The 144179-nt window shown below is 41.4% G+C and overlaps 1 protein-coding gene across 1 annotated transcript; it reads left to right on the top strand.

Annotated features, from left to right (window-relative positions):
* The first annotated feature begins 29968 nt into the window (after window positions 1-29968).
* LOC128850250 (homer protein homolog 1-like) lies at window positions 29969-123988 on the top strand. Its single transcript, XM_054053247.1, has 8 exons — window positions 29969-30130; window positions 52871-53002; window positions 67608-67700; window positions 73200-73342; window positions 102550-102706; window positions 115896-116006; window positions 117664-117744; window positions 123800-123988. The coding sequence occupies exons 1-8, from the start codon at window positions 30053-30055 to the stop codon at window positions 123986-123988; spliced, it is 984 nt and encodes a 327-aa protein (XP_053909222.1). The 5' UTR covers window positions 29969-30052.
* The last annotated feature ends 20191 nt before the right edge of the window (window positions 123989-144179 follow it).

The following is a 144179-nucleotide window of genomic DNA, read 5'->3' as shown; positions in this document are numbered from 1 at the left end:
GGTCCTTGTCAGTCTTCCTTCACATGAGCCACTATTCCTGTTTAGACTGGTCCAAAACAAAAACCTAGTTGTTGTATTCCTACCCTCGACCCAGGATCCAGCAGTGTTGCAGCACATTGTATCCCTCAGTTGATTTAGGAATTCAGATGGTGATTTAGAGGGACCTTGTTTACTTGTTTGGCAATGGCCCTTTTCATTCCCTTCGAGATTCACTTGTGATATACCTGTAATTTTTCTACATGATTAGATCTGTCTGGATCCCACATTGGGTCTTGGATGGGAAATATTCTTTCCAAATCCTATACAGTATTACAATCAGTTTTGTTTTTTCTTGTTGGCTTTTTTTTCTTGGTTTTTTTTTTGTTTGTTTTCTTTTTTTTTTTTCATTGTGATCTAAGCCCATATCCCATTCTTTTGATCTAGGGGAAGGCTTAAGCAAATCAGGTAAATCCTGTTCTGGTGTCTGGTGAATTTTATTTATTCTAGTGCACCCTTGCTCAATACTGCATGTCACATAACACCGCCTCAGTTTACCTTTAAATTCTTATTTTCCTGCTCAAGGGCTAGTACCATAGGGTCCTGCAGTGGGAAAATCCCTCTGTCCCTTTGCCACTCCAGATGGTTTCGGAGGGTGAAAAACACTTCTTTCCACTTTCCCCCTCTTTAAAAACAACATTAGTTGCAAAATGGTACTGCAATCCTCTTCTTACTCATGGAGCCTCCAGCTCCCCTTGACAATTCCTTATAGTGCTGTAATATGCATCCTAACAGGCTTGCTAAAGGAAATTCTTACTCAGTTTTACCCCCATTATACTACCTTCCGACTCTACCTTTCTCCAACTTCCACAAACCATTTAAACACTTACAAATGTCCTGTGTCTAAGTTCTCAGGGTCTTCCCACAAGACTAGTAACAACAACAATTGCCATCTACAGATTACAGACACTCAGGACAATAGAGTGAGCCCAACCTAGCTGAACAGCACAATAAAACTTTATAGTAGTCCGAACACGAAATCTGATCCATTCCTGCAGCCTGCAGAATTCTGGCCCTCCTGTCTACGCAAACCTTTTGCTTTTACACTTGCAAATTATTCTTTTCTGTTACACAGAACGCTTAACTCACGTTCTGGGAGGGGAAGGGTTAACTCACACACACAGCACCTAACTCCCATAACTTGCATACCAGGAAGGGGGAGAAAGGGAGGGGCACTCTCAACCTGCTTCTCCTGTTTTTAATCTTTTTTTTTTTCTTTTCTTCTTCTATGCTAGGTATTTTAAAATTTCATCCTTTGCAGCCTTCCATTCCAAAGGTCCAAGGTAAATATACCCATTTGCCAGCTCAATGGATGTTTGGAATTAAAAGGCTTTGTAGGTGCATTCCTAGGATCAAGACAAACAGGGCTTCTAAACAATTTGCGGGTCTTTCAACATTTTGAGCTCAGTCCACCTCTGGCTCCTGTCTATGGAGGAAGAACTGCCCTAGCTAAGCTATCCCTCTCAGTTCCGCTGGTACTCTGTTATACGTCAAACAATTCACAGAGTATACTTATGACATAAAACACACAAGGTATAGCAGTGATCACTCGCTTCATTCGTCTTCGGCTGCTTCCTTCGCAGGAGAGCAGAACTGCTGATCGGATCTCCGCACTCGCTTCGCGCTCAATTGCGTGTCTCACGCTACCACGCACTCACATACAAACACTCCACAACATATGAGATTTTTAAAATGAGCTCTTAACGATGTTAAAATATACACGGTACCGATACTGAAGATTTGCAACAGGTGTAGAAGTTGATAGCTATCTCATATGCAACACTCCAGCTTCCTTAGCAGAGTACCCAATTAATAATAGTATTATATACTATAATATTATCTATCTATAATACCATAATCTCTCACTCTGTATTCACCACCTTACGAGAATCTTGGGATTATATTTTACCTGGTGCTTTGCTATCACAGCAGGGAGCACCGATACCATGCCACAGCAGTGAATTCGCTATTTTACCTGGGTCGAGCAGTGCCACCTCCTCACCCGGCACAAGTAGGGGATTCATATCCCCCCTCGCGGCCTTATGGGGTCTCAGAAAAGTGACCCTAACCTTTCGTCATCACATGAGGCATCCCATCCATGATTTACAGACTTGTCCCCTATTACCCTGCAGTTAAAACCAAATTATCATACCATATCATACATAAATCACATACCTGATTCGCCCGCTGATGGGCCGCCTCATCCCCCACAGCAATTGGGTAGAGATGGGAGATTCTCTGAAGAAATAGCTTACTGGGGTGCGCCTTAGAATGTCCCACTCCCCACCGATCCTGCAGCTGGGCAGAGAGGGTGTCCTATCTGGGGTGCCAAATTGTTTTGCGGAATCAAGCCCTATAACTCAAAATGAGTTATAAAGCAGGTATGTTTATTTCCAGCGCTGGGGTGCAAGGGGGTTCTCCTCCTAGCTTAAACACCGCACACCTTAACAAGCAGCTACTTCTAGTGTAAAGACATGCAACGGTATGTTATAAATAATCAATCGTAATTTCTGCAAAAGATTGCTTTATTATATTTATATGGGAAAGCATTAGAAGCAACAGCACTGGGTGCACTGGGGAGTCTCCGCTCCACCAACAACGCACACTTAAGTCCGAGTTCTCAGTTCCTTTTATATTATTCTGCAGGTCGATAATGTCCATGTGGCGATCTCCTTTTCATTTTCCTTATCTTCACTTCTGTACTTTGAACTCGGTTTCTTGCACTAGGTATCTTTCAGGTCGTTATCAAGTTAATCCGCAGTCTCCTGCTATTGTTCCATGCCTCCCTAGGGGGTCCTTACTCAGGCTCCGAATCATTCCAGCAGGCCTTTTTCCCTATCGTCTGTAATGCTAATTTGCAGGTCGTGCACCAACAGGCATTACATTGTGTTTTCTGTCACGAATTACATCTATATTCTTCACAGGTATAAGCGCCTACTACATATTCATAACCTTTCCCCTCTTCGTATCATAATTAATTCTGGAAAGTTCGCTCCAGTCTTGCATCTGTGTCGTGCCTCCTGGTGGTTGTGGGCCGAGGTCTTAGGGATGAAGTAAGAAGTCTTCCTCAGGATGAAAAAAAGGTTTTTCCTTGAACTGTGTACAAGCACAGTCTCTTCTGGTTGTTTTCCAGCTTTCTGCATTCCAATGCCCACTTATCAGTAAACTTCTGCTAGCTGGCTCCTTTGTTATCAACTTCCAAGGTCTTCAAGGCGAACAACGCCAAGCTTTAACAAACACTCACAGCCCTCCTTGTCTGCTTTTGCTCATCAGCATGAGAAATCTAAAACAGCTATTCTGGCGTGGCAATGCATAAATGGGTGTCCTGAACGCCATGGGGGATTATTTCCATGCTGAATCAGTGAAGGTATTCATAATACCTTAAGGCTGCGACTAATCTTTTTCAGTATTTCCATGTTTTATAAAGACTGTATAGGCAAACTCTCTAGGTAAAATCCTAGTTCTGCTGAAAACCTTTCAGTTCTTCACATTCACCGTGTTGAGATTATTTTTATTCTCAGTGTCTCAAAGCAAACATCAGATGACTATTTTGTGTGTGTGCTTGTGATTTCTCCCTCCCAAACAATGCTTACACTACCACAATCCCCATTATCTTTGCAGATGTTAAGCCAGTACATGAGGAAGTATGCATTCTCAAAACTATGGAGATTGCAATAGCTTGGAATACTGTAACAGGACATCATTTCTAATTGGTGGAGGCAATGACACCTAACTGGCTTTAGAGCCTTTCTGCTTGCTGATTAGTAAAAGTAATAAGTAGAATACACATATCAATTTTATGGAAATTTTGTTGCAAAACATTTATTCTTTATGATATTGTTTCTTAAGACTTTAATTTGATTTAAAGATCTTTAAATCATAGCTTTCCTAATTTATGTCTATGTGTTAGTGTACTACAAAGAGAAGAGCATTATCTCATGATATAGTACTAATTTGCTAGTAGTTTTTCATTATTATGGGCGCCTTGGACATGATTTTAGCTGAGCCTATGGTTTTCCAGTTTATTCTACATCTGTGACCATCTAAACAATGCAAACATTTCATACAGATTAGAAACTTAGCTTTTCCAGTCTTTTAGATAACTTCAGTTCTGAAGCTATTTATGCCTAAAGCAATTTCAAAGAAATTATGGCCTTCTAGTCCAGTAGTTGCACATGTGGTGTTGGGATCTGTTGCATCTACACAGAGTCATGGTGATGTGTGGAAAGAACTCTACAACTCATGATGAGTTATAAAGTAGGTATGTTTTAATAAGACACGTTGGGTGCAGGGGAGTTAGCTTCACCTAGCTTGCACACCGAGAAACAAAATGGCCCCCTATTTATTACACTAGAGCATGCGTATTCATTCCAGTTTCCTGGAACAGATGTGTCTATTATAGTCGATTCCTGGAATTTAGTTACATAAGTTCCCTCCCTTTGGCGCATGTACCCTGCCCTCTGGTGGTCTTGAGCTGGGGGCTTCTGGAGGAAGGCTCGCAGTCTTCTTCACGGTGAACTTCTCAACTCTCCTTCTTGCACATGCTCTTAGACAGCTTGGGCACCTCTTCAAGGTTGCATCTGGTCCTTGCTGATTCTTCTTCCACTTATCATGGTCCTAACTAATTCTTCTTTCTCTTATTGTATTAGTCCTTATTATCTGGCTTAATTGGCCAGGCACAGGCAACAGATGTTCGTTATCAAAAAAACCCATGCTTATGTAAGCGAAATAGCTACCTTAAAACTTAAACAAACAAAGCATAGCTAAACATATTATAATGTCCTTCTTCAATAGTAGTAGTATTAACGTAGTCTACTCCATTTTACAAAGTAGTGTAATTGTGTTCGAATACTGTATTGATTTTCTGGAACTGCATCACAAATATGCTTCTGGCAACACACTGCATTCTGACACATTTTTCTGGTGGGAAGTAGTGGTGAATGCCAGTCATTAAAAAAATTAGTCTAAGGAGACACTGTTAAAACATGTAATAGATCATGTTGGATTGCCAGGTACAAGCATATATTGACATTTCCAGTATCTTGTCATGATTTTTTTTTTTGTCCCCCAGCTACAGATTTCAAATTAGCTAACATAAGCAGTCAGTAGAAGTATCACTGGTTTTGACTAATAGCTTTTACCTGAATAAAGAGGGAAGAACTTGAAATACATAATTCCTCTCAGGTTTTTCTTCCTCCCTATACTTGCAAATTATTTACAAGCACTGTTTTGTCCATCTTTGTGGTTGCATTCTTTCTCAACATCTTGATCGTTAAGTTTTCACTGAGCTTGCTACCAAAAAGCGGGGACAACAGAAGACTGGGCTGCTTTTTTCTATTGTCTGTATTGCAGCACAAACATTTTCCTTAAACAAAAGAAAATAATCTGCTACTTCCCCAACTGCTCTTACAAAGTGTAAGGGTCGGTCAAAGAATCGATTTCTGTCTCAACATTTCCCATCAGGGGCTAAACCACAGGTGCAGGCCTTGCAGTAATGGCCAGAGCTGGTATGCCTTGTACCTATCAAGACTGGTACAGGACGAATGCTTTGTACCTGTCTCTAAGCCCCTACTATTGTGAAAGATCTGTGAAGCAAGACTGCTATTGTGAAGCGAGACAGGAAAATTAACGATGGGACTTACAACAGACCCATACCCCAACAGAGCATGCGCAAGACAAGTCATCCAAAGTTCAAGGTGAGGATGACTACTAGCCTTCATTGGGGACCCCAAGTTGACCACTGCTGCCAGGAGGAGTGCATGCGCAAGGGGGACAAAACCTGCCTCCAAAGCCGACCACGTCTCAGGCACTCCTCTCTTGGCATGTGTGGTCTGCCAGGTGGAGATTGGCATATCTCCACAGGACTGAGGTGGGACAAAGGCGGATCGCAAGGAGGAACCAGGTGCATGGACTAGCATAAAAGACAGCTCTGGAGCAGCTGAATTTCGAAGATCTTCCCCACCGTGAGATCACATCAATCGAAGACAGAAGCAGAGGAACGCCTTCCGGACCGGGACTCCAGAGATGTCTGTGGACCCGTGGTGGTAGCTATAACCCCCCTTTTCTCCTCATCCTTTTCCTTACTCTCTCTCTCTTTCTTTCTATTGCAAGCCACTTTACGGGCACGATTAATAAAGTTCCGAAAGTTACTGTGGTTTAACTCCCTTGACTCGTTGAATTATTGCTTTGCTTTCTTTTTGCACTCCGAGATTGTAGCTGAAAAGAACCATCACACGTCCGCTTATGAGTGGACCGTGACACAAAGTACTGCCTTTACTAGCATGAAAATATCAGTAACATCCTTAAAGCCTATATTTAAAGAATACTGTTGCTCCTGAGTGCTCATGGTAATCCTCAAATCGCTTGCACTAATTCAACCATTACAGGATAGGACCCAAGTTTAGATCCTGTAGCAATTACCTTCTGTTTCACCTTCTTGCTCATCATGTTATTCCTGCCACTGGCTATTGTTTTTGTAAAACTCAGGACCTTCCTGATTCAGAGGACTTTGCTGTCACTTAGAGCAACGGGTAGGATGTTGCATATGTATCTGGAGTAATTTGGAAAAGAATAGTTGAACACCCTGGCGGGAGGATTCTCTCAAGGAAGAATATTAAGTGTCAACACCATATTTAAGTTCAAAGTGGTTTAACAAAATCCAAACATTTCTGCAACCTTGGAAAAATGCTACTTATGTAGTAGTGATGTGCGAAAGCAGACAAGGGGGGTTGTGAGCATTCGTTAGAGCTTGGCGTTGTTCACCTTGAAGACCTTGGAAGCTGATAATGAAGGAGCCAGCTAGCAGCAGTTTACTGATAAGTAGGCATTGGAACGTAGAAAGCTGGCTGCATTTGGTTCAGGAGTTTGAAAACAGCCAGAGGAGACTGAGTCTCCGCAAAGTTCAAAAAGAAATATATTCATCCTGAGGAAGACTTCCTACTTCATCCCTAAGACCCCGGCCCACAACCATCAGGAGGCACTACGCAGGTGCAAGACTGGAGTGAACTTTCCAGATCTAATTATAATATGAAGTGGGGATAGGGTATGAATATGTAGTAGGTGCTTATACCTATGCATGTCTTTACACTATAAGTAGCTGCTTGTTAAGCTATACGGTGTGCAAGCTAGGAGGAGAACCCCGTTGCACCCCAGCACTGGAAATAAACATACCTGTTTTATAACTCATTTTGGGTTATAGGGTTTGATTCCGCAAAACAGTAGGAACCTGGAACAGAGGTTCAATTTGATGTCCTATATAGCTCTGGACAAATCCTTATGAGTCCAAATAGACCCTAAAAATAGCTGGCATGATGATCCTGTGACTTGCATATGGAACTACTTTTCTGAATTTGGGTGGCATTTACCCATTTATTAAAAATACACTTTTGTCTTCACCCTGTACAAGTCCTGCTAGCTTCCTCATTGTAGAGGAGAAATATTGGGAGGGATAGAATGATGATTTCAGACAGTAGGTAAGTTAACTGATTTTTTTGAAAACCAGGTAATTGAGTGCGACCTCATATGAGTACAAGTTTTGCAGCAAAATGGATGACTGTGTGCTGTTATTAAGAACTTAATTATAACACAAAGTTTGATTAGCATTGCTGGTTATTATCACTAAGTGCAATTTTGTCTTTCATATTTGAAAAATGTAGCTAGTATTCTTCTAGGAGAGGCTTGTACTGAACAAGAAATATCCCTAACCAGAGTGGCACAATAGGGATCGACCTTCTTAACTGAAACTTGACAGTCATGGTGACTCACTTGTCACCTGACACCTTAATGAAGGCAATTAACAACAACAACAACAGAAAGACAAGACTTCTCCTTTCAGACAGCATTGAAGTTATAAACAAATGTGCTTGTATGCCAGAGGTTTGGGAAATTAGTACTCATGATCAAATGTCACACAGAGCAGACTAATGATTAAAATGGATACTTTAACTGGAAAAACCAAATTTTTGTTCTAAATCATCTTATCTTGTCCGTATCTTATCTGTATCTTATCTGTATGTTATCTTCCTAAAGAACCATTCATCTTCATTTGCTTGTAAACACTGAGGGTATTTTTTGCTTTGTGTGTTTGGTTTATTTGTTTATTTTTTTTAATTAAGTATGGTTTTAGTACTTCTTATTCATGGAAGTTTTTCTACTCAGACCTTTATTTGATGCTTCAGTTAAATCCCTTTTGGACATAAACATGTGAGCATCTAAGTGCTCCAGTTATGCAAAACATATTATAGTTTTCCCTAAGTAAAATGTTTTTAAATACAGCTTTCTTTACAACTGACTTTGCAATGGCAAGCATTCTGTAAGGAAACCTGCTTGTTTCTGGCCACTTTATTTCAAGAATATAGAAGCACATGGACTTGGCTTTTTGTTTAATACATATTTTTACATTTATGCAAAGAAGTGAGAGAGGGAGGCTTTTCTAGTTCTTGGTTCGTACATAGGTTTTGAATGCATTGAACTGCATCAGTTCATTCAGGTATCGTGTAAGGAAAATAGTTCCTATTCATAAAAAGAGGCCATACTGAAATAACTACCTCTTAAAAAGCACTGTTTCGTGGTCTTTGATTAGATGCTTCCTAACTATAGTAGCACATATTTATTGCTAGAATATTTTTATTGAACTATTAGGTATAAGTCTTTAATATAGGCAACTCTAATTCTGTGTGAAATAAATAAGAAAATTCCAGTTTTATCTGTCACACAGGCACTTCAGCCAACACTTAGGCACAAACTGTATGGCGTTCATTTTGTTTCTTAGTTTGTCAAAATGCTGTGCAGTTTCCTGAGATCTGATAATGTCCTGTAATTATGCTTCCAACAAGTAAACTAACTTCCATCTGGATAAAGCCCTGATACCTATCTGCTATCTTGGAATTAGAACTACAGTAACTGTGGGTGCCTTTCTGGAGTATAAAATTTATTTTAAAGTATGTTTTGCAAACTAGTTGATAATCTAGTTCCAATACAACTAACACATGATGCTTTGTCTTTATCATCCTCTACCAGCACAATCAAAACAAGGGCATGAGCTGTCAGGGAAGAAATGCTTGTTATTTGGATAGCAATACCCAAGGGTAGTACTGATGCAGCCTTTCTGCTTCCAGCACAGTCATTTCCCCTATGAGCTGCTCATCAGTGAGGCAGCCTAGTCCAGGTATGGCTGTTCATCTCAAGCAGTTGGGGCCTGTACCCATGGCGCACAGTACTTGGCACAATTCCTTGGCTAACTTTCAATGTACTTTTTCCCATGTCAGCCCCTGTAGCAGGCTGTTCATCAGGGCACCATTTGCTCCAGGCACAGTGTATAGTCATACTAGTATTATTTAAAAACAGATTGTGCCCTGTATGCTTGATGTGAATCTTGCCATTATGGTGGGAAGCGGACTGATAGTGGAAGGCAGGTTGTTGGGGGAAATGGCATTTGGAGCTATCCTAGGAATGCCTTGAGTGATCTGATGAGCAAACTGCTCTGGAGGCCCATCAGGAACGGGATTTGGGTGTCCAGCCTTAGGAAGAGTCTCAGAACCTGTTTGGCATATGAGTGGTGTGAACAATCAAGGAAAGGGCGATCTGTCACTTCCAGTTATAGCTCAATATAGATGCAACCACTGCTTTTGAAATTCAATAGTGTCTATTAGGCTGTAAGTTATCATAGAATCATAGAATGGTTTGGGTTCGAAGGGACCTTAAAGCTCATCCAGTTCCAACCCCCCTGCCATGGGCAGGGACATCTTCCACTAGACTAGGCTGCTCAAGGCCCCATCCAACCTGGCCTTGAACAGGGAGGGGTTCCCTTGCAGAATAAATACCAAGCACTGCAATCCCTGCAGACAAAGAGGATGGCTTCCACAGCCTAGAAACATTCCCTAGACTGCACCATCCTCAAAAGAACATCAAAACAACCTCTGAGAAAAAGAAGAGAAGAGTGATTGTCTTGGGGGATTCCCTTCTGAAGGGAACAGAGGGCCCTATCTGCAGACCAGATGCACTGCACAAGAAGGTCTGCTGCCTGCCTGGGGCCTCAGAGAAAGACATTACTAGAAAACTTCCTTCCCTGGTGAAACCCACAGATTATTACCCTCTGCTAGTGTTCCAAATAGGCAACAATGACATACAGAGGAGGAAGCTGAGGGCAATTAAGAGAGACTTCAGGGCTTTGGGGAAAATGGTGAAGGACTCTGGGGCACAAATAGTGTTTACCTCCTTTCCAACAATAAGGAACTAAGAGGGAGAGATCAAGAAGAATCAGTCAATTAATACCTGGCTCCAAACCTGGTGTGAAGAGCAAAACTTTGGGTTTTTTGATCATGGACTGGCCCATGCACCTCCAGGCTTCCTTACCACGGATGGGGCATGCTTGTCTCCTAGGGTTACAAAAATCCTCACCAAAAATCTAGCAGGGCTCATAAATAGAGCTTTAAACTAGATGTGAAGGAGGAGGGGGATGAAACCAGACTAGTCAGGAGTGAGCCTGGAAGCGGAACTCCAGTGCCTGAGAGATGGTGTATTGACGAGGACCTCCAGTATATCAATACAGAGCGAATGGGGGCAAGTACATCTGGTGAAGGAAAGGATGTAATTGGCACTGATGGATTAGATAATCCAAGGACCAGTCATTTGAGAATGAACACTGTTCCCTTTATGAGAGCAGAGGGATTATCAGCCCAGCTGAAGTGCATTTACACCAATGCACGCAGCATGGGCAATAAGCAGGAGGAGTTGGAAACTATTGTAGGGCAAGGAGACTATGATGTAGTTGCCATCATGGAAACGTGGTAGGATGACTCATATAACTGGAATGCTGCTATGATGGGATATAAACTCTTCGGGGGAACAGGAAAGATAGGCGAGGTGGTGGGGTAGCCCTCTATGTTAGAGAGTGCTTTGATACCCTTGAGCTTGATTATGGTGATGACAGGATTGAGTGCCTGTGGGTGAAAATCAGAGGAGCTCACAAGAAGGCAGATATTGCGATGGGAGTCTGTTATAGACCACCCAGCCAAGAAGAAGAAGCTGATGAGCTCTTCTATAAACAACTGGGAGAAGTCTCAAGTTTGCTAGTTCTTGTCCTTGTGGGAGACTTTAATCTTCCGGATGTCTGCTGGAAGTACAATACAGCAGAGAGGAAGCAGTCTAGGAGGTTCCCAGAGTGTGTGGATGACAACTTCCTCACACAACTGGTGAGTGAGGTGACAAGGGAAGGCGCCCTCCTGGACCTGCTGTTTGTGAACAGAGAAGGCCTTGTCGGGGATGTGATAGTTGGAGGACGCCTGGGGCAAAGCGATCATGAGATGGTAGAATTCTCAGTTCTAGGTGAGGTGAGCAGGGGGGTTAGCAGAACAGCCACATTAAACTTCCAGAGGGCAGAATTTGGACTGTTCAGAAGGCTGGTTGATAAAGTCCCATGGGAGACAGTCCTTAAGGGCAACGGAGCCCACGAGGGCTGGGTACTCTTCAAGAAGGAAATCCTAGCAGTTCTGGAGCAAGCTGTCCCCATGTTCCGGAAAATGAGCCATTGGGGAAAAAACCAGCTTGGTTGAGCATGGAGATATGGATGGACATAAAAAATAGAGGAATGTCTATGAACTTTGGAAGAAGGGACAGGTGTCTTGGGTGGACTACAGGGAGGAAGTGAGATTGTGCAGAGGAAAAATCAGGAGGGCTAAAGCCCAACTAGAGCTCAGATTGGCCAAGTCAGTGAAAGATAACAAAAAATCTTTCTATAAATACATTAACAGTAAAAGGAGGACCAGGGAGAATATTCAGTCCTTATCAGATGCAAAGGGAACAACTGTGACAAAGAACAACTTTGGTGATGTGGAAGCAAGTTTCTTTATTGATGTTACATGGCTTCTTGATGTTACATATCTGGCCAGCTTCTTTATTGATCTTACACGCACCTCTTATACCCTTTGTCTACACACGTGTCACTGCATGATTGGATTAGCTTATATATAAACAGTCTGTGACTGGATGGTACTTCTTTCTCATGTGGTCCTGTATCGTCTGCACACTTCCTGTCCCATGATCTCCAAGTTCTACAGGTGTTGCCTCCTTGTTTACATCTTGGCCTTCTGGGTACGATCAGCAGGGGTCCTCAGTCCGCTGTGGACCCTCCCAATTCCCCCTTTTTGTATTTGTGCTAAAGAAAATGGCCTGTGTCGTCCACTGCAGGGCCCTTCGCAGTAGAGACACAGTGCAGGGCAACATCAATAGCTCAACTACAATAACATACCCACTCTTAAAACAGGTAAGCAAAGGAGCACTAACATTTGACCACGCTGAGTAATACCGTAGGAACAGCTGAAAAGTACAAAAGCATTGAATTATATTCCATTTTAACTGATCTTAACAGCATAGATTGCATTCCAGTTATTATTACAGTTCTTTAGCTGTAGAGGATAAGACCAATTATCCACAGGAAATGGTGTTCTTTTTAGTGAAGTTAGCAAGGGTTATCCATACACTCGTCTCTGGCTGTTTGATTTTCCACATGTGGCCTCCGTGGCTTATCCACAACAGGGCAAACACAATGAGCAGGGTACCACCAAGGTCCTTCATCTGTGGAAACACAAGCATACCCTCTACCCCAAGTTAATAGCTTGCACAGGCCTGACCATTGACCACTTTGAAGGTCCTTCACTTGAACCTTCACTCCATTAGAGATATCTGTGGTAGACTTCAAGGATTCAAAGTGTTAAATCATTGGGGGATTCTGATGTTCCTCATTGATGGCTTGCTCTACTAGTTCCAGAACATTTCTGGCTTCCTTATTTAAGACTCTGAGTGCTGCAATATCTGTGTCCCCTTTTAACAGATCAACTAGGGGTTGTATTTGTGATGACGTAAGGCCCAAATAGGGTCTCAGCCAATATATAATTCCAGCTATTTTCTGAACATCATTTAAAGTCCTGATTTCAGTTACTATTTTAATTGCTTGAGGTTGGACTGTTTTGGCCAGTACTTTCATGCCCAAGTACAACCACGGTTGAACACGTTGTACCTTTTCAGGGGCAATGACCAGGCCATAACATTCCAGTGTTTGTCTAGTGTCCCTTTCCAATTCTCCTAATTGTTCTGACATTGCAGCACCCAATAAGATATCATCCATATAATGATAGCAATAGCATTCAGGATATTTCTGCCACACAACACTCAGTGCCTGGGCTACAAACCATTGACAGATGGTAGGTGAGTCTTTCATCCTTTGGGGTAAAACATTCCAATGATATCTTTTTGTAGGTTCTGCATGATTAGTCGAAGGAACTGTAAAAGCAAATTTTTCAACATCTTTTACATCTAAAGGAATTGTAAAGAAACAATCTTTTAAGTCCATCACCAATATGTCCCATTGCATTGGAGTCATTGTTGGGGAAGGTAGTTCTGTTTGTAATGCCCCCATGGTTGCAAGCACTTCATTGATTTTTCGCAGGTCATGTAATAATCGCCATTTTCCTGATTTATTTTTGATCACAAAAAACGGTGTGTTCCAAGGACTGTGTGACTCTTCAGTATGGCCTTCAGCTAACTGTTCTACCACTAATGTGTGCAGGGCTGTGAGCTTCTCTTTGTTGAGGGGCCACTGATCCACCCACGCTGACTTGTCTGTGAGCCATCACAACTTTAAAGTGGTTTTTTTAGTGCCCTGCAGGATAGTGACCCCTATGGAAAATCTCTTGTGATACGGACTCCCCATTGTCCCAAACAGTCTCGTCCCCATAGGTTTAAGGGGGCTGGAGTAATATAAGGTCGTACAGTGGCATTTTGCCCTTCGGGATTCGTGATAATTACAGGTTTTGCTGCAATGAGACTAGTGGCCATACCTCCTAGTCCCACTACTCCTGAAGTTGCAGGTATCACAGGCCAGGAATCAGGCCAATCCCTCCGAGCGATGATATTAACATCAGCCCCTGTGTCAAGCAGTCCAGATATTCGAATGTAATGTGAAAAAGCGGTGTTCATAGCAAGAATACATTTCATTTGTGGCCTTGTGTCTGAGAGAGATTGTGACCAATAAATTTGAGGCGGTCTGATGGATCCAAATCCCCCATGATGACTTGCTCTGTTTTAGGAACACTGCTTTTAAAAGGCACCAATTGTGCAATGCGAGTTCCCTCTTGTATTGTAATGGGGGGGGGGTGTGATAGTAGAAACCATCGCACAAATTTGTCCTGTAAAATCCTCATCAGTTACCCCCACATGAACTAGAATGTTTTGTAAGATAGCACTGGAATGTCTGATAAGTAAGGCACTGAGTCCATGACCGATGGGCCCCCAGGCTTTCAGAGGGACCTTGTGTCCTCCCTGTGTATTAATAGTTACTGTGCGGGCGGTGGATACATCCACCCCTGCTGCTCTGCTGATTTTTCCTGATAGGAGGTCACAAAGGCCTGGGGCCGTATTGCAGGAGACAGAATGTTCTCCACAGGAATGGGTATTTGTGTCTGGGCACATCACCCCCGCGCTCTGTCTCCAGTTTCCCGGCTGTAGCAACTCTCCACTTATATGTGTCCACTTATATGATATTTGGACTGGCATTGTTTAGCAAAGTGTCCAGCTTTCCCACACCTGAAACATTTGCTAACAGCTGGTATAATTGCTGATTTAGCAGTGCCACTATTAATTTTTTGTCTATTTGAACAGGCAGGTTTTAGATGCCCAGTCCGGTTATGCTTACAGCATACTGTGTTGGGTGTATTCATGGCTGCCATAGCAGCAGCAAGAGCAGCCATTTTATGGTCTACCGACCTCACCTTGGCACAAGCCATGATCATAGTTTCAAGAGTCGATTCACCTGGCAAGGCATCTATTATTTTTTTACAATCTGCATTAGCATTATCTCACACCAGCTGTGTGATCAATATTGTTTTTACATAGCCATCAAAAATTTGGCATTCTACAGCAGCCCGTAGCTTCTCTACAAATTGTAAAAATGGCTCTCGAACTCCCTGTTTAATTGTTGTATATTTAGCCCTCGATTCAGCCATCTCGGCTGTTCTCATCAGTGCTTCAAGCCCTATTGCTTTTACCTGTTCAAGCACTAAAGAGTGCCACTGAGCTTGATGCTGCGGATTATTAAACTGCCCAGTTCCTGTTAAAACATCTGTGCCGTTCCCATGTCGAGGATCTGACAGGGGGAGCTGCAGATTCCGTATTGCCTGTGCTTCTGCCTTTTGGGTCCAAATATTTCGAAAACTGTGCACTGAAGAGGCTGAAATATAATTTGTGCAATTTGGGAAAAGTCATATGGTGTCATTTCTTCCATAGTTAGTTACCGAATTAATTGCATCGTTGCAGGGGAGTTGGGACCATACTGTGTAACAGTTTTTTGAAGTTCCTCTATTACTTTCCAGGTGTATGGCCTGTGCTTATCCATGATTCCCTGCCCTGGGTCCCCCGGGACCACCGAGAATGCCATAGCTGTTGCAGGACCCTGGTCACGTTTCTCTCCAGTTCAAAACATTAAATGATGTTATTGTGTCAGGACTATATCCCTGTTTCTTGATCCATAAAAGCATCTTTTATAACATTAATTCTTCCAGCTTTACCCCCCTCTTTTTTAGTATTTGCTTCCACGTGCTTATTATCATTTCTTCCTCTTTTGTTAATGAGGCTCCCATCTTTTTCCCCAGCAGCTCACCTGCACTCAGTGTCTCCTCAAAGGTCCTGGATCCAGAATAAGGCAGTTATTCCCGCCGCTCCTGCTTTGTTGGGGCTCTTGGCCATGCTCTTCAGAAGTCTCTTGGCTGTGCTCATGGAAACTCTTTTAGCAGCTATGCTCGCCACTTCTCTTGGCTGTACTCACCGAAACTCTCTCAGTGGCTGTGCCACCTCGGGGAACTCCCAAAACTAAAACTCTTTCAGTGGCTGTGCCACCTCTGGGAACCCCCAAAACTCTATCTTGTCGGAAAACTCCTAGCTTCATCACATCAGGTGTCACCAGATGTCGCTGTTGAGACACAACACAGTGATGTGGAAGCAAGTTTCTTTATTGATGTTACATAGCTAGCTGGCTTCCTTATTGATCTTACACGCACCTCTTATACCCTTTGTCTACACATGCATCTCCGCATGATTGGATTAGCTTACATATAAACAGTCTATGACTGCATGGTATTTCTTTCTCACGCGGTCCTGTATCATCTGCTCACTTCCTGTCCCATGATCTCCAAGTTCTGCAGGTGTTGCCTCCTTGTTTACATCTCAGCCTTCCGGGTACGATCAGCAGGGGTCCTCAGCCAGCTGTGGATCCCAGCAGATGAGGACAAGACTGAGGTACTTAATGCCTTCTTTGCCTCTGTCTTTAGTAATAAGGGAAGTTGTTCCCTGTGTATACATACCTAGGAGTTAGAGGAGCAGAACAAAGCTCCCATGTTCCAAGAGGAGGTGGTTAGAGAGTTACTCGCCCAATTAGACACTCACAAGTCTATGGGGCCAGATGAGATCCATCCAAGAGTATTGAGGGAGATGGCGGATGTGCTTGCCAAACCTCTTTCTATCATCTTCCGGCAGTCCTGGCTGACTGGGGAAGTTCCACTTGACTGGAGGCTGGCTGATGTTATATCCATTTACAAGAAGGGTTGGAGAGAGGACCCAGGAAACTACAGGCCTGTCAGTCTGACCTCAGTGCCAGGGAAGGTCATGGAACAGGTGATCTTGAGTGCTATCATACAGCACATGAAAGATAACTGGGTGATCAGGCCTAATCAACATGGATTCATGAAAGGCAAGTCTTGCCAAACTAACCTGATCGCCTTCTATGACAAAGTGACCCACCTACTGTATGAGGGAAAGGCTGTGGAAGTAGTCTTCTTGGACTTCAGTAAAGCCTTTGACACAGTTTGTCACAACATTCTGCTTACGAAACTGTGTGCCTCTGGCCTGGACAGGTGCACACTCTCCTGGGTAGAAAACTGGTTGGATGGCCGGGCCCAGAGAGTGGTGGTAAATGGAGTTAACTTCAGCTGGAGGCTGGTCACAAGTAGTGTCCCCAAGGGCTCAGTGCTGGGTCCAGCCCTGTTCAATGTCTTTATTAATGACTTGAATGAGGGGATCGAATGCTCCCTAAGTAAGTTTGCGGATGACACTAAGCTGGGTGGAAGTGTCTATCTGCTTGATGATAGGGAGGCTCTGCAAAGGGATCTTAACAGGCTGGACTGCTAGGCTGAGACCAATGGCATGAGGTTTAACAAGGCCAAATGCCGGGTCCTGCACTCGGGGCACAAGAACACTATGCAGTGCTACAGACTGGGGGAAGAGTGGCTAGAAAGCTGCACGGAGGAGAAGGACCTGGGGGTGTTGGTTGACACACGACTGAACATGAGGCAGCAATGTGCCCAGGTGGCCAAGAAGGCTAATGGCATCTTGGCTTGTATCAGAAACGGTGTGACCAGCAGGAGGTTATTCTCCCTCTGTACTCGGCACTGGTGAGACCGCACCTTGAATACTGTGTTCTCTTCTGGGCCCCTCACCACAAGAAAGATGTTGAGGCTCTGGAGCGTGTCCAGAGAAGAGCAAAGAAGCTGGTGAAGGGGCTGGAGAACAAGTCTTACGAGGAGTGGCTGAGAGATCTGGAGTTGTTTAGCCTTGAGAAGAGGAGGCTGAGGGGAGACCTTATTGCTGTCTACAACTACCTGAAAGGAGATTGTAGAGAGGAGGGAGCTGGCCTCTTCTTTCAATTTTCAGGGGACAAGACAAGGGGGAATGACCTCAAGCTCCGCCAGCGGAGGTTCAGGCTGGACATCAGAAAAAAATTTTTCACAGAAAAGGGCTTTGGGCACTGGAATAGGCTGCCCAGGGAGGTGGTTGAGTCATCTTCCCTGGAGGTATTTAAAAGACAGTGGATGAGATGCTCAGGGGCATGGTTTAGTGGTTGATAGGAATGGTTGAACTGGATGATCCTGGAGGTCTTTTCCAACCTAGTGATTCTGTGATTCTGTGTTCTTAGTTTTCTTTTGTGAACAAGTTGCTGTCTTTTTTTGTGAACAAATTCTAGTCTTTAGAATAGCAAAATTATGACTAGTATTAATTGAGTGTTTTCTTTCAAAGCCAAAGATTATCTGAAAAACTTCAGTTAAACTTTATCTAAAAATACTAATTTTAAGATACTATCAATGTTTACCATGTAATTGCTGATTTATCTCAGTAATAACACTTGATGAATTGATTCTATGATTTTGTCTTCTACTCCTTTTTAGGTTCCAAAATCCTCATCTGTGTCTATTATCAAATGCCTCAGTATTGTCTTTGTTGCAATATACCTGTGAAATACAGCATTAGTCCTAGTGCCAACCCTTTCTTCTTGGTTCCTTCTTGCTGTGCAGTGACACTTGTCAATGCTTCTGAAGGATCTCATTACAGCAACTAAATCTAACCAAACTTGAGAACAGAGATGTTGATTTTCAGACAGTCTCACACTTTCACATCAGTACAAAGCAGGTGGTATGGTTTCAGTCTGTCAATTGTTTGAATGTGCTACTGTGGGTAGTACTTCTACCACTGTTGTCTTATGACTCTTATGTCTCACTAAACAGCCTGATTAACATCAGAGTCTTCATGTGTTTGCAGGGTGCTGTTTCTCCCTATCCAATTGAAGGAAGAAATGATTTGTTATAAGTTGCTAACCTGTTATATATTTGAAAATTATGTATAGATTTTGTGATTTTAGAACTAAAATGTAGGATTAGCTTGAATAATAACTTTTAGCTCATCTGTGCCTGGATACTTATGCTTAACTAAGGACTTTTAACAAGGCTGCAGTTAGAAAGAATGGGAAAGAATATGACTGTATCTAATTAAGCCAGATAACAAGGACTAGCGCAATGATAAGTGAAAGAAGAACCAGCTAGGACCAGATGCAACCTTGAAGAAGTGCCCAAGGAGTCTAAGAGCACGCGTGAGAAGGAGAGTTGAAAAGTTCAACTGTGAGGAAGATCTATGGCCTTCATCCTGAGACCCCCAAAGGAGACTCCAGAGGGCAGAGCGCATGCGCCAAAGGGAGGAAACTTACGTAAATAAATTCTGGGAACTGATTATAATAGACAAAGCTGTTCCAGGAAAGGTGATAAATATGTATGCTTTGACTGTATACAGCCTTTAAACTGTACTGGACGTGGCATGCGCATTAGGTGGAGCTATCCCCTGCATGCCCCTCGTCACATTAAAGAATACCTTACTTAATAATTAAATTGGCATTGATTATTGAGTTTGGCTTTTCACGGCATCACGTGCCTCAGCAACAGCACCTAAGTAGCCCCATCCAATTTGGCTTAATTCCCACCTTGTTCAGTCAGCATCAATTGGTCTAATTAGTTGTTTGCAAGCAGCAGTAACAATTCTTCTCACAGACTGAAAATTGTTTTGTAAAGGAAACTACCGAACTTTAGATCTCAAAGTGTCCATGAACAAATTCCAGGGTGTCTGCGAAACATGACAAGGAAAACATGCTGAATGGGAGTATGCTTGTATTTTGGAGATTGCAGTAGATTGAAAATCATGTTCTGTTGGAGCCTTCCTCCTCATCCTTCTCTCCTGGGCCCCTGGAAAGGAGAGAGTTGTTGGGCCTACTTGTAAGGCAGATTATGGAGTTGTGGCTCATCAGCAGTGTCTCTGGATCCCAAAGCAACTTTGTGTTCTCACCTCGTCTGCTTCTATGTCTGGAGAGCTGTGCTTGTTCTGCTGTTGTAGGACCTCACCCCTCTCCTACAACTATAAGAGGTACATATGCAGATCTGGATTTGTTTCTCTTTTTCTGGGTTTTGAAGATCATCAACTTAATTGCTGAAACTCAAGTTACTCAAGGGGAGGAAAATATCTATTTAAACTCAAGAAAACTGGTGGTGTGCAGGGTGGGAAAATAACTCATTGTATTGCTGTGTGTTAAAGTGCTGTGCTAAGTAATGGTAGAAATTCAAGCTGAACAGTTAAGCTGCTTTAAGTTCTTCCTTGAAATATTTGCATGAGTTTTGCAAGAGTAATCTAGCTGACACACAACTTGATTGCATGGGAGATTTTAGATGTAAATTGCAAAGGAAAGATTGCCTCAATATGGAGATTATCAAGGAACTCGAAGAATTAAAAAGAAAACCTGGTTATCAGTTGCTTTTGGACCTTTCTAAACTTTTTTTCCTAACAAGTATCAGTGGCATTATTTCTTCCCCTGCTCTATGTTATGCTGTTTAGGCTTCATTTCTCTCACTTGTTTGTGTTGCTAGTGCGGCAAAATTGCTTTTCCATGCTGTAGAACAGAGGGAAATGGGTATTTTTAGACCATTGCCTACCTGTTTGATATTCCAGATGCAGTCTAACTTAATTTACTGTAAGGACAGGAATGTTAACATCTAGACTACTTTCAGAAATGTCTCGTTAGCCTGTTGTTCCAGGGTTCTTTGTTCATAGATGATCATTAGATCATTTTTCTGTTTGCTTCTGCTTTTAGCAACTAGATGTGAAAAATCACAATACATCTTAAACTTGGTTTTCTAGTCATAGAATCAGAATCATAGAATCACTAGGTTGGAAAGGACCCACTGGATCATTGAGTCCAACCATTCCTAACAAACCCTAAACCATGCCCCTCAGCACCTCATCCACTAGTCATAAACATAGAGGAACTCCTCTCTACTTCCTTGGCAAGAATTGTTGAACAGAGCAAAATCCAGGAATTAAATACAACTTTGGATCAATCTTTGCCATCGTGATTACTTAGTCTTTTCACTATACGTAAATATCTATCCTAATATTCAACCTAATGTAATTTAACTACTCTTTAAGTCTTAAAACCTGATGACTAATTCTCTCCAATCTTGTAATTTAAAAATAAATTTAAGGTAAAAGTTAATTCAGAGACACCTTTTTCCATTTACTTGCATGATTTAAAGGAACAATCACTTAGGTACCTAGAAAAAATCTGAACATGTACATATCCCTGGAATAAATTAAATGAAAGGACTGAAAATAAAGCTAAGTACTTGTCCTTGGTAATATGTTTCATGTTATCTTGTCTGACTCCCAAAGTTTTTGCTTGATTCATGGTATGAAAATGAGCTTTTAAAGGTTGAGCAGAAGGGTAAAAAAGGAAAACTTTATAGATATGGACCTTCATGCAGCCATTAGGTGAAATTTCATAGTTGGTGATAAATTCTTGGTGTGGATTTTTCCTGTAATCCTCTGGCTCATTTGCCTACCCACAGAACTTGAGCAGCATGTGATAACTGGGGGCATTGGAGAAGAGGCATTTCTTCCAATTTGAACCTTTTAAAGTACCAGGATTAAAGCAGTTAAAGCAAGTCCCATGTTTATCTAAATTTCTTCCTTTTAAAAATCAAGTTAACAGTACACTCCCAGGTACCTGGTTTTGCTCTTTGGTGCAAGCAGCTCCACACTCACTGATGTTATACCAAAATTCTAAGGTAATTGCTTTAGAATATAAACCTTGATTTTATGTGCCATCTATTTTATTCATAATATAGAAGTTTGCATTTTAACTGGCAAATGTAATTCACCATGTTCTGTTTTGATCAGGACTTTGAAGGCATGTTGGCTCTGCTTGTTAGAGCTCAGCAGGAGTGCCTTTACCACTTGGGAGCCCCTGAAAACAGCAGTGCTAAACTACAAGCTGTTTTGTGCAGTCGGGAGACAGACTTCTAGCTGAGGTTCAGTGTGGTGAAGGCAAGCAACTGTTGAGATACTACCTAGATGGCAGGATGAAATGCCTGAGCTACAAGTGTCATGACTCGCATCTGTAAGATGAATTTTATTGTAGAATCCTGCGTACTCTGTCATGTCCTTTCTCTGCAGAATGTGGATATGTTTTTATGTTTCAGTTTTTGTTTTCTTTGATTTGTGAGAAAGCAAAACATGAAGCTTATGAGTGCTTTTGCATCTTCTGTGCCTGGTGATGTGATGAGGGCCAAGGAGGGCTGTGAGGGTGCTGTTATTAATGTAAGATATTGAGGGCATAATATGTTTGCTTGGTGTGCTCAAAGTATGCTAACTGAATTAGTGACCAACTTCGTTTTGAATTTTATGTCCTTTTTGCTTTTTGAAGGAATCTGAAATAATAGATCAGTCTTGTTTGTGTAGCATGCTTAATACTTCACATGTAATATCTTTGAGGTGTATATATGTAAAAGCACTGATCAGAGCATGTAAAAACGAATGGGACCTTAAGGCCATGAAGGCAAGCAGGACAAAGAGTATCAGACAAATATTTAGGGGACAGCTGCTTAAGGGACCCTTGTTACTTCTGGTTTGTAGGGTTTCAGTCAGCGAGATGCCTGAACAGAAAGGCTGGTGAAATAGATTGGAAAGGTGTATTTTCCAAGAGGTAGGGTGCCAAGGAAGAATTGGTCAAGTCAAATGAATGACTTGCACTGAAGCAAAATGGTAGGCCCGAGAGAAGGATCAAAGCAAGATCACTTGGGTCTCAGTCTAAGACAATGGAGGGCAACGGAGCTGGTGAGGTGTCTGGAGCATAAATCTTATGAGGAGCATCTGAGGGAACTGGGGTTGTTTAGCCTGGAGAAAAGGAAGCTGAGGCCTTATCACTGTCTAAAACTGCCTGAAAGGAGGTTGTAGTGAGGTGGGTGTTGCCCTTCTCTGGACATGCTCCAGCATTTCAATGTCTTTCTTGTAGCGAGGGGCCCAAAACTGAACACAGGATTCAAGGAGTGGCTTCACCAGTGGCAAGTACAAAGCAATGATCACTTCCCTGCTCCTGCTAGCCACACCATTTCTGATACAAGCCAGGATGCTGTTGGCCTTCTTGGCCCTCTGGGCACACTGCTGCCTCATGTTCAACCAGCTGTCGACCAGCACTCCCAGGCCCTTTACTGCTGAGTAGCTTTCCAGCCACTCTTCCCCAAGCCTGTAGTGTTACTAGGGATTGTTGTGACCCAAATGCAGGACCTGACACTTGGCTTTGTTAAATTTCATACACTTGGCCTTGGCCCAGCCAGCCAGCCTGTCCAGTTCCCTCTGCAAAGCCTTCTTGCCCTGAAGCAGATCAACACTCCCACTCAATTTAGTGTTGTCTGCAAAGTTACTGAGAGAGTGCTCAATACCCTCATCAAGATGATTGATAACAATATTAAACAGACCTGGCCTCAACACTGAGCCCTGGGGACATCACTTATGACTGGCTGCCAACTGGATTTAGCTCTGTTCACCACAACTCTCTGGGCTTGGCTGTCCAGCCAGTTTTTTACCCAGTGAAGAGTACACCTGTCTAAGCCGTGAACCACCGGCTTCTCTGGGAGAATGCTGTGGGAGACATTATCAAAGACTTTACTGAAGTCCTGGTAGATAACATCCACAGGCTTCCCCTCATCCACTAGGCAGGTCACCTTGTCATAAAAGGAGATCAGGTTGGTTGAGCAGGACCTGCCCTTCATGAACCTGTGCTGTCTGGGCCTGATCCCTTGGTTATCCTGCACTTGCCTGGTGAGCGCACTCAAGATGAACTGCTCCATAATCTTCCTGGTAGCAAGGTCAGACTGACGGGCCTGTAGTTCCCTGGATCCTCCTTCTGGCCCTTCTTATAGATGGGTATCACATTGGCAAGCCTCCAGTCATCTGGGTCCTCCCCTGTTAGCCAGGACTGCTGATTAATGGAGAGTGGTTTGGCAAGCTGCTCTGCCAGCTCCCTCAGTACTCTCGGGTGGATCTCATCCTGCCCATAGACTTGTGAGTGTCCAGGTGATGTAGCAGGTCGTTGACTATTACCTTCTGGATTATGGGGGGTTTATCCTGCTCTCCATCCCTGTCAACCAACTCAGGGGGCTGAATGGCCTGGGAATAACTGGTCTGACTATTAAAGACCGAGGCAAAGAAGGCGTTAAGCACCTCAGCCTTTTCCTAATCCTCAGTGGCAATGTTTCCATTAAAATCCAGTAAAGGATGGAGATTATCCTTGGCTCTCTTTCTGTTGTTGATGTATTTGTAAAAACATTGTTATCTCTTACAACAGTGGCCAGATTGAGTTCTTCTTAATCTCAGATTAAGGCTTTGGCACTTTTAATTTTCTCTTTCCATAACTTCACGACATCCCTGTAGTCCTCCTGAGTCATTTGCCCCTTTTTCCAAAGGTCATAAACTCCTTTTTTTCCTGAGTCACGGCCAAAGCTCTCTGTTCAGCCAGGTCGGTCGTCTTCCCCTATGGTTCATCTTGCAGCATAAGGGAACATCCTGCTCCTGTGCCTTTAAGACTTCCTCCTTGAAGAATGTCCAGCCTTCCTGGACCCCTTTGCCCTTCAGGGCTGTCTCCCAGGAGACTCTCAACCAGTGACCTGAACAGGCTAAAGTCTGCCCTCTGGAAGCCCATGACAGTGGTTTTGCTGACCCCTCTCCTTACTTCACCAAGAATCGGGAACTCTATCATTTCATGGTCACTAAGCCTCCAACCACCACATCTCCCACCAGTTCTTCTCTGTTTGTAAACAGCAGGTCAAGTGAGGTACCTCCACAGCTGGGTCAGGCAGTTATCTCCCACACGCTCCAGGAACCTCCTGGACTGTTTCCTCTCTGCTGTGTTGGATTTCCAGCATATGTCAGGTACATTGAAGTCCTCCACAAGAACAAGGGGTAGCAGTTGTGAGACTTTTGCCAGCCGCTTACAGAATGCTTTGTCAACCTCCTCATCCTGGTTGGGTGGTTTATAATGGACTTCCAGCAGGACATCTCTCTTGTTGGCCTTCCCCTCATCCTTACCCATAAGGACTTGACCTTATCATCACGATCACTAACTTCCATACAATCCAAACACCCCCTACATACAGAGCCACCCCACCGCCTCTCCTTCCCTGCCTGTCCCTTCCAAAGAACTTACAGCCTTCCATTGCAGCACTCCAGTCATGAGAGTTATCCCATCATGTTTCTGTGATGGCGACTAAGTCATAGCCATCCTGCTGCACAATGGCTTCCAGCTCCTCCTGTTTGTTGCCCATGCTGTGTGCGTTGGTGTAGAGGCACTTGAGCTGGGCTATTGATTTCACCACCATCATTCGCACAGCACCTCTAGGCCCATCTCTAGTGACTCTGGTTATACCCCCTTCCCCCTTCAAACCTAGTTTAAAGCCCTCTCGGCAAGCCCTGCCAACTCACTAGTGAGAATCCTTTTCCCTCTTTGAGACAGCTGAACTTCATCTATCACCAGCAGGCCTAGTGCCATGTAAATCTGCCCATGATCAAAACCCCCGAAATTCCACCAGCCTCTGAGCCACGTGTTAATCATGTGATTTTTCCTGTTTCTTTCAGTGTTCTTCCCTGGTACTGATGGGATTGAGGAAAACGCTACCTGGGCTCACAATCCTTCAACCAATCGCCCCAGTGCCCTGAAGTCCCTTTTGATGGCTTTTAGCCTCTCTGCAATCTCATCACTGCCAACCTGTATAACCAATAATGGATGATAATCAGAGGGCTGTACCGGACCAGAGAGTTTCCTAGTAACGTCTCTAACCTGGGCCCCAGGGAAGCAGCAGACTTCCCTGTGGGAAGGGTCTGGTCGGCATGTTGTGCCCCCTGTTCACCTCAGAAGGGAATTGCCTACAAAAGTTGCCCTTCTTTTTTCCTTAACAGAGGCATGGGGCTGACTGACTCGTCCTAGGCAACCCCCTGAATGGACCTTCCCCTACATCCTCATTTTCCTGGCCCTTAAATTCCAGAGGCCCGTATCTGTTGTGTAAGGGCAACTGGGAAGGTGAGGGAGGCTGAGAGGGGATTCATCTGCCACTCCGAGCAGGGACCTGTTTCCATTCTCCTCCGTCTCTTAGGTCCCCTCTTTCCGCTCAGTGGCAGGAGGGTAGGGGATCCTCTGCTTCTTGTGGAGCCTCCATCTGATGCCCTCAGGGATGGAAGGGTGTGGCTCTGCTAGTCTATCTCCCTCTCACACTCCCTGATACTCCTTAACCTTTCTATTTCCTCCTTCAGCTCTGCTACCAGGCAGAGGAGATCACACTGAAAACAGCCGTTGTCTTTGCTGCCCTCTGGTATGAGTGGTGGGCTCAGGCACCCCCTGCAGCCAGAGATCTGGACAGCTGCATGTTTGCATGGGAGCTCTGTCTGGGTCGCCACATTCCATCTGGTGATGGCTTTCGGGCAAGTGGAAACCATAGCTAGGCCCTCTTCTGGGAAGGTGATGACCACAAGCTGAGTTACCCTCTAGAGCCAGGAGGGGGCTGTGCCCTGCCCGCACACCCTGCCTGTGCGAACTGCCATGCAAATATCTGTGCCACACCCTTCTGCTGCACCACACCCTGTTTGCCTGTCCTGTTTGCTGTGCTCCTGGTCACTCACGTTCCCTGGGGCTGCTCTTGTATGTGAGGGGGATTGGCCACTGTCACTCTTGTCCCTGCCCTGTGCTGAGTCAGAGCTGGCACTCCTCAGAGCTCTCTCCTTCCCACTGTGAGCAAGGGATGGCTGTGGTACCTTCCCTCTCTTTGTGCTTTTCCCTTCATGATTTTGCCATAGTTTGCTCTTTCAGCAAGGGTCCCCTGGCACTCTCCTCCTCCAGAGCCCTTTGCCTTAGTGACTTTGCTGAAATGTTCATCATCAAGTGTCAAAATATATTCTAGTTGGTTTAATTCTAGAAGCATATTAAGTTTAGCATCATTATCAGAAAAAAGCTCCTAATTACCCCAGTAATTTGCAAAATCATGATTTCTTCAACTAGTTTAATGAAGGGGCCGCAGAGTGTTGACAACTTGTTATTCAGCAAAGCTGTAGCTTCAGTTAAAATATGGAAAGAAAAGATTGTAACTAGTTTATCAGAAGTGATAAATAAAGTGCAGGTAAGTTTTATTAATGCTGTTCTGTACCTATCTGTAATGTCTATGCCAGACACACATATGTGCCCTGCAAAATGCGCTGGTTTGTCTTTGTGAAACACTACTGAGCAATCATCAGGAATATGCAGATGTCTCATCAAACAAATTGGGGCTGTTTAACTGGGAATTATAGAAGAATGTTGTGCTGACAGTGCAGGAGAGCAGCAACTCAAGGCTGAACAATCAGACTTTTAGTGATGTTCCCACTTGCTTTAGTCGTATATTTTTCACCTGCCTTTTACATATGAAAATCATAGAATCATAGAATAGTTAGGGTAGGAAGGGACCTTAAAGATCATCTAGTTCCAACCCTCCTGCCATGGGCAGGGACATCCCACTAGATCAGGCTGCCCAAGGGCCCATTCAACCTGGTCTTGAACACCTCCAGGGATGGGGCACCCACAACTTCCCTTGGCAACCTGTTCCGGTGTCTCACCACTCTCATGGGGAAGAAATTCTTCCTAATGTCCAGTCTAAATCTGCCCCTCTCCAGTTTATACCCGTTCCCCTTTGGGAATCATAACCTGTGATATGTTGAAAGCCTCGGTTGTGTGATATACTGTACTGTGACAGAACTGAATAGCATTTCTGGTCAAATGTATATTCATTAACCACACATCTATGATCTGGATTCAGTTCTTCTTTTGTCTTTTAAATTAATGTGGTTAGAGCCTTTATTTTGTCCTTCCAAAGTCAGTCTTCATTCAAATAATTGTCAGGCTTCCAAGACTTTTGTTTTGATGGGCTCTTTAACTTTTTGGAGTTAAAGAACTGGTTGCACTATGGTGATATGCATCAAATTACATTTCAGTATGCTTAATTGGGAGGTAAATGGAAAATGTATCTAATATTGAAGACAAGAACTAAAGTTTAGATATGACTGAAGAAGTAATTGTAGAGATTCAAAGGACTGGTAAGAATTAGTGTAAAGGTTATGTTAAACAAAAGGGCTATGAAAGTCACATTTGTGTAACCTTTGTGTTTGTGCAAGGGACTGGGATCAGGAAAAAAAGCTACGCAACATCCTATAGCTTGGTGATTTAGAAGGAGAAGATGAGTTGTTGCTGAGTATACGGCGATATTTGTATAGAGGACTAGCATATGCACTGATTCCCCTGGCTTGCCTTCCTTCTCCTTTAGCTTTCATTGGAACAGTGCTCTCTTTGGTCTGTTCTCTATTGCTTCTAACATCCAGCATAGGAGAACACCACATCTTCTGACAGATGAGCTTCAAGGAACTTTAACTCCTAGCTGAGTAATACAGTTCTGCTGCTGAAAGCAACTGGTCTCAGCTGCTCTCTCTGACAAGCAGTAGAGATATTTCTGAGAGTTCACACGTGCCCCTTTGTAATGAGGCCAGATTGAAACCCTTTGACTGAGTACTCCAAAACCTAATTTTTTCTTTTGCTCTTATTTTGGGCAGAAAAATGTATTAAGAACATACCTCTTCATTTAAAGTGAGATGAGAGTAGGGACAAAGGATATGTTTCTTCACATCCTGGAAATGGGAGAAAACAGAAGAGTTAAAAAACCTCCAAAGTTAAACTCAACTTAAAATTCTGGTACTTCATAGAATCATAGTATCATAGGATTGTTTGGGTTGGAAGGCACCATAAAGATCATCCAGTTCCAACCCCCTGCCATGGGCAGAGACACCTCCCACCAGACCAGCCTGCTCAAGGCCCCATCCAACCTGGCCTTGAACACCTCCAGGGATGGGGCAGCCACAGCTTCCCTGGGCAGCCTGTGCCAGTGTCTCACCACTCTCATGGTGAAGAAATTTTTCCTGATGTCTAGTCTAAATCTTCCCCTCTCCAATCTAAGGGCATTTCCCCTCGTCCTGTCACTCCATGTCTTTGTAAAAAGTCCCTCCCCAGCTTTCTTGTATCCCCTTCAGGTACTGGAAGGTCCCTATAAGGTTTCCCCTCGGCCTTCTCTTCTCCAGGCTGAACAACACCAACTCTCTCAGCCCGTCCTCATATGGGAGGTGCTCCAGCCCTCTGATCATCTTTGTGACCTCCTCTGGATCCTTTCCAACAGTTCCATATCCTTCTTATTTTGGGGATTCCAGAACTGGACACAGGACTCCAGGTGGGGTCTCATGAGAGTGGAGTAAAAGGGCATAATCACCTCCCTTGACCTGCTGGCCACACTTCTTTTGATGCAGCCCAGGACACAGTTGGCCTTCTGGGCTGTGAGCGCACATTGCTGGCTCATGTCAAGCTTCTCATCAATCAGCACCCCCAAGTCCTTCTCCGCAGGGCTGCTCTCAGTCACTTAATATCTTTGGGATTTGATGACAGTATTCCCGGAAGAAAGCAGAAATCTGTTTGTCAGTATAAATTAAGCGAAATTTAAACTGACAACCATCTTAGAGATACTAAAATATTTTTAGATTTCTATGCAATGCTATATGTCTTGATAATGATCATAGGGAAATATAAGTTGTAAACTCTACAGTATGGAATTTTTTTTTTACTGTTCATAATTTTATTTTCTAAGCAGTTAACTTTGAACCATGTATGCTATACATATTTAGTGTTGCTATGAAAATGTTCAGATATGAAGCTCCAAAGAATGAGGGTTTCACAACACATGTTCCTGACCCTAATTAATCTTAGTTTTAGAATAATTGCATTGAATCAGTCAGTTCAGTTTCAGATTATGGCCTAAGATTGATTAGAATAATCAGAGTATTAAAAGATTTTTGTGAAGGTGGGAGTTTGAAGTAGTACATATTCTGCAACATGCAGTATAATGAGATGAAGTTACACATATAATGATGCTGATCAGTTTAAAGGGATAGATGGAGAGTGAGGGCTGGGGAGGTGATGGGACAGGGCTGAATCTATATTTAGAGGTGACTATCTTTATCTGACTCTACAGCTGGGTGCTGATTTCTGCTTTAGAAGGCTTGCATTTTGCTTACGTTTGTATATTAATGCACTTATCTGCTCAATGCAGCAACACATACAGAAGTTCTTAGGAAAACTTTATCATGCAAAGTTAAATGTGTACATCCCAGTGGGCACAACTGGCAGAACTTGTGTGCAACAATATTATGTACAAATCAGATTCATGACTCTTACTCTCTGTACTTTAGGGAACAACCCATCTTCAGCACCCGAGCTCATGTCTTCCAGATTGACTCAAACACTAAGAAGAAATGGGTTCCCACCAGCATGCATGCTGTTACTGTGTCCTACTTCTATGACAGCACAAGAAATGTCTACAGGATAATAAGTTTGGATGGCTCAAAGGTAAACTTTATTTCTGAGAACTTGCTTGCTGATTGACTTTTGTATTTATTTTCCAGTCTGATGTCCTTCATGTATCTGATCAGATGCTTTTGTCATTATCTAAGTAACAGATTACTGATGTGTTAAAATGTTTACATTGCTTCATTACATATTTTAAGTGTTTATTGGAAAATACTGTTTTCCATGCATTCCTATTTACTTTGATAAATCTATTGCTGAATTTAAGCAATGACCTGTTAGTTAATATTTTGAGCAGTCTAAAAAGACATTCCCTGTGAGATGCACTAAAAAGTACAGATAGGGTTACAGTAACCTATTTTCATCTCCACATTCAATGATGTTATCAATGTCATCGGCTTCAGCATTATGAAGGACATCTGTTTAATGCCCATAATCGCTTAGTAAATCCTTCTCTGTTATGTAATCTTCTATTTTTTTTCTGTAGAGAATGTGATGATTCCCTCCTAATAAAGCTCGCCATTATAAGCCTTTATTAGAACTCAGTTGGGTTGAGGGTTTTGGAGGATGTTTGGGGTTTTTTTGTTTTTTTTTCTTTGTTTTGCTTTGATTTGTTGTGTCGTTTTTTGTTTGTTTGTTTTTTAATGTAGGAAATGTGTTGAACTGCTATTGTAAGAAACCTTGTCTAAGAAATTAATTTGGAAGACTTGGAGAAAATATTTGACTGTTCCTTAGATTCTACCCCAAGTGGGTATAAAACCAGTAACTTTACAAATGGCATGTCAGAAATCTGCAGTAAGGACATTAAAGATACGCAGACTGAAATCAAAAGCTATAATCCTTTCGAGAGACTTTAATTTACAACTTATGGAGATGTTTCAGTTCAGAATGGTTGGAACTAAAATACTCTGTTAGAGCACAGCAGCATTAACGGAGATTTCTTGGCTATTTATTGAAAGCTGAAAAACATTACTTTTTTCTTTTTTAAATCTGAAGTATTACTGTTTTAAATGTGGAGGGAGAGTTTCTGTCATACAAAAGTATATAGGAATTTTCTGTCAAAGATCTCTATATGATACTGCTTTAGGTGATTGAGACTCTTGTATCAAAGCTTACCAAAATTTTTCCAAGTTTAACTTGGACTGTTTCTTACCTTCTCAGCACTCCTTCAAATTATTTTTTCTTTCTTTCAAATAATTAGAATACCTTTTGTGTGACTATTTATAAACGACTTTGGAATTGGAGCTATATACTGTATGAAATCAAGGCTACTAGTTGTAATCTGTAACATCTTAATTGATCTGCACAGTTTACAAAATCCTTATTCTGATATCCACTGTGATTCCACTGCATTTGTTCAAAACTGCAACTCTTGAAAAGTGGCTGCTGAGTTGCACTGTCAAGCAGTTGTTCATCTACTTATTTGCTCTTTTGTTTATTGCAGCATTTCCTTTATACTTGCAAGGTATATTGATAATACAATCTATCACTTTTATTTATTCTGTCTGTGATTACTGCAATCCTAATAATGTTTTCATCCAAGCATTACATGTCTAACATCTAGGATCTCAGTCATGATTAAGAAAGAGCCATTCTTTTAGGCATCACAGGTGAATAGCAGGGGGACCCATTGAAGAATTTTTAGTAGGATTTCAGCATAATTCCCAGAGTTTTTTGTTGGTTTTTTTTTTAATTATAGCCCCATCTCTTTTAACATATCTGCACATACATAACATAGTATGTACAAAGGGCTAAATATAAAGCATTCTTAAGTTCAGAGTGCATCCAGAGACTCTCTGCTGTATGGCATGCAGTTGGGTGTCAGTAACACTACTGGCATCTGGGCTTACAATGCCTTATGTTGTCGATTGGTCAGACAGAAGTGTTAAATTTGCAAAGCTATGCAATTTAATTCTCCACTTCTGAGTTTTGAAATGAAATGGAATAAAGTTGATTTCGTGCTTTTCTTTTAAAACAAATTTTACATTGAAAATGTCTCAAGATTGCATATTGCCAGCTGCCAAAACCACTTGTTTAACCATATTGATTTTGTAGCTCTCATGCCCCTCTCTCAGGGGGAACAGATATATGATCCAACTGGGTTTACTTGTAAACCTCTGTGCTGGTAGTGTTTACATCGCCCTGTGGGTTTTTACGTTGGAAATAATGACGTGCATGTGGCTGCTCAGTTACAGTGGCTCAGGCGCTGAGCAGTAAGTTCATGATGGCAACTCATGCGTATGTCCACTTAGACTGCAGTAAGGAAAGTTTGAGAGAGATACACTTAAGATTTGAATGATAATTCTGTTTCTGCCCCACACCTCCCTCTTTAGTTCAGTAGGTTCTAGTAGGAATTCTGGATAAAATTTAATTTGTGTACTGATTGTCTGAACATCATTAAATCTTCTTGAAAAATAAAAATACATTTTTAAGATGTAATCTTCACTCACTTCTGAGAGATGCTACCGTACATCACAGATTTCCCCTTGAATTTGCTTGTGGAGATATTTGGTCTATTTTGAGAGAGGGTTAGGTTTTTTTTTTTTCCTGATTCCATACTAATGGATCTATGAGCCAGATTCAGCTGAGATAGGTCCTATAGAAACAAGTTCTGCTTATTCTTTCTACATTCTGTGTAATGCCATTTTCAGAAGATATTGTCTCCTCTTAAAATACCTGGCACAAAAAATGATGCATCTCCCTCTAATCTGACTCCAGAAAACATTCTAGGACCATAAGGTGTTCAACGTACAGGCCATATTTTATAGTCTCATACAGTATCTGGATCCCTGTCACCCATATCAAGGAGATTCTGGTTTCTATGTCCTCTTCAGTAAATACCTTTTATGCAACCTTTTTCTCCTACCACTCTAGGAATCGAGAAAACCTGAGAAAGAAAATCTCTTATGTTACTAACCATGTTACTGTTGATGGCTTCCACATCCTTTAAGGATGTTTTCTTTAAAGTGTAAGAACTCTCAGTCCCCAGATGTAGGAAATCAGGCAGGGAAGGGAAGAGACCTGCATGGCTGAGTCGACACCTGCTGGTCAAACTGAAGAGCAAGAGGGAACTGCACAGGCAGTGCAAGCAGGGGCAGGGAACCTGGGAAGAGTCTAGGGATGCTGCCCGATTGTGTAGGGATGGGGTCAGGAAGGCCAAGGCGCAGCTGGAGCTGAACTTAGCAAGGGAAGTGAAGACTAACAAAGAAGGGCTTCTACAGATACATCAGCCAGAAAAGGAAGATACCTCAGACTTCTCCTCATCTGTTGATATGAGGTCACTATTTTTGTTCATCAGTTTCAAATTTCAGGATTTGATTGCAGCCTTCATAAATGTGAACAGATATTAGTGGCTATAACTCATCCAGATAGTGACTCTTGTTTTCAGAGGTAACTGCAGTAATAGTTAAAAGCAAATTTTCCCTTTTGGCATGGAGGCACTTTTGGTTTAGACCGTGGTATCTGTTCATATCTTTAAAAATGTTACCTCTGGGATACTTGTGTTCCAGTAGAATGCAGACTTATTTGGGACATATGCCAAAAGGTTTTCTGTGTTTAAAAGGACATAGATGATAGATGTTTTATTTTAACAGAAATTCTTTCTACTGGTTTAGTTGAATCTTTGAACCTCATGAGATTCACACAGGCCCACTTCTCCAGCTTGTCCAGGTTGCTCTGGATGACATCCCGTCCTTCTGGTGTGGCAACTGCACCACTCAGCTTGGTGTCATCTGCAAACTTGCTCAGGGTACACTTGATCTTGCTGTCTATATCATCAATGAAAATATTAAACAGCACTGGTCCCAGTACAGCCTTGGGGATGCTGATTGATGAGAAGCTTGACATGAGCTGGCAATATGCGCTTGCAGTCTAGAAGGCCAACCGTATCCTGGGCTGCATCAAAAGAAGCGTGGCCAGCAGGTCAAGGGAGGTGATTCTGCTCCTCTACTCCATTCTCATGAGACCCCACCTGGAGTCCTGTGTCCAGTTCTGGAATCCCCAAAATAAGAAGGATATGGAACTGTTGGAATGGGTCCAAAGGAGGGCCACAAAGATGGTCAGAGGGCTGGAGCACCTCTCATATGAGGACAGGCTGAGAGAATTGTTCAGCCTGGAAAAGAGAAGGCAGAGGGGAGACCTTATAGTGACCTTCCAGTACCTGAAGGGGGCCTACAAGAAATCTGGGGAGGGAATTTTTACAGAGGCTTGTAGTGATAGGCCGAGGGGGAATGGCTTTAAATTGGAGAGGGGAAGATTTAGGTTAGACATTAGGAAGAAATTCTTCATGATGAAGGTGGTGAGGCACTGGAACAGGTTTCCCAGGGAAGTTGTGGCTGCCCCATCCCTGGAGGTGTTCAAGGCCAGGTTAGATGGGGCCTTGAACAGACTGGTCTGATGGGAGGTGTCCCTACCCATGGCAGAGGGGTTAGAACTGGATGATCTTTAAAGTCCCTTCCAACCCAAACCATTCTATGGTTCTATATAAGGGGGGTGGTCAGCGGGGCAACAGTGCTCTGGGTGTCTTGGAGCAGCTGGACTGAGTTTGGGGTTTCGTAGTGCATTTTTTGGTTTTCTGCAGTTTCTGCGTTGCAGTTTCCATGCTGCAGGTCCACAACTTGGGATTCCGGATCAGGAGTTATTGGGTGTTGGTCTCCAGTTGGTGAACAACTTTGCATGATGTATCACTCCTTTTGTATGTTCTTTTACTCTTATTATTGTTGTTTTATTTTCTCTTCCTTTACTGTTCTATTAAACTGTTTTTATCCCAACCCATGTGTTGTACCTTTTCTTTTTTCAATGACCTTGGTTCTTTTTTAGGGGCTTAGGGCTAAGCCTAGTGACTGCGTTGTTCTTTGTTACTGGCTTGGTGCTGAACCATGACAACATGTAAGAAAGATTCTTCCTGAACTGTTATGCTCACCTTGTATGCTCCTTTCTGGGAAGTTTTAAGGATATTCTCTTTCACATGGGTGTTACAAAGCACCTACTAACCAGTGTTTTATGAAAAAGTGCTATGAATTATTTAATAGATGTGGCTGAAACTCTTAGTAGCACCAGACAGATGAGAAAGCATGCCTGCATTTCACTTCCAATACACATATCTGGGTTTATGGCTAGTCTTTCTTGTTCACGTTGACTGGTTATAAATTGTAATAACCATCAGTTTTTTAGTTAAATGGAACCCATTAGTGTCTTTATAAGAATTTTTCCTGATACACTTTAAGTCAACTGGACAGTTCCACATCACAGATTGGGATTATGTGAGACAAAGTTTAATGTGATGAAAATACTGTTGAAATCTATGGCAAAACTTTAGTTGGTTTCAGTGGAACCAGCATGCAAATGAATAGTCGTGTTTTTGGTTAAAATTAGCAGAAGTTGTATGCTGGAAGATGCACTTCTTCCATCCTGTGCTTAAAAACTATAGGAGAAAAATCTGTTCTAAGAATGTAGTGTGGATTGGCATTGTGAGTTGGCAAAGGCTAGCTTGTTTTATAAAGTAAGCTTGATTTTTACAAAAAAAAAGAAGCTGTTGGCAAAGGCAGCAGCCAGCAACAGACAACTGCATCTGGTAGAACAGATAGATTGGGTGGTGGTGTGACATTCATATCAACTAAGTGACACCTGGGGTGAGCCGGAGGCCTCACAGCCTGGTGTTGCTTCAGATAAAATGCAGACACTCCCAAAAGCAGGGACTGAGCTCCCCCAAAAGGAGTGACATGTTGGTAAGAATTGTGCAACTCTGACTCTTGTTGGATGTTGTCCCAGGAAAATAACTACTAACTCAATTTTTTTATTGTTACTTGCTTCATATATATATACACACGTACACATATATATATGTGCGCTAAGTGTTAGCTGGTCATAAGTATTTATAGCACTAAAATGCAGCAGTGAATTTATCACAGTAATCCTGTATTTGTTTTTATCTGTCGCTCTAATTAAATTACTTATCACCTCAGCATTTTGAAATTGTCTCCCTGAAGGGCTTTGCTGCCAGCCCTGTTTGGGCTGCAACCCACACTTATTAACCCTGTGAGTACCAGTCTCTAAGGAGACCCTCACAGGCAACCAGATTCTGACTTGCGGCAAAACACATTTAAGCATGCACACATAACCCTGTAGACATAAACCGTCAATCTAGTCTGGGACTAGAGATTGATCCAGCCGCACCTAGACATCTTTTCTGAGGGGCATTTAGAAAGTGAGGGGTTCCATTTTGAACCTTGTGACTCAACAGGAGGGCCTCCTTAGCCACCTGTCCGAATCTCACCTTTTTATCGTGACAGAAAATTGGCACAGTGAGCAGGGTTACCATGGATAAACTGCTGCAAAGGTATAAGTGTACATCATCCCAAGAGGATACTGAATGGGCTAAAAAGTTTTGGAAGTATGAGGATAAGCTGGTAGATTGTATAGAACCATGTGTAAGTGAACAAAAGGTTAAAAAAGGCAAAGGCAAGGGAATTGCCTGTCCTGTACTGAGGGCTTGCTTATCTTGCCTAGAAAAGGAAACTAACCATACTAACAAACCCCTTTAGCCTGAGCTAACTACAAATGTAGAGTGGGCTTCCCTGAAATCAGAGAATGAAGTACTGAAAACCCTCCTGAACCTTGAAAGGGAAAGCAGAGAGAAAATGGGGACACAATTAGAAACGCTCATGATTGAAAACCAAAACTTACAAAGAGAGAAAAAAGAACTTAAGTTGCTATTGGCTTTGGCTGAAAAACAGAAAAGAAAAATTAAGAAAAATTACAAGAAAAATTAAGTCTCCTGGTAAACCAAATACATCACGAAAATCCCCAGTGCTAGCCCCTATTGATCCAGCGAGATTAACTTTTCATCTGTGCCCTCTCGGATAGCCTAAAAACATATGTGGCTAACATCCAAGATAAAATTTGCACTGCTCGTGAGACAATTGCAGACCCTTATTGCACTTCTGGAGTGGGACACTCCGGTAGTGGAATTCAACATATCCCTACCTGGAGTGAGTTTGTACAAGATGTAGTGAATTATGGATGTCATATGTGTTGGGTCAGATTAAACACTGAGAAACCATCAGGAACTCCTAGGCAGGTTTGCCAGATCTCTGCCCCCAAACCTCGGCCAGAGCTTAAACCAAAGTTCATTAAAGAATGCAACAATCTCTGGCGAAGAGCTTTACAGCTGGGGGTGCCACATCAGTTACTGTATGGCATAACCATGTTGGACCTCTGGACTCTAGTACAGTCACTAAGACAAAAAACCAATTTAGCTGGGAAAAGTCAAACCGCCATAGATGAACTGGTTCCTGCTAACATGGAGCCTACAGCTCGGCTGCAGGATCTAATTGACTTAGAAAATACCCAGACAAAAGAACGCATATCCCCAGGGAGGGCTGTGAGCCACCCTACCTGACGGGTACTAGCTATACAATGGCTCTCTAATAAACAACATAAACCTGTCATTGCCATTCTGATAGGACCAAATAAATTTTGTGCAAACTTCCTTATTGATACTGGTGCTCATATGTCAGTAATTACTGCAAAAAACGCAGAGCGCTTAAATTTACACCTCAGTTGCTGTAAAATAAAATTTACAGGAACTGACAGAATTGTAAATGAATGTCCCACAGTGAAAATAGCTTTATGGCTCCCAGGTGAAAAGAAATAACCTCATACTGAAGTACTGGTCAGGGCTGCTAATGTTAATATGTTGGGATTCGATGTATTGTACGGTAAAATGTGGAAACTCCCAGATGGGTCAGTGTGGAGCTTTGCCATCCAAACTGATGAGCATACCCTTGTATCTAAATCAATAAATTTATTAGAGATATCTATGCCTTTGCCCTCTTCAAAACTTACAAACATAAAACAGTATCCTCTACCATCTGCTGCAACTTCAGGCATTGATGAGGTGGTAACTGATTTGGAGGAGAGAGGTGTTTTCTCTCGAGAACACTTTCCCTACAGTTCCCCTATCTGGCCAGTAAAAAAACCTAACGGACAGTGGGCTTGCAATTGATTATTGGCAACTGAATGCTGACACTGCACCTTTAACTGCTGCAGTGCCAAGTATCTCAGAACTGGTAACTCAAATTCAGGGGCCCTCCCATACATGGATGGCAGCCCTAGATGTAAAGGACATGTTTTTTATGATCCCACTACAAGAATGTGACAGAGCTTGGTTTGCTTTTACTTGGAAAGGGGTCCAGTGTGTATTTAATTGGTTACCCCAAGGCTATAAACATTCCCCTACTATTGCTCATAATGCACTAGCCAAGGTTTTGGCAAAAATCCCCATCTCACCGGGAGTCACAAAATATCAATACATCAATGACATGTTAATAGGGGGAGAGAACTCAGAAGAGGTCAAGCGTACCATGGAAAGCACATGGGGAAAAATTAATAACCCTGGAACTGGACATTCCTCCATCTACGTGTCAAGAACCTGCATAGAAAGTCAAATTTTCAGAGGTCTGATGGATAAAGGAGCTGTGTCCATTTCTTCTGATGCCCTGGAAAAAAAAACAGAGAAGGGGCAGAATCCATATAATTTAAAGGAGCTGCAGCAAATCCTGGGAACTTTGGACTATTGATGCAAACATATCCCCAGCTTTTCTATTGTTGCTCATCCCTTATGCAATTTACTCAGAGAAGGAAAATCATGGCAATGGGCAGAACAACACCAAAATGCACTAGAATTATTAGTACAAGAACTGAGGTTATTTCGACAAATAGGACCCATACATCTCATACATCTAACTGACCCTATCCAGGTAGAATGGGGGTTCAGTGAACACGGTTCTCATTGCAATATATGGCAAAAAGGGACGCAGGGACTCAAAAGACCACTGGAGTTTAGCTTCCACTCTTTCAATGATACTGAAATGAGGTATTCAGACCTTGAAAAGGGCTTACTGTCATTGGTATGGGCAGTAAAACAAGTGGAAAATACAAGAAAAGAACAGAATGTCATAATTCAAGGACCTTTTCGTCTTTTGGATTTGGACTAAAGTTCACAAAGGCACAGTGCCACCAGGTGGCGATGCTCAGAAGCCTGTGGTCTGTAAGTGGCATGCTTATCTAGAAGGTATCAATGATATTATGCCTTTCACAGAAGGTGATGTCAAGGTGTCTAAGTTGCAAAAAGATATAGACAGTATGTCCCATGACTGGAACATGGCTATCGATGGCTACAGGCTGTTCAGGAGAGACAGACCGGGAAGGAGGAGTGGAGGCGTTGCCCTCTATCTCAGGAAAGGGATAGAATGTGAAAAGCCGTCATTGAAGAAAAGCCACAAACAGGTTTTAGACTAGACATTAGGAAGAATTTCTTCACCATGAGAGTGGTGAGACACTGGAACAGGTTGCCCAGGGAGGTTGTGGATGCCCCATCCCTGGAGGTGTTCAAGGCCAGGTTGTTTGTTGTTCCAAACCCTGCCGAGCAGACCACCCCCAATTCAAGAAGCCTCTCCTTTAGAAGAAGATAGCCATCTCCAAGGAGTGTGGTTCACTGATGCTTCATCTTATAGGCAGAATAATGAATGGATGTATAAAGCTGTAGCCTTGGAAGTGTCCACAGGGAATAGAGTGAGCAAAACAAATCAAGGAAGTGCACAGGTGTGGGAATTAAGGGCTGTACCGTTAGCTGCACAGCATGGTGCTAATTATATTTATGCCAATTCATACACAGTTTTTAAGGGGGCTACCGAGTGGATAGGCCACTGGGCATCTAATGAATGGCAAGTAAATAGAACTCCCATCTGGCAGACTGACAGCTGGAAGCAATTATTAGAGATAGGAAAGCAGAGAACACTATATGTGGGGTGGGTAAAAGGACATGATCCGTCAGATTCCATTGCTGCTCATTTTAATCAACAAATTAACAAGCCTTACAAGATTACAACAGATTGAAAACAATGAATGGGAACACTTACTTGAATGGTTGTGTGTAAAATGAGGCCACTCTGGAGGAGTTGATCTGTACCAAGAAGGTATAGCCCGAGTATGTCTTGTATCAGTAAAGATGTGTAAACAAATAGTAAGTGCTTGTTCACAATGTCCCTTGCAGCTAAATCAACTACATCGGGACCATCTAAGTAAAGCACCTCCTCTGCATATTCAAGATAAGAAAACATTATGGCACACGTGGCAAATTGATTATGTAGGCCCGCTGCGACCCTTGGGAGGAAAGAAATATATATTAGTAGGAGTATAAGTCATTTCTGGAATTACAGTAGCTACAGCTGTTGCACCTGCCACTTGGGAAAACACTGCATAGCCTGAAGGAATGGTTTAGTGTGCTTCCCCTTCCTGAAAGAGATCCATAGTGATAACAGGTCACATTTTTCAGCTAAAGTGGTACAAGACTGGGATAAGGAGGAAAGTATCCAGTGGGTATTTCACACTCCATATTATCCCCAAGCCAATGGGATCATGGAACAAACTAATGGGTTGGTTAAGTGGTTTGCAAAGACCCACGAATCTGGGTGGCACTTATGATTATACGATACTATTTATCAATTAAATAATAGATGGAGTGGAGAAGGCTGTCCAAAAATGCAAGCCTTCTCTCCCTCCTCTAAAACTTTAATCCCAAAAATGGATAGCATAACTGGAGAAGATTCTACTGGCTTCTATGTGGGGCAACAGTAGCTATGGTATTAGCAACTCCAAAAAAAAAAATTATGTTTGGGAAGACAAAGATAGCTCTGGAAAGATCCACCAAATCAGCACTTGCTGGATACTGCCTCCTTTCTAACCCAATAACAGCTGGTTAATAGAACCAAGCAAAAATTTCTTGTTTTTAATTTACAGATAAACTGGAAAAATATGAAGAAACATGAACCAAGATTTATACACTCCATCATAAGAAGTGATGATGACTTTCTGTACCAGCTGGACCCGGAATGATTGAATCTTGAATGTGCTCTGAGCTTAACTGTTTAGTTATTGTTGTTGTTTTGTTTATACCATTAATTGATAAGTATAACCATAAATAGTTTTAAGCAAGCAGTTATAAGTTTTATATGTGTTTTTATTTTAGGTATAGTAATTATGTGTGTGTTCCATAGAGATTATAATCCACAAAACAAGAAAACTGCAGCGATGAAGAAGATGCAGACCTCGTAGTTTTCTCTGACTATATTCTTTTAATCAGCACAGAATACAGGAGTCATATTAAGAAAGTACTACTACTGCTTCTTCTACTGGCTTCTCTCATTCAGGCAGATGTTTATACAGTTCCTCAGTTTTCCGACCTTCAGGCAAACAGGATGTTTTTGGTTTTGTCTATTCCACACTCTCGTGACTGTTTTCAGCCATATCTCCAATTCACTTATTTCCAGGCGTTTTTTCCCAGCCTGGCCTTCTCACACATTCAGGATTTGCTATCCTGTGTGTCGAGTGCAGAACATCTGGTCTTTTTAATAATGTTTATTCTGATATGCTTGGTACCAGCTTCATGCTTTATCTTAGTCCCAATTAATCTTCCATATGCTTGGCGTTGCCTCCACAGAAAACCTTAGGTATGATAGAAGAAAATACAGTCTTTAATTTGTTACAAGGATTTCTTAGAATGATGAATTGGACTCAGAGGACCACTTGTCTGATGCTGCCAATAACACCTGCAGAGGGACTCCCTTTTATAGTTATTCCCCTTGACCTAGAAGGAGCATTACTAGATTTATGGAAAATAGAAAATAATACCATATCAATACCATGGGGATGTATCATCTACAAACATTATACTTACTCCCCAGGTCTTAATTACTCCAACACATGGACTAACTGCAACTGCGCTTGAGAACTGGATGAAATTCTAGGCAACAAAGTAAAATTAACTATTGATTGTACTGAGGTTCCCTGGCTTGACCAGCCTTCTCGACCATTCTGGGTCTTACTCATTTCCTTCAAATATAATATTCCAGTACAAGCTAACTAGTGTATTGAATTTCCCTCTAATCAGGGATCCAAATGTAGTCCACGATCTAATAATGTCCCCTGTATGTGGACCATCACTGATCATAGAATCCGTTTTACAGAATGGGGACAAAGCCCCCTGATTACGATGCTGTCAGGGCCAGTCCAATTATGGAATTGTAACAATAAAATAACTTGTTCTAATATTGATGATCATCCATGGATATGGTTAATCTCAGACCTTTACCATGCTCTAAGAAGTGTATGTTTGTGTTATAATTATAGTGCTCTAATCCCTAAGATGAGGTCAGATTGTATAACAAAGGTAGCACCCAAAAAGGTTAACAGATGGACATATAATGTCATCTCTAATAACAAGCCCAAACCATGGGCCAAACAATGTCGTGTCCCTTTTCAACATTATCTAAATGGACATGATCATCTCAATGAAATAGTAAACAGTACATGTAGTACCTTAATGCTACCTGCATGACCTGAAACTGTATGGGTATGTTCTGATGGTCAAATATCTGATTGCATTCAACCCTATTGTGATGGATTGGAATGCACCCTATGCATTCCAAGTTTGTGTCCTACTATAGCCTTTAACTTTGTTCAATCATTAAAGCAAACACAAAGGCATAGAGTTAAAAGGCAGCCACGAATGTGGAATTCTATGCAAAAAGATCAGCATCTTTTTGCCTGGCCAAGCTATTATACACCAGTGATGAGAATAGAATTGACAATGAAGGCATTTTGGGGTTCTTGGACAGTCATAACGAATAATCAATTATATATAGAAAATCTAACATGGCAAGTCTAACTTCTACCTAATTGGACTAGAACAGTAGTTAATTCATTTAACTTGCAGCTGATGAGTGAAAGCAGACAAGGGGGGTTGGGAGTCTTCGCTAGAGGCCGGCGTTGCTCGCCTTGAAGACCTTGGAAGATGGAAGACTGGAGCGAACTTTCCAGAACTAATTATAATACAAAGCGGGGATAGGGTATGAATATGTAGTAGGCGCTTATATCTATGCATGTCTTTACACTATAAGTAGCTGCTGGTTAAGGTGTACGGTGTGCAAGGTAGGAGGAGAACTCCCTTGCACCCCACTGCTGGAAATAAACATACCTGCTTTATAACTCATTTTGGGTTATAGGGTTTGATTCCACAAAACAATTTGGCACCCCAGATGGGACACCCTTTCTGCCCGACTGCAGGATCGGTGGGGAGTGGGACATTCTAAGGCATGCCCTGGTAAGCTATTTCTCCGGAGAATCTCCCATCTCTATCCGATCGCTGTGGGGGGAGAGACAGCCCATCAGCGGGCGGACCAGGTATGTGATTTATGTATAATATGGTGTGATAATTTGGATTTACCTGCAGGGTAGTAGGGGACAAGTCTGTAAATCGTTGATGGGATGCCTCATGTGATGATGAAGGGTTAGGGTCATTTTTCCAAGACCCCATAAGTCCACAAGGGGGGATATGAGGAAGTGGCACTGCCCGCTCCTGGGTAAAATAGTGAATTCGCTGCTGTGGTCTGGTATGGTGCTCCCTGCTGTGATAGCAAAGGACCAGGTAAAATATAATCCCAAGATTCTCATTAGACGGAGATGCAGAGTGAGGGATTATGGTATAATCCCAAGATTCTCATAAGGTGGTGAACGCAGAGTAAGGGATTATGGTATTATATATGATATTATAGATAAGATAATATTATATTATAATATTGTCATGAATTGGGTACTCCTTGCTGAGGAAGCAGGAGTGCTGCATATGAGATCATCTTCTACACCTATTGCAAATCTTCAGCATCGGTACCGTGTATATTTTAACATCATTAAGAGCTCATTTTAAATTTCTCCTAAAATGTGGAGTGTTTGTATGTGAGTGCGTGGTATCGTGAGACATGCAATTGAGCGCAAAGCGAGTGTGGAGTTCAGATTCGCGGTTCTGCTCTCCTGCAAAGGAAGCAGCTGGAGACAAACGAAGCGAGTGATCACTGCTATACATTGTGTGTTTTATGTCGTAAGTATACTCTGTGAATTGTTTGATGTATAACAAAGTACCAGCGGAACTGAGAGGGATAGCTTAGCAGGGGCCGTTCTTCCTCCATAGACAGGAGCCAGAGGCGGACTGAGCTCAAAATGTTGAAAGACCGGCAAATTGTTTAGAAGCCCTGTTTGTCTTGATTCTAGGAATGCACCTATGAAGCCTTTTAATTCCAAACATCCATTGAGCCGGCAAATGGGTATATTTACCTCGGACCTTTGGGATGGAAGGCTGCAAAGGATGAAATTTTAAAATACCTAGCATAGAAGAAGGAAAAGAAAAAAACAGGAGAAAAATGGGCTGAGAGTGCCCCTCCCTTTTCCCCCATTCCTGGTATACAAGTTATGGGAGTTAGGTGCCGTGTGTGTGAGTTAACCCTTCCCCTCCCAGAATGTGAGTTAAGTGTTTTGTATTACAGAAAAGAATAATTTGAAAGTGTAAAAGCAAAAGGTTTGCATAGACAGAGGGACAGGATTCTGCAGACTGCGGGAATGGATCAGATTTCGTGTTCGGACTACTATAAAGTTTTATTGTGCTATTCAGCTAGGTTGAGATCACTCTATTGTCCTGAGTGTCTGTAATCTGTAGAGGAGAATTGTTGTTGCTAGTCTTCTGGGAAGTCCCTAAAAACTTAAGAGACAGGACATGTGTAAGTGTTTAAATGGTTTGTGGAAGTTTGAGAAAGGTAGAGTCGGAAGGTAGTATAATGGGGGCAAAAATCGAGCAAGAATTTCCTCGGGCAAGCCCATTAGGGTGCATATTACAGCACTGGAAGGAATTGGTGGGGGGAGCTGGAGGCTCAATGAGTAAGAAGAGGATTACAGTACCGGTTTGCAACTAATGTTGTTTTTAAAGAGAGGGAAAGTGGAATGAAGTGTTTTTCACCCTCCAAAACCATCCAGAGTGACAAAGGGACAGTGGGAATTTGTCATTGTAGGACCCTATGGTACTCGCCCTTGAGGGGGAAAATAACAATTTAAAGGTAAACTGAGGTGGTGTTGTGTGACATGCAGTATTGAGCAAGGGTGCACTAGAATAAATAAGGCACCAAACACCAGAACAGAACAAGATTTATCTGATTTGCTTAAGCCTTCCCCTCCATCACAGGAATGGGATACGGCTCAGACGGGTTTCCCCCTGAATAGCCCGGTATCTTCCTGCATCAGGGAAAGGTCTGCTTTGACAGTTTTACAGACACCTCTCTGGGAAGAATGAGATGGGAAAAAAAAAAAAAACCCAAACCAACAAGAAAAAACAAAACTGATTGTTAAAGTGTAGGGGATTTGGTAAGAGTCTTTCCCATCCAAGACCAATGTGGGATCCAGACAGATCTAAACATGTAGAAAAATTACAGGTATATCACAAGTGACTCTCTAAGGGAATGAAAAGGGCCATTCCCAAACAAGTAAACAAGGTGCCTCTAAATCACCATATGAATTCCTAAATCGACTGAGGGGTATAATGTGCTGCAACACTACTGGATCCTGGGTCAAGGATAGGAATACAACAACTAGGTTTTTGTTTTGGACCAGTCTAAAAGAGGAATAGTAGAACATGTGGAGGAAGATTGACGGGGACCTGGGGAATCCACCCTAGTGAATCCACTAGTTATAATAAAGCCAGGGAAAGAGGAGAAGAAAGTAGAATTTTAGTTGACGCAGAGGCAATGTATTCAGTTTTGAACTAACCTTTGATGTCCCTAGGAAATGTCTACATCATGGTAAAAGGGGCAACTGGCCAAAGTGAAAAGGTGTATTTTCGTGAACTTCTACGATATAAACTGGGAATACAGTGGGGCATCCACAGATTCTTGTACATGCCCAACTCCCCGAAGGCACTTTTGGGGAGAGATTTATTAGAACAGTTGAAAAAATAAAATTTGAAAAGGGAGAGATTACTCTCGAGGTAAATGACCAGCAGTATATGCAAATAATAGGTTTATCCTTAGTCAGTGTTCCCATGGAAGGAAAAATCAGCGAAGAAATCACGAACCAGGTATACCCCAAGGTATGGGCCACCGATGTGCCTGGGACTTATGGGCTGTAAATAAAATAACAAAACCCTTTACCCGGTAGTGGCAAATTCATATACCCTGTTAACTGTACTAATAATTGAACTAACCTGGCTTACTGTTTTAGACCTGAAGGATGCCTACTTTTGCCTCCCTCTCCATGAAGCCAGCCAGAAAATATTTGCATTTGAATGGAAAACCCTGAAAGCAGGTGCAGAACTCTACTCACCTGGATATTTGGTAATCAACTTGCAAAGGATCTTGAGGCCTGGAAGCCCCACCTGAGGAAGGGAGACTGTTGCAGTATGTAGATGATACCCTGATTGCCACCAAGACAATGCTTGCATGACCTGGATGGTGAGTCTGTTAAACTTTTGGGGGCTCCAGGGATACCGGGTATCTAAAAGAAGGCCCAAATAATGCAATCTATTTGGCCTATGAAATCAGCGCTGGACGTAGAACTTTGGGACAGGCCTGAAAAGAGGCAATATACCAAACCCTGAGACTGTAAACAGTGAAGGAGTTACAAACTTTCTTGGGGATGACTGGGTGGTGTTAGCTATGGATCTATACCTATAGACGGCTTGTTAAACTCCTGTATGCACTAACCACCACCGAACAGAAATATCTCCAACGGAGCAAAAAGGCTGTGCAAGCCTTTGAACAGCTGAAGAAAGCCCTGATGTCGGCCCCGGCCTTAGGACTTGCAGATGTGAGTAAGCCATTTTTCCTTTTCTCTCATGAGAAGCAAGGGATTGCCCTAGGGCCTGGCTGTTTATGAGCAGTTGCAGCCATCATGCTCAACATCCAGGAGGCATGAAGATTTACCCTGGGCCAGAAAATGACTGTGTTAGTGTCTGGAAGCGAAAGGTGGGCACTGACTTTCTCCACAAAGGTTCCTAAAACACCAAGTTATAATGGTGGAACATGATATGGGAATTGTGGTTACTAACATCATCAACCCAGCTTCTTTTCTCAGTGGGAATACAGGAGAACCAGTGCACCAGGACTGCTTAGAGACCATCAAGGCCACATACTTGAGCCGTTCGGACCTGAAAGACAGTCCCATGGAAGACGCTGAGGGCTGGTTCATGGATGGAAACAGCTATATCTTAAGCAATAAAAGACATGCCAGGGCAAAACAATCAAGTATGCAGAGGGATCCTGAGACTGCTGGAAGCAGTCCAGCTACCTGAGAAAGTGACAATCATGCACATCAAGGCGCATCAGAAGGTGAATTTGGAATTGGGGAGAGGAGATGAGCTGGCAGACAGAGAGGCAAAACTGGCAGCCAAAGGTGAGGTAAAATCAAAAGGGGCTTTGATCCCAGACAGGTGAATCTCCCTAGAAGGTAAGCCAGAATATACCAAGGAAGATCAGATAATCAGAAATTTATAATAGACCTGGAAGGCTCATATATTAAAGTGGGATGTGTCCTCACTCCACAAGGGAAACTAATCATTCCCCCTTATTTAACATGGCTTTTGATGAGGAAAGAACACAGGAAGAGACATGGGGGGGGGGGGGGCAGAAGCTTTATATAAACACCTAATTAAAGGGATTGCAGCTAGAAATTTATACACCATTGTGAGACAAGTGGCTCAGCAGTGTGACCTTTGCCTCCAGACTAATCCCAAAATTACCCCAAACCAGAAATGGGCCAAATTGGAAGAGGCAACGGGCCTGGACAACAATGGGATTGATTTTTCGGAACTCCCAAGACAGGGGGGATGTTGATACTTATTGGTATTAACTGGTACCTTTTCAGGTTGGCCGGAGGCATTCCCTGCTAGAACAAGGAGATAACCAGAACATTAATACGGGAGATGATACTATGCTTTTGGGTTCCAACAACTATGTCTCCTGATAGGGGACCATATTTTATCTCAGAAGTAGTACAACAGATCAGTCATTATTTGTGTATGAAATCATGACCTCCTACATGGTGGCATTGGACAAACGGCTCCAAAAGATTGAAAAACATGAGACTGAGACGTGAAGTATGGGTTTGGATGAACCTGTGCATAACATACGACCTGGAGATTATGTATATGTAAAGTCTCTTGCAGAGAGGACTCTGGAACTGCAGTGAGAAGGACCATTCCAGATGTTCCTTGCCTCCTTCACAGCAATCAAAATCAAGGAGCAGAATGCATGAATCCATCACACCCGAGTGAAAAGGCACATAGATCTCCATGGAAGGTCACGCAAGTCCAACCAGGAAAATTATTTTTCTCATGATAATAATTATAATACAGGGAGGTAAAGGTACCTCTAGCCAAAAGAATACTGAGTGGCCTTGTTCTCAAGCTTTTATTGAATATACTGGAGCCCTGGGAAATATTCTGAATCAAAAGGGTTTAAATCTATCATCTGTGGATATGCGTGAAAATCAAGTATATATGAGGCAAGAATGGAATGTGGATAGAGAACAGGGGATTCAACAGCTTCAGGGGTCTGTAGGAGGAGAAATCAAAGTAGGATGCTGAATGGTTAATAGGACTATCCATAAAAATGCATCCCAAATTACTATCTCAACTACGCCTACAGATAAGAATACAAAGACCTGTATTTCTAATGAATTAGACTGTTGGCATAATTTTACATTAGTACAGACCGTTAAGGTGGTTTGTCTCTGGGCCTATGATACCATTGGGCTCTCATTCAAATTTAAAATAAATATTATAGCAAATGCTGTTCAACCCAGAATGGTCTCTTAAACATGTTGAACTCTTAATGCAAACTGATATTTCTGAAATTCAACCAGCAGGCTCTCATTTCCTAGGAACATCCTTCGAGGGCTGGACAACCTGGCTGTGAAAACAAGTGCCCTTCAGGGGCAGAAAACAAAGGGGCCTAACAGGAGTGTTACAGACAGGATCGGAGGTCCTAAATGGAATTGACTATCAGAAATGTTACCAAAGTGGGAAAAGATAGAGGGAACAAGACCATGAATTAATAGGAAATGCACTCGGTGTGATCCAAGAAAACGTTTCTTTGGCCCTCAGTTGTATACAGGCACAATTATGGATGCAATCAGTAGCCGCCTTAATCATAAGAGAAGGTGGTGAGGGTACTTTCCCACCGATATCTGGAAAGTGGTTTGGGACAGTGCCACTGGCTTAGAGAGAAAGCTTCAATCCTGGTAGACTCTGGTAAATTTCACCTATGACCCCATCACTAATACAGCCACAGCCTTTGTGTTTACGATACGTAACTCTGCAATATGTGTAATCCACTCCATCATTGCCTTAGGATTAAGCCATGATAAAACTGTATTCTGTCCTTCTGAACATAGAACATGGGCACAAATACTGAATGGGAAATGGCAAACTGTAAATTTAGAATCTTGTATTACATGAGAACAAGGATTCGTTTGCTAAATAATGCAATCGATGCTCAAGATATCTGCCTCGACACTGAGCAAAGCATCTGTCACTTTAAGATCCATCTAGATGCTAATCCAAGGACTGTACTTGTATATATGGGCCAGGGTTGTGTGTGTTTGAGAACTGCTTGTACCTCTGTAGTAATAGACGAGATAGTTATGGATAGTAAGAATCATTCAAATTTCTAATTTCTGTATTTGTAGTCTTGTTAAGACTTGTTAAGACTGTTGGGTGTGACTTTTCTTATTTAGCACCAGTCATATCCCATCAGCTGATAAAATGCAATTGTACAATAATATAAGTATTATCACCTATACCTATTGGAGTGAATCTTACATTGGTAAAATAATTAATGAAACAGTTAATGAAACATCAAGACTTAATTACAATTTGTAAAAGAAAATGTGAACCATCATTGGAGGCAACTAAACAACAGTTGGTCCCCTACTGCGACTGGCATTCTAAATAAGTTGTTTCACCCCATTATTGTCCTTTTGATGCTAGTTTTAGTTAGCTTTGTTTTCTCTGCTATGTTATTTATTTGGAATTGGAGAATGCTATAACGACTAACAATTTTGACTTCTATGTCTAGTGCCCATGAGAATGCATTAAAAGGGTAATTTTCCAACAAAATATCATACAATTCCCCTTTGAAAGATAAATTACAGAGCTGGCAAATGAATTTGCCCATGTTAAAAAGACAGGGAGGAATTGATGAGCGAAAGCAGACAAGGGGGGCTGGTATTATTCGTTAGAGCTTGTTGTTGTTCGCCTTGAAGATCTTGGAAGTTGATAATGAAGGAGCCAGCTAGCAGAAGTTTACTGATAAGTAGGCATTGGAATGCAGAAAGCTGGCTGCATTTGGTTCAAGAGTTTGAAAACAGCCAGAGGAGACCAAGTCTGCGCAAAGTTCAAAAAGAAACATATTCATCCCAAGGAAGACTTCCTACTTCATCCCTAAGACCCCGGACCACGACTACCAGGAGGCACCACGCAGGCGTAAGACTGGAGCGAACTTTCCAGAACTAATTATAATACAAAGCGGGGATAGGGTATGAATATGTAGTAGGTGTTTATACCTATGCATGCCTTTACACTATAAGTAGCTGCTTGTTAAGTTATACAGTGTGCAAGCTAGGAGGAGAACCCCCTTGCACCCCAGCGCTGGAAATAAACATACCTGCTTTATAACTCTTTTTGGGTTATAGGGTTTGATTCCTCAAAACACAGCTACAGACCACATACAAGATGACGCTACAAAGCAGATTAGACTTAGATATGATTTTGTTAAAGGAAACTGGTGTTTGTGGATGGCTGAATTCTACCTATCCTGATGAAACATATTGCACGTCTATTCCAAATGTGTCCACCACCTTACAGCAAGTCATGGGTGAAATGTGAAAGACTGCGGAACAGTCCCGGGAGCTCTGTGAAGACATGAAACAGAAGCCCGGAGAATGGATGGGGTGGATCTCAAAAAATTCTACTTGGTTTGGACTGAGCATTAGCAGGTGGATGCAAACTCTAATCCAATATGTATTACTGTTTGTTGTGCTCATTATTATTGTTTGTGTTGGTTTATCAGTTGTAAAACCTATATTAGTTGACAATTTAAGAACACATATTAGAGCTTATGAATCTGAATATGTACCCTTAGTACCTTCTCCTAGGAAAGAAGATGGATCCCTCGACCTGTCCAAATCCAAATTATCTGATATTCCTCTTGGTAAGATGTGACTATAGTCATGGGGTGGACTGTAGTGTGGAGTGGCTAAGCCCTGTGGCATTGTGAGTTGGCAAAGGCTAGCTTGTTTTACAAAGTAAGCTTGATTTTTACAAAAAAGTAGCTGTTGGCAAAGGCAGCGGCCAGCAACAGACAACTGCATCTGGTAAAACAGATTGATTGGGTGGTGGAGTGACATTCGTATCAGCTAAGTGACACCTGGGGTGAGCTGGAGGCCTCACAGCCTGGTGTTGCTTCAGATAAAATGCAGACACTCCCAAAAGCAGGGATTGAGCTCCCCGCCCCGGAGGCATGAGGAACAGCTGAGTCCCTGCTTCTGAGGACACAAGCGATCTTGCCAAGGGCCAATCAACACATACCAATGGACTCAGTCCCACCTTGACAAGAGGTGCCAGAAGGTTTTCAAAAGGTATAAAATTGGCACCTGAGACCCTTTTGATTTGAGAGGAGGAGTCACACAACCACCTTACCTGATGACAGATCAACGGGCCTGGACCTATCTTCCTTTCCCCAAAAAGGGGTGCCATGTTGGTAATAATTGTGCAACTCTGACTCTTGTCGGATGTTCTTCCAGGAAAATAACTACTAACTCGATTTTTTTATTGTTACTTGCTTCATATATATATATATATATATGTATATAGATATATATGCGTGCTAAGAGTTAGCCGGTCATAAGTATTTATAGTGCTAAAACGCAGCAGTGAATTTATCACAGTTATCCTGTATTTGTTTTTATCTGTTGCTCTAATTAAATTGCTTATCACCTCAGCATTTTGAAATTGTCTCCCTGAAGGGCTTTGCTGCCAGCCCTGTTTGGGCTGCAACCCACACTTATTAACCCTGTGAGTACCAGTCTCTAAGGAGACCCACACAGGCAACCAGATTCTGACTTGCAGCAAAACACATTTAAGCACACACACATAACCCTGTAGACATAAACTATCAACCAAGTCTGGGACTAGAGATTGATCCAGCCGCACCTAGACGTCCTCTTTGAGGGGCATTTAGAAAGTGAGGGGTTCCATTTTGAACCTTGTGACTCAACAGGAGGGCCTCCTTAGCCACCTGTCAGCATCTTACCTGTTTAATGAGACAAAGAGTAGCTCTTCTTTTGTATTTGATGTATGACTCCATCACTGTTAGTCACGTTTGTGTGTATATAAAGGAAAAACAGATTCTTGAATACAGAAATTTTAAAATAAATTCTGCTTCTTGTTTTATTGCATGTTTTCCAAGGAGGATTACATATGCAATGGGGTAATGTAACTGTGGAGCTTACAGTGAATCTTGAGAGGCATTGCTTGAGAGGACAAAGAAATACACTTATGAGATAAAAAAAGACTTCACTAGTTCTTTTATTCTGATCTTATTAGCCTATGTGGATGCTTGAAAGGACTGTTATTATTTTCATAGACTTGCAAAGTATTAAATGACTGCTTGCGATTAAAACAGGTGCCCCCCCTTTTGTTCCTTTTCAAGAATGTATGCCAATATATGCTTTCATAATTTTAGCTGTGATTGAATTAGAAGAAAACTGTTCCCTAGTTGCAAGTTTGTCTCATTCATTGTATAGATACCTGTCTATAATACTGGCATATGGAATTATTGAGTAGTCTTTTAAAAAAAGAATCAAACCCATAGAACCCCTTTTTACATCTATTACTTTTTTTTTCAGGCAATAATAAATAGCACTATCACCCCCAACATGACATTTACTAAAACATCCCAGAAGTTTGGTCAGTGGGCAGACAGCAGGGCTAATACAGTCTATGGCTTGGGATTTTCATCTGAACATCACCTTTCAAAAGTAAGTATGACCAATGACAAGTATTCGGCCAGTAAAGAAGCTTAAGAGTATTCGATTCCTGCTGGTTGTATTTTGACTCAGTGCTCACTACTGTTGCTATTTAAAAATATTTTATATTTATTTATATTCTATATGCATCCTTATAATGTAAAAAGGTAAGACAATATTGTTATATAACACTTCGTTGCCCATGAATTTTCTTTTAACTGATTGAGGAAAGGAGGGAAATTTAAGCTATCATAGTGTATGCTGTTAATGATTTCTAGGTATTAATTTGTTAGGTTTGTTTCGTTAGATTTCTCTTCTTAAAAGTTGTTCTTCTGTTACAGTTTTTCATGATAGAATTTAAAGTAGCAGAAAGCCAAATGTATCCTGGGCTGCATCAAAAGAAGCATGGCCAGCAGGTCAAGGGAGGGGATTCTTCCTCTCTACTCTGCTCTTGTTAGACCCCATTTGGAATACTGTGTCCAGTTCTGGGATTCACAATATAAGAAGGATATGGAACTGTTGGAACGAGTCCAGAGGAGGCCACGAAGATGATCCGAGGGCTGGAGCACCTCTTCTATGAGGACAGGCTGAGTGAGTTGGGGTTGTTCAGCCTGGAGAAGAGAAGGCTCCAGGGAGACCTTAGAGCAGCTTCCAGTACTGAAAGGGGGCCTCCAGGAAAGCTGGGGAGGGGCGTTATACAAGGGCATGTAGTGATGGAACAAGGAGTAATGACTTTAAACTGAAAGAGGGTAGATATAGGTTAGATATAAGGAAAAAAAATCGTTACTGTGAGGGTGGTGAGGCACTGGAACAGATTTCCCAAAGAAGTTGTGGATGCTCCATCCCTGGAGCTGTTCAAGGCCAGGCTGAATGAGGCTTTGAGCAACCTGCTCTTGTGGGAGGTGTCCCTGCCCATGGCAGAGGGGTTGGAACTGGATGATCTTTAAGGTCCGTTCCAACCAAAACCATTCCATAGGGAAGGGGAAGGTCCCTTACAAACCACCAAACCATGATGGATAAGGGAAATGTTGTGGACATTGTGTACCTGGACTTTAGTAAAGCTTTTGACACAGTATCTCACAGTATCCTACTCAAGAAACTGGCCTGGACAGGCAAACCCTCTGCTGGGTTAAAAATTGGCTTGATGGCCAGGCCCAAAGAGTGGTAGTAAATGGAGTTAAATCCAGCTGGAGGCCAGTAACAAGTGGTGGCCCCAGGGCTCAGTGCTGGGTCCAGTCTTGTTCAATATCTTTATTAACTACTTGGATGAAGGGATCGAATGTGCCCTCAGCAGGTTTGCAGATGACACTAAACTAGGAGGAAGTGTTGATCTGCTTGAGGGTAGGGAGGCTCTACAGAGGGATCTGGACAGGCTGGATCAATGGGCTGAGGCCAATGGGATGAGGTTCAACAAGGCCAAGTGCGGAGTTCTGCACTTGGGACACAAAAATCCTGTTCAGCGCTACAGACTTGGGGAAGACTACCTAAAAGGAGGTTGTGGAGAACTGGGTATTGTTCTCTTCTCCCAAGTGATAGATGATAGGACAAGAGGGAATGGCCTCAAACTGTGTCAGGGGAATTTTAGATTGGACATTAGGAAAAATTTCTTCACAAAAAGAGTTATCAAGCACTGGAACAGGCTGCCCAGGGAGGTGGTTGAGTCACTATCCCTGGAGGTGTTTAAAAGACAGGTAGATGAGGTGCTCAGGGATATGGTTTAGTAGTGGATAGGTACGGTTGGAGTTGATGGTCTCTAAGGTATTTTCCAACCTAATGATTCTATGATTCTATTCTAGGATTCTGTGACTATGTAGTGTTTCTTCTGTGTCTAGATATAGAAAAAAATTGTTGGCAGTCTTCAGATGCATTTTTGTCTCTTAAGTCATATTCACTTTCACTTTTCTACTGTGTAGTGCATCAAACCACAGAGATTTCAAAATGTGCAGGCTTAATATAAAGCTAGTGGGAAAAATAATCAATGTAAAAGAAAACTATGTTTTCTTGTTAGAATACAAACATTGAAATTTTTACTAAAGAAACTCAATGCCCTATGAGATTTTTTTTCTGGTCTACTTATGCAGGAGGGAAGTCCACCTTAATACAAAGAAAGCAGTAACTCATTCTTCTCAAAGTGATAATATGGTTCTGGTCAGCACCTTTTCCACAATCCCTGTTATTACTGATACTACACTGGTACATAAGTCCAGGAAACTGTAAAAGCCAATGTTGTATTTCTCTGGATGAGGAGTTCCATTTTCAGTTTAAAAACACGTTTCTACATTAAGCGTAGAATTTTCATCTTTGAAATATATAAGAAATATATAAGAACAGGCTGCCCAGGGAAGTGGTTGAGTCACCTTCCCTGTAGGTGTTTAAGGGACGGGTGGATGAGGTGCTGAGGGGCATGGTTTGGGGATTGTTAGGAATGGTTGGACTTGATGATCCAGTGGGTCCTTTCCAACCTAGTGATTCTATGAAGAAATCTAGATACTCAAATGCAATTAAAAAAATGTATAACACATATTTGAGTAAGGAATAATCACAGAATCCTAAGATCAGAGAATCATAGAATGGTTTGAGTTGGAAGGGACCTTAAAGATCATCCAGTTCCAACCCCTTGCCACGGGCAGGGACACCTTCCACTGGATCAGGTTGCTCAAGGCCCCATCCAACCTGGCCTTGAACACTTCCAGGGATGGGGTATCCACAACTTCTCTGGGCAACCTGGACCAGTGGCTCATCACCCTCACAGGAAAACATTTCTTCCTAATATCTCTTCTAAATCTCCTCTCTTTCAGCTTAAAACTGTTCCCCTCATCCTGTCCCTGTACCCTCTGATAAAGACATGCCCCCCCCCCCCATCTTTCCTGTAGGCCCCCTTTAAGTACTGGAAGGCTGCTATGAGGTATCCCCGGATTCTTCTGTTCTCTAGGCTGAACAAGCCCAACTCCCTCAGCCTGTCCTTGTATGGGAGGTGCTCCACCCCTCTGATCATCTGGCCTCCTCTGGACTCGTTCCAACAGATCCATGTCCTTCCTGTGCTGAGGACTCCAGAACAGAATGCAGGATTCCAGGTGAGGTCTCACAAGAGCAGAGTAGAGGGACAGAATCACCTCCCTCAACCTGCTGATCACGCTTCTTTTGATGCAGCCCAGGATATGGTTGGCCTTCTGGGCTGCAAGCATGCATTGCTGGCTCATGTCGAGCTTCTCATCCACCAGCACCCCAAAGTCCTTCTCCATAGAGCTGCTCTCAATCCATTCTCCATCCAGCCTGTAATTGTGCTTGGGATTGCCCCGACCCAGGTGCAGGACCTTGCACTTGGCCTTGTTGAACTTCATGAGGTTTACACACGCCCACCTCTTAAGCCTGTCAGGGTCTCTCTGGATGACATCTCTTAGCTCCAGCCCGTTGACCATGCCACACAGCTTGGTGTCATCAGCAATCTTGCACTTGAGGATGCCCTCAATCCCACTGTCCATGTCTGTGACAAAGATGTTAAACAACACTGGTCCCAATACCAACCCCTGAGGAAATCAAATTCCTTATCCCATCCATCAAATCCGTGTCTCTCTGATTCATAGACAAGGATGTTGTGTGGAGCAGTGTCAAATGCTTTGCACAGTCCAGGTAGATGATGTTGGTTACTCTTCCCTTATCTACCAATGTTCTAGCCCCACCATCAGGCATGATTTGCCCTTAGTGAAGCCATGCTGGCTGTCACAAATCATCTCCTTATTTTCTATGTGCCTTAGCACAGTTTCCAGTCAGTGAGGACTTCACCAGTGATGTACAAAAGCAGACAAGGGGGGCTGAGAGCGTTTGTTAGAGCTTGGCGTTGTTCGCCTTGAAGACCTTGGAAGCTGATAATGAAGGAGCCAGCTAGCAGCAGTTTACTGATAAGTAGGCATTGGAATGCAGAAAGCTGGCTGCATTTGGTTCAGGAGTTTGAAAACAGCCAGAGGAGACTGAGTCTCCGCAAAGTTCAAAAAGAAATATATTCATCCCGAGGAAGACTTCCTACTTCATCCCTAAGACCCCAGCCAATGACAATCAGGAGGCACTACGCAGGTGCAAGATTGGAGTGAACTTTTCAGATCTAATTATAATATAAAGCGGGGATAGGGTATGAATATGTAGTAGGCGCTTATACCTATGCATGTCTTTACACTATAAGTAGCTGCTTGTTAAGTTATACGGTGTGCAAGCTAGGAGGAGAACCCCCTTGCACCCCAGTGCTGGAAATAAACATACCTGCTTTATAACTCTTTTTGGGTTATAGAGTTTGATTCCGCAAAATACCAGACTGCCACAACTTCTCAAATATGATTGACAGTGGCTTTGCAACTTCATCCACCAGTTCCCTCAGGACCCATGGATGCATCTCACCAGGTCCCATGGACTTGCGCATGCACCTTCAGGTTTCTTAGATGGCCTTGAACCTGATCCTACAGTAGGTGGTTCTTTGATCTCCCAGTCCCTGCCCTTGCCTTCTGCGACTTAGGTGGTGTGGCAAAAAAGTCATTGAGTACCTCACCATTCTCCATATCCTGGGCAACCAGGTCTCCCATTTCCTTGTGGAGAGGGCTCACATTCTGCCTCCTCTTCCTTTTGTCACTGACATACCTATAGAAGCTTTTTGAGTTGTCCTTGGCCAGATTTAATTCTGTCTGGGCTTTAGCTTTCCTAACCTGACCCTTAGCTGCTCGGACAATTTCTCTGTATTCCTCCCAGACTTCCTGCCCTTGCTTCCACCCTCTGTAGGCTTCCTTTCTGAGTTTGAGTTTGTCCAGGAGTTCCTTGTTCCTCCATGCAGGTCTCCAGGGTTTTTTGACAGAATCATAACCATAGAACAGTTTGGGTTGGAAAGGACCTTAAAGATCATCTAGTTCCAACCCTCCTGCCATGGGCAGGGACATGTCCCACTAGATCAGGCTGCCCATCCAACCTGGCCTTGAACACCTCCAGGGATGGGGCAGCCACAACTTCCCTGGGCAACCTGTTCCAGTGCCTCACCACTCTCATGGTGAAGAAACTCCTCCTTATCTCTAGCCTAAGTCTGCCCGTCTCCAGTTCATACCATTGCCCCCCGTCTTATCACTACAAGCCTTTCTGAAAAAGTCCCTTCCCAGCTTTCTTGTAGGCCCCCTTCAGGTACTGGAAGGTCATTATAAGATCTCCTCAGAGCCTTCTCTTCTCCAGGCTAAACAAGCCCAACTCTCTCAGCCTGTCCTCATATGGGAGGTGCTCCAGCCCTCTGACCATCTTTGTAGCCCTCCTCTGGACCCCTTCCAACAGTTCCACATCCTTCTTATGTTGAGGATTCCAGAAATGGACACAATACTACAGATGAGGTCTCACAAGAGAGGAATACAGGAGCAGAATCACCTCCCTTGACCTGCTGGCCACGCTTCTTTTTATGCGGCTCAGGATAGGGTTGGCCTTCTGGGCTGTGAGCACACATTGCCGACTCATGTCAAGCTTCTCATCAACCAGCAACCCCAAGTCCTTCTTCACAGGACTTCTCTCAATTGCATCATCCCCCATCGTGTACTGAAACTGGGGATTGCCCCAACCCAGGTGTAGGACCTTGCACTTGGCCTTGTTGAACCTCATGAAGTGCTCAGAGGCCCACTTCTCCAGTCTGTCCAGGTCCCTCTGGATTACATCCCGTCCTTCTGGTGTGGCAACTGCACCACTCAGCTTGGTGTCATCCACAAACTTTCTGAGGGTGCACTTGATCTCACTGTCTATATCATTGATGAAGATATTAAACAGCACTGATCCCAGTATGGACCCCTGAGGGACACCACTTGTCATGGATCTCCATCTGGACTTCGAGCCATTGACCACTACTCTCTGAATACGACCATCCAACCAGTTTCTTATCCACCGAACTGTCCACCCATCAAATCCGTATCTCCAATTTAGAGAGAAGGATTTTGTGGGGTGCTGTGGATTGCCAGACCTCTTCCCGGTCCCGTTCTCAGTTGCCTTCTGGGTTTGTGCCCCACATTGGGTGCCACTTTGCTGGGATCGACGACCTGGCCTCTGTTTGTGTGCTGCTCTAACTCTGAGTTCTTCCCTTGAGTACTCTCTCTTGGAGTGCTCTCAAACTATTTTGTTCGGGTGTTCTAACAAACTCCTCTGCAGGGCCATGCTTTATACACCTGTATTGCCTCGTTAGCAATTACCCTGGTGACTGGCCACATCTCAGGATCTCACAGCTGCAGCAATTAAGACTAACTCAGCTGTCCACTAATTATCTCTTATCTAGCCTACAGTGGGAGACCATGTCAAAGGCTTTACACAAGTCCAGAGAGCTCACATCCTTTGCTTTTCCTGTGTCCACTGCTGTGGTTACGCCATCATAGAAAGCCACTAAGTTGGTCATACAGGACTTGCCCCTGGTGAAGCCATGCTTCACCTCCCTGCCCTCCATGTGTTTTGGCATGTCTTCTAGGAGGATCTGTTCCATGATCTTCCCAGGCACAGAGGTGAGGCTGACAGGTCGGTAGTTCCCAGGGTCGTCTTTTATACCCTTTTTAAAAATGGGCACAATGTTACCCTTCTTCCAGTCACCAGGGGCTTATCCTGATTGCCATGGCTTTTCAAATATCATGGAATGTGGCTTGGCAACCACATCAGCCAATTCCTTCAGGACTCTGGGATGCATCACATCACGTCCCATGGACTTATATATGTTCTGGTTACTCAGGTGGTCACGAACCTGATCATCCCCTACAGTGGGAGGGGCTTTACCCCCCTGGTCCCCATCTTGTTGTCCATTTACCTAGGAGGGGTGAGGAAAGCAGTTGTCAGTGAAGACTGAGGCAAAAAAGTTGTTGAGTACCTCAGCCTAATCCTTTTGTGTTGATACGAGGTCACCATTTTCAACCATCAGTGGGGGTATGTTCTCTTTAACCTTCCTCTTCTGATTGACATACCTATAGAAGCCTTTCTAGTTGGTCTTCACTTCCCTTGTCAAATTCAGCTCCATCTGCACCTTTTCCTTCCTGATCTCATCCCTACACAACCGGGCACCGTCCCTAGACACTTCCCAGTTTACCTGTCCCTGTGTGCACTGCCTGTGCAGCTCCCTCTTGTTCTTGAGTTTGACCAGCAGGTCTCAACTCAGCCACGCTGGTCTCCCTTCCCTGCCCAGGCTTCCTCCAATCCAAATGTCACTGAAGAGTCCACTTGTACTAGTGACCATCACGTCCAGTACTGCATCCCCTTGGGTAGGGGTCTCTATCAGCTGGACTAAGAAATTATCTTTGATGCACTCCAGGAGTCTCCTGAATTGCCTACAGCTTACCGTGCTACTTTTCCAGCATATGTCAGTGTGGTTGAAGTCCCCGAGTAGGATGAGAGAGAAGGAAGAAGGCTTCATCGGTAGGCTCTCCTTTATCAGGTGGCCTCTAGTTTATGCCAACCACAAGGTTCCTTTTGCTGCCTTGGTCTTTTATTCTGACCCACAAGCTTTCAACCTGTTTGTGGCTACTCTTCAGTGACAGCTCTTCACACTCGGATCTCCATTTCCTGATATAGAGGGCAATGCCACCACCCCTCCTTCCTGGCCTGTCCCTCTGAACAGCCTGTAGCCATCGATAGCCACACTCCAGTTATGGTATTCATCCCACCATGTTTCTGTGATGGCAACCACATCATAGCTTTCTAGTAGCATGGTAGCTTTCAGCTCCTCCTGCTTGTTACCCAAGCTGTGTGCGTTTGTGTAAGGGCACTTCAGCTGGGCTGCCGGTTGCATCACCTTCTTAGTGGACCCTTTGTTACCTATAAGGTGTTTTGGAGAAATTTCCTCCCTGACACCTGCTACCTCACGAGCCTCCCACTCATCTCCACAGGACTTCAGCCATGTCACGACTTCCCCAGCATGCCCCTGCACAGCAGTTGGAGAACCAATACCAGCACCCCATCCCTCCAACCATTGTGTGTCCTCCCACTCCTCATCACAGTGTCATCCCTCTGCTTGTCATAGGCAAGCCTGATATTATCCCCCTTCCCCTTCACATCTAGTTTAAAGCCCTGTCTATGAGCCTTGCAAGCTCCTGAGCAAAGACCCTCCTCCCTTTTTGAGAAAGGTGACTCCCATCTGATACTTGTAGTTCTGGTGCCATGTAGGCCATCCCATTGTCAAAAAACCCCAAAGTTGTTGCGATGACACCAGCCGTGGAGCCATGTATTAATAGACTGGACCCATCTGAGCCTTACAATGTCACTACTCGTAACTGGAAGGAGGGAAGAATTCCCTCACTTGCTGTCCCAAGGCCCTAAAATCTCTTTTAATCTTCCTTAGGCTTCATTCTGTGGCTTCATCCCTTCCCATATGGAGCAGCAGTAACGGGTAGTAGTCTGTAGGCCTCACCAGGTTGGGAAGTTTCCTGGCAATATACCTTACCCCGGCACCTGGGAGGCAGCAGACTTCTCTGTGAGTAGTGTCTGCTCGACATATTGGACCCTCTGTCCCCCTCGGTAGAGAGTCTCCTACAACTATGACTCTCCTATCTGTCCTCATGGCAGTTGTGGTAATACGGTGTGTGTTCCATTGCAGTCTCAGCCCTTGCTCTGATGTAGGTGCATCATCCCCCACTTTTTCCTTCAGTCCATCCTCCACATCAGGAGCCTCAGATCTGTTGTGGTGTGGGCAAGGAGGGGGTTGGTTTTCTGCCCCATCAGTGGACTTGCTTCCACTCACTACTTCCTTTTGAGCCCTTGCCTACAACCTGATGGGGGGAAGATACCGGATGCCTTTGATCCTGTGCTTTTTCCTGTGGCTGATTCTGCTCCTGTATCCTGGAGCTCAGGGTGTGGTTCCATCAGTCTATCTCTAGCTCACACTCCCTGATGCTCCTTAGCCTCTCTACTTCCTCTTTCAGCTCTGCTACCAGACTGAGGAGGTAGTCCACCTGCTCACAACTTATGCTGCCCTCTGTTTCCAGTGCGAGCTGGTGGCACTCCCTGCAGCCTGAGACCTGGATGGCTGCGTGGTTTCCTGGGAGCTCAGCCTGGACTGACGAGTCCCTTCTGGCAGGCCCAGAGGATGCAGCCACTCACCAGGTGGACACCATGGCTGGGCTCCCTTTCACCGACGGAGCTTACCTCTTGAGCACAGAGACTGCGCCCTTCCAGTGTGCCCTGCCTTTGTGAACTGATCTCGCAAACTGTTCAAGCCTGCCCCAATGATGAGGCCTGCTCCTGTTTGTGGTGCTCCGGGTCGCAGTGCTCCCCGGAGGCCATTTAAATCTCCATGGCTGCTTCTGGGACTGCTTCGCCCTTGCATCAGCCATGACACAGGAGCCTGACTTCCTCTTTGTTGGGATGCATCGGTCCCAAGTTTGGAGGAGGTGACCCTCGAATATTGACCAGCTTTCTTGCCCCCCCCCCCCTTCCCGCTCTCCAGGGCTTTATCCCACAGTATCCTACCAAGTGGATCCCTGAAGAGGTCATAGTCTGCTCTTCTGAAGTCCAGGGAAATGAACTTGCCATGTGCCCTCCTCACTGCCTGAAGGATCTCAAACTCCACCATTTCATGGTCACTGCAGCCAAGGCTACCCTTGAGTTTCACATTCCCCATCAGCCCTTCCTTGTTGGTGAGAACAAGGTCCAGCATGGCACCTCTCCTCGTTGGTTCTTCTGTCACTTGGAGAAGGACTTTATCTTCGACGCGCTCCAGGAACCTCCTGGTTTTCTTGTGCTGTGCTGTGTTGTCCCTCCAAGATATATTGGGGTGGTTTAAGTCCCCCATGAGGACCAGGGCTGTGCCTATCTGTCCATAGAAGGACTCATCTGCTCACGTTATCTGGTCCAGTGGCCTGTAGCAGATCCCCACTACAAAGTCACCTGTCCCTGCCCTCCCTTTAATCCTGACCCATAAGCTCCTCATCCATTCCCAGGTGGATCTCCATGCATTCCAGCTGGTCACTGACATAGAGGGCAACATACCCTTCTCATCTCCCCTGCCTGTCCTTCCTAAAGAGCCTGTATCCCTCCATCCCAGCGCTCCAACCATAGGATCCATCCTACCATGTCTCTGTGATACCAATTAGATCATAGCTTTGCAGGCACGTACGTGTCTCCAACTCCTCTTGTTTATTTCCCATGCTACATGGTTTGCATAGAGGCACTTGAGTTGGTCCCCCATGAAGCTGTCTGAACTGGCAGGAGATCCTTTGTGGTGCTCTTCAGGTGCTCTCCTGATGACCTGTGTTCTTTCTCCAGGCTCTGGGCATCTGTTGCTGGCACTGGCATCAAACTGGGATGGGTTGAGGTTCCCCTCACCCAGCAACTTTAGTTTAAAGCCCTCTTCACCAGGTTGACAAGCCAATGACCAAGGATGCTCTTCCCCTTCTCTTTCTACCCCATCAGCCCCCAGTAGATAAGGTTCCTCAAATCGAGTCCCATAGTCTATGTAGCCAAAACTCTGGCTACGGCACCAGTCCTGCAGCCATTTGTTGATTTGCCAAACTCAACTGGCCCTTTCAAATCCCATCTCCTTGACCAGGAGGATTGATATAAAAGCTGCCTGCTCTCCAGAGTCCCTTACCGCTGCTCCCAGAACTCTGTAATCCCACTTGACACCCCTCAGACTGCTCCTGGCTCTATCACTGGAGCAGACGTGAAACAACAGCAGCAGATAGCGCTGTTGCAGATAGCAGTCTGTGGGCTGCACGAAGTTTGGCAGCCTCCTGGTGATATCCCTGATACAAGCCTCTGGTGAGCAGCATAGCTCTCTAGAGAGTGCATCAGGTTGGCAAATGGGTGCCTTCATCCTGGAACTTCATCTCATGGGAGAGTTTCCCACTTCTGTCACTTTTTGCCTTTTCTTAGTTGCGCTGGTTATTTATTATCCCCAGGGCAGACAGGGCTGCCTTATCCGTCTCCAGCATCTCTCTAGATGTGATGGGCATTTCCTCTTCAGTCAGCAGAGCACTGAAGCGGTTCTGCAGGGGCACCTCAGGCTTTGGGGGAAGACTCTTCCTCCTGCTAGTCCTTGCCCTTAAAAACTTCCATTCTTCTTCTTTGTTGTCCCCCCTCCCTTCTGTGTGTGCCAGTGGGGGAGTTTTTATCTGTTTGGCCATAGGCTGTAGGTCCACTGCAGTTTGTGCTTTAAACATTAGTGGTCCTAATACAGATCCCTGAGGGACACCACTTGTCAGGGATCTCCATCTGAACACTGAGCCGTTGACCACTACTCTCTGAATGAGGCCATCCAACCAATTCCTTATCCACCAAACAGTCCACCCATCAAATTCATATCTCCAATTCAGAGAGAAAGATGTTGTGGGAGACCATGTCAAAGGCTTTACATAAGTCCAGATAGATGACATCCATTGCTTTTCCCGTGTCCACTGCTGTGATTACCCTATCATAGAAAGCAAAGGTGCAACTTTCTTTAACCTTCCTTTTCTGGCCGATGTACCTGTAGAAACCCTTCTTGTTAGTCTTCACTTTCCTTGCCAAGTTGCACCTTGGCCTTCCCGACCCCATCCCTACACTTCCCAGGTTCCCTGTCCCTGCTTGCACTGCCTGTGCAGTTGCCTCTTGCTCTTCGGTTTAACCATCAGGTCACGCTGGTCTCTTTCCTTCCCTGCCTGATTTCCTACATGTGGGGACTGAGCGGTCTTGAGCTTTATGGAAAGCATCCTTAAATATTTGCCAGCTCTGTTCTGCTCCCTCATCCCCAAAGATCGTGTCCCAGGAGGTCCTACTGTATCACTCCTTGAAGAGCTGCAAGTCAGCTTTCCTGAAATTTAGGATTCTGACCACACTCCTCACCTGTCCCATATCCCTCAGGACCTTGAACTCCACTGGTGCATGATCACTGCAGTCCAGGCTGCCTCCGATCCTGACGTCACTGATGAGCTCACTTGCATTGGTGACCATCAGGTCCAGTATTGCATCCCCTCAGGTGGGGGTCTCTATTACCTGGGTTACGAAGTTATCTTCGATGCACTCTAGGAGTCTCCTGGATTGCCTACAATTTGCTGTGCTACTTTTCCAGCATATGTCAGGTTGGTTGAAGTCCCCCAGTAGGATGAGAGCCTGCAAGAGTGAAGCCTCCTGTAGCTGGAGGAAGAAGGCTTCATCAGTAGGCTCTCCTTGATCGGGTGGCCTGTAGTAAACACTGACCACAAGGTTCCCTTTGTTGTCTCAGTCTCTGATTCTTACCCACAGGCTTTCAAGCTGCTCATGGCTGTTCTTCAGAGACAGCTCTTCACACTCTATCCATTTCTTGATAAAGAAGGCAACTCTTCTTACTTCTCCAAGGCTTTTGACATGGTTCCTCACAGCCGCCTCCTAGAGAAACTGACACGCTATGGCCTAGACAAGTGGTCTGTACGGCAGATGAGGAACTGACTGACAGGCCATCCCCGGAGGGTGGTGGTACATAGTTCTTTCTCAAACTGGCAACCAGTCACAAGTGGGGTCCCCCAGGGATTGATATTGGGCTCGACGATATTTAATATCTTCATAAGTGACCTGGATGTTGGGATCAAGAGCACCCTGATGAAGTTTGCAGATGACACCAAGTTGAGTGGGGAAGTTGACGCTCCAGAGGGAAGAGCTACCCTCCAGGAAGACCTGGACAGGCTGGAAGACTGGTCTAGCAGGAACCTTATGAAGTTCAATGGAGATAAGTGCAAAGTCTTGCACCTGGGAATACATAATCCTGGAGTGCAACTCAGACTGGGTTCCACCTGCTTGAAGAGCAGCTCTGTGGAGAAAGGCCTGGGGGCCTTGGTGGACAACAGGCTCACCATGAGTGAATAGTGTGCTGCAGAAGCAAAGAAAGCCAACAGGATGCTGGGGTGCATCAAGAAGGGTATCACCAGCAGAGATAAAGAAGTCATTATACCACTCTACTCAGCACTTGTCAGGCTACACCTGGAGTACTGTGTCCAGTTTTGGTCCCTGCTATACAAAAAAGATGTGGACAGGCTGGAAAGGGTCCAGTAAAGGGTCACTAAGATGATCAGAGGACTAGGAAACCTACCATATGAAGTAAGACTGAGAGAACTGTGTTTGTTCAGCCTTGAGAGGAGAAGGCTTAGAGGAGACTGTATTGCCATGTACCAGTACATAAAGGGTGTTTGCCAAGAGGATGGAGACTCCCTTTTTACAAGGAGTCACATGGAAAAGACAAGGGGGGATGGATATCAGTTGCTCCTGGGGAGATTCCAATTGGATTCCATAAGAAAATTTTTCACCATGAGAACAGTTAAACACTGGAATAATCTCCCCAGGGAAGTGGTGGATTCCTCTACACTACTTCTAAGGCTCAGCTTGACAGGGTGCTGGGCCATCTCATTTAAACTATAGATCACCTAAAAAGATTGGACCAGATGATACTTGAGGTCCCTTCCAACCTGGCATTGTATGACTATGATTCCATCCTCCTTCCTAGACTATTCTTTGCAGATGACACTAAGCTGGGTGGAAGTGTGGATCTGCTGGAGGGTAGGGAGGCTCTGCAAAGGGGTCTTAACAGGCTGGACTGCTGGGCCTAGGCCAATGGCATGAGTTTCAACAAGGCCAAATGCCGGGTCCTGCACTTGGGGCACAACAACCCTATGCAGTGCTACAGACTGGAGGAAGAGTGGCTGGAGAGCTGTACAGAGGAGAAGGACCTGGGGGTAATGGTTGACAGCCGACTGAACATGAGCCAGCAGTGTGCCCAGGTGGCCAAGAAGGCCAATGGCATCTTGGCTTGTATCAGAAACGGTGTGACCAGCAGGTCCAGGGAGGTTATTCTCCCTCTGTACTCGGCACTGGTGAGACCGCACCTTGAGTACTGTGTTCTCTTCTGGGCCCCTCACCACAAGAAGGATGTTGAGGCTCTGGAGCGTGTCCAGAGATGAGCAACGAAGCTGGTGAGGGGACTGGAGAACAAGTCTTACGAGGAGCGGCTGAGAGAGCTGGGGTTGTTTAGCCTGGAGAAGAGGAGGCTGAGGGGAGACCTGAAAGGAGGTTGTGGAAAGGAGGGAGCTGGTCTCTTCTCCCAAGTGACAGGGGACAGGACAAGGGGGGAATGGCCTGAAGCTGCGCCAGGGGAGGTTCAGGCTGGATATCAGAAAAAAATTCTTCACGGAAAGAGTCATCGGGCACTGGAACAGGCTGCCCAGGGAGGTGGTCGAGTCGCCTTCCCTGGAGGTGTTTAAGGAACAGGTGGATAAAGTGCTTAGGGACATGGTTTAAGTGAGTGTTGAACTCGATGATCCAGTGGGTCCTTTCCAACCTGGTGATTCTATGATTCTATTAATTGTCAGGAAGACAGTAAAACCTGAACCTGAAAGTAGCTGTACAAGGCAGCTTATCACTATTATTAGCCATATATGAGGTAGGTTTTTTAACACTATTAAACTTTTTTGCATCATATTTTTCCTGTTATGTAAACAGAATACATAATATCTGAAAGGTATGTCACTGTGTAACTGTCTTAAATTAGTATCTAATAAGGAGAAAAATTTAAAAATTCTACTGTCATTATAGAAATTCTACTTTCTATAATGTTAGGTGCAACATTCTGTTCTGCATTTAATATTAGTACTTCATGCCTACTGTTTTCCTTTTTTTGTTTAAACATATATACCTTCAGTTTGCAGAAAAATTTCAGGAATTTAAAGAAGCTGCACGGCTAGCAAAGGAAAAATCTCAAGAAAGGATGGAGCTAACAAGTACGCCCTCTCAAGTGAGTCTTACTGCCTGATTCAAGCCTAGTACTTCATAGTCTGTGCTACTTGCCGTATCTTATACACACAATGTATTAAAAATAAATAGGGTACTTCACAGTTTCCGTGTATCCTTTCAGCAGTCAGCTAAAAGTGTCAAGAAGTCTAAGAATGCATTTGATATACATTGCAGAAGCGTCAAAGGCACTTGCTTTAATATAAAAATGGTCTTTTGTTTATTCCTACTCCTTTCTTTGAGCTTTCCCCAGAAAATAAGAGTAAAGATGATGAGTGGTTAGTTAGGTAAGTAAATCTATAGTAAAGACCTTTTGTGTTTTTTCTTTTATATCTATGAAACTTCAGGTGATGCACTGTAAAGGACTTTATATAAGAATCATTACAACGAAAACTAAAGTTAAGCAAGCAAACTATTATTAATTATTTCTTCCTGTTGTAGTATTCACTTCTGAAATGTGTTGAAGGAAGATGACAGATTCACATGTGGGTTCTGGAGTTTTATTGCAGTTTGCCATGTTGTAAAAGAAGAGTTTATAAAAGACATCTCATAACATGAACTGGGTTAATACAAGCCTAACAGAAGGATAAATTAATATAGTCATATTTACATTAGTCATGCCTAAAATGAATTTACTTTAAAATGGATACTTTCAATTTGCTTTGAAAAGAGAAAGTGCATTAAGCTTTTATGCCTCCCCCTCCAGTGTTTCTGTCTCTGTGTGTATCTATCTGTTTTATTTGAAGCAATAGTAAAGACAAAACTCCTTCTCTTGGAGGATGAAACAGCTTTAAAACTACAGCAGAGGGTTTTGAGTTCAGTCAGATTAATGCAGCTGAGGTTTTGTTTTTTTTTTTTTTCCTGGGGAGTGCATCTTCATTCTTTGAATCAGTACATCTCTTGAGTGCCTTGCACTGCAATATTCTCCTGATCTTTGATGGAACAAGGATGGCAGTCAGCTTGCAACATGTTATATGAATAGGTTTATCGCCACCAGAAAGCTGCATCCAGCGTCCTTCCAAGAGAAGTCAGTGGAAAGCACAAGAATACACAGTGAACTAACTTCATGTTGTTTTCCCAGTAGGCATTTTGCCCAAGCGCAATGTTGGCTTTTTCTATTAAAGGGAAACCTTTTCTATTAAAGGAGAAATATAAGGCAGTCTTCTTTATTAGTTTTCTTGACTGTCTCTAAACTTCTGATAATTTCCATTAATAAATACACAGATGATGGAAGTAGATATTTCAGTTTTATAACCTAATATACACTTGGACTTTAGAAATGCTGAAGTGCTTCAGTCAGACCTCTAGTTACTCAATATTATAGGCAAAACGATTACTCGGCTTCTCTTTAGACATGATGATTAGTAGTCTGCACTCAGAAGTTAAATCTGACACTGTTGAATGGAGTGACTTATTCGATTTGGACATAAATTTGAATTCCTCATTCAGAGACAAGATGCTTTTGTCCAGCAGTTGTCCATAGTTAAAGCTTTCTCTTAATCTATATGAGCTATTAATATTGTTAATTTTCCAGTACAGATTTCCCTTTATACTTGGAGTCTAACATTTTATACTGCAGGCATCTATAGAAATGGAACCTTCAGCGATTCTATAATGCATATTGAGAGCTGTGATTTATTTAATGCATATCTAGGAATAATTCCATATCCAGGCCTTACTTTTAATCTCTTGGCTTTTAGCTGTGTTGATAAGTTATATTATTCCAAAAGATGCAGTTAGTACAAGTGCTAACACAGCAGCATAACAGCCTTCATATACTTAGTACTTCTCATTAGTTCCCCAGAAAGAAGGGAATTTGAAGCAGATGAGAAGCAATGACTTCACGGCAGACTGCAGTGCTTCTGTAGTGCTGGGGCTTATTTGAACAGATTTATGACTGGGGGAAGACAGATGCTTGGTAGTAGAGAGGGAAGGTGGGACCCTAGAGACATTTGAAGGAACACTTGCTGTCATTTTGATTATCTGCCAAAAAGTGACTGCAAGGCATGTAATTCCAATGTTGCCTTTCTCAATCATTTTACATTTCCTTTTTTTTCCTTTTGCATAGTGAACCTTTGCAGAGAGGGAGATTAAGGGGAAGGAGAGATATTTTCAGTGACCAGTCAAGACTTTGTAGGAACCTGGCTTTTTTAGGAAGTTTTGACAGGAAAGGCATTGGGTGGAAGTGTGTGAGTAGTGAGCTACTAACAGTAGCTCAATTAGCTACAAATGTCAATCCCTCTGCTTGGACTTGCAGATATCATTCTGCATTAAATTAATATTAGGTAGGAAGATACTGTATATCAAAACTGGAAAATATACATGTAAAACTTACATAAAGCGTGTTATGTTTCTCTTGGTACTGCTTTAAAAAAGTGCCCTTATTATTTACCAGTTAATTAAATTACCAGATATGGTACATTGTCCACCCTCTCTGCTACACAATTCTAGAAGATAAAAAGAAAAAGTACATGCTCTTTTTTCTGCACTAAATATGTCCCTACAGATTGACTCTTTATTACAATACCTCCACAACTAGTGTAACAAAACTCTGCCCAAGATATTTGCTGTTCAGCATTATTTGATGTAACCCTGCAAATATTACTGGTATGTGTGAGTTTCAGTTCTGAATGTCCTGCAAAAACTTGTGAAACTAAGGAGATATAGAAAATAAGAGATAACAACAGAAATATCTCATAAATAGAATAGGTATTTATAGTTTGAGTACTTCATAATGGTTTTTATCATCTGTTGGCTTTTTCGTTGTAGGAGCACACAATTTACTTGTGAACCTTGTGGAAAAAGTGACATTGTGGGTTATTGTGTGAATTTCTGTACTGGAAAAATGTTTCAGACATTATGGTATCTGAATCAGTAGTGGGCAACCTTATGCCATTGCCAGTCAGTACTGAACAGAGCTCTATGAGGAACAGCAATGCCAGGGAAGTGTATGGAATACTTAATGTGAAAGCAATATAATACTTATTAAAAAAAAAGCTGGAATTGGTTTGGTTTGTTCAATCACCTATTCCTCCTTTTCTTCTATTCCATATTTAGTCACCACTAAAAGGTGGCTTGATCTGCACAATGAAGTCTACTTGTTTTACTTCTTTTGTGAGTACATGCATTCTGTTTATAAGATTTTGAAATTTAAGACATCTTTAGATGAATTCCCCTCTAATATGCTTATTTTGTATATTGTCGGCGACTGTCATTTTTATACTGCTTGGCATCACCAGTCCTTCACGTTGCAGATCTCTGAAAAACTCTTAAATAGTAGACTCTCACATTGTCACATTGAAAAATATTAATCCTCAGTCCATGTGTAAGTTCAGTGACTTAAAGTTCAATATCTTCAAAACCCTGTATGTGATGTAATAATGGTTTTATACCACAGGAGAGCCATTAATCCTTTCTTCTCAAATGTATGAAATATCTATTTGTAGCTGTTGTGGGAAATATCAGGCCTTAAAACGCATCATTGGTTTGGAGGAAAAAGTGCTTCATGAATTTGCAGGAAGTGAATCTATAATAATATAGTATATATCTATAATAATAGATGAAATAAATCATGTGCCTGATTATCTTGACAACTCTGCTCTCCTTTGACACTTAATTTAAATTCAGTTTCAGTTCAGTAAAATTGTTCTGTAAAAATGAGCATTTAATTTTGACTTCTCAAATATTAACAATTAAGATAATAATTTTGAGTATAAAATAAGAGGATTCTTCCTGAACATAGGTAACAATTTACACTCATAAAATAACTTACATTTATATTATAAATAAAAGTTTATATTTGTGTAATAAATCAGTGTAAGTTAATTACTATCTACTTTTTAATCAGTAGGAATTTAATAAGAAGCTGCAGAATGGAGACACTTGTGCATATGCATTGTATAACTTGATGAATACTAAATATAGTAGAAATTGAAGTCATTATTAAAATGTTTTAATATAACTCTGTATCACCCACTAATTCCAGTTCTACAGTGAGATATGTCTCTCACTACATGAGAAATAAAGTAGAATAAAAGCAATATTTTTACAACTGTTGTGCTGCAAATGCTTAATGTAAATTAAAGCGTAATGAAACCATTGAATGACAGTATTTTCGGTTAAGTGACATCAGTGCTTTGTAGAAGGTGATGATGACAGCCAGATCTTATTTTCTTTAAAACTGAGTTTTTTCTAGCTGGTCAAGTCTCAAAGTCAATGGCAACATTTCTTATAGGCAGAGGATCAGATTCATTATTGACTTTCAAAAAGCCTTATCCTTGTAAACGAGTTGAAGGCTACAAATGGCTTAAAAGGCTTAAAACTATACCCTGATCTTGTAAGATCATGACCATTTTCAGATACTTTGCAATTTCTTCTGGGACTGTTGCCATAGGAAGTGCTTAGTTTTTGGAAATACTGTTGTTTAACCAGTCCTCTGCTGTACAGACACCCCTCCATGACATCCATTAAACTCTATTCATGAGACTCTTCTATCTTAAATGTTACCATTTGATTACTAAAGGCCTAGTAAAACATTTTAAAATCAAGATGAGCTACTTAGCTTATATGACTCACTTATCTTCTGCAAGAATCATTACTTGAAAAGGTATGTATTAGGAAAGAAAATATTAAAATTAAACCATATACAGGGTCTGAAAAGCCTATAATGTTCTAACTTAGGACATGGGCTACACAGTGTAGTGTTGTTTTTTTTTTTTTTTTTTTAAATTAAGTACTTTTCAGTGACTAGAAACTGAAAAATAGCGTTTGTTGGCCAAAACATAAATGTACGTGTTGGTGTGATGAAGGGTGATTAAAAGTGCACCAGTGCCTTCTGCTAGGAAGACAGCCAATAAGTTTTTCAGGTATCTGGTTACGTAGCAGTAGCTGCCTGGGTATAACCGAAGTATTTTCCTTCCCAGGTAATACCATGACCAGCAAGATCTAGGCCAAGCTAACATGCCTACAGAAGTTTTGCAAAGACTGTGCTGAATAAGTTTTCTTTACAGATGGCTCACAGGTGAAGCTGTGAATGCACCACCAATGGCCCTTCCATTGTTCACTTTGGTTAATTCACACAATGAAAGCTAGGTTTTGAAACAAATATCAGAACTGCTTTTTTCACCCTGTTAGAATATAAAGTAAGAGATAAGAATCCTGAGTGTCAATAGTTGCCCATTGTGTAGCTGGCTGAGGGCTGAATATAATATCAGGTGTGAGAGAGAGAGGTCTGTAATAAGCAGGAGGCTGGATACTTGCAAATAAATCACAGGTCAGTTGTGTTTTGTACAAGGTAATGTGAATCCTATGGCAATACAATTCTAAATTGAATTCACATGATGAAATATGACTATGAAGGATGCTGGAAATCTGTGAGACTCACATTAATACTGCCTAAAGTTCATATCTCATTTAAGAATTAATGTTAGTACTTATATACGCATAGCCTTCCTGAGCAGGTCACTTGGAAATTCTAATGTGTCATTTGTTTGTTTTGCTTAAGGAATCAGCTGGAGGGGATATTCAGTCTCCTTTAATACCAAAAAGTATTAATGGAACAGATGACGAGAGAATGATGCCAGAAGTGACGCAGAACTCAGAACCAAGGGCTGAATCGACCCAGAATTCGTTGCTATTTACCTATAGGTACAGATTCTATTCCCAATTGAGTGATACCTATCTCCTTCCTTGTTAAAGGGACCTTCTCCAATGTCGTGTTTTCCGCCTAGCAAAGTTAAGAATTAAATTACATGATTAAAAAAAAAAAAGGGCTGTATTCAGATTTGCAGTGTAATCTTTGTTTTCACAAAAAAAAAAAAAAAATTAGGAAATCTTGTCAAAGAAGATTTTGGGGGTGTTATTTTATAGTTTAATCAACTGACTGTGAGCCCTTGAATACTGGTTAGTGCTGATGTCCCTTTAACAGGAAGAATTATTTCAGTGTTTGAGATCTTAGTAAAGTTAACTGCTTCTTAGAATATTTCAATTAAATTATTTTTGCACACATTTTCTTTAAATGACTGATAGGTTTGTATGCCAGCCTTTCACTGATGAGTTGTTGGGAGAAAAGGAACTCTTAAAATACTTTTGGATTATAAAATCTAAAGCAGCCTTTAATTGAACAGTTCTCTGGCAGTTGAAAACATTTTTCAGTTTTTTTTTTAAACATGAGAAAAGTGTAGTTCTGCTTCAGACTGAATTATAATTCGTTGCACTAGGAATACTGTGTTCTGTTCTTTAAGAAAACTAGGACTTTTGATACAAATGATGAGTTAAGATGGCTATCTTGCCTATTAGAAATTACTGCAAATAGGACACTCAACCAAACACATTATGCACTGAGACCACGGAGAGTAACTGAAATATTTAATAAACTTAGAGCAAAGCTGGAAATACTGGATTTATTTTTTTAAAATGGCTCCGAATAGTTTAAAGAGAGTTTAAGAGTTCTTGATCTAAGGTTGGGGAACACTAAGATGTCAGATATGTTATGCAAATATTTCAGAATGAGCAGACATGGAGTTGGAATTGTTCAAGAATTATTTTTTTGTAAGATAATAATACTATTAAACATATGTGGAAAAATAATTTACATTTTCAAATGAGAAAAAAATATACTTGTTTTAGCAGTGTTTATTTTTGTACTTCAGTTGTTACCAGTGCATCTATTACATGTTTTGCAAGAAATGGTGCTTTGTAAGAGAGCTCTGTGTGTGTTGAAGGAGTATTACAAATGTTGGACATCAGTGTTCTGTAATAAGTTCATTTAAACTTATTGTTTGTGTGCTGGAATTCTTTATCAGTTTTTTTGTGAAAAGAAGTTGTGATAAAGTCTACACAGGGTTAATGGTGTTTTAGTTTATTGTCCTGTTAAATATCACTATCTAGAATTCGTCTTCTGACAATAACTCTGCATTTTGAGGGTCACTTCTCATGAAGATTCTTATGAGAATCTTTTATCTTGCTAATGGTAGCTTCAAGTTTGTTAATGAGCTACTACCAAAGAAAATGCAAATTTGTTCAAACCCTTTGAAATTAATTGAATTTTAGACTAGGTAAAGTTTTTATTATAAATAAATAAAGATCCGTGTAGATTACTTTGGTTTTTTAAAGATTAAAAGATTCAAGTAAGGGCATTTATATATTATTTAAGACAGAAAATGCTTTCAGGTGCTTTCTTACAATTTTTTCATATGGAAAGAAAAAAAAAATCCTTGTGTGTGTGTGTCAAGGAATGTTGTCTCAATCAGAGGGAAACTACCATTTAATAAAACTATATATATTACAAAAGATTCCCATTATTTCCTAGGCACCATTATCTTTTTTCAAGTTGATGACAGAACTTGGTTTGGATATCAACTTGCTTTGATTAGATTGTTAGCTGTATCAAAGACTCTCTAAAATGGCACTATATAACACATGCATGAAAGAGATGGAAACTGAAGCACCCAGGATAGTGTTAGTGCTGGTTAAATTGACATTTTGGACATTTTGTAGAGGCATTTCATAATATTAAATTGGCAACTAGGTAGACATACCTAGTTGCTTGTGCTGACTGGAAGAGTGCTCTCTGCAGGCAGTCTGTTTACCCCATTTTAAAAAAAAAAAAAATTGAACAAAACCTTAAACCCTGGTCATTGGAGACTCCCTGGGCTTTTCATGTGTCAGGGGTACAGATAGAGATTGTGCTCCTTCTCGTTCCCTGCCTTTTTGATGCTGCTGTGTATTGGTGACACTGCAAGTGTGATGGAGAGGAGTTGCTGCGCTGAACCCTTTCCCTGTGTGCCCTGGTAACCCCTGCCAATTTAGCCAGTGCTCCTGAGGGAGAAGGATAATGCTGGAAGGGTATGTGAATGGTGTCTTGTGCATGACAATGCTTTTTATGTATTTACCTTTACTCCTTGTCACAGTTTAGCCCCAGCCCAGCCTGAATTGACAGACAAACGTAAACAGTTCCAATTTCCTTCCCCCTCAAGGGAAAGGGAAATGAGAGAAAATGACTTGTGGGTTAGAAACTAAAACATGAAACAATAATTAGAAGGAAAATGCTATTAATAAAAAAATAACAAAATATATACAAATATACAAGATTGCATCCCCACCCTATGACTATGTCACCACTGATGCTGCAGAGCAGATACTGAGAGGGAAGGTCCTGGGCTGGACTCAGTGGCAGGAGAGAGCTGGACTCAGGAACTGGATTCAGGAATGCATGGATCTGTGATCAAGGCAAAAAGACAAATGAGATCCTCACTGGACATCGGCCATCAAAGAAGAGAGCTTTCAGAAAATGAAGTTACTCAGATGAGGCTTAGCTGAAAAGTTAGAAAACTGATTCCACTGTGGCTCAAACCGTAACACTCCTGGAGTTGTTGATGAGTCGCTAATTGCTTCAAAAGAAAAGGTGGTGTGGTCTTCTCTCCAATGAGTTCAGCTATAGGAGACATGAGAGATGCTGAGGCTGGCCATGCTTCACTGAAATAACGCTAGCATAACAAGTTCATGATTAGGAAAGCTATATTCTGCTCTGATGTGACAGTACATACTTACCCTGTGAAGGTCCAGAAGGAGTGGTCCTTAGTGTAGGCTGGAGCACAGGGAAACGCACATGTGGTGCCACCTGGTAGGAGCCCAGGCAGCCATGAGGCAAAGGTTGGAGCTTTAGGGGCAGGGCAAGGTACCACAGCACTATGCAGCAAGGATGGCTGGTAAGGTGGGAACTGCATTGAAAAGTTTTGAGTTAATACATTTTGTCACATTTTGTAATTTGAATTTATACTCAAATCCTAGCACTTGGTGTTATGCATAAATTCCTTACTAAGTAGTTCTAGCAGGGTGTATTACCTTTTTTTTTTAAAAAAAAAAACCTGGGTTTTGAATGCTTTTTAGCCTGATGACAGTATAATTTCATGTTGTGAGGAAGCTCGGGAAGTCTCTAATCCAAGATCCTGTTCAGAGGTCAGCTATGAGATCAGACCAGACTGCTCTAAGCTTTATCCAGTTGGGTTTTGAAAACCTTCTAGAATGGAGACTGATAAAGCTAGGCTTTTTAAAAAGGTTTCTCTATAACATAAAAGGTGATAACTGTCTTCTCATCACACAGAACTATAATGAACTGTGACATTTTAGGGCACACTGGAGGAACTCTGGTAAATTCAGTTACTCTGCTGAGAAAAGATTATTTCTTGAGGTACACTCGGAGATTAAACTCAAAGATTATATGTTCCTGCTGTCAATGTAAGGAAAGAACTGGTTAATATAGCAGCTTATAAGTAAGTCTTGGCTTCACCTCAACTAACATTTGTTTGATGTTGTGAAGATCCTAGCTGTGCTGTCCTTCTGCCTCTTGTGCTTGACCAGCAAGAGCCTGTTGATCCCAGGAAGAAGCACATGGAGAGGGATTGTTCTTCCCTCTCTCCCTGACCTAACTCCTACAACTACCCATACTCCTGTACTTTTGCCTAAGGTGCTGGGATTTAGCTCACATAGGCTATCCTTCAAAATAAAAGTTCTTGCTAGGAAACTATTAATTTGAAAGGAAATTCTTACCTTGTGTTTGTGTAAATTTTTTCATGTCTGATTTTCCTGATTGTAACAATTTCTGAAAATTGTTGAGATTAGGGAATCTCTGGAATATGTAGTAAACCATTACATGATTTTAAACCAGTATTTTGTCAAACACAGCATAATATAGCTCATACCGTAACATTTCTATAAAATACCTCTAGTAATGGATGGAGACGTGGAAAAGACTTGTATCTGCTATTAGATATAAGAATGGTCATGGTGTATGTGTTGCTTATCTCTCTAAAATGAAGCAACTCTACAACTGATAGAGCTAAATTTAATGACTGGGGGAATGGATGAGAGGCAAAACTAAAAATAACTCAACACTTAAGAGAGAGTAATATCACCATTGTCCTTGTGCACCTAAGGAAGTTCTAGTCTGGAGTATGTGAATTACCTGCTTCCTGCTGTTTATTTAGTGATAACTCCAAGGAGTGATTCAGATGATGTGAGCTGGGTGTTTGAAATTAGATGATATAAATACCATCCTCAGGGACAAGTGAGCATTATTCTAACATATCTGTCAAGTACATTCTTAGAAGAGGAATATAATCCTTATACAATTTATATTAAAAAACATGCAACTTGTAATGTAATTTTTTCCTCATTTATTCACATACATAAGAATTTTTTTAAAAAGCATAGTAAAAATGAAGGGAAAAAAAAGGAACTATCTTGCTTAAGGAAGGAACTTTCATTTTCTAAAAGAAATCCAATCAATCCAAAATATGAATTGAAAAGATTGTGTTAATACTTGAGCAACTGTAAACACTGCCTCTATGAATTGGGATGTGTGATACTTAACAGTAAATCCGATTCTGTGGGGTGTGTTGGGGTTTTGTTTTAGTTGCATCCATTAATTCACAATCATAAATTTTGTTAGGTATTTTCAATAATACAGTTTTCTTAAATGTGTTATTCCTTTTAGGAGTTTACTCTTAGCATGCAGTGACTTTTTTGCCATCTTTAGGGATTGGTGGAGGACCTATTTTCTTCATTCTAGATTTTCCTAGTAATTTAGTTGAGTAATGAACTTTCCTATTGTGCATTTTGATGCCAGTTGCCTATGCTTGTTTAAATTTGTGAGCATGTCTGTGAGGCTTCTCTTATAGGATGACTTGTACATTTATTATTTAGAATAGTTGTCATTTTGTTAGTTCTAACCTCAAGCATGCAATCATCTTTTCAAGAAGAATTCCAATAATAGTTATAGGAGATCTTATGTAAACAGTTGATACATCAAGTTTTCTTCACTTATGCTTCCATTTCTCAGTGTCTTTGACATTGCTGAGAGTCATCATAGGAAAACTTTCAATGAGTAAGTAGGGATAAGCTGCAAACTGAACTTTCCCCAGACACCATGAAGGAGTCCAAGCCCAGGGAGGTGGTTGAGTCACCTTCCCTGGAGGTGTTTAAGGGATGGGTGGATGAGGTGCTGAGGGGCATGGTTTAGGGAGTGTTAGGAATGGTTGGACTCGATGACCCAGTGGGTCCCTTCCAACCTAGTGATTCTATGATTCTATGAAAACAAAACAAAATCTCCAGGAAAAAAAAAGTCCAAACCTTTTAGTTAGTGGCTCTTTTCAAAAGTAGGCTCTTTGTGTTTGAAAGTCACTTGGACCCTGCACTCCACACCAGGTATAGTGTCTGTTTCACCCATTTGCCTGCTCTTCTGAAAGATGTCTGTGTTGCTGTACCTCGTTTATCCACTTTATTCTGTTTAAGAGAAAGGATATATGTTAAGTTTTTTAGGCAACAGGGCCAAACTCAGTGGAGTACTTGAGGAATGCATTTTTAAAAAAAATGAGAAAAAAGAAGTCTGTAACCAAGTACATTTTAGTGAAGCTGAAGGTCCATTGAATACATCTGACTGATACCAATTTAGTCCTTCTGTTATTAATACCAACAAGTTAGTTGGTTTTTGTGTTGTCTCTGGTGTAGTGGTGGATAATGAGAGACATGGACTTCTCATATGAGAAGCTGCACATATATATAGATATAAGGTTTTAGAACTGTTTATATGCTGTGTGGTTATGGTATCACTGACATCTGAAATGTTTAATAATAAGCATATAAGTATGGTGACAATGTTAATGACTAACAAGTTGCTATTCTTGAAACAGTGTATAACTAATTTTTCTCAAACAGAATTCTCAAGCATAATATAAATAAATGTGTCTTCATCCTTTAACAACTCATAATGGAGATGAAATGATTGATTTACTTAATGGATTCTTTTTAGTCTTTTCTGAATTACTCCCTTATTAACTGCCCCCTCTCCTTGGAGAAGAGGGACACTCTGGAAGCAGAAATCAGTCTGGCTAGCACCATCCTCTGCAGTCAGGTTGTGTTAATGAAGCCCATAAAGACTTACAAATTAGCTGAATTTTAATCAATTAGATAACTTCCTCCTAGAGGATTGACCATGAAGGACAGAACCAATGATAGCTGGCAAGAAATTTTTATTTTAAGTTATGGATTCTCTTCCTGTTGAAGGTATGAGATAGGTGTGCTGCTGTGCCAAATTCTACTTGGGTTAAAAGGAAGTAGAGATGGAGTATGAGTTTAAGAGGTAGCTATAGCTAAAGATTCAGAATTAACAACTGTATCTTGAGCAGCTGATATGGGCTCCTCCAGTGGTTACACAGAAAGGATGATTGGATAGAGCTGAGTGAACACTTCTGTCCCCTGGAATATTTTTCATTTCCAGGCATGCGCAGAACTTGGGTTAGGAACTAACTGTGTGAAGTTTGTTGACTTCACCCATTCATCATCAACATAGTTTTCTGTATGGTGCAAAGAAGTCTTGGTCAAATTGATGAAGCCACTTGCTGATCTTATATGTTTATTGTTAAGGTTCAGCCAAATGGATTACCTCTGCCCACTTCTTGAAAGACTGTATATTTAAAAAAGAAAGTTTGACAAATCACAGAAAAGCAGTTTCGAAAGCTTTCTAAATTAAAAATACATTGCATGAGTATTAACATATTTTTTGTTTGTTTGCTTCACATCTAAATGAATCCCTTATACAGAAAACCAACTTTTGTCAGTGGTTGGGTGTTTTCCCCAGAATTTATCTAAAATAGAGCTGACTGAATTTCATAAACTGTGTAGCCGTGTATGCTTTGAGGGATAACTTTCGTCCCTGCAAGAGATGTAGGACCAGGAGCTTTTAATTTTCACATGAAATAAAAAGCTTGGGTTTAAGTCTAATGCACGCTATCTTACTGATATGATACTCTTTAGAATGTGTAATTTTTGTAAAAAGAATTAAGATTGTTGATGATTTCTCCCTTATTTAGAGGTAGGCTTTACAAGTAAACCTAGTTAAGGTGGTAAGTCCTTTGGAGAATGCTGTGGCCTGGGTTGTGGAGCAGAGGGTCGAATATGTCAAGCAGAACCCAATAACAGGGAAGTCTGCTGCCTCCCAGGAACCCAGGTAAGGGATATCACTAGGAAACTCCCCAGTCTGGTAAGGCCCTCAGACTACTATCCATTACTGCTGTTCCACGTGAGAGGTGACGAAGCTGCAGTACGTAGCACAAGGGTGATCAAAAGAGACTTCAGGGCCCTGGGATGGCTGGTGAGGGAATCTGGGGTCCAGCTGATTTTTTTCCTCCCTCCTTCCAGTTATGGGCGGAGACACTGGAAGGAACGGATGGGCCCAGTCTATTAATACATAACTCCATGGCCGCTGTCACCATAACAACTTTGGGTTTTTTGACAAACAGGAGGAGTTGGAAGCTACCGTGCTGCTGGAAAGCTATGATGTGGTCACCATCACTGAAACTTGGTGGGATGAATGCGTGAACAGTAGTAATTAACCAATAAGATTGTAAGCTTGAGCGTGTGGACAGTCAAGAAAACATATATAAGCTTAGCCTTCTGATTAATAAAGGGTCTGTGATTTGCACTCGGAGTCCGTTATCTTCAATCCTCTCAGTTCTCAGGGTCCTCCTTTCACCCTTTTTATAATGGGCACAATGTTACCCTTCTTCCAGTCACCAGGGACTTCTCCTGACTGCCATGGCTTTTCCAATATCATGGAGAGTGGCTTGGCAAGCACATCGGCCAGTTCCCTCAGGACTCTGGGATGCATCTCATCAGGTCCCATAGACTTATATATGTTCAAGTTCCTCAGGTGGTCATGAACCTGATCCTCCCCTACAGTGGGAGGAGCTTTATGTCCCTGGTCCCTTTCTTGTTGTCCATTGACCCAGGAGCGATGAGGAAAGTGGTTGTCAGTGAAGACTGAGTCAAAAACGTTGTTGAGTACCTCAGCCTTCTCCTCGTCTATTGATACAAGGTCACCATTTTCATTCATCAGTGGGGGTAGTTCCCTTACCAAGTTCAGCTCCATCTGCACCTTGGCCTTCCTGACCCCATCCCTACACAATCGGGCAGTGTTTCTAGACTCTTCCCAGGTTCCCTGTCCCTGCTTGCACTGCCTGTGCAGTTGCCTCTTGCTCTTCAGTTTAACCATCAGGTCTTGACTCAGCCACGCTGGTCTCTTCCCTTCCCTGCCTGATTTCCTACATGTGGGGACTGAGAAGTCTTGAGCTTTATAGAAAGCATCCCTAAATATTTGCCAGCTCTGTTCTGCTCCCTCATCCCCGAGGGTCGTGTCCCAAGGAGTTCTACTGACTCGCTCCTTGAAGAGCCTGAAATTTAGGGTCTTGACCATACTCCTCACCTGTCTCATATCCCTCAGGACCTTGAACTCCACTGGTGTGTGATCACTGCAGGTCTCCATTACCTGGGTTACAAAGTTATCTTCAATGCACTCTAGGAGTGTCCTGGATTGCTTACAGTTTGCTGTGCTACTTTTCCAGCAGATGTCAGTGTGGTTGAAGTCCCCCATTAGGATGAGAGCTTGCAAGCGTGAAGCCTCCTGTAGCTGGAGGAAGAAGGCTTCATCAGTAGGCTCCCCGTGATCAGGTGGCCTGTAGCCACCAATCACAATCACAAAGTTCCAATCACAAAGTTCCTTTTGCTGCCTTGGTCTTTTATTTTGACCCACAAGCTTTCAACCTGTTCATGGCTACTCTTCAATGACAGCTCTTCAAACTCTCTCCATTTCCTGATATAGAGGACAATGCCTCCACCCCTCCTTCCTAGCCTGTCCATCTGAATGGCCTGTAGCCATCGATAGCCACACTCCAGTCATGGGCTTTGTCCCACCAAGTTTCAGTTATGGCAACCACATCATTGCTTTCTAGTAGCATGGTAGCTTCCAACTCCTCCTGTTTGTTGCCCAGGCTGCGTGCATTTGTGTAGAGGCCCTTCAGCTGGACTGTTGATCGCATCACCTTCTTAGTGGAAGACCCTTTATTTCTTTTAAGGTTTTCCATAGAAGTTTCCTTGCTGGCTCCTACTACCTCAGGAGCCTCCAGCTCATCTGTGCAAGACTTCAACTGTGCTGCAGCATCCCCAGCATGCCCGGGGGCAGCAGGTGGAGGGCCCAATACCAGCACTCCGTCCTTCCAGCCATTGTGTGTCCTCCTGCAGCTTGTCACAGGCAAGCCTGATATTATTCCCCTCCTCCTTCACATCCAGTTTAAAGTCCTGTCAATGAGCCCTGCAAGCTCCTGAGAGAAGACCCTCCTTCCCCTTTGAGATAGGTGGGCTCCCATCTGACATCTGTAAACCTGGTGCCGTGTAGGCCATCCCATTGTCAAAACCCCCAAAGTTGTTATAGTGAAACCAGCCACGGAGCTATGTATTAATAGACTGGAAAGAGGTCTTTAGATCACAAATGGCATATGGAAGGAAATATTGAATGAATTGTTTTGGTCTTTCTCATGCTAAAAAAACCCCAAACCAAAATAATGAAGGGCCCCTCAATAAACTCACAGTGCTTAAAAACAGCCTGTAAGTAAGGGAAAAATAATTAAACTCTTATTAAATGGTCCTCACACAGTGTGGCATAATTTCCACAGTTTAATTATGGACACTAAGTATATATGTATTCTACAAAGAAGGAGACCCATCAGTGGCTATTAACGAAGATTCAGGTTAGCTCTCAGCTCAGGAAGCCCTTAAGCCATTTAGGTAACATAACTTGGGAGCTAATAGCTCTATTCGTACCTTATGTATTTTTTTAATTTATTTATTTCTCCAGGTGTTATTTATTACAGCTGGAAGCAAGGGCCAGGACAGCTTTGGATCTGACCTAAGATTAGGGTACAGGGGGAAATAGTGAGGAAAGATGTAGAATCAGAGTCTGCATTCAAAAAGACATCTTGATGAAACTCTGAAAGGATTTAAACACACAGAAAATATGAAATTGTGTGTCCCTGTGAGGATAAGAGTAAAGGAGTGTGAAAACTGGAGATGTATGATTTTTTAATTTTAATTTATTTTTTTTTTCTTTCACAGTGTTTGAGATAGAGGAGGATAGAAAAAGAAAGAAAGAAGGACAAGACTTTGAAGTAATGTTATGCAGGCTGTGGAAGGCAAGGAAAGGAGCTTATGAAGGTCTGGACTGTGAGACTAAATTTTGCAAGTCCAGGTTTACTTAAATCTGTAAATATGTTGAAATCTTGTACTCCTTTTCAGTAGTGCCTTGAAAAAAACCAGTTTTCTGTAAGCTTTCAAGAGCTTTGCTGACTTTATACTGGGTCTTGTAGAGCTTTATTTGCAGTTATTACAGGACTCTTATTCCTTAGCAAGTTTGCAGATGACACTAAGCTGGGTGGAAGCGTGGATCTGATGGAGTGTAACAAACTACTAAAATCAGAATTAATAACACCAGGTTACACAGAAAGACTTTGCGAAGTAACACTCGAATGACTCACTAACCAAGCACTTAAAACATTACTGATAGGACCAAAAGCTTGGAGCGATACCTTGTGGACGCATTAATCCCTTATTGTGATTGAGGAGGCTGAGGAGAAGATCCGAGTGGGAGCATTTACTGTTGTCATGCGTCTCCACCACAGGCTGGGTTGCTGATTTCCTTGGTCCTTTGATGTTAACAGTTTACCCCCAATATCGTATTTGGAATGGCGTTGATTTTTAAAGTGACAACCTTTTCAACATTTATGGTAATGGTCCAGGCATTGTCAAATTCCTGGCCATGTCTGTTTTTACCTGTATGGGAATTCTCAAGGCTGCAAATGCATTAAGTTTTCTATTCCTTTGCAGTCTTTTAATCACAGAGGGTATTCCTTTTGGACTCTGAAATTATGCCGCAGCTTGGCGGCGAAACAGTCAGTACTTTCTCTTTTTACAGCTTTTCGAATTTCTTTTATCTCTTCATAACTTAACTGTTTCCCAGAGAAGATCTGCATCTCGTGAATAAATCATGGGAAAAACTTGCAACAGTTCAACCTGTCCCCGCAGCTGCGCCTCCCTCCTGAAGGAGGAGGACTTGTGCCCATCTGAATTACTCTCATCCTCAGAAGTTTCACTTGGTAGTGGAGGACAGAGGAGTGGATTAGTGGCATTCAGTGGAGATCTTACATCGGAAAGAGGTGGGGCAGAGGATTGTACTACAGTTAATTGTTCACCTTACCTTGTGGCTCAGATTCACCCGCAAGTTCAGCAGGCATCTTATAAGTCCTGTCTGTAGTTGGATATGATTGTTTCTTAACAGCTTCCTCATCCTCAGAATCACTCCACAATGGTGATTGCTTTTTTATTTTCCTTGAAGTCCTTTTAGAAGTCACCTGTAAGTCCTTTTAGAAGTCGCCTGTAAGTCCTTCAATACTGGACCAGGAGGGTCAGGATTATTTAAGGCACTAGCCTCTGCTAGATCTTGTTGTGCCTTTAAATCTTTCAGTGTTTCATATAGCAATCGCCATGTTGTTAACACACAAGAAGCATTTAAATCTCCCTTTGTGGCATGTTCAAACAGTAATTCACCAGCCTCCTTCCAAGTCCCAATGTCAAAAACACGCGATGATTCCACGGGCACACTTGCTCCTTAACCATGCTAATAAAAATTCTAAATTTTTTCTTCATATTTAATTCCTCGTTTCTTCAAAATATGTTTTAACATCTTTACCATAGTTTTCTCCTCTGTCAACACATTTGAACCCATTCTTTTTTCTATCACATTTCTCAGTTGCTCACCTGAATCTCGTGGAACAGGCAATTAATAGCCCCGGGTCTTTTGTCCGCTCGGTCCAGCCAGCAAGATGATCGTTCAGCTGAGACATCTCCTCCGGAACGCTACCCTCTTCTGTGAGTGGCGCCTTTAATTCCCAGGTCACACACCAGGGTCACCATTTGAGGGGATTGAAGATAACAGACTCCGAGTGCAAATCGAAGACCCTTTATTAATCAGAAGGCTAAGCTTTATATATGTTTTCCTAACTGTCCACATGCTCAAGCTTACAGTCTTATTGGTTAATTGCTAGTGTTCACATGCCTATTCTAAACACTTAATTGATTAACTGACTCTGTGCATGTTTACATGCTCTTCTGCATTGTCATCATAACTTGTATTTTCTTAAGCCTTGTTTTCTTTCTTCTACTCCGGGTGTGCTACCAATTCTTCTCACTGCTCCCTCCAACTCTCTCTTATCTCGCCGTTCAAGGTCCTTTAAAAACATCGTGGCCTCCAGCTTCTAAGAATGTTTCCACAGGCAACTACCTACCTGTCAGCCAATTTAGCTAGGTACAATCCCCCTTGCATTCCACTAACTCTCAGGGATTAGCCTGGAGTGCTGGAGGTGGCTGAAATTGCACCTGGAGTGATGCCCAATTAAACAAGTATGGTCTCAATAATGCAGCACAGTAGAATCGGGGTGTTTTTCCCTTTTTAAAACACAATGGACACAACGTCCGCTAATCTAGAGAGACAGGAAAATGGGTACGGAAAAGGACTGGATTACTTATCCTTTAAAACCACCCTCAGATAGACTCACAATGATCAGTTGTGACAAAGTCTATCCAGTAAATATCAAGCAACTACCCCTGCAGGAAGATGTGCCTAAAATATAAAATACTGTGCTACTAATTACATTGCCCTGCTCACTGTGCCATTTTTTCTATCACACACCGAGAGAGACAGAGTAGGATCCAGAACTGCATTTAAACAATTAGTTTATTACGTATAATGTTACAATTCTAAGTCAAGAATATAAGCTTAAGTCTAGACCAATATTAGCATCCTATAAGGATTTGTGAGGGACTATACGACCTCTCTGGAGTTCAGTGATAAGGTCTTTTTACATGTTTCCACGAGGTTGCTGCAGGTGAAGTTTTGCAAATGCTCTGGTGCTTGGAGGGATTGGATCCATGATGTTATGTTGATGTTGGTGGGGGTCTCAGACCAGCTAAGAGGGAGCTCCAGTTATGACCTGCTCCTTTCATCCTCTTATAGTCCCTTCTGGAGTGATAACATCTAGGGTATCAGTCAGCCCAGCTCCTTATTTTCTTTACCTTTGGTCAGTGGCGCTGCTGGTGAGGGACACAGTGGGTTGCTTTGGCCCCCCTGCCGGTGCAACCTCCACCAATGTGTAGGGATCCGAAAAACTCCAGAGTCATACATCAAGCCATTTCCAACACACAAAACTCACGGTTTCCATATACATAAGTCATCCAAGAACAACATATATTGGTTTCTATTCATAAATCTAATTAATACTTCTGTTTTCATGATCATCTCTGATTCTTTGTTCTGTGGCTATGATGTAACTCTGCATACCTGCATTGAAATGCGGGAGGGGGTGACCAGGGGCCAGTCTGGTCATCCTGATAGGCAAACGAGTGGCGGAGACATAATGGCTAGCTCATTCTCCCTGACTCATCCTTGCTGCACACATGGGCTTTGATGTGGCTGCTGATGTGGAGTGGCCACCAGACCTTCGTCTCGCTCCTCTCCACACTATGGCTCAGCAAAGCAGGAGCTCTCTTCAGCAACTTCAAGGCAGGGAGGGATATGCCAGGTAACAACAGTAGACATGGGGAAAGTAATGGATGTGATCCATTTGGACTTATGTAAAGCCTTCGACATGGTCTCCTACAACATCCTTCTCTCTAAACTGGAAAGATATGGATTTGATGGGTGGACTGTTTGGTGGGTAAGAAATTGGTTGGATGGTCTTATTCAGAGAGTAGTGGTCAATGGCTCGAAGTCCAGATGGAGATCTGTGACAAGTGAGCACCCCCAGGCTTTCTTACTAGGGATGGGACATGCTTGTCTCCTAGGGGGAATAAAGTCCTTACTAAAAATCTAGCTAGGCTCTTAAAAAGAGCTTTAAACTAGATGTGAAGGAGGAGGGTGATGAGACCAGGCTAGTCAGGAGTGAGCCTGGAAGTGGGACTCCAGTAACTGAGAGATGGTGTGCTGGAGAGGACCACCAGTACATCACCTCAGAGCAAGTGGGGGCGATTATACCTGGGGACAGTAAGGATGAAACTGGCACTGTGGTGTTAGTTATTCCAAGGACCAGTCAATTTGGAATGAACTCTATTCCCTTTATGAGGGCTGAAGGTTTGCCAGCCCAGCTGAAGTGCATTTACATCAATGCACGCAGCATGGGCAATAAGAAGGAGGAGTTGGAAGCTGTTGTAGGGCAAGGTGACTACGATGTCATTGCCATCACGGAAACACGGTAGGATGACTCATATAACTGGAGTGCAGCCATGGGGGGGTATTAAACTCTTCAGGCGGGACAGGAAGGGTAGGAGACGAAGCGGGGTAGCCCTCTATGTTAGAGAGTGCTTTGACACCCTTGAGGTCAATTACGGTGAGGAAGGGACTGAGTGCCTGTGGGTTAAAATCAGAGGAGCCCACAAGAAGGCAGATATTGTGATGGGAGTCTGTTACAGACCACTCAGCCAAGAAGAAGCAGCTGATGAGCTCTTCTATAAACAGCTGGGGATAGTCTCTAGATCGCTACCTCTTGTCCTTGTGGGAGACTTCAATCTTCCTGATATCTGCTGGGAGTACAATACAGCAGAAAGGAAGCAGTCTAGGAGGTTCCTGGAGTGTGTGGAAGACAACTTCCTCACACAACTGGTGAGTGAGCCGACAAGGGAGTGTGCCCTCCTGGACCTGCTGTTTGTGAACAGAGAAGGCCTTGTGGGGGATGTGACGATTGGAGGACGCCTGGGACTAAGCGATCATGAGATGACAGGGTTTTCAGTTCTAGGTGAGATGAAGAAGGGGATTAGCAAAACAGTCACATTAAACTTCCAGAGGGCAGATTTTGGACTGTTCAGAAGGCTGGTTGGCAAAGTCCCATGGGAGAGAGTCCTTCAGGGCAAGGGAGCCCACGAGGGCTGGGCACTCTTCGAAAATGAAATCTTAACAGCTCAGGAGCAAGCCATCCCTGTGTTCCGGAAAAGGAGCTGGTGGGGGAAAAAAACCAGCTTGGTTGAGTAGGGAGTTCTTGAGAGACATCAAAAAGAAGAGGAATGTCTATGAGCTTTGGAAGAAGGGACAGGCGTCTTGGGTGGACTACAGGGAGGAAGTGAGATTATGCAGGGAAAAAATCAGGAGGGCTAAGGCCCAACTAGAAATCAAATTGGCCAAGTCTGTGAAAGATAATAAAAAATCTTTCTATAAATACATTAACAAGAAAAGGAGGACTAGGGAGAATATTCAGTCCCTATTGGATGCAGAAGGAACAACAGCGACAGGGGATGAGGACAAGGCTGAGGTACTTTATGCCTCCTTTGCCTCAGTCTTTAATAGTAAGGGAAGTTGTTCCCCCTGTGGACAAGCCCAGGAATTAGAGGAGCAGAATGAGGCTCCCATGATCCGAGAGGAGGCGGTCAGAGACTTGCTTGCCCAGCTAGACACCCACAAATCTATGGGGCAGGATGGGATCCATCCAAGAGTATTGAAGGAGCTGGCGGATGTCCTTTCCAAACCCCTTTCCATCATCTTCCTGTGGTCCTGGCTGACTGGGGAAGTTCCACTGGACTGGAGGCTGTCTGATGTTGTGCCCATCAACAAGAAGGGGTGCAGGGAGGATCCAGGGAACTCCAGGCCTGTCAGTCTGACCTCAGTGTCCGAGAAAGTCATGGAACAGGTGATCTTGAGTGCTATCATGAAGCACATGCAAGAGAACCGGGTGATCAGGCCCAGCCAACACGAGTTCATGAAAGGCAGGTCTTGCCAGACTAACCTGATCGCCTTCTATGACAAAGTGACTTGATGACTGGATGAGGGAAAGGCTGTGGATGTAGTCTTCTTGGACTTCAGTAAAGCCTTTGACACAGTTTCTCACAGCATTCTTCTTCAGAAACTGTCTGCCTCTGGCCTGGACAGGCGCACACTCTCCTGGGTGGAAAACTGGTTGGATGGTCAGGCCCAGAGAGTGGTGGCAAATGGAGTTAACTCCAGCTGGAGGCCAGTTACAAGTGGGGTTCCTCAGGGCTCGGTACTGGGTCCAGCCCTGTACAATGTCTTTATCAATGACCTGGTTGAAGGCATTGACTGCACCCTTAGCACGTTTGTGGATGACACTAAGCTGGGTGGAAGCGTGGATCTGATGGAGGGTAGGGAGGCTCTGCAAAGGGATCTGAACAGGCTGGACCGCTGGGCTGAGACCAATGGCATGAGGTTTAACAAGGCCAAATGCCGGGTCCTGCGCTTGGGGCACAAAAACCCTATGCAGTGCTACACACTAGGAGAAGTCTGGCTAGAAAGCTGCCTGGAGGAGAAGGACCTGGGGGTGTTGGTTGACAGCTGACTGAACATGAGCCAGCAGTGTGCCCAGGTGGCCAAGAAGGCCGATGGCATCTTGGCTTGTATTAGAAAAGGCGTGACCAGCAGGTCCAGGGAGGTTATTCTGCCTCTGTACTCGGCACTGGTGAGACCGCACCTTGTTCAGTTCTGGGCCCCTCACCACAAGAAGGATGTTGAGGCTCTGGAGCGTGTCCAGAGAAGAGCAACAAAGCTGGTGAGGGGGCTGGAGAACAAATCTTATGAGGAGTGGCTGAGAGAGCTGGGGTTGTTTAGCCTGGAGAAGAGGAGGCTGAGGGGAGACCTTATTGCTCTCTACAACTACCTGAAAGGAGGTTGTGGAGAGGAGGGAGCTGGCCTCTTCTCCCAAGTGACAGGGGACAGGACAAGGGGGAATGGCCTCAAGCTGCGCCAGGGGAGGTTCAGGCTGGACATCAGGAAAAATATTCTTCACAGAAAGAGTCATCGGGCACTGGAATAGACTGCCCAGGGAGGTGATTGAGTCACCTCCCCTGGAGGTGTTTAAGGAATGGGTGGATGGGGTGCTGAGGGGCATCGTTTACGGAGTGTTGGGAATGGTTGGACTCAATGATCCAGTGAGACCTTTCCAACCTAGTGATTCTATGATTCTATGATTCTAATGGGACCAATGCTGTTTAATATCTTCATTAATGATATAGACAGTGAGATCAAATGTGCCCTCAGCACATCTGCAGATGACACCAAGCTGAGTTGCTACACTGGAAGGACAGGATGCCATCCAGAGGGACCCGAACAAGCTGGAGAAGTGGGCCTGTGTGAATCTCGTGAGGTTCAACAAGGCCAAGCGCAAGGTCCTACACCTGGGTCAGGGCAATCCTCATTTTCAGTACAGGATGGGGGATGATGTGATTGGGAGCAGCCCTATAGAGAAGAACTTGGGGGTGCTGGTTGATGAGAAGCTCAACATGAGCTGGCAATGTGCACTCACAGCCCAGAAGGCCAACCGTATCCTTGGCTGCATCAAAAGAAGCGTGGCCAGCAGGTCGAGGGAAGTGATTCTGCCCCTCTACTTCCCTCTAGTGAGACCCCACCTAGAGTCCTGTGTCCATTTCTGGAATCCCCAACATAAGAAGGATGTGGAACTGTTGAAACGGGTGAGTCACCATCCCTGGAGGTATTCAAAAGATGGGTAGACGAGGTGCTCAGGGACATGGTTTAGTGGCAGGTAGGAATGGTTGGACTCGATGATCCAAGAGGTCTTTTCCAACCTGGTTGATTCTATGATTCTAATATTCTATGATTCTGTTCTGGTGCCTGTGAAATCACAGCTAGCAAAATTCACATGCAACTTCATACTCTTGGCATCCCCATTGGGTTTGTGACAAGTTCTGTAAACTGGAGGGGAGAGAAGCAGAGAGCAAAACTTTATATTCTTCTTTGAAACTGTTGCTTCAATTAAGTGTTGAATTAGGAAGAACTGATCTATAAATATTTTTTTTTAACTTTCAGCTGACCTGTGAGTCAAATCGTAGATTCATTTCAGTTCAAAAAGACCTTTAAGATCATTGAGTCCAACTGCAAATCATCTGCCCTATGCATTATTCTGAAAAGAAGCTGAAGGAAGCCTAATATCAGTTAGATTCCACAAGTCTAGACTGAGTAAATAAGAACTAGCAACCACCAGTGAATTAAGGAAAGGTGACATGTTTGGGTTTTTTCTTAAAGAAAAACTAGTGTTTTTTACAATAGAGGAGAGAGAGAAACTTACATAGGGACTGCTTCCTACAGATGTTAACCTGTAGTTCATAGAAAAAGCACCAGTATCAGAGCCTTCCCATCTATCAAAATTCTTTTTTTTCCATCCAATTAATATCTTTTTAGTAAATTTGACTCTAGGATCAACATAGTGCAAGGAATTTAGTCTTTTCTTGGATTCAGATTCACTTTAAACAAGGCAAATGTATTACTTCCATTCTCTTAAAAAGCTGAGAGAGAAAAAAACACAAGTGGCAGTATCCATTGATAAATGTTGCAACTCACTAGCAAGTTTTTTGGTCAAACCTGTGCAGTCAATCTATGGTTTAATGTGATCAAATAGTTCACGTGACTTGCTGCTTGTTTTTCAAAGTACTCCTAACAGTTCCATATATGGTTTAGTTTGGGCTTTATATGTAGGCTATTGCCTCTAAGTGATTGTATGGCTATCGCAGGAGATAAATGAAATTAATTGCATTTACCATGCTCTCACATAGCTTCTCTTCCCTTAATGGAATAAAATTATTTTGTTGCCTGCATGTAAGCTGACAGTTCATCTCTTATTCTAACTGTGTGATTAATGTATGTTGTTGTACTTACTATGATAAAGAAACTAGCAATTGTAATTGAAAACTGACTTGCACCAGTAGTCATTATTTGATATTGTAAGATAACCTAATGCACTAGCTGGGCAGAGGCCAATTAGTCGTCGGTCAGAATCTTTATTCAGCTACCTAATCACATATAAGTATTTCTGTAGGTCAATCTATAGCATGTTTTTCTGTTCCTAATAGTGGAGTTGTGAGGCCCTGCAGCTGTAATGACTGTTCTGCTAAATTCAGCATTTGCTAGGCAAGTAAGATAGGAACCAGCATTAAGGGGTCTTAGAGACCAAGATATCCTGTGGTATCAGACAGAAGGTTCAACTAAGATCTAAAATAAGCGCTTGCAAAGCTTTCATATTCGACCCCTTGTAACAGCTGCTGTCTTCAGCAGAGGCACAACACACCCCAGTTTAAGCTATGACAGTACCTAGAAATGCAGATAAAGGTTTGTGCAGAGGTTCTCCACCCCTTACATGTGGTGTATGTCAGATTTACAGGGTTGGGAGAGGTCCCTTTAGCCACCTTGCTGCTCTATATGTGGATGCAGTTGCTCAGAGAGTAGCTCTGTCTGTCTTTGCATTGCAAAGCTGAAGAATATTTCTGTGAAATTTTCCTTCCTTAAAAAGAATTCAGTTTCCAGTCTATTCCTCAGTGATAAGTTTCCGTATTGAAAGGTGGTCTGTGTTTGCATTGTGGTGGTTTCTATGGGCCCTGTGATAAATTAAGATTGTATTATGAAATATAAAACATGGATTTAGGTGGTGGATTTAAATAGAATATAGCCACTGATTTGCATTGCATAGTGGTCTGTACCATTACTCAACCTCTTTCGCTAGCTTCATCTGTCAATTCTGCAAAGTTTTTGACCCTGCCTCAATGAGCTGATGATCAAAGCATAGGACAAGAGAAGCCTAATAACAAGACTGACTGTAACATAACTGGAAATGCAAGTCTTCTGTCCACATGCTGCATGTGTGCTTTAGATGATCTAAAATCTGAGACCATGGTCAAAATGAAAGGCTAAATACAAGTGAAAGATCATATATGAAACAACTTGAAAGAGACATCTGTAATAGCTCCATAAGTATCCCTCTTCCCAAATTTGCATTTCTATCTTCTACACTGACATAGGAATTGGAAGTTCAAGCATATTATAGCTCCACGATGAGCAAAGGGGTGTGCAAAACAATATATCCTGGAGTGGAATAAACCTTCAATATTTGTAGAAAACAATACAATCGTAAAAGTCATGCTCTCACCTGCTGATTTCAGCCTTTCTCACTTTCCAGTCAGTGTATGTGGCTTTATTAGTCACCTCATTTTAAATATGATGTGCTTCAAGGGCATCCTTCATCTTTTTTGCTATGACCAAATTTGTCATTTAATCTGGGCACATTATTCCAACCTAAAGAGCTGATACAGAACTATGTTTCCCTGGGTTTATGCTGATGTAACTCCATTGAGATCATATAGATATTCCTTATCTCAAAGGGAAGAACAGATCTTTCATGCTCCATTAATGTTTCTACTTCTCTCTCCAGGGGAGCTATCTTCCTTTGCTAAAAATCCTTTTGAATACCCTGATTAAAGGTAAAGATCTCTTTGAATATTAGTTTTTCATTGGACTCACTCAAATATTTAACACAAAGCAATTTCCAGGCAATTGTCTCTTGATTATAACTTTGAGAGGGCTTATTCTTTTTTAATAAATTCTAATTTATCAAATAAGACTTCCTTTTATATCTGTCCAGTTAATCACAACTACAAATAGAAAGACAATAAGTAATAGCTAATAGGGGTATTTTTGTTTTGTTTCTTAAGTTTCCTTCTTATAAATGCTGTCATTCTTACCATAACTTTCCCTCTTTTGCTAATCTTTTACTTAAATTACTTATATTATTCATTAGGTATCATTAAATAACAAAACCCCTTCCTGTTTCCAACTTTGCTTTGAATGTTCAAGAGAGGGGGCATATGGTACTTTGGACTAACAGCAGGACAAACTCTAAAACCATCATGTTTTAATCCTTCTGTCATGATGTAATTTTACACATTTAATAGATGACCACAAGAGATGACTTTTGAAAACTCTGAAAAGGGGTGAAATTCCCCAAATGCATGTTTATAATTTCTTCTATATCAGAACAAGAAGTGAAGACCTTAACTCTCATTCTCAGCATGAATGAGAGAGGAAGCTTCTTTGGGAGGTTTTAGGAATGCCTTGAGGGATGCTGCACTCATCCTCTGTGCCAACAGAGTCATCATCTCCATCTAATAAGACAGTCACATCATTCCAATGTAGACAATATCAAGTGTAGGCTGTTGCAGAGATTTCACCCTTCCTGCATGGGACCTCAGAAGCTTATGGAGCTATCTTAAGGCACCCTTGAAAGCTTACCATCTTATTCTCATAGTGCCATTTTCATTAGTGCAGCCAGGACTGTTAAGTGTTCTCAGATCCCTGTGAAAGAACACTTTTGTGGCTTTATTTTGTATGGAGGATTTCATAAGGACCTTGTGCAGAATTCCTTTCCAAATTCACCAGACAGTTTTACATAAACCCAAACACTTGCTTTACGCTTCCAAAGAGGAGAAGCCACACTGCTACACTAGAGATCTCAGATACTACTGTAATAGAATAAATCACAGAATCATAGAATAAGGTTGGAAAAGACCTATGAGATCATCAACTCCAACCATCAGTCCAACACCACCGTGCCTACTAAACCATGTTCTGAAGTGCCATGTCTTCACATTTTTTTGACATCTCCAGGTACAGTGACTCCACCACTTCCCTGCACACCCTGCTCCAATTCTTCATCCCTCTTTCAGTGAAATAATATTTCCTAAGAGGCAATCTAAACCTCCCCTGGCACAACTTGAGGCCATTTCCTCTTGTCCTATTGCTTGTTGCTTGGGAGAAGAGACCAACGCTCACTTCACTACAGTCTACTTTCAGGTAGTTGTAAAGAACAATATGTTCTCTCCTCAGCCTCCTCTTCTCCAGGCTAAACAACCCCAGTTACAGTTCCCTCAGCCACTCCTCATAATCCCTGTGCTCCAGACCCTTCACCAGCTTCATTGCCCTTCTCTGGACATGTTCCAGCATCTCAGTGACCTTCTTGTACTGAGGGGCCCAAAACTGAATCAGTATTCAAGGTACGGTCACGGCAGTGCTGAGTATGGGGGGATGATCACTTCCCTACTCCTGCTGGCCACACCACTTTTGATACAATCCAGGATGCTGGTTGGCTTTCTGGGCCTCCTGGGCACACTGCTGCCTCATGTTCAGCCAGCTGTCGACCAGCATCCCCCGGTCCTTTTCTATCAGGCAACTTTAATATAGTTGGGGTTGGAAGGGACCTTCCATGGGCAGGGACATCCCACTAAAGTAGACTGCCCAAGACCCCATCCAACCTGGCCTTGAACACCTCCAGGGATGGGGCATCCACAACCTCCCCGGGCAATCTGTTCCAGTGCCTCACCACTCTCAAGGTGAAGAAGTTCTTCCTAATGTCCAGTCTAAATCTGCCCTTCTCCAGTTTAGACCCATTCCCCTGGTCCTATCCCCACAAGCCTTTACAAATAGCCCCTCTCCAGCTTTCCTGCAGGCACTCTTCAGGTACTGGAAGGTCACTATAAGATCTCCTCTGAGCCTTCTCTTCTCCAGGCTGAACAACCCCAACTCTCGCAGCCTGTCCTCGTAGGGAAGGTGCTCCAGACCTCTGATCATCTTTGTAGCCCTCCTCTGGGCCCGTTCAACAGTTCCACATCCTTCTTATGTTGAGGATTCCAGAACTGGACACAATACTCCAGATGAGGTCTCACAAGAGAGGAATCGAGGGGTAGAATCACCTCCTTCGACATGCTGGCCATGCTTCTTTGGATGCAGCCCAGGATACAGTTGGCCTTCTGGGCTGCAAGCACACATTGCCGGCTCATGTTGAGCTTCTCATCGACCAGCACCCCCAAGTCCTTCACAGGACTGCTCTCAATCACATCATCTCCCATCGTGTACTGAAAATGGGGATTGCTCCGACCCAGGTGCAGGACCTTACGCTTGGCCATGTTGAACTTCATGAGGTTCTCAGAGGCCCACTTCTCCAGTCTGTCCAGGTCCCTCTGGATGACATCCTGTCCTTCTGGTGCGACAACTACACCACTCGGCTTGGTGTCATCTGCAAACTTGCTGAGGGTGCACTCAATCTCTCTGTCGATATCATTGATAAAGATATTAAACAGCACTGGTCCCAGTACGGACTCCTGAGGGACACCACTTGTCACAGATCTTCATCTGGACTTTGAGCCATTGACCACTATTCTCTGAATACGATCATTCAAACAGTTTCTTATCCACCAAACAGTCCACCCATCAAATCCATCTCTCTCCAATTTAGAGAGAAGGATATTGTGGGGGACTGTGTCAAAGGCTTTACATAAGTCCAGATAGAGCACATCCATCGGTATACCCATGTCCACTGCTGTGGTTACCCCATTATAGAAAGCCACTAAGTTGGTCAGACACGACTTGCCCCTGGTGAAGCCATGCTGGCTTCCATTAATCACCTCCCTGTCATCCATGTGCTTTAGCATAGCTTCTAGGAGGATCTGTTCCATGATCTTCCCAGGCACAGAGGTGAGGCTGACAGGTCGGTAGTTCTCAGGGTCATCTTTTCTACCCTTTTTAAAAATGGGCACAATGTTACCCTTCTTCCAGTCACCAGGGACTTCTGATTGACATGACTTTTGAAATATCATGGAGAGTGACTTGGCAAACACATCTGCCAATTCCCTCAGGACTCTGGGATGCATCTTTTCAGGTCCCATAGACTTATATATGTTCAGGTTCCTCAGGTGTTCGCGAACCTGATCCTCCTCTACTGTGGGAGAAGCTACCCCTCTGGTCACCATCTTGCTGTCCCATGACCCAGGAGGGGTGAGGAGAGCAGTTATCAGTGAAGACTGAGGCAAAAAAGTTGTTGAGTACCTCAACCTTTTCCTCATCTGTTGATACATGATCCTCATTTCCAACCATCAGTGGGGGTACCTTCTCTTTGATCTTCCTCCTTTGTTGATGTACCTGTAAAAGCCCTTCTTGTTGATCTATATTTCCCTTGCCAAGTTCAGCTCCAGCTGTGCCTTGGCCTTCCTGACTTCATCCCTACACAACCGGGCAGCGTCTCTATACACGTCCCAGGTTCCCTGTCCCTGCTTGCACTGCCTGTGTAGTTCCTTCTATTTTAGTTTAACCAGCACGTCTCGACCTGCCCTTCATGAACCCGTGCTGTCTGGGCCTGATGCCCTGATTGTCCTGCACATGCCTGGTGAGTGCACTCAAGATGAACTGCTCCATAATCTTTCCTGGTAGCAAGGTCAGACTGACAGGCCTGTAGTTCCCCAGATCCTCCTTTCAGCCTTTCTTGTAGATGGGCTTCACATTGGCAAGCCTCCAGTCATCTGGGACCTCTCCTGTTGACCAGGACTACTGATTAATGATGGAGAGTGGCTTGGCAAGCTCCTCTACCAGCTCCCTCAGTACTCTTGGGTGGGTCCCATCCTGCCCTGTAGACTTGTGAGTGTCCAGGTGGCATAGCAGGTTATTGACTATTTCTTCTGGATTATGGGGGTTTATCCTAATTTCCATATCCATCTTCCAACTCAGGGGCTGAATGCCCTGGGGATAACTGGTCTGACTATTAAAGACTGAGGCAAAGAAGGCATTAAGCATCTCAGCCTTTTCCTCATCCTCAGTGGCAATGTTTCCATAGTGGCAATGCTTCCATTAATATCCAGTAAAGGATGGATATTCTCCTTGGCTCTCTTTTTGTTGCTGATGTATTTGTAAAAACATTGTTTGCTGTCTCTTACAACAGTGGCCAGATTGAATTCAAGCTGGGCTTTTGCCTTTCTGACTTTCTCCCTGCTTGACCTAATCAGATCCCTGTACACTTCCTGAGTTGTCTGCCCCTTCTTCCAAAAGTGGTAAACTCTCCTTTCTTCCCTGAGTTGCAGCCAAAGCTCTCTGTTCAGAGTCTTTCCCAATGGTTCATCTTGCAGTGCATGGGGACAGCCTGCTCCTGTGCCTTTATGATTTCCTTCTTGAAAACACTTCCTTCTTAAATTAATTCACAATCTCCCTTTGCTTCCTTAAGCATGATGAGCTGCTCTGTAAAGCTCACCAGCAAGGCTGTCAGAAAGGATCACTCTGCTGCCAGCACAGCTAATGCATTGCTTCCAGCTGGTTGACATAACTCTCATGCTGATTGGTAATGCTCACTCCACCAGATTCTTGGTCTGCTTCCAATGCATGCCACTACTGATAATCTGCACAGCAACTACAGGGACTCTGCTCTATTCATATTTGTTGAGTCTTATGGATTTTGTTACTATACCAGATGTCAAATTTTGTAGTGAAAGTGCTCCATTCTCTATTCAACTGAATTCTTCCTCATTTCTGCTATCCCAAAACAGCACTGCCTACCATACATCTGCAGTGCAGATAGCAGTGATGCCTTAAGAATTTACATGCTCTAGAGGAACTAGTTCTTTGAAACCATGACTACAGTAGAGTAAGAAATCCCATTTTAAATTAGTTCATTTTAAGCAATGAATCCAATATTAAATCCCATAAAATATTAATAAAGCATAATTCTACACATACATACATTCTTTCTATAAATCTGAAATAAAGCTAAACCATGTTTTATAATGTTGACACTGCATACAACTCAGCAAACAATGAATAAGTCATACTGATTCAAAAAGCAGAAAATATCTCTTGATTTGACTGCTTTTGTTATTTTGTTTCATGAAGGCATCTCTTGAAATAACTTCATTCTGAATGCAACTCATTAATGTGTGCTTTCCTTAAATGAGCTACTTTGCAGGGAAAGATAATCATGCATTTATAGCCTCTGGCACTCTATTCAGGTCATAGATGGACAGATAGCAAAGATATTCCTCAGTGACTTCCTGGAGTTATAACTAATCCCCAATGAGAATGGAGATGGGCTTGATGTTAATTGTTCAGAATGCCTAAAAATGTGGAAGACCATTGACTCATACTTGAATTTTCACGGAGTGTCACAGTTACGCCATACGATACCAGTCAGCAGTTGTTCTAGGAGTGTTTTGTGGTAGTGATCAAATTATTGGATGCCATAGATGTTCAATATCTGACTTCGAATCCTTTGTCTTGATGATGGAACACCATGTGGTGTTCTGACTGTGGACATGTCTGATGTTACATATGTACCAGATACCTTTGCCTGCACCAAGCATCAGAGATTCAGGGAGAGTTTTGAGCTTTTACTTGCTAACAAGCACTTACAATCTCGTGAACAGTTGTTATTGTGAAGATAGTTTTACATGAAATAAGTATGACCTAAATCTCTGTTATGGAAGTATTTTTTTTGTATTGCATGATCAGTTGAGCCAATAAAACTCATATTTTGCTGTTATCCATTAAAGACCCATTCTTCCTCTTGTATTTGGCACTAATGTAGTGATGTTTTCAAAACAGCTTGTTATCTTATTTTCAGATGTTCAGAAGTTTCACAAGGGAAATGATCAGGCTTTATCCTCTCTTATGACAGTTTGTAAAGTTTGGTGGAGCTTTTAATGCCTTTGTGTGCCAGGCAGCCAGTGATGTTGATTCATATAGGGCTGAAGAATTAACTTTTAAAATTGTGACACTGCCAGCAAAGGGATGGACGGCTTTCAGAATAAAGGAAAACCAAATAGTGCACATGTTAAATTCTTGCACCGCAAGGCTACAAATGCTTGTGCCTGTTTCCCCCAAAGTATACATACAGCTCTGCTCTTTGTGCCACAGTGTAAAACTGAAAGGCGTTCTGGCAGAAGTTACATTACATTTTAGATTGGTTTTTACCACTGAATAAGTGTTCATATGTCATGATTCCTAGAGCAAATAATCTCAGAACACATGAAGAATGATTTGGTTTGAGTTAGATATTTACAACTGTTAAAACAACCTGATAGAGCTGTGCATGTATTTCCTATGACACAATCTAATACTTTGAGGGAATCAATTCCTTTTAGCAAAAAACCTTTCAAGCAGGAATTAAGTAAAAGGATTTAGAGAGAAAGAGTACATGTAGTCCTCCTGTACCTATCCTGACGGAGTGAAGTGCAGCTGTTTCATGATCAAAATTTTGACCATGGGCTCTAGCAGTTGTTAGGAGCTCCACACGTGGACTTTCAGCTTCTATACCTGTGTGTTCTTCATGGCTTATAAATTTGCCTTGTGGGTATATCAATTATTACATTGAAAAAAAAATCCATTCGCTACCCTTTTTGCCTCTTAAATTAGGATATTAAGTGACCAATAGTTTTCATTTTGTAACTGTCCTGGATACAAAGCTTTTTATCTGCTGCGTTATATCAATATCAAATATTTCTTCTGTAAGGAAAAATGAGTAGTAAGGCATGTTTTGTTGACATATATATGTCATGCGCATATAGTTAGCTCCTGCCATAGCAAGACTACTAAATGGGATCTCTCACTTACATGAAATTGCTGGTGTGGATATTTGTTTGCTAGATCAGAACATCAAGGAGGAAATTTGAACATGATAATGAACTAGATTTTTTTTTTAGCATGTTTTTAAATGGAATATTTTGATCTGCTGTGATACTATAAATGAAAAGTAAATCTGATCAGAGAAACAGAAGGGTAGACATTGTTACAAAAATTAATTCTCATCTTATGTGAGTCAGTGTTCCTTGATGAAATAGGATTATCATTATTTTAGTTTAATCATTTAAGATTTAAAATTTCCAGTGGTGAACTTCTAATTAGTTGAATAAATCATTAAATGATAGAGCAATTTGAAAGAACCTGTATTCTTCTTCTGAAGAAACTTGTATTCCTGTTCAAGGAGACGAAGTGGTGTATTTGGAAGGAAACAGTGGGGCATGGAAGAATTAGACATCGCATTTTAGTGAAACAGTAGATGTGATCTGAATTGATAATGAATGTTCCTCAGTGATTAGCTTTGAACAGCTAAGGAACTTTTATAGGAATCATGTTTTTGAAATATGATTTTATGGGATGGGCTGTGTATATGCATGAAGTGGATGAAAGAAACTTGGTTGGCAAAATGTTTAATTGTTCATATTTACAAAGTTCATATAAACCTATAAACTTAAATGCAAAGTCATAAAAATTATTTATAATTAAAATAAGCATGATAAAATATATTTATTATAAAAAATGATTATATTGTTCTAATTACTTGTAATTCACTATAAACCTATATACAAAATAATTTTGGCCAGAGTTACAGAACATTTATTTTCAATGATGCCTTTAACAGTAAGCAAAGCAGACAAAATTATTTATTTTCAATATGTATTTTCTATATAGGTGTGCACCTCACATGCTGTTGATGTTACACAAATAAATATTGATTAACTATTTGCATACTAATACATTCACCTGATGTGTCTGAGATATTTTTTCCTAGCATACTGAGTGCAAGGATAGGGTCTGTGGATGATGGCAGACTAATTGTGAAAAATAAAGCCCCATGTTTTCTCAGGGAATGTAGGCAAGGTTTGTTCCTCCATAGGCTACTTCAAGAGACCCCAATATCAGCTTCCTCTTTGCAATAAAGCAATAATATCTTTATGCTCCTTGATCTTTGGTCTCTGCTGATATTACTGAAGAAAGGCACATTACACACATAATGGTGTTGAAATTCAAGACTTGAATTTTAAAGTAGAAATTAAATACAGTATTTAATAAAGAAAGTATATTTCAGGCATAGAAGATTTGCATTAAGACAGCTAAGCTGTAATTCCAAAGCACTACATTAGCTCTCTTTAATCAAGTAGGTGACAAATCTTTTTTTACAATATATTTCATAAAGTAGTAGATTAAAAAAAGCACTTACTCTCAATATGTGTATACTAAAATGATGACTAATCATATACACATTCTAGAATTACATGCTGTTGCTTTTTGGAAGCTGATGTGGATTTCATCTTCCTTAATATTTTATTTTTAAAAAGTACCCTGTTGAACTGGGAGGGTAGAGATTGTTTTCAAATAATGATATATCTATATTTTAAAAATCTGTTGATGAATAGCTTCTGAATTTAAAGTTTTGATTATTTGAGCACTTGGATTCTCATTTGGACATTCAGTCATAGGATTTTTGCATAATTCTATTTTTTACATAATTCTGTATATTTAAAAAAAATAAGACATCTTAAGGAAAAAAAGAGAAAGAAGAGATTTGAGGGCTCTGACCATTTTCATTCTGTCTGTGCAGTTTGTCAATCAGCAAGCACTGGGAGGCAGAACTGGCCATACTCAAGGGTAATAATGCTAAGCTCACAGCAGCCCTGCTAGAGTCCACTGCCAATGTAAAACAATGGAAGCAACAACTTGCTGCATATCAGGAGGAAGCAGAACGTCTTCATAAGCGGGTAAGTCAAGACAAATGGCCAAGATCCTTGAACTGAAAGTACTGGTGACTGTATTCAGTCATTCTGAAGTAAAATAAGCTTATTGTTTGGGCTTTAGGTTAATCTTTGAGAAATAAATTAATGATTACTTTAAAGAATACAACTTTCCTCAGCTGGGAAATTCTTTTGTAGCAGGTCCTTTCCTGCAGCAGGTTTTGTTGCAGGAAGAATTAGCTAACCTGTGATACTTAGGACATGTCTGCCAGCTTTCATTCTTCATTTGCTGCCAACTGCATCACATCCGTTTCAGGACCTTCTCCATAGCAATACACTTCAGGTCCCTCTTGCATTTAAGCTCATAAATATTTGACATCAGATCTGTAAGTTAAAGGAACCCTATTGTAGTTTCCACATATAACAAAGAACAACAGCTTCCTTCAATCCTTGCACCTAAAGAAAACTGAACGTAGAATCAAGCTCATTTTACACAGTTAGACATCTACCTATGCTTTCATACAGGAGGGGCATGGTCCTGTTCCCTTCACTGCAAATTTTGTTTGCAGAGGTCATTTGGCAAACCAGAAATTAGAGCACAATGGGGGCAGAAATGTCAACATTTGAGAGAGAAATAAAGAGTATGCTAGGTTGAAGGCTGCATTATGAAAACAAGTATATAGTATTTTTATTTCTCTTCTCTTTTCACATGTGATTGTCTATATCGTATAATGTAATCATCTTTATTCATTTGAATTTATCATCACAGATTAAGACATACTTTTGTACAATATAAAGTGAAGGCAAGATTAGCATATGTTTGGAGGGAAGAGATCTTTGATGGAGCTATATTAGCTTAGTTCATATCAGTTAATACAGAAAAATATCATAGAATCATAGAATAATTTGGGTTGGAAGGGACCTTAAAGATCATCTAGTTCCAACCCCCCTACCATAGGCAGGGACACATCCCACTAGATCAGGCTGCCCAAGGCCCCATCCAACCTGGCCTTGAACACCTCCAGCATCCACAACTTCCCTGGGAAACCTGTTCCAGTGCTTCACCACTCTCATAGTGAAAAAATTCCTCCTTATGTCTAGCCTAAATCTGCCCCTCTCCAGTTTATACCCATTACCCCTAGTCTTATCACTACAAGCCTTGGTAGAAAAGTCCCTCTCCAGCTTTCCTGTGGGCCCCCTTCAGGTACTGGAAGGTCGCTATAACATCTCCTCTGAGCCTTCTCTTCTCCAGGCTGAACAACCCCAACTCTCTCAGCCTGTCCTCGTAGGGAAGATGCTCCAGACCTCTGATCATCTTTGTAGCCCTCCTCTGGATCCATTCCAACAGTTCCATATCCTTCTTATGTTGATGATTCCAGAACTAGACAAAGTACTCCAGATGAGGTCTCACAAGAGAAGAATAGAGAGGCAGAATCACCTCTCTCGACCTGATGGCCACGCTTCTTTGGATGCAGTCCAGGATACGGTTGGCCTTCTGGGCTGTGAGTGCACATTGCCAGCTAATGTTGAGCTTCTCATCAATCAGCACCCCCAAGTTCTTCTCCACAGGGCTGCTCTCAATCACACCATCCCTCATCCTGTACTGAAACTGGGGATTGCCCCAACCCATGTGTAGGACCTTACACTTGGCCTTGTTGAACCTCATGAGATTCACACAGGCCCACTTCCCCAGCTTGTCCAGGTCTCTCTGGATGGCATCCTGTCCTTCTGGTGTGGAAACTCAGCTTGGTGTCATCTGCAGACTTGCTGAGGGTGCACTCAATCTCACTGTCAGTATCATTGATGAAGATATTAAACAGCATTGGTCCCAGTACGGACCCCTGAAGGGCACCACTTGTCACGGATCTTCATCTGGACATCAAGCATTTGACCACTACTCTCTGAATAAGACCATCCAACCAATTTCTTATCCACCAGTCCACCCACCAAATCCATCTCTCCAATTTAGAGAGAAGGATGTTGTAGGAGACCATGTCAAAGGCTTTACATAAGTCCAGATAGATGACATCCATTGCTTTTCCTGTGTCCACCGCTGTGATTACCTCATCATAGAAAATCACTAGGTTGGTCAGGCAGGACTTGTCCCTGGTGAAGGCATGCTGGCTGTCTTGAATCACCTCCCTGTCTTCTATGGGCCTTTGCATAGCTTCTAGGAGGATCTGTTCCATGATCTTCCCAGGCACAGAGGTGAGGCTGACAGGTTGGTAGTTCCCAGTGTCCTCCTTTCTACCCTTTTTTAAAATGGGCACAATGTTACCCTTCTTCCAGTCACCAGGGACTTCTCCTGACTGCCATGACTTTTCAAATATCATGGAGAGTGGCTTGGCAACCACATCAGCCAATTCCCTCAGGACTCTGGGATGCATCTCATCCGGTCCCATAGACTTGTAGATGTTCATGTTCCTCAGGTGGTCATGAACCTGATCTTCCCCTACAGTGGGAGGGGCTTTACACTCCTGTTCCCCATCTTGTTGTCTGTTGATCCAGGAGGCATGAGGAGAGTGATTGTCAGTGAAGACTGAGGCAAACAAGTTGTTGAGTACCTCAGCCGTTTCCTCATCTGTTGATAAGAGGTCAGCATTTTCATTCATCAGTGGGGATACGCTCTCTTTAATCTTCTTTTTCTGGCTGACTTACCTGCAGAAGCCCTTCTTGTTATTCTTCACTTCCCTTGCCAAGTTCAGCTTCATCTGCACCTTGGCCTTCCTGACCCCATCCCTACACAACCAAGCAGCGCTCCTATCCTCTTCCCAGGTTCCCTGTTCCTGCTTGCACTGCCTGTGCAGTTGCCTCTTGCTCTTCAGTTTAACCATCAGGTCTCGACTCAGCCACGCTGGTCTCTTCCCTTCCCTGCCCAATTTCTTACATGTGGGGACTGAGAAGTCTTGAGCTTTATGGAAAGTATCCCTAAATATTTGCCAGCTCTGTTCTGCTCCCTCGTCCCTCAGGATCGTGTTCCAAGGAGTTCTACTGACTCACTCCTTGAAGAGCTGGAAGTCTGCTTTCCTGAAATTTAGGGTCTTGACCACACTCCTCACCTGTCCCATATCCCTCAGGACCTTGAACTCCACTGGTGCATGATCACTGCAGATGTGGAGACTGTTGGTTATGGTATATGTGGTAGCAAGCAGTATTAAGTCACTGTGTTGTGTTATCTTTCTATTAGGTTAAGATCAGTATAAACACATAGCTGCAACTGATAAAAAAAAAATGGTCCTCAAATTGGAATCTGTCTCACCTGAGTTTATGTAGAAGTTATACATCAAGTCTAAGATTTTCATCTTTTTTTTTCTTGCAATTTATGGAGAGACATAAGCATGAAGAATGTGTCCCAGTTTAAGAAAACTAAGGTGTTGAGTTGAATTTGCTCCTGTAAGTGCTTGTCTTTCCCCATAGGATAATCATCAAGATAGTCCTATAAATTTAATTTTAGTCATATGAAAGGAACCCTATCCTTAGTTCACAGAAACTCCAAATAATTTAGCATGGAGGGGAATTTTTGAGTTTATCCGGTCCAATTCCCCACTAAAAGCAGGGCCAGCTTTGAAGTTAGATCCAGCTCCAGGGCTGGATCAGATTACTCAGGACTGTGAGTCAAGTCTCAAAAAAAAAAAGAGATCCCACAGCCTCTCTGGGCAACCTGTTCCAATGTTTGACCATCCTTCTTGTCAAAATATGTTTCCTAATATCTAATTGGAATTTGCCATACTGCAACTCACATCTGTTGTCAGTTCAGAAGAAAAATTATTTTTAATCCAAACGAAACTTTGCTGAGAAAAGTTGAATAGAAATGCTCCTAGAAAAATTTATTTCAAGGAGAAACAAAAGTTTGGAAATTAATTTGCATGTTCAATTGTAATGTAGTTGTATTGAAAAGTTGCTTGTCACAGAATCTTGCCTACTGGAGTCTGCAAGCTACAGTAGACTCATATCTTCTGTCAAGTGTGGTGTGTGTGGGGAAGTAATGGCTATTGATTAGTAAACTTTGCATTATTATTTCCGTCTTTAGTTTCCTCTTTATATAAATAGCCTTATTTACATAGTTTCCTCTTTATATATAAAAATATATTGCTAATGCTATCTTATTAGTTGAATTCTCATGGTACCTTTTTCCACAGTTTGAAGTTTGTCATGTTTTATTTATGAATATCCATTGGTTTTACAATATATCTTGCCCTTCTATTTTCCATTTTTCTCATTCACGGTGAAAAATTGTCTTTCAGCTTGTGCAGTATTTCTCGTAAAATTTGCTTCTTAATTTGTTTTAATTTATTTTAATTTATTTTAAAATCAACATTTTTTTATTCTGTATTTGTTTTCAAATTTGACTGTAATAGCTTTCCTGTGTATCACATTGTTTACACTTTTTAAAACACAGAAACAAAGCTAAAATGCCCCTCTCTGATTTTGACTGCATTTCAAAAAAGTAATTTCATTTATTATTTGTCATTTCTGATTAAGTATAAGATTTCCTCATCTATCAGTTCAGTTTTTTATATTAACCTACATTTATTTGCTTTCTCTGAGGCCTTTATCTTCATTCTCCCATTTTTTTCTCTGTGTTAATAATGCCTGGAGCTGAGAAGAAACAGAGTACATGTTCAGCATGGCTGAGTGCAAAGTTCTCAATAAATTAAAGTTTTGTGCTGTCTTCTGATATATTGTGAGCTTTGATATTTTGTCAGACATTATATTTTTCAAAAGTTTACTGAATGAGTGATGGATTTTCACCTCTGAAATACAAAGAGAGAATAATTATGGGAAGATGTGATGCCCAGTCAAGAGCTAACTTAGTGCTCTCAACCTTCTGTCCTCTAATCCGCTCAGAAGCAATTTAACAAGAATTTCCCTTAAATGGATTTGAGGAGCACTCCTACACACCTTGCATAGCTTTTCGAAGTCAAAAGGAGTTAATGAATTTAGAACAGTTCAGTAACAGAAAGAAAAACTATGACATGAGCTACTTCAGACAAATAGAATTGCATTGGTACTAATGTTAATCCTGATATCATAGGAAGGCAAACATTGGGCAGTGATATGAATTATGGAAAATAACCCAAAGTATCATCTTTGTCAACTAAAAATTTTTTTTTTTGCATGCTAACTGCTAAAGTAAATCATCCTATGACACTGGGCAGTAACGCAGAGTAATAACACCAGTGCATAATAAAGGAGCTACAGTCCTTGAAGATCATTCATCTGTAGGAAAAGAAACCTGAAACGAGAGATGAAGGCAAGTGATCAAGCTCTTGGGTATTCCTCAAAGAACAGAGAGATAAACTCTTAAATTCTAGCTTGTTATTTTACCAGGATTTCCTAGTAAACAAGTTAGGAGTCACCTCCATGTTTCCACCAGCTGTATTAATAATTGAATAATCAAACTTCAATTTTGAACACACAAATGTGTGATAAAGTTGCTTGCTGAATCAGAGCCCATATTGTGGGCTTCTTACTTACTGAGAAGTCTGTGCTTATTGAACAACTTATCAATTTAGCATCACTGTGGGGCTACTGTGAATAACTATTTGGTTTTATATGAACAAGGAAGAATATTTTCTAAAAGTGGAAATATGAAATAATTTGTCAGGAAGTGTGGTAACAAGAAATATATGAATGGAGTTTTGACCCAAAAATTTATTGGCAATGCACCTTTTTAACATGATGCCTGTCTCTTGTCATCTTCCCTTTAAGACTGTGACCCTCCTACCCCGAATGAACAATCCAAACTTATATTTAAATTCGGTTTGATTGATTAAAGAAAAAAATTATCTAAGTATAACTTCCTTCTTAAGATATTGTAATTAGCATGTGGCTAGATAGTAGCTTGGTATCATTTGTCTAATAAAGAAAATAGATGAGCATTTTGCAGGATAAATACGGTTAGTTTGGCAGTTTAATCAAAACAGTGGGATTACCATTTTGGTTGTATTTGTCTATGTATTTAATTGAAACAAATGTGTGGACCAATCCTGAGTGCACAAAAAAATGGACAACTAAGTCTATATTTTTATATATGCAGTCCTTTCATCTGGAATTGCAAGCAAATTCTCATTGCACTAGAAATATACAAAAAGGGAAAAAAAAGGCAGTTCTTGCCCAAGTGAGGTCATAATGTTAAATATTGACCAAAAGGTCAAGAGAGGTGTTCTGGGGAGTATTAGGGTTATCTAAAACACAGTAAAATCTGGAAAGGCTAATTGTTCTAACTGTGATAGTTGAGCTTTTAGAAGATATGGGAATATAGTGACTTTGTTTTATTTTTAAAATTACAGTCTTGCCTTAAAACAGATTTTATGTTTTAGAGAAGTCTGTACTTATCTGTATGAGGTCCATTATCCTTCTTAGAGTGGAAATAATTTCTGGTAAAAAAAAAAATCAGGAGTAATAGTTTAAAAATCCTTGAGAAGCGGATGGGGCTGACTGGGGAAGTTCCACTTGACTGGAGGCTGGCTGCTCTGACCCATTTACAAGAAGGGTCAGAGGGAGGATCCAGGAAACTATAGGCCTGTCAGCCTGATCACAGTGCCAGGGAAGGTCATGGAACAGGTGATCTCGGTGCTACCACACAGCACATGAAAGATAACCGGGTGACCAGGCCCAGTCAACATGGGTTCATGAAAGGCAGGTCCTGCCAAACTAATCTGATTGCCTTCTATGTCAAGGTGACCTGCTTAATGGATGAGGGAAAGGCTGTGAATGTAGTCTTCTTGGACTTCAGTAAAGCCTCTGACACAATTGCTCACAGCATTCTACTTATGAAACTGTGTACCTCTGGCCTGGACAGGCGCACACTATCCTGGGTGAAAAACTGGCTGGATGGCTGGGCCCAAAGAGTTATGGTCAATGGAGTCAACTCCAGCTGCAGGCCAGTCACAAGTGGTGTCCCCTAGGGCTCAGTGCTGGGTCCAGCCCTGTTCAATGTCTGTATTAATGACCTGGATGAAGGCATTGAGTACAGCCTTAGCAAGTTTGCAGACGACACTAAGCTGGGAGGATGCGTCTATCTGCTTGATGTTAGTGAGGCACTGCAAAGGGATCTGAACAGGTTGGACTGATGGGCTGAGACCAATGGCATGAGGTTTAACAAGGCCAAACGCCAGGTCCTGCACTTGGGGCACACCAACCCTGTGCAGTGCTACAGACTAGGGGAAGAGTGGCTGGAAAGCTGCATGGACGAGAAGGATCTCAGGGTGGTGATCGACAGCCAAGTGAACATGAGCCAGCAGTGTGCCAATGGCATCTTGGCTTGTATCAGAAACAGCATGGCCAGCAGGTCCAGGGAGGTTATTCTGCCTCTGTATTTGGCACTGATGAGACCACACCTCGAATGCTGTGTTCAGTTCTGGGCCGCTCGCTACAAGAAGGATGTTGAGGCTCTGGAGCGTGTCCAGAGAAGAGCAACGAAGCTGGTGAAGGGGCTGGAGAACAAGTCTTATGAGGAGCGGCTGAGGGAACTGGGGTTGTTTAGCCTTGAGAAGAAAAGGCTGAGGGGAGACTGTAATGCTCTCTACAACTACCTAAAAGGAGGTTGTGGAGAAGAGGGAGCTGGCCTCTTCTCCCAAGTGACAGGTGATAGGACAAGGGGGAATGGCCTCAAGCTGTGCCAGGGGAAGTTCAGACTGGATATCAGGAAAATATTTTTCACAGAAAGGGTCATCGGGCACTGGAACAGGCTGCCCAGGGAGGTGGTTGAGTCGCCATCCCTGGAGGTATTTAAAAGACGGGTAGATGAGGTGCTCAGGGACATGGTTTAGTGGCAGATAGGAATGGTTGGACTCGATGATCCAAGAGGTCTTTTCCAACCAGGTGATTCTATGATTCTATATGAGAAACCGTTGTGGAGGGTGACCACCTTCCACCGCACGGAATTAGGGGACACCAAAGAAAAAATATCACAGAATCACAGAATCACAGAATCACAAAGAAAAAATATGTGTATTTTGTTTCAGGGGATATGTATTTTTTTTCTCTGACGTACATTTTTGCTTCTTCAATGTCCATTTCATTTATTATCAAGTCTATATTATCATGATTCATCATCATTTTTTAAAAAAAGCTAAGAAATACTTTAAGATCCTTTTATCTGCAAGTTATAACAAACATACACAAACATGCCACAACATTTAGGTAGTCAGAGCTTTGTAGAATAAAATATATCCTATAATTCTAAAACTCCATTGGAGAATGAGGAAATTACTGGAGTTAAATCCTCAGGATTAAAGGATGACACATCTGTACTGTCTTTTCTATTGCATATATTCCATGAGCTAGCCAGATAGATGGAAAAAAAAATTGCTAATTAGATTGCAGAGAAAGGGATGTCACCTGAAGTTAGTATTAGCATTATCAGTTGCACATAATAATGCATGGATGAAGCTCAAAGTATCGATTTTAGTACATTTCTTATATTTTCAAATGTTCCTACTGTAGTTTCATTATTTTCTTCACAAAAATCAAGTAGATGATGGTTTATTCCTCTTTCATCTCTGTAGAAATGAATAGATATGGAAAATGTTTTGATATTTCCATGGGTTGAGGCATCAGTGCTCACAGAGAAAAATGTGCCCCTTTCAGCAAAATCTTTGTTTTCTCAGTTGAAAAAAGTACTATACAGTTGGTAGTGCACAAAACTCCCCCTGCCCCCAGGTTATCATTTTATCTATGAGTGAATATTGAAAAAGTATAATAATTAATTTGCTGTCAGAAATGATGTACATATAAATAATACTGATGTGCTTTTTGGTCTTTCAACAGCAATCTTGAAAAGCAATTTGCCTTGTTTTCTGCATTTTCACATTTCTTAGCACCAAAAATCTTTCCAGAGATTTTATTCCTTAAAGCTATGCTACAATTATTTTCATTATTGTCTTGTTTGCATGCTGTCTTGCATCTTCCTCTTCACCATAAAGAACTGAGAATCTTCTTCTGCATAAATTATGTGAAACTTTATGCAGTTATTCCCAGTTTTGGTGATCCATGCAACATCATTTCTCTTCTCATTGTGGAATGCAAAGGGCTCTTTTCTTCTTTGTAGGATGTTCATCTTGAATTATTCATGGAATAATATTATCACAGTCACAGTTATGATCCATTTAGGGATGTAACTCAACCAGCTAAAAATACATAATTAATACTTAAATTCAGTCTTGCATGTGAGCACTCTGCCTGTTCTGCACTGTAGTCTGGATATTGCGTTCCACAATAAATATGAGGGATAAAAATCTCTTTGGGGAACAAAAAGTTAATAGTGTCAGGTATATCTATAAAATAGGCTACAGCTACACTGAAAATATGTTCTAATATGTCTTTCTTTGCATTTCAGTAGTAGTTTAAGTAATTTCTGTATGAAGTTTAGAAGGAATTTCATGATCTGCTGGCACTGATTTTAAGATGCTGAATGAAAACTATTGTTGTTTGAGATCAGAAATCTACAAATTTATCTCAAGAAAGTGATTTGAAATAATGAATCAACCTGCAGCAAACATAGCTCAGATTCATTCTGTCAATAGTTGCTCAGGGAGGGTTACCACTTGAAATTTCTGTCATTCTCACTTCTTTGTCTAACCAAAGTCTTCACTCATGAAGCAGTTATCTGTGTTGAGATTTGGTGCAATCTCCTCTCTTGGTTTCTTTGTGCTTTGATTTAGTTTGTTTTCTTTAAGAGATTCTTCAGTGTTCTGAAGCTTTGAGCAGTCACTGTCTTAAGCTCACATCAAGTCTGTAACTTCTCATTGTATTATGTCCCAAAGCCTCACTCTTCCAGTCTTCCCAGCAGCCCGGCGTGCACTGTTTGCTATAATGAAAAGTTCTGCCTGGTGAGGGGATTGAAGATAATGGACTCCAAGTGCAAATCGAAGACACTTTATTAATCAGAAGGCTAAGCTTATATGTGTTTACTTGACTGTCCATGCATTCAAGCTTGCAATCTTATTGGTTAATTACTACTGTTGACACGCCTATTCTAAACATTTAATTGGTTAACTGACTCTGCGCATATTTACATGCTCTTCTACACTGTCATCATAACTTGTATTTTCTTAAGCCTTGTTTTCTTTCTTCTACTCTGGGCGTGCTGCCAATTCTTCTCATTCCTACCTCCAACTCTCTATCTCGCCATTTAAGGTCCTTTAAAAACATCGTGGCCTTCAGCTTCTAAGAATGTTTGCACAGCCTGGCATCCTCCTCTCTTTATAGACTGTTGACTCTAGATCAAAATTTCCAGAAAACTCTCAAATGGCCTCTGCTGAGAAGGTCTAGGCTTTGCCAGAACAAGTTGTCTTGCTGTCTTATTTCAGCTGACATATTTTGCACTGAAGTATGCAGTTAAGTATAATAATGGCCATATATTAAAACAGTTAGCTCATTAAATAGTCACTAAAAAGTCCTTTCAGAATTTTTTTCCCTATGTGCAATCCTTACCTGGGTGATAAATGCAAAAGAAGCAGAGGCTAAGAACAATTTTTTTTTTCTTTTTCAGTCTCAAATATGAAACCACATTACTGACTTTTCAGATATGCAAGTCTGCAGTCTTGCAATAGAAGAAACTTGTTTAATCAGTTATTTTTCAAAGACTGTTTTTTCTATCTGAATTATGTACTGGAAAAAAAGGTTTAATTACAGTTACATTGCTTAGTGTTGCTGTGCAAAGACTTGAATGGTTGGTTGAGCCTTGCTGTTAAACATGTAACACTGAATGAGATGTCCCCAAAAAAGAGCACGTGGGAAGGTCAGAATAAAGCATTTTTAGCTTCCTTTAATGTCCCCTTCTGTGCATTAATAACTTTTGGACCACTGATCATGAGAAAAATAAATTCAGTTTGAAACGAGGAAATGGAGCAAGTAAATGCTATCCAAATTTTTGCCTAGAGCTTTATCTTTTGTTGCTTCTGTTTTCAATTGCATGTTCTTTTTATTATATAATTTTCCAGCCCATCTTACTCTATAGATTTTTTAAAGGATCAAATACTGTTTTCATTTTTATAGGTACGTTCGAGAAGAGAACATCACGAAGATATTTGTCATCTTTTCAGGTCTCTGTAGGAATGGGCATTTAAATATCACTGTGATTAAACTAACCCTGTTTTTTAATTGAATGTGTTCCTTTTTTCCCAAGTTACTGATTTTTTCAGTGAACAGTGAACAAAACAGTTGAACAATGTATTATTTTATTGCATAAGCAGTAAGACATGGACATTTGCCCAGAGAAAAGATGGACCAGAGTAAGACATCACAAACCATTTGGTGTGAGCAATTAATTGCCCTTCTGACAGTGGTTGCCTCTGTTGGCAAGAAGATTTGTGAGAGCACTCCCTACTGTGCTCAAGAAAAATTAGTTGGTTTTGCTTAAGCAGTTTCAATAGGTGTCTTGAGTTAGTATGGACCGGAGTGCACTGAGGAGTGTTCATGTGAGCCACACTGCTGGCAGGGTTGTTATGGGAAGTGTTTTCAGCCAGCGACAATACATGCAGATGAAAGTCATAGCATTTCATCCACATCAGTTCAATCCACCAGCCTCCTTGGACTCCAGGCTTGCACCAGCATGTGCATCCTCACCAGCCCAAAGGAAACTATGTGTACCAGCCCAGAGGAAACGATGCGGAGAGCACTGGGGTCTAAGCCCTTTAGTCACTGGATGGGACACCTTGCACCTGCTTTTAGGGCACTAGGTGCTAGGACAGAGGTGGTTCAGGGACTGGGTTTTCTTCTGTCTCTCCTGTTGAGGCTCTTCTACTTTGCATAAATGAGTATTCACTGGGACATATAAAACTGAGCAAACTGTTGTTATTTTTTTGCCACAAGCACTGAAATTTCTTTTGGGACAATTCCATTCAATAAGATAGTTCTTGGGGATGAGGGGTGAGGTGTTGAGTTACCAAGCTATCTCCTCATCCCTCATTCCCCTTATCCCTCCCAAGAATTTGCTGTAATCTGAGTTTCTCTCTGTTTATAAACCTGATATGCAAAAATATCTAATCATAGTTTTCCAGTAGAAAAAAACTAGCCTTGTCATAGCTGTTACAGAGTGGTAGTTGATGCTCTGTGACTCAGAAAGTAGAAGTTGATAGGGATTTTGACTTAATTTTCTTGTATTTCATCTTGGCTTTCCTTCGGCTTCTCCCTGCACTCAGTAATCTACCTTTTGAACCTACAAACAGTTCAGAGTCTGGAATTACTGGCATCACAGTGTCTTCACTAGCTAGACCAGCACCAGTGCTGAAGGGCACCAACCTTGATTCCTCAAGATTGTCTTTTGTCTAAGAAATAAAAAAATCCCCAAGAATACATGCCCTCTATCTAGGGGCTGCTTCTGAGAAAGGTGAATGGAGACCTTACCATTTTCATTGCAAAATTGGATAGTACAGAGATATACTTTGTTCAAAGGAATTTTGGGGCCAGATTTGTTAGTTACTGTAGGCAGATGATGCAGTTCTTATTCAAGACTTTATACTAAGATTGACAGGTACATATCTTCTCGAAAAAAAATTATTGTATATTTAATATTTTAACAGTTTGTTACAAAAGAAAAATGTTTTAGTGCAGACATCCACGTGGGCATGTTTGTGTTGTCTGCTAATAAAGAGCAGCTGTACAAATCCAAATTGTGCCATTAGCTGTTGGCTTTCTGACCAAGAGATGAGATCCAAAAGCAGAGGAAGTAAGAAGTTGGCAGCTGTACATTGATGGCTGAGTGTCTCCTATTACATTGTTGATGCTGAGTCAGAAATTGAGGCTGGGAAATGTTAATTGGCTTGCTAGGAAGTAGGTGAGCATTGCAGCTTAGTTGATTAAGATAGTGTAACATTAAAAAGTGTCAAATGGAGAGGATAGTTAGGCAAGACAGATCTGTGTTTAATCATTTACACATTACTGTTTCTGAAGTAGTAATTCAGCTTCTTTCATTAATTTTTCAATAATTATTAAGTATAACTTTTAATTAATGTTTTTTTCAACCTGCAACTTACTAAATATATTGTTTCCAAGATATTATGGTAACCATTTGAAGTCATTTAATGCAAAACAATTTTTTTAAGGATTTTTATGCTAACTTCATAAGAACACCTTCATAATTTTGGTCAACATAAGTCACACAGAACTATATATATATTTCAGATGTAGCTATTTATGCAAAGAAGTAATAGCACCTTGAATTTGTTGCAATTAATGCCATATTTGTTTCTTCTACTTATTTCAACAGGTGACTGAGCTAGAGTGTGTGAGCAGTCAAGCTAATGCAGTCCACGCACATAAAACAGAATTAAACCAGACAATACAGGAGTTAGAGTCTATGCTGAAGAAAAAAGAGGAGGTATTTGCTAACATTTATTCTTGGCTTTTCTGTTACATCATTTCTAAAGGCTTTCAATATTAAACTTGGGATGGCTGGTAAATACTGTATTATTTCCTATAGATGTTATGAAGTAAAATCCATTTTTCAGCTTTGTTGAAATTATTAATATTTTCCTGTGTATATAATTACTTCTGTCCAATATAGAGCTGCGTATCTGGCCAACAAAAAAGTATCATTTTTTCATGTTTGTATGAAAAAGAGTATCTTTCTTTGCAAAAGTAAGTCTGCATTGAGGCATATGAAGCTTCTACAGAGCAGTCATCCCATTGATGCAGTCCAAATTTACTAAGAAGGGAAGCAGTCATAAGCATGCTTTCCTTTTTCTGGAGAGTAGGGTTTGAAGCAAGTAATGGATCAATGTCTTTTTCAAGCCAATTTGTTTTTCAGGCTATGTTAATATAGCTGACTTTTATGATCCCTAAGATCAGCCCTTTCCTAAAATGCACGCTAAACCCCTAGCCTGTAATTTGATGATATTTGTTGTGCCATCTGTGTTGGGCTGGACCAGCAGCAGGAAAATACAGGGAACTAGAGTAACACCTGTCATGGCATGGGTCCTAGAGGAAGGCAAATTTGTGCCACAGAATGATTGAGAATTGTCTCTTTATGGATAGGAAAAAGGAGGTGGAGGGAGCCATGTATGAAGAATTGTTTGCTCTATGTAAGACCAGATCCCTTCATGACAGACACAGTGGGCACAGGTGTGCATGGTCAGAGAGGCAGTGTATTTTGCAGGGTCTTGCCTCCAGTGGGGCTGTTGTTAGGTGTTTCCAAGGAGAATGCATGAGAGGCACAGTAGTTACAGGATATCCTCCCAAAATGAAACAAACTTTTCCAAACTCCCTCATACTTAAGAGATTAGCCTCAGGTTGGTAATATTTCCTATTTTGTTGCCCATGTGCTTCTGAATTATGCTGAGCTGTTGGATGCAAAGAGATCTTTCTGAAAGGAGTTCTGGGAGGTGACTATGCCCTTCTGGGGAAAAGTATTTATTATTTTTGTTTGATACCTTTTAGTTTCATTAACTGTTTCTATTCTTGTCCTCTGAAGGTAAGAAAAGGTTTCTCTTCCATTTATTATTTTGTCTGTATTTGTTATTTTTATACCTTATTACTTTCTTCTTGCTAAATTAAAAATATTTCTTTTAGACTCTTTTTACAGAAATCAATGATCAAAGCAGGTAATTTTTTGATGCTCAGCCCTGCTGCTAATTACATAACAAGCAGCTCACAGATGAAAACTAATTTTTTCTCATGAAAAAATGGAGGATAGATTGTAATAGAATTTAAAGTATAAAACTGTTTCTCTAATTACAAGGACTCTTGAAAATTAAAAAAACATTACATCTCTTGTGTGGGAGAGAAAGACTCACTTTTATAGCAAGGAAAATGCTTATCTATATTGTTGTTTATTCACAATAGCATTGCTGGTTTGTGACTGTGATTCAGGAATACTGGGAGCAGTGCTTAAACTTTATGCACTATAATGGGCAGTAGCTAACTGCCACTTTTGATATTGCAATGTCTTGCTCAGGAGAAGAAGCAGCAGCCAGCTTAACTGCACTGAGGTCAAGCCAGATAACATGTTGATAGTGAGGTTGTTTCTTCTCCCTTAGGAAATAGAAAGATTAAAACAAGAACTCGACGGTGCCAGAAAGCTCCAGGCACAGAGAGATTCTTTGACCCAGAAGTTACAGGTGAGCTATAGTGGATCATCTTAATTCAGACAGAAGGGAAAAATGATCATCAACTGAGTTCACATCAGTAACTTGTGCTATATTCACTGAAGGTGCCAGATAAGTACGTAAGTTACATTGTGTTGCAAAGTGGTGGGTCAGGATGCTCCTTGGGAATTTGTACCAAAATTTCCACCTGCTGTAGGTCATTATTTTTTCCTGAGGGAACAGACCAAAATTTAATTTACAAGTCCTCAGAATACACTTGGGCTAGTAGACGTGCTTCATTGATACCTGTTCTAGGCAATTCTGGTCTAATTTTCACTGCAGTGTCTTCCCATAGGTCTTGCATGCCACTGAGCTGTCAAGCTGTGTATCATCATGCTGGGATGAGTTTGTATTCAACTTTTAAACATGCTTTGAGAAAGTAAAGATTAAAGTATTCTTGTGTAGTACAGACTTCAAAAACACACTCTGACATTTTCTTGGAATTACAATAATTGTGGTTTTATTGTTTTTCTCTGAGTTGTTTCTTTACTGTGTGTAAAGACAGATAACCTAGCCAACTGGAAGCAATATGCCCTCAGTATAGCCTCACTTTCTACGTCTGAGCTCCTGTCCTTCTGTCACAGGGATGACGAGCCAGCACAGACACGCCTCCCTTGTGAAGCCTGTCTTATGAATGAGACTGACCCAAAGCTTAGTTGGGTCTAATCTCTGAATTCAGACTTCAGAGTTTTGATAGGACTGGAAACAAGCCCTGTCAGACTATCCACAGCTTAAAAATAATTAAGCAGATATTCTTTGAAATGCATTACATGAATTGGAACTTCCTCAAAACTCTTTTTAACCTAAAGAATAAACCATATAAGAACAAAATGAGTATATTCATTCTTCCCCATTCTTAAGTCAAATTTTTTGGAAAAAGTATGTTAATATGGTGTTTATTTAAAGACTGTTTTGAATACACTTGAGCTTGCCTATTCTGCTGTTCCGAAAATTGTTGTTGGCTTTAGACTAAGCATGGGAGTTTTCAGCTGAAAAGGAACTTATCTGAGAGTTTAGAATAACAGTTGTAAATTATTCTAGCAGTAGCATATGTAATAACTTCAGTGTAAGATCACATGAAAAGTAATAATGAACTGAGAACTAGTTATCCTTAGAAATATGAGAGACTAGTAAGAGATGAAAGATGCTTTAGAATTAGAAAATGCTAAGGTTTTATTAAAGTCAGTAGCTTCCATTCGGTATGTTTATATCTTTAGTAACCAAATATATTTCTGTATGTCACATTGTAGGCAATCAGTTTCTGAAAATGGTTCTATATGATTCTATTCAAATAAATTTAAAGCTCTCTTAGGACCCAAGTTAAATGCTGCCTTTCTTCAGCTTAAAGCTTATTATTGACCTGATGCTATAATCTTTGCTTTGCTATAATCTTCCTGCTTTGATAATACTGGCTTTCTCTGAGCCACTTCACCCTACATCTGTGATGTCAGTGAAATGGTATTTTCTCCTGTAGCTCCAGACTAACCATCTTCACATCTATTCACTTAGTTGGCTCATTTGTTTTTAAGGTGATTGTCTCCAGAGTCTGTATCTGTTCACCTTGCTCTTTTTTCTGCTTTATTTTTTCCCTCTTGTTTTGAAAATAGATTATGTAACTCTAAAATATTTTGGAATATAGTCTGTATGAAAAACTCTATGCAAAGAAATTATTATTTCAAGGTGTATTACATTTCTGACACACTCATATCAGTGAATGAATTAGAAATCCATCATTGGCAAATTCCAGTGAAGAACAGTATGTTATCACTGTGAAGGGTAAGTAACCCTCGTTACTTAATAATTTCATTAGCAATGTTGAGAAGACCTATCAATGAGTCACGATCAATGTGACTCTCACAGTAAGTCAGGATATCTTTATTACTGTTGCTGATTCCTAAATATAGTTTTTGTGTATGGTTTGAATATTTTATTTGAATACTTGCACTGAATTCCACAAAAGATTATTTCAGTGCAAACAACAAACATAACTTGTTAATAATTTATTTATTTTCTAAAACAAAACGATGTATGACAAATAATTGTGTCTGCTGTAAGAAAAGCTTGAAAAAACAGTGTAAAATAAACCTTGTAAAGGCCCTGAATGTATCAGAAGAGGTAGTTTATTGTTAGATGAGATTAATTTCAAATAAAGTTAAATGACACTACAAGGGGAACAAATTATATCACATGGACATCTCATTTCTTCACATCAAGAAACAACAGGTTTGAGATACACTGACTTGTAATAGGAAACTGCACATGAGATGGATATGAACTTGTAATTGCTTCCCATAAGTCATTAAATATGTTAAGCACAGGGTAGGGAAAATAAAACAGAAGGAAGTATGGGAGAAAGTATATCTGAGGAAGTGTTTGCAGAAATTAAGTGTATATGGATTAGGAAAGATATACAAAGAACAAAATATAAATAAAGTATTTGTTTCTACAAATATATCAACAACAAAAGGGGGGCAAGGAGAATCTCCATCCTTTACTGGATGCAGGGAGAACAACAGTGACAAAGGATGAGGATAAGGCTGAGGTGCTTAATGCCTTCTTTGCCTCAGTCTTTAATAGTAAGGTCAGCTGTTCTCTGGGTACTCAGCCCCCTGAGCCAGAAGACAGGTAGGAGGAGCAGATCAAAACTTCCATGATCCAAGAGGAAATGATTAGAGACCTGCTCGGCCAACTAGACATTCACAAGTCCATGGGGCCAGATGGGATCCACCCAAGGGTATTGAGGGAGCTGGTGGAAGTGCTCACCAAACCCCTTTCTGTCATCTGCCAGCAGTCCTGGCTGACTGGGGAAGTTCCACTTGACTGGAGGCTGGCAGATGTTGCATCCATTTACAAGAAGAGTCAGAGAAAGGATCCAGGGAACTCCAGGCCTGTCATTCTGACCTCGGTGCCAGGGAATGTCATGGAGCCAGTCCTCTTGAGTGCTATCACACAGCACACACAAGAGAACCGAGTGATCAGACCCACTCAGCATGGGTTCATGAAAGACAGGACCTGCCAAACTAGCCAGATTTCCTTCTATGACAAGTGATCCGCTTAATGGATGAGGGAAAGGCTGTAGATGTGGTGTACCTGGACTTCAGTAAAGCCTTTGACACCATTTCTCGCAGGATTCTGCTTGAGAAACTGGCCTGGATGGGCAAACCCTCTGCTGGGTGAAAAACTGGCTGGATGGCCAGGCCCAGAGAGTGGTGGTAAATGGAGTTAAATCCAGTTGGAGGCCGATCACAAGTGGTGTCCCCAGGGCTCAATGTCCTCCAGTTCTGTTCAATATCTTTATCAGTGATCTGGATGAAGGGATTGAATGCATCCTTAGTAAGGTCGCAGATGACACTAAGATGAGAGGAAGTGTCAGTCTGCTTGAGGGTCAGGAGGCTCTACAGAGGGATCTGAACAGGCTGGATCAATGGGCTTAGGACAGCGATATGAGGTTCAACAAGGCCAAGTGCCAAGTCCTGCACCTGGGGGCACAACAACCCCGTGCAGAGCTACAGGCTTGGGGAAGAGTGGCTGGAAAGCTGCCTGGTAGAGGAGAAGGACCTGGGAGTGTTGGTCAATAGCCAGCTGAATATGAACCAGCAGTGTGCCCAGGTGGCCCAGAAAGCCAATGGCATCTTGGCTTGTATCAGAAACAGTGTGGCCAGGAGGACCAGGGAAGTGATTCTGCCCCTGTACTCAGCACTGGTGAGGCCGCACCTCAAATCCTGTGTTCACTTTTGGGCCCCTCACTACAAGAAAGGCATTGAGGGGCTTGAACATGTCCAGAGAAGAGCAACAAATCTGGGGAAGGGGCTGGAGAACAAGTCTTATGAGGAGTGGCTGAGAGAGCTGGGGTTTAGCCTGAAGAAGAGAGGGCCGAGGGAAGACCTTATCACTGTCTACAACTGCCTGAAAGAAGGTTGGTGTTGGTCTCTTCTTCCAAGTGACAGGGGACAGGACAAGGGGGAATGGCCTCAAGTTGTGCCAGGGGAGGTTCAAATTGGGCATTAGGAAAAATTTCTTCACTGAAAGGGTCATCGGGTCCTGGCAGAGGCTGCCTAGGGAGGTGGTTGAGTCACCGTCCCTGGAGGTATTTAAAAGATGGGTAGATGAAGTGCTTAGGGATATGGTTTAGTAGTGGACAGGTACGACTGGACTCGATGATCTCAAAGGTATTTTCTAACCTAGTGATTCTATGAAAAAATAATTATCTCTGCGATTAGAGCAGTGGCAAGACTTCCTAGAGCACATGCATTTGGTGAGTAGGAAAGGAACAGTGACAGAACCTGGAAGTGTAACCAGACATGGAAAAACAGCAGTCAGTTTTGTGTGAGCTAAAGAAAGGACTGTGTCAGTCCTGCAGAGCTGAGGGGACCCTGTATTTTGCTTTTCTTCCTGTATTGCAGTCATCTGGCTTCAAAGGGTTTTGATCCCATGCAGTTGTTACACTGAGTAGTACTTGTCAGTACTGTTTGGAGTGCAAGAGTAGAGTCAATGAAGGAGAGTCTACAGAGTGTATGGACCGGGTTATAATCAGGTAGCTTGTTTGTTTATGGCAACAGTGGAGTAGTTAATGCTTACATAAGCATACTTGTATTTTAATTTATATTGTTTCTACGATTACTCTTTTCAGTTATCTTCTTTTAATCATAGAATCATAGAATGAACTATATTATTCAGCATTAAACAGATCAAACTACTTTTTCTCTTGGTCCTGGCAGCAAGGGGCAATTCCTGCTCTCAGCTGTGCTGTCCAAGACTAGTGGCCAAAACTCTGTAATTTTTAACTTGCTCATTTACAAACAAGAAGTAAGGGAGATATTCCAGTTCAGCTTGGATGTAACCCTTGGCTGCACAAACTACATCTATGAGGAGATATGTCTTCATCTGCATCACTGCTGTGCTCCCAGAGCTCTCCCCCAGGCAGAAGCTGGGAGCTGACACTGAGCTCTGACCACATCATCCCATCCCTCCACTGGTCAGGGAGTGCAGCAGCCAATCGATGCTGCCATCACACCCCTCACAGATGGAAAGGTCATGGACTTTGACACAAAGCTGCCATTTAATACCTGTTACTTTTGACTGCCAAAATACACATTCTGTATGTGTCAGGTTGTTTCTATGGTTAGCTGAGATCTCTCCAATGTAAACATGAATGTATTTGTTAACTTCGAGTAAAACAAATCGTAACAAAAACAGTGGGAGAGTGGAAGGGAGAAAAAAGCTTCTGTTGGGAGGAATCACTGCTGCCAAATCACCCACCCTATGGCTGTGTGAATCTAGTTATAAAATCTCAGAGCAGGCCCATTAAAGCTTTGTGATACAAAGCCACTGTAAAAGGTAAGCGGTGTTTAAAAGTGTTAATGTATGTAAATACAAATTCACTATGCACTTTTCCAGAGAATGACTGCACAAGGTGTATGGTGTACTAAATACACTGTCCCTGTGCTACCTTTGAGAATGTTTTTCATAAATGAAATTATGAAAGTAGCATGAATTTATAAGACATACAAGGAATGAGACAAATAACAATATGCTATTCCAAACTCATGTGACTGCTACGTTAGTAATTTGATAAAAGAGAGGGCATCTGTTTTGCACAAAGCAAAGCAACTGTGACCTCCTTCCCATCATGCACAAGTCAGAGATGTGAGGGGTCCCAGCAGACAGTGCACCCCTCCCATTGGCTGACAATGAGGGGGATTCTCTTCCTCATCAACGAGAGCCGAGCTTGTTCAGGGTCAGATCCCCTCGGCTATGTGTAATGTGCTGATGGCTTGCATGCTTTCCCTGCTCCCACAGCTGCAGTACTTCAGAGCTGCAGATGGGCGCTCCAGGGCACAGTGCAACCAGACAAGACTTGCAATCTTAAAAATAATTTGAGTTCAACTTTTGGCTTAGTGGAAACTGTAAAGAGTTGCAAATTGTTTCAAAAACCAGTTGACAAAAATAGCACATGAATACCAGCAGGAAGTTAGGCTGCTTTCTGTTTGCAGGCAACACATTAACATGTTATGTATTTTCTCTGAAGGAAGTAGAAATTCGAAACAAAGATCTGGAAGGCCAGCTGTCTGATCTAGAGCAACGCCTGGATAAAAGTCAGAATGAGCAAGAAGCTATTCGCAATAACTTGAAGACACTTTTAGAAATTCTTGATGGGAAAATATTTGAACTAACAGAGTTACGAGATAACTTGGACAAGCTAACAGAACACAGCTAAAGAAAACATGATTTCAGTGCCAATCACCTTAAAGATGCACTCTCTTCATAGGACTGCGCTGGGCTCTGTATCAAAGTTGCACCAGAATTAGAAAAGGCTCTTCTTGACAGGGCTTGTTTTAAATTTGAGTCTTATTTTGACGTAAAATTTAGAACTTCGCTTGTAGCTAGTTGAAGAAAAAAACAAACAAACTTGAATTACAAATTACCTCCTTGTACATTATTGGCCATATATAACTTGAAAGATAACTGAATGCAATCCTTTTCTAATTATCAGTGATGGAAGAATTAGCAGTATCCCAGGTCACATCCCCTTTTTGTGATAGATACAATATAGGTTATCTGCTGTTTTATTTAAAGTATTTAATTGCTGTGTTTTGTGCAAGAATTTAGTGATGGCAGCCCTGTATTTTGTTCTTAATAATTTCTCAGGATACTTTCTATTGTGGAGCAGCAGTGCCGTTACAAATTTATTCTTGCCAGGACTGAGAGAGAGTTGCATCTTTAATTGAAAGAAAGTTACTATGACTGCTTGTCTGAAGTTCTTCTTTTGGAGTTTTTCAGTTGGTTCGTTGGCATTTTTGGGTTTGGTTTTTTTTGTTGTTCTTGTTGTTTGTTGTTTTTATACACATGCAGAGAAAGATACCATATTTCTCTATGGTGCTTACTCTGGTGTTCTACAATATTGTCCAATGTAAGGTTTACTTTTTCATATGAATTCCATGTAATTGCAGTGAGATACTGTCTTCCACTTAACTATATTTTGAAGCCAACCAATGATGGAAGGTGAGTCCCCTCAGGAAAAAAAGGCCAGAAAAGGCTGAGAATTTCAAATGTAAAATTCAACATGCACAGATAACAAGAAATAGCCAGTTGTTTGTTTTCTGGCCATGATACATATATCGACCATCTATGTTCAATTAACTGTTAACTTGTTCTGCAGGAGACTTTTTCAGCGTGTCACATGAATTTCAGGTTTTGTGAATAATAGCTTATGGGGAGCATTGTTTATTAAAGACTGCATTAAGAGCATAGAGCTATTGCAAGGTATTACTTCTACACTGAACTTGTCCAGCCAAGAAAGCTGTTTCTAGAAGTTTTGTTGTCATAACAAATTGAAATGGAGAAATGTTTACTCTTTTATGGGTTGTCATATCACATCATTATTGAACCTACAACAGGCAATATTCTGAAATGTTAACTAAATGTTTAAAAACAGGAAACCAAATTAAATTATCCTTAGTGAGTAGGTTTTAAAGTTGTTTTGATGTAATTTTTAGCAAACTATTGACAAACATGCTCTTTATACAATAGTTTTCTTTAAAAAAAACAACTCTTTAAAACATAAGCTGTCATGTGTCTTGCATCAAAGTACATGCTTGCCATAAATTGCTTGTAATGTCAAAGAGGGCTTTTTTAAAATGTATGAAATAACATCAGACTTCAAAGTCAAAAGATGCACTGATCTCATGTTAAACGTGAAATCTAGCCACTCATTAAATTTGTGCAACACAATTTTCTCCACTTAGAGACTGCTATTCAAAACTAGAAAAGATAAGTTTGTTTTTATGTGTGTACTGTATGTATATACCATATAACACACAGGTTCTTGTCTATATCAGAAATACATGCTTTATTTCCAAACTACTGGGCATTTTTTTCTTTACCAGTAATTAATCAGGTTTCCTCTGACTAGTCAAGAAAATGGTTTAGGTCAAATGCTAAACCATCATGTATTATACTGTATCTAATGTACACAATGTTTAAGTTTTCTCCATTTTGTCAGCTATTTTATTTATTAAAGGGGTGAAGGGGGAGCTTGGTTCAGTGTGCTAATAGTTGAAAACTTTATGGTGAGCTACATGTTTTTCATTCAGTGGATTTTAGATAGTCATGTGTATATCTTCATCAGGTCCAGATGAGCAGATATGACCAATTTTTAATTTGGGGATGTTTGGGTCTGATTCTCATCACTTGCACTGCTGTAAACCAGATGTGTCCTTGATGTAATGTCAGCAACATTCAGTTGGCATAACATCTGTGGAAGTGCAAGGAGAATCTGTCCTGATAATGCTCAGTGGACATAATAAGGACGAAGAAAGAATAAAGCTACAGAAAGTTGGTGATGGAACAAATGTAATATTATTATTAATGATGTTATTATTGACATTTTTAAATATATGATATCATTTACATGTGGCAAAATAGTGGACAGAAATATTTCCACTTAAATTCTGTAAATGTGTGGTACATGAATATTTTTATGTATATGTACACACATATGTAAATACTGAACATGAAAAAAATGAGATGTGCACATTTTTAATATTTTCCCACTTAAATTAAATTTAAAATTGGAAATGGTTACGTGAGAATTTCTTTTTTTTCAGTAGATATGCTTCTTTTCCCTTTTTTTTATTAAATAATACAATTACTTAGGGCTGCACCTTTGAATTCCCAAAGAGTTGTCAAACATAAAAATGGGATAAGGTGGACATACATACATATATAAATAAAATCCTATCAGTAAAAGTAGTTTTAATGTTTATTTGCAGTAGTGAGTGTTTAGAAATTGCAACCTAAAGTCCATACTTAGGTGGTTATACCTACTTTATCCTATACACTTCTATTTAAGATAAAAGTTTTCCTTCTTATGTTGAGGATTCCAGAACTGGACACAGAACTCCAGATGAGATCTCACAAGAGAGGAATAGAGGAGCGGAATCACCTCCCTTGACCTGCTGGCCACGCTTCTTTGGATCCAGCCAAGGATATGGTTGGCCTTCTGGGTTGCGAGCACACGTTGCCAGCTCATGTCAAGTTTCTCATCAACCAGCACCCCCGAGTCCTTCTCTGTAGGGCTGCTCTCAATCACATCATCCCCAATCCTGTATTGAAACTGGGGATTGCCCCGATCCAGGTGCAGGACGTTGCACTTGACCTTGTTGAACCTCATGAGGTTCTCAGAGGCCCACTTCTCCAGCTTGTCCAGGTCTCTCTGGATGACATCCCATCCTTCTGGTGTGCCAACTACACCACTCAGCTTGTATCATCTGCAAACTTGCTGAGGGTGCACTCGATCTCTCTGTCAATATCACTGATGAAGATATTGAACAGCACTGGTCCCAGTACTGACCCCTGAGGGACACCGCTTGTCATGGATCTCCATCTGGATTTCGAGCCATTGACCACTACTCTTTGAATACGACCATCCAACCAATTCCTTATCCACCGAACAGTACACCCATCAAATCCATATCTCTCCTATTTAGAGAGAAGGATGTTGTGGGGGACTGTGTCAAAGGCTTTACAGAAGTCCAGATAGATCACATTCATTGGTTTACCCGTGTCCACTGCCGCAGTTACCCCATCATAGAAAGCCACTAAATTGGTCAGGCAGGATTTGCCCCTGGTGAAGGGGCAAATATACATTGTATCTATCTTTGATGAAACTATGGGAATATGTATACCAGAAAACAGTGTTAATTACTATAGTCTGAAAACATGACTGTGAACTTACACAGAAGGGGAGAACAGTTACATCATGTATAACGTCTTACATAGCATCTACTGTATCTACAGTCTCATTAAAAAATACCTAAAAAACTGACAGAATTTACCAATAAAAGACAAAAAAGGGAAAATAATAAATACACTTTTCATTTTGAAATACACTTGCTGTTCTCTGGAAAATGTACTTTTACTCTTTTTTTTTTCTCTTATTTTTTTTTAAGTATGTACAAGTGATAGCAGCAGCTATCTTAATCTTTCAGGTGCTACTGGATTTTGCATTAGCATGTTATGTTGTGAAATTCGGAATTTGACGTAAAAGATTTTTGTAGTTATAGCCCCATCTGGATAGTTAGATTTTGGAGTGTCTTGTTCATAATTCGAATACCTTAACAATCCACAAATTACATTTTTCTATGTGGACAAAGTAAAATGTGAGTTAATCTGTCTGTTACAGACTGGGAATTCCTTTTCCTGGCTAATATATCCAGGAAAGTAAAGAACAAAATTAATTGATAATGCAGAAATTATTCTCTAAGAAAATACATTTTCATGTATAATAAATATATAAAGGGCTAAACCAGATGTACACAAATATGTATCGTTTAATGCTATTGGTGGTATTCCCAGGATGATCCCTTTAAAGAAAATCCTGCAAGAATGAACAATGCATCAATAAAAGATGAATATTTTGGGACACATCTTTTCAGTTGTCAGTTGTGAAAGATTTCTGATTTCTGCTCATTTTTCTACCAGTTGGGGACTTCATGTTTATCTTTAATGAGGGACTAAACCACAATTTGTTTTATCATCTTTTTTATTCTGTACTGAGGTGGCTACAGAACAGCGCTCTCTGAATGCTACATTAATTAGGAGGTTCATTTCAAAGGCAAAATCAAACTCTTTTTCAGAAAAACCACATGGTAAGAGGAATGGAAAACTGTTGCAGACCTTAACTCCCTGCAGACCTGTGGATGTTGATAAAATATACATAATTTAGTTGATTACAGAAATCTTGGTTCTTGAGGCCAAATATAAATCTAAGTAGAGATGAGGTCTGAATATCAAAAGACAATTAAAAAAAAAAATCCCACAACTAACCATCAAGAAACTCTGACCAAATGCATGTAGTTCAGTCTCAGTAACTGGACATGCTAATTAAGTGCACAGCTATGCACTGATTTTTTTTTTCATGGAATAGACCTGATGCTGCAAAGCAATGTTCAAATTGTCTTGTTTACATTTTCTTAATAATGCTGCATATGTGCACTACCTCTGAATGGTACTAAGCAGAGAACATATCACAGAATAATAGGTATTCTGTATGTATGGATCTCCCCCTTCTGAGTTACATTAAATACGGTCATGCAGTTTTTCAGAGAGGGAATAAGATTTTTGAAATTCTCTGAGTCTGGATTATATTTCTCTAAATAATGACAGGAATTTTCTCTAAACAAAACAAAGGAAGTGGGAATGTGTTGGTTTGATATAAGCACCTTTTCCCCACCTCTATGAAAGAAAAAAAATTATGAAAGCATTCTTTGGGGTAGTTATTATTATAATTTGAACCTAAAAAGTCAAAACATTTTTATACTATTTTTCCTGTGTTTTTCCTTTTTTTGTGTGTCTGTGTTCTAGGCTATGGAACAGCTAAGCACATTTATAATAAATCTAAGAAAGTGCTAAACTGCTTATGGAACCAGATACCAGGCAGGCACATCAGCAACCCAAATGAAAAGCACATAAAAGATAGCTGCAGGTATGAGGTGCTGCCTGTTGTGTCTGAACATTTTTTAGCCTCAGCCAAGGAGTCAGACAGCCAAAGAAGCTGAGCAAAGAGGCAACAAGGAAGCACCAGGAAGTATTTTGAATCAAAGCTGGCTAAAGCAGAGAGCAACGTAAGTATTTTTCAGAAGACAGGTGTCTGTATGCTCTTTATTGATAATGACTGCATTTCAGAAATAGAAAATTCCTATAAAATATATTTAACTCCTCAAGTCAAAATGCAGTAATGTATCAGGATCAGTAGGCTGTTTTCAGTAGAAACTGAGCTGATCTTCTTGCTAAAACAAAGGGATCATATAGTTGGCAGCAAAACTTCCCACGAAACCAGAGGATTTCAGTCATCACCTAGGGTAGGAGACAGATATTTTTCAAAGGCATTAAAGCAACATTTGGAAACTTCCCTGAGACAATCTGTACAAAGATGAGAGCAGATGCAGCAGATGCAATTTGCCTGAGTCCGACTGGGAAATCTAGCTACAAGACTTCCAGTCTGGACTGGCATGATGGGTAAGTAGCAAACTGTGCTGTAGGTTCAAAGTTTTTTAAGAAAATTGCGACATTGGCCAAGTTGCAGCAATGAAGCTGTAACAAGGACATGTGTATCTAAAAATAAAATTCAGAAAGGAATCAAGGCATTATATTATAGGATGTTGAGGCTCTGGAGCGTGTCCAGAGAAGAGCAACGAAGCTGGTGAAGGGGCTGGAGAACAAGTCGTACGAGGAGCGGCTGAGAGAGCTGGGGTTGTTTAGCCTGGAGAAGAGGAGGCTGAGGGGAGACCTTATTACTCTCTACAACTACCTGAAAGGAGGTTGTGGAGAGGAGGGAGCTGGCCTCTTCTCCCAAGTGACAGAGGACAGGACAAGAGGGAATGGCCTGAAGCTCCGTCAGGGGAGGTTCAGGTTGGATATCAGAAAAAAATTCTTCACAGTAAGAGTCATTGGGTACTGGAACAGGCTGCCCAGGGAGGTGGTCGAGTCGCCTTCCCTGGAGGTGTTTAAGGAACGGGTGGATGAAGTGCTGAGGGACATGGTTTAGGGAGTGTTAGGAATGGTTGGACTCGATGATCCAATGGGTCCTTTCCAACCTTGTGATTCTGTGATTCTGTGATAAATCACAGCAGAAGTCAGCCCCATGGCTGAACAAGCAATCTCACTAGGGACTCTCAGTACATCAAAATATATGCAATCACTTATATAACCTCGGCAGAGAGGTAGGTTTACTTATGGGATAAAACACCAACAGATTAACCTTCAATTGAAACCAGTTTTACAGCTCAAGAATAGCTACTAGGTGGCTGTGGCATTCACTATGACATTGTAAATCACTCTTTCAATGTACTGCACTAGCCACTATTTGAGCAAGTTATATGCTAACCTTCATGATCCCCTGTAAGGCTAGCTCTGTGTCTTACATTGGATAAAAGCTGGGGCATAGCTACTTGGAAAATAGTCTACTGGTAGAAATGATGACAGTAGTGTTTCAAGGGCTCAGGCCTTTATCATCTGGAAGGTCTTGGCAGATATAAGTGAAGAAATTCTAATTTGCAGTATTTCAGTATCTTTATGAGATTTCATTTATTTAAGGGAATCTCTTGACTTATTGCAATGACATGTTGATGGGTTGATGGAAAACATCTTAGTTTAGTCTTTGGAAACAGCCAGGCTCCTTCCACTCCTTGAGCTCCAAGGAGAGCAGGAGCTAAATTTTGCATTTAATCGTCTAACTAAGCTGGTACTGACAGTACCAAATGCTTTCCTATTCAGAAGCATCCCTGAAACTGAGTATTCACTAAGGATTTCAGTAAATTTGTGTATCTAGGCTTCATAAGGCAAGAAGACTTTAGATCTACGAGGAAGGGACAATTCTCAGTGGGGACGACTGTCTGAAGGGAGCCATTAAAGTTAGGGTTAGTCTTAGGGTCAGGCTTGGAGTTAGAGTTGTCCCTGCATAGAGTTGTCCTGCAGAAAGTTGACCACAGAGTTGTCCTAGACCCTTAGATCTGTTGGGTGGCTGATGGTTGGGAGAAAACTCAGGTTTATCCCAAATGGCTCATAGGGCATGCTAGTTGAGACACAGAATTTCTGCTTAATTTCTGCACGTATCATGAATTTGAGATTAAAAGCTAAAAACTTGAAGGTTGGGGGTTTTTTTCTGTGAAATGGGGCAGAGTATTGATTTGAGACTGTAACTGCTTTTCAGCACTTAAATGTGGTTTAGATGTAATAGATGTTAGGTTGCATACAAAGATAAGCAAAGCATGTCATGGTAGGCAACCTGCAGCTAATGTTTTACCTGAAAACATATCCTGAATAGACACACTGTTTTAGAAAAGCAACAAACTTTCCTGAAAAAAAAATGATTTTATGAGTCAAGCATGTTTAACTAATTCTACTTTTGACTGACGACAAGTCCTGCATTCTTCCCTTCTCCCATCTTTTCCAGGAAAGGATTACATGAGAGTAGACATACTGTGAGCATCACTTGCTAGCATGCAGCTTTTCTTGATCCTGTCTGCTGGCCATGAGCACTGGAGGAGGTGGCCAAATGACTGGACCTCACAAAGGCAGCTCCAATAGCACAGTACAGCCCAGCACAATCTGTGCCAGGCTGACACACTGAGTGTGGTTTAATTGAAAGATGAGTGATAGAGCAAAGCAGGGTGGGGGATGATGGGACACATAAAAGGCTGTTGCATAGAGATAATTTCTTCAGACAGTGGCAGTAAGCAGGACAAGAAGTAATGACCTTGTTTCAGATATTTAAAGAAGCCTTCAGCCAGTAGGCACTGCAATGGATCACTTAGGCTGTGACCTTCCATCAGTAAATGCCCTCAGAAAACTATTATGGGAATGACATACTTGCTCCTGCAAAAAAAGGGATAGGCTATGTGCTTTTTATTTTTTATTGCCTGCTCAAATTTTTTTTTCAACATGTCATTTAAAAAGCAACAGCAGAGTGCAATGGCTTCCTTGTCAAATTTTTTTTTGCAGGGCTTTGTCCACTTCAGCAAGGGGGGGTGGGGCATTGCTTTACAGAGTTGAATCATAAAACATCTGTTGTGTTGTTTAAATTGTGCAGTTAACATGCATGGCAGTTTGAGTATACATTGATGATTTTGTATGCTGAGGAGAGCTCAATTACATTTCCGCTGAAATTTAATGGGATTAAAATAAAATACCGAGGAAGGAAAAAATATAGTTAATATAAATGTTTTATATTAATATAATTTATATTATATTGCATGATTCTTCATTTTTTTTCTTCTTCCTGTGACTTTCAAACAGTAACATACAGAGGGAGTGCAATACAAATTAGAGAAGTTTAAGATAAAAGAATCATGTAAACAGTGAATTATGTTTCAAAGATCATGAATGTGCTTGGCCTTATATAAGCATTGTGGGGGTATAGTGAAATGTCTCTGAGAAGTCAAGTCTGCAGCCTTCTATGATGAGAAGAAAGTGAAAAGATGATAATAGGTGATAATCTGTGGCACAAGAGTCTCCAACAAACATCCCACAGACAGCACACAAATACAGTAGGAACAAAGGGAGAAGGCAGCAGATACAGGAATTGATCTTGAATGTAATTTTTGTTTTGTTTTACCAGAGTTTTGAATGATTAATGAGTGAACCCCAGCACTAACACAGACAGGCAGCAGCTGTAACAGCAAATACAAATCTCTGAAATGTCTGCCTGTTTTCAATCCACCAGCCCTTCCTGTTGTGGCAAGGTTTTGAGGGAGATGTGCTATCTTTTACTGAGTTGATGACAAGCCTAGACAGTCAGCATGACAGATTTGCATAAAGTTCAGAGAAAGCAACAGAACTGAGAGTCTCAGAGCAAAGGCAGAAAGGGCAGGAAGGCATTTCAGTGGGAATGAGTCAGGTCTACAATTCTGCAGGATGGAAAGTTGGACAGAAACTTGCAGTGCTTCTGTGAACAAAGTGAGTTATGTGGCAGTGCTGCTATAGCTACCTGGTAAAGCCTTTGGAATAGTTGTCTGCTATAGTGCAGTTTGTATCAGCAAAGTGATGCATGTAACAATTAAACAATCTACATGATACATCTAAAAGTTTACAGAGGCTACTTTATAGTTAAATTAATTACATCCCTCCATGCTAAAAGATAAAACATAATGGCAAAACTCTATAGCATTAGACCTAGATAAGTTATCTGTGATGTGAACATAAAGCTCAGGCTCTGGTGGTGGTGAGGACATGCTGGTGGTTTGCCGATTCAGAATTGCTGCAGAAATCTGAGATTCTTATAAGCTCCCTCCTATGGCAGGAAGAGTAAAACCTGTAAAATGAGCTTCTCTCTATGATGGGAAGCAGCAGTAAGAACTGCTGAGAAAAGGAACAGTTCATAGATTTTGGGAAAAGAGATCTTAAAAACTCACTTTCCATTTTTACTTCTCTCCCTTCCCCATATCCTGTCTGCTGAGTAAGAACTGGTGTAACAAAACCAAACCCCACATATACCAATGGTTTCTGTGAAAAGGAGGTGTTGTTTTATTCCTACAAGTTTGAGGACTGTGGCCCAATGAATATTTATTCACGATGTACCTTTCCTTTATATCTCATATGTAACTAACATGAAAATAAAATTATGGTTCTACCCATCTCCCATCTTCTATGTCTTGTACAAACATTTAGGCCTTATTCTGAGTAGCACAACACTGCCTTCCAAGTGTGCCTACAGATTTATTCACTCATTTGCAAACCTGATGCATGCATTAAATATACTTCCAACATGTAGGAATATTCATAGAGGTAATAAAAAAGCAGCTACTTAGCTACTCAAACCAGATAATGCCAAAGTAGACAATAGTTGATGGTAGTAAATATACTTAAATAGAAGTTAGTTCTGCACAGCAGAATGTGTGGAGGTGTGCACACAAGGATCACACACAGTGCTGAGGGCACAGTGAATGATCAAAAAACTTGCTTATTTCAAAACACATTTCCTACTTGTTCTGCCACAATCCAAACTTAATAGCATATGCCATTATCACCAGAAGTGAAAAACAGTACTAGAAAACCTGAGCCAGACAGGCCTCAGATTTTGATAAGATACTTTGTAGTATAGGTTTGTACTGCAAATACAAACCGTGTTTCACATTGCTATTAGAAATGAACCTTTTTCTTGTTTTTGTTTTGTTTTTTGTCAGGATTATAATTGCACTGAGAATTTCTCATTCCATAAACATACAGGTGGTTTTTTTCCTCATATTAAGGGAACACCTGGGCATAGAACCTGCCTAAACTGACTTAGACCCAGTGTAGTTCTTGTACCAGAAACACAGGAGTGGAAGGAAAAAGATACACAGTACGAACGTATCTCTGCACACCATGAATATTTTCATAAGTTTTATGTATAGATAAATAACAACACAACATGTGTATAGGAGAAACAAAACAAAAGGCAACTCTAGTCTGGGAAATGATTGGTTGTGTATTTTGGGGCATTTCCCTCCCCCCTAAAAATAAAATCCTCTTCAATACACTCATAAAGGTATTTCTAAAATATTTGAGTTCTTTGAATACAATCTAGTTTGGTTTTGAAATATTATATTGTACATATACAAAAAGCAAATAGTTGAGAAGTCACATGTTTTTGATTTGAGCTATTCTATTATTATTAATTGTCTTTTTAAGTGATTGCAGGTGGAGACTTGTTCTCTCTATGTAATGGTATTGCCACTAGCTAGGTCTAAAAGAGTAGGAGAGTGTAATAAGGGAACTAAGCTCTTAATATTTCTGGGTTTAAATTTCTACTCTTTTCATAAAGTGTTTTTGTCTTTTGATTAAGAGATGGAAAGTGGGTTTAAATTGTATTTAAGCTCATCTGTCCTGCATTATTTAAGAACAAGATTCTTCTATAATACCTAAATCATTTGTGACTTAGTTTACAAAGGTGTTACCTAAATATAATTATTCCCTGCTGCAACACAGCTTAGTCACAACCATCTGTCATTAAGCAATGGCAGTTAGGCAGCTTGAGGAGTTAAAAGAATAATGGAATCTAAATGAGCAATATATGATTTTTGTGTGTGTGTGTAGAAACCAAACAGTACTAAAAATATTTTTTTAACATTGGTACATATTTAAAGTTAAAATGAGACATAAGTCAAATAAACATATAATAATAATATTATTAATAATAATAGGAATAATTTTAAATCACCAAAACTGAGAGTATGATGTTACATCACATGTACAAGAATGTGAGTCCAGTACTTTGTGTACAGGTTTAAATTTCTGAGTCATGATATTAAAAAAAAAATAAATACACAGCAATAAACTTGCATTGCAGAAAAGCTGCACTAAAGAAAAAATAGTAAAAAGCATACAGCTAAAATTCTTTTTTAGTGTTTAGATATTGATAGAAATGTTTGAGGTTTTTTTTACTTTTTTAAACATACTTATTGCTTAATACTTTACAATACTGAGCATTTTTAGGTATAATAAATTCAAAGAGTTGTTTACAATAAAATATACATTTAATATGTCCTTTTGAATATAATGGAGTTAAAGATCTTTCTTAAAGCCAAGCACAGTGTTCTAGTGTTTAAGTCTAACAATAATATTTCACAAAGCTAGTGAATGGCAAATTGGTTTACTTTTGATTATTTCTCATTTATTCAACAGGCTTAAAAAAATAAGTTAGTTTCATTAACCTTTACTGGCTTCATTCATGAAAGACAATCTACAGCCATCTGTATTTCTTGAGCTTTCATCTTATGATGATGTATTTGTATATATGTAAGATGAAACCAAAAACATATGGCAATCACAGTAACACAGCTGGGAGATGTTGAGTGTCCCTAATCCACAACACCTATTTCCCAATTCAGAAATAAAAAAAAAAAAGTGTTCCTAAAAGAATCTGAGAAATCAAGCCAGTCTATGGCAAACTAATTACTGAATAGGTGACGGTCTCTGGTGTAAAATCTCTGGAGTTTGGACTACACTCACCAAAATGGCTATCATCCTTCTTACTCTTTCCAAATGGACACCCTACTAGTTAACAGACTCAGATATCAGCTTCAAATAATACTATACATTAATATTAGAAATAGCACAGTAAAATTCATTGCTTGGTCATTTTCATATTAGAGGTACATCAGAGCATTCACATTTGAGAACTAAAAGATGACCTTTTCTGTCAAATTCTGAAGCTCTGGGCCACAGAATATAGAAGGCCTGAATCACAGTAAAAATACATAAATGTCAGGTTGCAGATTCACCATGATCAGAGCTAGGAGTTTTGGATTAATAGTCAAACTGAACAGGAAGTGCAAAGAAACATATATGCATACAACAGCTTCTCCTCAAAATATATTGACATGTCCACTCACCCTCAACCCTTCTAAAAATTCTAATTTTAAGTACATGTATTAGGCAGCATTTAAATATATTTTGTAGGAAAAAAATAAATTACAATATGTTTATAGGTTAAAACCAGTCATTGCTGTACTTTTTACAGCACTGATAGCAGTATGTCAATGTGCTTATTACACCAAAGAGTAATTTGCACTCAAGTTTAGGATGACCTACTGCCTGTCAGCACCAAAATTATGCATTCTCACAGTAAGGTGCTTCTGTTTACTCCCTTTCTTTGCAAGGTGCTTCGCTTGTTAACTTGTTACATTGACTCTGTAGTGCTAAACATAATGTATTTTCCATAATTATGGAATCATTACCAGAAATATATACAGGTAAGTTAATTACATAAGCATTACAATGAAAATAAAATCTGATTACACACATGAACAAACTTGATTTGCAAAATATACTCTTGAAATTCAGTACAATAAACAGGAAAAAAGTAACATTAACCAATATTTTCTGCTTCCTCTTCTCAATAAGTTGCTTCTTCAGTAATGTACCTGTCATTACTTTAATATTAGACATTGCAGAATATAGTGCTTATACTCAAAATTATTCTTTACAAATAATGCAGCGAAGCATGTTGAATTCTATCCCTGATGCAGCAACAAAAGAACACAATATATAATCATACTAATTTATTTTGCAGGTGTCTGGTGTAGGATGCAGACTGTCTGATATTAAGAAAACCAAAACCAATCAACCTTAAAAGTGATGTTTAAGAAAAATTTAAAAAGCCTTCATCTACCCATGACAGGTAACTTAACTAACACAAGGAAACATAGTAAGAAAGTGAATAGAATAAAATAAGAGTAGACTATTGGTCATTTTTTAAGGATCTGGAACCTCTGTGAATGAGAGAATGAAATTCAAGTTGATGCAAATTACATTCCATTGCTGTTTACCTTATGTTTTTGTTACTTTAGTAGAAATTCAGTATTTTGTTTCTTGTTCCCACTCATAAAAAGATTCTTCAGTCCTCAGATGATAATTTGTGGAACAAACATTATGCATTCCAACTCTTACTTCACTGGATTAGTTATTCTGTACTGAACCAGCTATAATTTGAACAAAGAAAGCAAGTATCTAAAAATGGAAAATGCCTGAAAAAGCTGATGAACTGCTTAAGATAAATGACTAGAAACAGAACAACACAGCCACCACAATGAAGTCCAAATAAAAAATACTATGTAGAAAGGTCTTTTTCATGGTGGCTCTCTTTCCTTGCATGTGTTTAGTCTGTAGTGATGCTTGCTAAGATTTCACAAGGACCAACACAATTATTAGAGCTTTTCTCAGCTATGGAGGAACTGATCTCAATGCAGAATTGTCATAATTTCCAGAAGTTTCTTGTGAACATACTTAAACTTTACCCATTTGATGTTCCAGCCATCCCATTGCAAAGTTTCACACACAGAGGATGGGAAGTTTAATGCATTAGCTTGTATATTACACGTGCACAATTTTCATGAAAAAGTAGAGAAATATGGAAAATTGTGATATCTAGTGACTCATGGAAGATTAAAATCTGGGTTTATTTTTTTAGCAGTATGAGGAAAAAAAAATAAATTTACTTTCCACATTGAAGATGGCAGTTTTGAACTGATATCAACTGCTATGCTCAGCATAACTACTTTTTCTTTGCACATAAAATACATGTGCACAGAAACTCCATTTCTACAAACTATTACAGGAATCTAAGATTTCAGCTAAATATAAACCAGATTAAATCTGAAAATTCTGTAGTACAGTAGAGTGCTATTTATCTAAATCACAACACAGTGGTAAACTGTGGACACAAACATGCAAGAGGATAATTACACCTATATTTAAAAATAACACTATTTTTTCTCAGCTTTGAATTTTGTTAGTGTCCCATCCATATACTGTAAGGACTAAAAATGCAGACTGGAAAATAGGAAAAAAGTGAATATAAAAGTTGTTCAATCACCACTATTAATTTAGCACTAAGTTTCAGGTGAACTGTATAATCTGAATTACCATTCCACATCATAGTTTTGCTTTGTGCTACAGCCAAAAATTTTTTTTATTAACACAGTTTTAAAGTGTGATGTAACTGGAAGTACAGACAAATTTAGAGAAAAAAAATACACCACCGCTTATTGTACAGGCAATGTCAAATGATTATGATAAACTTTGAAACTGCTGTTTATTGCTGTATGAACAGTTAGACAGTTTATAACCACCCCACATAACTCAGGGTTCAGAGAAGCAAGTTAAGGAAAAAAACCAAAACATGCAAAATCAAACACTGTGTAGTTTTAGGTCCTTGGAAAGCCAGTATCACGTGTTTCATAGAGCTGATCTTCTCAGGACAGAAGAATACAGACCTGACAGTGTATTACACAATAACGTTGCCCACAGGCACTTTGAAAATGAATGTTCACTAACTTTATAAATAATGCCTGTTGATAGCAAGGGTAGTGGCATACATTTGAGATGTTTGATAGAACTTTAACTTCAGGACAGCCACAGAAAAACAGCTGAAAGGTCCGACAGCTGAGGTTCCTTTAGATTACATAGTCTACTCCTAAGGTAAGTTTTCCTGTTCCTATTTATAGAAGTAAATGGCAAGATGTGAAATTTCCTATTCTAAAAGCTAACACAGTATGTGATCTATTACATGACAGCAGCAATGCATAACTCCACTTAAAAAATGCAAGATCGTCAAGGAGGAACTGTAAAACACTCAAGTGACCTTGCAGCTGGGATGGAGAAAAACACATAAGTCATGCTTATCGTTGCCTAGTCTTGTATGCTTGACAAGCAGAACCTTCGTGTTTAGGTAACACAGGCCTGTGATAGACTGGGGGCCATCCCAGAAGACTGGCTTGAGATTCCTGCCCTGCTGTGAGAAAAATCAAAGCACAGTGAAAAACTACTGTCCTTCTCCCTGATAAATACAGGCAAAGCAGCAGGTTTTGTATCACTTTTTTCTAGCAAGAACCAAGCTCTGCAGTGTCTGCGTTCCCGCTTGCATTTCCTCTGCCTGAGTGCTGTTTCAGAGTTGCCCTGGATTGTGAGGTAACAGAAATAAATTTATTCCTTTCATTTTATCTGTGGCTTTGTGGTTGTTCCCGTGCTTTGCCTGCATATCAGCTCACAGTCATGCTAGTAAAAATAAAATGCTAGTGAAAATTCAGTTTTCTTAGAATTGTAATAGGCTGATTTTGCTGTAATATTGCATGGACTTTCTAGATGGTACAAGGCTATTTGCATTTCTGTACTGAAATAGCTCTTAATACTCTGATATCATAAAAGTAGCTGTCTGCAGCCATTAGTCGTGAAGTTTAGGATTACTTCTAAGTATTCACTGCAGAGGAAGTTGTAACTCTCCTTTGGGAAAAAAAAAAAAAGTCAGGATCAAAAGTGAAGTGGGGTTTTTTTCAGCCAGTAGGCTTTTGGTAATTTGCAGCCACTAAGGACAATAATAAAAAACAGTGAGAGAAGCATGATTGTCACAGCTGAAATATCAGTATGTATAAGTGCTTGCATCTTTTTCAAAGAAAGCGGTCTACAGTAATCAAAAGCCATTTTAAACCAAAAGAGAAAAACAATATAAAGTAAGAAATTACAAAATATTGCTTCTCATAACAAATGATAAAGTATAATGCGATTTTGCCACTACTCATCTCTGGTGAGACCACAGCTGGAATACTGCATCCAGCTCTGGAGTCCTCAGCACAGGAAGGACATGGACCTGTTGGAACAGCTCCAGAGGAGGCCACAAAAATGATCCAGTGGGTTGGAGCACCTCACCTGCAAGGACAGGCTGAGAGAGTTGGGGTTGTTTGGCCTGGAGAGGAGAAGGCTCCGGGGAGGCCTTATAGCGACCTTCCAGTACTTAAAGGGGGGCTACAGGAAAGATGGGGACAGACTTTTAGCAAGGCCAGTTATGACAGGACAAGGAGTAAGGGTTTTAAACTAAGAGAGGGCAGATTTAGACTGCATATAAGGAAGAAATTTTTTACAGTGAGGGTGATGACACACTGGCACAGGTTGTCCGGAGAGGTGGTGGATGCCCTATGCTTAGGAACATTCAAGGTCAAATTGGATGAGCAATTTGATCTAGTTGAAAACGTCCCTGCTCCTGCAGGGGGTTGGACTGGATGGCCTTCATAGTCCCTTCCAACCCAAATCATTCTGTGATTCTATGAAAATAAACTTGGTTCATCATAGCTAAATATTATTTTTGAAAAGCATGACAATGTATACTTTAAAAAGGTGTAAATAAAAAGCTTAAAAATTCTATAACTATTCAGTTGCTTCAAGGTTTTTCAGTCATTTTAGGACAATTCAAGAAGAAACACTCCTTGTTTCTGCCTGATAGACGAAAACAGTTCTAATTTTGATTTTATCTGGATGAGGGAAAATGCCAGCTGAGGTATATTTTCTGTAGTTGTAACTGACAGAGCCAGACAGAGCTTTTAATAAAAGGTTATTACAACCATATTACAGTAGTGTGAACCAAGGCCCACCTGAGGTACTTTTTCTCAGTGACTTCCAGTAAAACAGTTCAGCTGAGAACTTTTGAAAATCTCATCTCTCATTTTCAAATAAAAGCTTTGCTCTAATATAGCATGTTTCATCGAAACATCAAGCTTATTTTCACAGAATCACAGAATCACAAGGTTGGAAAGGACCCATTGGATCATCGAGTCCAACCATTCCTAACACTCCCTAAACCATGTCCCTAAGCACTTCATCCACCCGTTCCTTAAACACCTCCAGGGAAGGCGACTCGACCACCTCCCTGGGCAGCCTGTTCCAGTACCCAATGACTCTTACTGTGAAGAATTTTTTTCTGATATCCAACCTGAACCTCCCCTGACGGAGCTTCAGGCCATTCCCTCTAGTCCTGTCCCCTGTCACTTGGGAGAAGAGGCCAGCTCCCTCCTCTCCACAACCTCCTTTCAGGTAGTTGTAGAGAGTAATAAGGTCTCCCCTCAGCCTCCTCTTCTCCAGGCTAAACAACCCCAGCTCTCTCAGCTGCTCCTCATAAGACTTGTTCTCCAGCCCCCTCACCAGCTTTGTTGCTCTTCTCTGGACACGCTCCAGAGCCTCAACATCCTTCTTGTGGTGAGGGGTCCAGAACTGAACACAGTATTCAAGGTGCGGTCTCACCAGTGCTGAGTACAGAGGGAGAATCACCTCCCTGGACCTGCTGGTGACCCCATTTCTGATACAAGCCAAGATGCCGTTGGCCTTCTTGGCCACCTGGGCACACTGCTGGCTCATGTTCAGTCGGCTGTCAACCAGCACCCCCAGGTCCTTCTCTTCCGTGCAGCTCTCCAGCCATTCTTCCCCCAGTCTGTAGCGCTGCATAGGGTTGTTGTGCCCCAAGTGCAGGACCCGGCATTTGGCCTTGTTAAACCTCATCCCATTGGTCTCGGCCCAGCAGTCCAGCCTGTTCAGATCCCTTTGCAGAGCCTCCCTACCCTCCAGCAGATCGACACTTCCTCCCAGCTTAGTGTCATCTGCAAACTTGCTAAGGGTGCACTCGATGCCTTCATCCAGGTCATTGATAAAGACATTGAACAGAGCTGGACCCAGTACTGAGCCCTGAGGAACTCCACTTGTGACTGGCCTCCAGCTGGAGTTAACTCCATTGACCACCACTCTCTGGGCCCTGCCATCCAACCAGTTTTCAACCCAGGAGAGTGTGCGCCTGTCCAGGCCAGAGGCTGACAGTTTCTGCAGCAGAATGCTGTGAGAAACTGTGTCAAAGGCTTTACTGAAGTCCAAGAAGACTACATCCACAGCCTTTCCCCCATCCAGTAGTCGAGTGATTTTGTCATAGAAGGTGATCAGGTTAGTTTGGCAAGATCTGCCTTTTGTAAACCCATGTTGACTGGGCCTGATCACCCGGTTCTCTTGCATGTGCTTCATGATAGCACTCAAGATCACCTGTTCCATGACTTTCCCTGGCACTGAGGTCAGACTGACAGGCCTGGAGTTCCCCGGATCCTGTCTGCAACCCTTCTTGTATATGGGCACAACATCAGCCAGCCTCCAGTCTAGTGGAACTTCCCCAGTCAGCCAGGACCTCTGGAAGATGATGGATAGGGGTTTGGAAAGGACATCCGCCAGCTCCTTCAATACTCTTGGGTGGATCCCATCCGGCCCCATAGACTTGTGGGCGTCTAGCTGGGCAAGCAAGTCTCTAAACTAAACTACTATTTTGTTCAAATATGGCTGCCATTCTCCCCATTTTATATATGGGATAAAAGATAAGCAGTTAAAAACAAGTAGCCCAGAATCACAGTGAAGATTTAACATCTCCCAGCTCAGCCCTGTGCTGTATTCACTTGCCTCAGTTTCCAAAGAAGTTTTTGATCTTTTAACTATTTATTAACATGCTTTGCTGAATGATTATAGATTTAATTCTAAAATGTAGTTAAATGTATATATTATTATTCAGCTCTCAAGGGGAGTTGAGAGTTTATTTTTCTTTGAAAATTTGAAGAAACATTGAAGAAAAAGTTCTCAAGGTTTCCTGTCCCAGAACAAGTATTCATTTTACTAGTTCATAAATTATGTAAAAATCTGTTATTAAAAAAAAACACTTTTAAGAAAAGAATCTTTTAGTCAATGTTTAGATCCATTTTCCAGCTAGTCTAACATGGTATATCGTAGAATTAGTTTCATAAATGTTTTCTGTCTAACTGAATAAGTATACCACATGCTGTCATACAGGTCCTAACATTTGTTTGAGTTGTCAACATTTGTCAACTGAAAAGGATTTAACAACTTTCCCATTAATTATAAATAAATCACAGCATACACTTCTCTGTATAGCAATTCAAAAGAGGAATTGATGTGCGTTACAATTAAATACATAGAAATGAAAACATTACCTCTCCCCCTATGTATACCCTCTAGATCACCAGTCTTCTTAAGCTTCTTCTTGGCACTGACTAGTTGACTGCTGTCAAACAGATGTGCTGTTGGGGCACGGGAAGAGTGCTGGATTCCCTTCTCCTTACTCTGATGTTTAACAAAGCTATTGCTTTTCTCTAAGGATTTGGTGTCATCTTCCTTGGAGGGCAAAGGTGGAAAAAGAGGTAGAGGTGGTGGAGGCAAAGGGGGTGGAAGCAGCACTACAGTAACAGTCTCTGGTTGAAGCTCCTTACTGGTGAGTGGAGAACTACTAACATGAGGCAATTCAGAGGTAACACCACTGGGAGGTAACAAGGTATCTTGAAGTTCTAAGCTTGTGGATTCCTTCACTTGCAAAGGCTGAACTGCATTTTCCAATTCCACCTCTTCACTTTTCTCTTGGAATTGTATGGCTGCTGGAAAAGATTGAAGCTGATCTACACAGGACACTGAGCTGGCTGCACATTTTCTTGCATGAGCCAGTCATAGTCTGGTTGATTTAAGTATTACTTGCCCAGGGTACCGCTAAAGTGAAGAAGTTATTGACAATTAGATAAGTACATGCAACACACTATTTTAGATACTAAATACTCATCATTAGGGTT

The sequence above is a fragment of the Cuculus canorus genome, chromosome W (assembly GCF_017976375.1).
Source record: "Cuculus canorus isolate bCucCan1 chromosome W, bCucCan1.pri, whole genome shotgun sequence".
Taxonomy (NCBI): Eukaryota; Metazoa; Chordata; class Aves; order Cuculiformes; family Cuculidae; genus Cuculus; species Cuculus canorus.
Note: the sequence above shows the minus strand (reverse complement) of the source record. Positions and strands in the feature narration are given on the sequence as shown.

Coding starts and splice junctions, on each gene's coding strand:
- LOC128850250 (XM_054053247.1), top strand. CDS start 30,053: ATGCATGCTGTTACTGTGTCCTACTTCTATGACAGCACAAGAAATGTC. Junction 67,701..73,199: donor TAACAAGTACGCCCTCTCAA/GTGAGTCTTACT, acceptor GTTTTGCTTAAG/GAATCAGCTGGAGGGGATAT. Junction 116,007..117,663: donor TGCTGAAGAAAAAAGAGGAG/GTATTTGCTAAC, acceptor CTTCTCCCTTAG/GAAATAGAAAGATTAAAACA.